At 40.2% G+C, this 144,179-nt stretch overlaps 2 protein-coding genes across 2 annotated transcripts; one reads left to right on the plus strand and one right to left on the minus strand.

The window, feature by feature from the left end:
- Window positions 1–11,941: 11,941 nt before the first annotated feature.
- LOC110592135 (nascent polypeptide-associated complex subunit alpha-like) lies at window positions 11,942–12,723 on the plus strand. Its single transcript, XM_044913303.1, has one exon. The coding sequence runs from the start codon at window positions 11,971–11,973 to the stop codon at window positions 12,616–12,618; it is 648 nt and encodes a 215-aa protein (XP_044769238.1). The 5' UTR covers window positions 11,942–11,970; the 3' UTR covers window positions 12,619–12,723.
- Window positions 12,724–34,993: 22,270 nt separating this feature from the next.
- Window positions 34,994–108,753, minus strand: ACVR1 (activin A receptor type 1). The gene is made up of 10 exons (XM_021702709.1): window positions 108,735–108,753; window positions 92,921–92,994; window positions 75,916–76,179; window positions 73,472–73,683; window positions 69,970–70,069; window positions 66,354–66,500; window positions 60,067–60,342; window positions 55,380–55,577; window positions 36,969–37,099; window positions 34,994–36,215 (listed from the first exon to the last, which is right to left on the minus strand). The coding sequence occupies exons 2-10, from the start codon at window positions 92,985–92,987 to the stop codon at window positions 36,081–36,083; spliced, it is 1,530 nt and encodes a 509-aa protein (XP_021558384.1). The 5' UTR covers window positions 92,988–92,994; window positions 108,735–108,753; the 3' UTR covers window positions 34,994–36,080.
- Between the last annotated feature and the right edge of the window lie 35,426 nt (window positions 108,754–144,179).

The raw sequence follows: 144,179 nt of genomic DNA on the forward strand, positions 1-144,179 counted from the left end.
GTCATTCCAAAATGAACATGAATGGCAACTGTCTCTGAATCACTAAGGTAAATGTGAAAAATTACAAACTGCTGGGCTCTATTCAGAATGATCCTATCTGTTTTTACAATCAAAGGATCCATATTTTTTAGCTCCTTACCACCAAAGAATCCTGCTATGAAGCTAAGTTTCCAATTACTGCCTCCTCCTAGCTGCCTGGGATCTGAGTTAATTTACCCAGTGATGATAATGAGAAAATGAATCTCCAAAAGAAGAGACTCCAGGCTCCATACATCACAGAGGTGTCTAACATGATACACTGGGGTGTGGGAAGAAATTTCTATGTGTATAGATACTCACATGACCTCGGAGAAAAGATTTTAAGCATTATGAATAATAACCCAAGGGTGGGCACTGGCAGCATTACTTGTGTTACAGATCAGAAGAGTGAAAAAGGCCCAATGTAGATGAGCCAACAGAGTGCCCCTCCCCCAAGCATTTGTTTGCTTTCAATGTATTGCAATGAATTGTTCTTTTTTTTTTTTTTTTTTAAATTCTAGTTAGTTAACATATAGTGTAGCATTGATTTCAGGAGTATAATTTAGTGATTCATCACTTACATGTAATACCCAGTGCTCATCCCAACAAGTGCCCTCTTTAATACCCATCACCCACTTAGCCCATCCCCCTACCCACCTCTCCTCCAGCAACCCTCAGTTTGTTCTCTTAACTATAGAGTCTCTTATGGTTTGTCTTCCTCTCTGTTTTCATCTTATTTTTCCTTCCCTTCCCTTATGTTCATCTGTTTTGTTTCTTAAATTCCACATGAGTGAAATCATATGGTATTTGTCTTTCCTCTGACTTATTTTGCTTAGCATAATACACTCCAGTTTCATCCATGTTGTTGCAAATGGCAAGATTTCATTCTTTTTGATGGCCAAGTAATATTCCATTGTATGTATATACCACCACTTCTTTTTCCATTCATCAGTCGATGGGCATTTGGGCTCTTACCATAATCTGGCTATTGCTGATAATGCTGCTATAAACATTGGGGTGCATGTGCCCCTTTGAATCAACACTTTTGTATTCTTTGATAAATTCCTAGTAGTGTAATTGCTTGGTTGTAGGTAGTTCTATTTTTAACTTTTTGAGGAACCACCATATTGTTTTCCAGAGTGGCTGTACCAGTTTGCATTCCCACCAACCATGCGAAAGTGTTCCCCTTTCTCCATATCCTCGCCAACATCTGTTGTTTTCTGAGCTGTTAATTTTAGCCATTCTGAGAGGTGTGAGGTGGTGTCTCATTATGGTTTTGATTTGTATTTCCCTGATGATGAGTGATGTTGAGCATTTTTTCATGCGTCTGTTAGCCATTTGCATATCTTCTTTGGAGAAATGTCTGTTCATGTCTTCTGCCCATTTCTTAACTGGATTATTTATTTTTGGGGTGTTGATTTTGATGAGTTCTTTATAGATTCTGGATAGTAGCCCTTTATCCAATACGTCGTTTGCAAATATCTTCTCCCATTGGTTGCCTTTTAGTTCTGTTGATTGTTTCTTTGGCTGTGCAGAAGAATTTTATCTTGATGAGGTCCCAATAGTTCATGTTTGCTTTTGTTTCCCTTGCCTCTGGAGATGTGCGTAGTAAGAAGTTGCTGTGACCCAGGTCAAAGAGATTGCTGCCAGTGTTCTCCTCTAGGATTTTGATGGTTTCCTGTTTTACATTTAGGTCTTTCTTGCATTTTGAATTTATTTTTGTGTATGGTGTAAGAAAGTGGTCCAGTTTTCCCAACACCATTTGTTGAAGAGACGGGCTTGAAAGGATTCTTAAGTTTAAGTGAGTTTGTGAATTATGTATCTACTTCAAGCCAAACTGACTCCTAGAAAATGACTATTTAAAGGGAATCATACAAGGAAACTTTGGGTTAAATGTTATAATGAAACCAAAAGCAAACAAAAAAAATGCAAAGATAACTGTTATCTGATTCTTAATGTAGCTGGTGCATAACTCATACCATCAGGTAAAAGCATGATTATCAAATAATGCTTTGGCTAACTTGTTTAATCTTAAGACTCAAATATGGATTCACACACACTATTGTTAATAATGAAAAATAATAATTACAAAAATTTATAAAATTAAAATAATAAACTTTCTTAATTGGCTTTCTAGTGTCTTACTCTTAAATATGAATAGACAGCCAAGGATCTTCAGACAATTAAGGAATTGCTCTAATGGAAAACACAGAAACTTGAATAAGAATTAGGAAGAAAGAGAAATGAAGGCATTAAAGAAAACTTAATCTATAATATTCTCCAAAAGATAGGAGAATCTCCTGAATGAAGAAGAGTCTTTAAAAAGGTTCTTCCATAGCTTTTGGAAATTAAAATATTGTGAACAAATGAAATATGAAGTATATCTTATAAAATCTATAATAAAAATATTGAGAAAGGAAAACTGCAATAAATATTGGAAGATAAAACTGATAGTGCTGAAATATTAAGAAATATTAATAGCTATTATTTGAGAGTTTACCATATGCCAGGCACTGTTCTAAGTACTTTCTAAGCACTGCTCTAAGTACTATTTCTAAGTACTGTTCTAAGTACCAACTCTTAATCTAGGTATTAACTTAATCCTCACAACAAGCCTGTAAGATGGATACTACTATCTCCAATTTATAGAGGAAGAAACTAAAGCACCAAGAAGTAAAGTGACTTGGTCAAAACTAGACAGCTACTAAATAATAGGACTAAGTAGGATTAAGATTGAGGCAGATCTGTGTAGTGTCAGTTTTCATATTTTCATGCTAAAGCGAGTACAACAATCTGAAAAACAGAAAAGTTTTTTTTTTTAATGAGAAGATTAGCTAAGAACGTCCAACATTCAAATAGCTTAAGATAGAAATGTGGGGACAAAAATAAGATTCTAGAAATTCTGAGAAAAAAAGTCTGATTACCACAAAGACTGGTAATCAATACGTGAGACTTGCAACATCAACAGGAAAAACTGCATGATGTCATAATACCCTTAAAACTTTAAGAAAAAAATATAACATTGAATTCTATATCCAGGCAAACTCTTAATTAGGTGATACAGTAGAACAGACACTTTCAGACCTGCAACCTCTCAAAACATTTACTAAACATACAAATTTATTGAAAGATGCACTTCAACAGAACAAAAGAATAAGTGATAAAGATACTAAGAATGAAGATACCTACACAAGAATGAGCCAGAGGAAATTTATAAGGTGATTGTGCTGGGAGATCCCAGGAGGACAGCTGTAGCAGGTTTAGACAGCAACCAATTCAGACTGGCACAGAGGACTCCAGAGGGGTTATCTTTGGGAGAAAATATTTTATGTGCATGAACTGAGAGGGTATTAACACAGTGGTAGCATGTTTAGTCACGATTTATAGTATGTTGTAAACTAAGCAGATGTGAAAAGAAAATCACCTCAAACCAAAAACTTATAGGAAAGGAAATTTATTCATTGGTGAATAATATTTAGTTGATGACAAAATAAACAGTGGACATTGACCTAACCCAAAATTATATGCTGTAAAAATCAGAGGGAAGGATTTTTGTCTGTTTTGTTCATCACTGTTTTTTTTTTTTTTTTCTTGGCAATCAGAGGTAGGATGAGGGTGAAGGAAAAGCTGGTAAGAGATAAATGCTCATCTTCCATAGAAGTTGATAGTATATACAACTTAAAAAATAATAAATGGGAGGAAAGTTATATTTAGAAAAAGGCAAAAATCAGAAGAGACAGTTTTAGAAGTAATGGTTGCTGTTGTGGAATGGAAGAATGGAAATGGGAAATAACAAAAGATTGCTACTATTCCAGCTTTATTGAGACAGAATTAGAAGACAGCACCGGAGAAGTTTAAGTTGTACAGCAAAGTGATTGAATTATATATACTGAACAGTGATTACCACATAAGTCAATATCTCAAATAGATACAAAAGAAAAAAACAAAAAACAAAAGAAAAAAAATCCTTGTGAGAACTAGCATTTAGTCTCTTAACCACTTTTATATATACCATACAGAAGTGTTAATATAGTCATCATGTTCTTTGTTATGGGAGTACTTTATCTCATAACTGGAAGTTTGTCCCTTTTAACAACCTTCATCCAATTTTCCCTCCCCCAAACCCAGCCTATGGTAATCACAAATCTTTTCCTATGAGGTTGCTTTGCATGTGTGTAAGATTGCACATATAAGTGAGATAAAACTTTCTCCACCTTACATGTTTTATTTAGCATAGGGTCATAAAGATCCATCTAGGTTGTCACAAATGGAAGACTTTCCTTTTAGTGACTGCATAGTATTCGATTGTATGTATGTGTACGTATATACATATATATGTAGAGGTATACATATATATATGTACGTATATAACTTTCTGTTAAGGGACATGTAGGTGGTTTATCTCTCTTGGCTGTTATAAACAGTGCTGCTATGAAAATGGCAGAGCAACTATCTCTCTGACAATGTTGATATGCAGAGATATTCCCACAAGTGGAACTGAAAAATTATATGGTAGTTCTACTCTTCATTTTCGGAGAAACCTCAATACTGCTTTTTAAAGTGGCTGTACAAGTTTGTTTCCACCAACACTGTAAAGGATCCCCCTTTTCCACAGCTGCACTGTATTTGTTATCTCTTCTCTCTTTAATAACACTTGCAATTTTAACAGGTATGAGGTTATATTTCATTGTAGTTTTGATTTGCATGCCCCTAATGATTAGTAATGTTGAGCATCCTTTCACGCACATATTAGCCATTCATATATCTCCTTTATAAAAGTATATATTCAAGTCTTATGGATAACTTTAAAATGAAACTACAATTGGTTAATATATATATATATATATGTTCCTACATTACTTTTAGGTGTATTGCATAGTGAGTTGAAACTGCAAGTTATGCTCACCTAAAGTGTAGCTACAATCTGACACAATACAAAACTATTTAAATACCATTGACTATATTACCTATGTTGTAACTTTCATCCCTATGACACATTCATTCCATAACTGAAAGCCTCTATCTCTCACTCTCCATCACTCATTATGCCCATCCTCTAAACTCTCAATGCCGGCAAATATCAACTTGTTCTCTGTATTTATGGATCTGTGCAGCTTTTTGTTTTTTAGTTTGTTCATTTGATTGTGAAATTTTACATATAAATAAAATCATACGATACTGGACATTTTCCTTCTAACTCATTTCACTTAGCATAATACCCTATTTATCCATTTTCTTGCAAATGGCAAGATTTCATTCTTCATTTTATGGCTGAGAAGTAATCCATTTGTGTGTGTATCACCTTTTCTTATCCATTCATCTATTGATGGATACTTGGGTTCCTTCCATACCTTGGCTCTTATAAATAATGTTGCAATAAGCATGAGATGTCATTTATATATTTTTTGGATTTTGTATATTTGTTTTCTTTGAGTATTACCCAGTAGTGAAATTACAGGATCATATGTTATTTCTATTTTTAATTTTTTTAAAGAAACTGCATACTGTTTTCTACTGTGGTTGCACCAATATATATTCCCAATAGTACGGGAGGGTTCGCTTTTCTCCACATCCTTGCCAACACTTGTTGTTTCTTGCCTTTTTTGCTACTAGCCCTTCTGACTGGTGTGAAGTGATAACTCATTGTGGTTTTGATTTGCATATTCCTGAGGATTAGTGAGGTTGAGCATCTTTTCATGTGTCTGATAGCCTTCTGTATGTCTTTTTTGGGAAAAAAATTCTCTTCCGGTCCCCTGCCTACTTTTTAACCGGATTGTTCTTTTAGCATTGAGTTGTACAAGTTCTTTACATGTTTTAGATATTAACCCTTTATCAGATATTTCATTTGCAATCGCTTCTCGGCCTTTTGGCTAAGATCAAGTGCAGATATTTCATTTGCAAATAACGTCCCCCATTCACTGGATTGGTGTTGTGTTTGGTTGATGGTTGCCTTTACCATGCAAAAACTTTCAATTTTGGTGTAGCCATCATAGTTTATTTTTGCTCCTGATTCCCTTTCCTAAAGGGCCATATCCATAAATATGCTGCTAAGGACGATGGCCGAGAGATTACTGCCTCTATTCCTTTTAGGAGTTTTATGGTTTCAGGTATCATATTAAGGTCTTTAATCCACCTTGAGTTTATTTTTAGGTATGGTGTAACAAAGGGGTCCAGTTTTATTTCTTTTGCATGTAGCTGACCAGTTTTCCCAGCAGCATTTATTGGTGGGGGGAGTCTTTTTGCCATTGTATATTCTTGCCTTTTTTGTCATAGATTAATTAACCATGTAGAAGTAGGTTGATTTCTGGGCTCTCTATTCTGTTCCACTGATCTATATGTCTAATTTTATGCCAGTAGCATACTGTTTGATTACGACAGCTTTGTAGTATATCATGAAATTTGGGATTACAATACCTCCAGCTTTGTTCTTTCTGAAGATTGCTTTGGTTATTTGTGGTCTTCTGTGATTCCATTCAAATTTGAGAATGATATGATCTAGTTTTGTGAAAAATGCTATTGGTATTTTGATAGGGATTGCATTGATTCTGTAGATTGCTTTGGGTAGTAGACATCTTAATGATATTAATTCTTCCAATCCATGAGCATGGCATACTTTTCCATTTGCTTTTGGTCATCTTCAATATCTCTCATCAATGTTTTATAGTTTTCAGAATATAGCTCTTTCACTTCCTTGGTTAAGTTTATTCCTAGATACTTTATTCTTTTTTGGTACTATTGTAAATGGAGTTTTCTTAACTTCTCTGTCTACTACTTCATTATTAGTGCATACAGATGAAACGGTTTCTGTATATTAATTTTGTATCCTGCAACTTTACTGAATTCATCTATCCATTCTAATCACTGTTTTGTGGTGTCTTTAGGATTTCCTAGGTATACCATGTTATCTGCAAATAGTGACAGTGCTGAAAGTGGGCATCCTTGTCTTGTTCCTGATCTTAGAGGCGTAGCTGTCAGTTTTTCACCAGTAAATATGATGGTAGCTGTGGACTTTTCATATATGGCCTTCATTATCTTCAGGTATGTTCCCTCTAAACCCACATTGTTGAGAGTAATTTTTTTTTTGAGAGTAAATTTTATCATGAATGGATGTTGTATTTTATCAAATACCTCTGCATCTGTTGAGATAACCATATGGTTTTTATCCTTTCCCTTATTAATATGATGTATCACATTGATTGATTTGCAAATATTGGATCATTCTTGCATCCCTGGAATAAATTTCACTTGATTACCATGAATGATTTTTACAAATATTGTGAATTCAGTTTGCTAATATTTAACTGGGGATTTTTATATCTATGTTCATCAGAGATATTGGCCTATAGTTCTCCTTTTTGTACTGTCTTTGTCTGGTTTTGGTATCAGGCTAACTCTGGCCTCATAGAATTAATTTGGAAGTTTTCCTTCTTTTGTTTTTTTGGAATCATTTGAGAAGAACAGGTATTAAGTCTTTTTTAAATGATTGGTAAAATTCACCTCCGAAGCCATATGGTCCTAGACTTTGGTTTGCTGGAAATTTTTTGATTACTGATTCTATTTCATTGTTAGTAACTGCTCTCTTCAGATTTTCTATTTCTACCTGATTCAGTTTTAGAAGATTGCATGTTTCTAGGAATATATTCATTTCTTCTAGGTTGTTCAATTGGTTGGCATATAACATTTCATAATGTTCTTTGATAACCTTTGTGTTTCTGTGACATCCATAGTTATTTCTTCTGTTTCTCTGATTTTATTTATCTGGGTGCTCTCCCTCTCTCCCCCCCACCCCTCTTTCCTTTCCTTTCCTTTTCTTTTCCTTTTTTCTTTGATGAATCTGGCTAAAGTTTTATCGATTTTGGTTATCCTTTCAAAGAACCAGCTCTTGGTTTCATTGATTTGTTCTATTGAATTTTTAGTCCCTGTTTCATTTGTTTCTGCTCTAATCTTTATTATTTTTTTCCTTCTTCTGGCTTGGGCTTTGATTGTTCTTCTTTTTCTAGCTCCTTTATGTAAGGTTGGGATGTATATTTGAGATTTTTCTTGTTTTTGAGGTAGGCCTGTATTGCTATAAACTTCCCTCTTATAACTGCTTTTGCTGCTTCCCAAATATTGGGGGCCATTGTGTTTTCATTTTCACTTGTATTTCCACTTTGATTTCATTTTCCACGTATTTCCACTTTGATTTCTTTGTTGGCCCATTTGTTCTCTGGGAGCATGTTGTTTAGCCTCAAGTATTTGTGTTCTTACCATATCTATTCTTGCAATTGATTTCCAATTTCATACCATTGTGCTTGAACAAAAGATGCTTGATAAAATTTCAATCTCCTTATGATTGATGACTTTTAGTGTTCTACTTGGCTTTTTATTTCATATGTGTCTATTACAGGTTTTTGGTTTGCAGTTACCATGAGGTTCATCTACAGCATCCTAAGTATACAGCAGTCTATATTAAGTTGATGGTCACTTAAGTTCAAACATATTCTAAAAGAACTTCGTAAAGAGTAAAACTCTCCTCCTCCACATTTTCTGTGTAGGTTGTCATATTTTACATCTTTATTTCGTGAGACCCCACCACCCATCTTTTAGATATAATTGATTTTACTATTTTTGTCTATTTATCTTCATGCTAGCTTTGTAAATGATTGTTCTACTACCTTTACCGTGTGCTCGCTTTTCCTCATGATTTTTTTTTTCCTTTCATAATTTTTTTGTAATTATACCTCTTTTTTCCCATTAAAGAAGACCCTTTAACATTCTTTGGAAGGTCAGTAGAGTGTCAGTGAACTCTTTTAACTTTTCTTTGTCTGGGGAATGATTTATTTCTCCTTCAATTCTGAATGACAACCTTGCCGGGTAGAGCATTCTTGCTTGTAGAATTTTTTTTGGTTCAGCACTTTGAATATATCATGTCACATCTTCTTGCCCTGTAAAATTTCCATTAAAAAATCATTTGATAGCTTTTCCCTTGTATGTTACTTTTTTCCCTTATTGCTTATTAAATTCTGTCTATATGCTTAAAGATTGACATTGTTATCATGACATGGCTTGGTGTGTTCTCTTTTGGGCTCATGTTATTATGGGCTTTCTGTTCTTTCTCTTCCTGAATGTCTTTTTTCTCTGCAGATTATGGAAGTTTTCATCTATAACTTCTTCATATAAGTTTTCTGTCCTTTTCTCTTTCTCTTCTTTTTTAGGAATCCCTATAATGCAAATGTTGTTAGGGTTGTTGATGTTGCTGAGTTCTTTTAACCTGTTCTTATCTTTTAATTATTCTTTTTTCATTATGCTGTTCAGCTTGGTTGCTTTTCATCACCCTGTCTTCTAGGTCACTGTTGTTTTTTTTTTCCTGAATCCTCTAATATGCTGTGTTTTTTTTCTCTACTGTATTCTTTCAGTTATTATATTTATTACCTCTTACCACTTCTTTTGCATATGTTTTCTCTTTTGAAGATCTCACTGAGTTATCCATTCTTTTCTCAAGTCTAGTATGTGTCTTTATGACCATTACTTCGAATTCTTATCAATCATATTTATCTCCTTTTCATTTCGCTCTTTTGCTCTGATTTTTTTCTTGGTCATTCATTTGGATATATTTCTTTGTTTCTTCACATGTCTAGTTCTTTGCTTTTGTCTCTAAGTATTTTAGAGATCAATTATACAAGAAAGTGTTAATTTCCATGATTTCTTTTAGTTTAACTACTACTGTTGATTTCTGGATTTATACCATGTGGTTAATGAAGATACCTGGTATGATTAACCTGTTTGTATTTGCTAAGTCTTGTCTTGTGGCCTAACATATGACCCATTCTAGAATATGTTTCATGTGCACCTGAGAAGAATGTATATTTTGCTATTGTTGTATGGATATGTTATTGTTGGGTATTATTAGATTTATGTTCTGTATATGTCTGTTAAGTCTGGTCTATAGTGTTGATCAAATCTGCTATTTCCTTGTTGATTGTTATATGCATTGTTGTGAGTAGGATTTAACATCCCCACTATTATAGTATTTCTGTTTACTTCTCTCATTATCTTTGCTAGTTTTTGCTTTAGATATTTGGGTGCTCTGATGTTGGGTGTATATAAGTATTTATAATAGTTATATCTTTTTGATGGATTGACCCCTTATCATATAAATGACCTATTTTGTCTCCTTTTTACCATTTTTTAAAGACTTTATTTATTTGAGAGAGAGCATGAGCAGGGGGGAGGAACAGAGAGAGAGGGAGAAGCAAACTCCCTGCTGAGCAGGGAAACTGACTGAATTCCTGGCCAGACAGGGCCACTAATTTGCTGTACAGATGCTGTACAGGCTGTGTTCTATTCAAGTGCCACTGTAAGCAGGACTGTTGGATGGGATATCAGCTTTCTGTGTCTCTGTTTAGGTTCCCTGGTTGGGTAGGCTGAAAGATGTATTCAGAAATGGTCAGAGCTATGAATAAGTTTCCATACTTGGGTATAGTGGGAGAACCAGCTCCAAGGCCAGTAAAGCTCTTTATTTGTGGTTTTGATTCAAGACTACACTCTCCCTGCACCCAAGCTCCTGGGAAACAGGTCCCCTTGCATTGCTCTTTAAACTATTAGCTCTGCCTGCATACTCTCTGCTTGAAAATATGGGCTATGCAACTTCCAGGTGTTCTAGCCAGCCTTTCAGGTCAGGCAGGACCAAAAGCTACATTCAACAATGGACTGGGTTATGACTCCACTCTCCTGCCTGATTGAGTCAGACTAGGCTCCAGCTACCTGCCAGCTACTCTTTGTTTGAATACCTGAATCAGGCAGACCTGTACACCACCACATTCTCTGGTTAGACTGTGTCACCAGCTTCATTCTACAGATAATGGAAACACTGGTAAGGACCATTACTTGGGCATTGCACGAAGGAAAGCAGTCTGCCAAGATCTGAGTGCTGATTGTTGCGAGACCTTCCCTACCTTGTTGTCACATTCAGATTCCTAATGGTCAGCCCATAGATCCTCCTGCAATCCCTGTGGGGTGAACCAAAGTGGAGACTCCAGAGAAAAGTGATCTATAATGCTGAGAGAGCTGGATGCCCACCCTGAGCCGTCTTTTCCCCCAAAGGAACCACAGGTTCAGAGAAGACCTTTCTGTGTTGTGCTGTGCCAACCTGGGGGTGGGGCAGTGTAGTCATCATGTAGCCATTCCTCTTACCCTCCTAGTGCACTCTGTCTTGGTATCTGTGGTGCAGGAAGTACTGCAGCCTCACCTTTGTGTTCTAGAATTCTCTGGGTGGTGTCCAGTCCATGAATAGCTTTTAGTTGTTTTTATGAGGGAGAACATCAGGAACATCTATGTCATCATCTTGGTGATGTCATTCCCAATTGCTACATTTTACTATAACCTTGTAGAACCATCAACCTTTTTATATAATGACATGCATAGCTTAGGAAAAAAATAAAATTATAAGTTCACTAAAATAATTATTAGTTACCCACTAAGTCTCATTAATTAGGAGACAAATCAGACTTCTCAAATCAACACAAAATTACCATTCCTTTAACATTCCATAATATATTCTCATTATAGAAAGATGGAAAATACTAAAATAATGAAGAAATAAACATAGAGTAGCACTACTCAAAGGTAAAAGCATTAAATATTTTTGTATAATCTGACTTTTTTCTAGGTACTTTTCAAGAACTTAGTTCATACCTGCCCTGTAAATTTGTATCCCAGAGTCATTTGTAAAACCATTAAAACTAAACAAGAGGAAAAAATCATTTGGGGAGAAAAAATATGTCAACCTCTCACTACTCATAATATGAAAATTCAGTATGTATACTCAACTGAAAAGAAAATCAATGACCTCATTTTCACGCAAAAAAGAAAGCAGACAAAATGAGTAATTTCTTTTAACAAGCAGCAGTACATAGTATATTAAGAGCACAAGTGCTGGCTGCCGCCATCTTGGTTCCGCGTTCCCCTCACAAAATGCCTGGTGAAGCCACAGAAACCGTCCCTGCTACAGAGCAGGAGTTGCCACAGCCCCAGGCTGAGACAGGGTCTGGAACAGAATCTGACAGTGATGAATCAGTACCAGAGCTTGAGGAACAGGATTCCACACAGGCAACCACACAACAGGCCCAGCTGGCAGCAGCCGCTGAAATCGATGAAGAACCAGTCAGTAAAGCAAAACAGAGCCGGAGTGAAAAGAAGGCACGGGAGGCTATGTCCAAACTGGGTCTTCGACAGGTTACAGGGGTTACAAGAGTCACTATCCGGAAATCTAAGAATATCCTCTTTGTCATCACAAAACCAGATGTCTACAAGAGCCCAGCTTCAGATACCTACATAGTTTTGGGGGAAGCCAAGATCGAGGATTTATCTCAGCAAGCACAACTAGCAGCTGCTGAGAAATTCAAAGTTCAAGGTGAAGCTGTCTCAAACATTCAAGAAAACACACAGACTCCAACTGTACAAGAGGAGAGTGAAGAAGAAGAGGTTGATGAAACTGGTGTAGAGGTTAAGGACATAGAATTGGTCATGTCACAAGCAAATGTGTCAAGAGCAAAGGCAGTCCGAGCCCTGAAGAACAACAGTAATGATATTGTAAATGCTATTATGGAATTAACAATGTAACCATCTGAAAACGAGGACTTTTTTTGGTGTTTCAAAAGAATAATGCAGCTTGGTTTGAAATTTGTACTGTTTCTATCATTAATAAAGTTATGGCTTCTTGTTGGATGGAAAAAAAAAAAAAAGCACAAGTGCTGGAATCAGTTTGCCTGGGTTTAAATCCTGCTTTACTTGTTTCTGGTTGTGGGATAGACACAGTCACAACTGCCCTGAGCCTCAGTTAATAAAATAAAATAGGATAATGCCTACCTGCTACTCTTGCTATGAGTACCTATAAAACAGCACAGCACCGAGCACCCAGTAGTGAATGCTCAGTAAATGTTAACTATTATTATTGAAGTTATTATGATTAATAACCATCCAGAGGGTGAATCTCACACTGCAAAAAATAATAATAATAATAATAATACTCCAGGCAGGATAAAAAAAAAGGGCTGTTACAAAACCACACAGAACAGGTTATCAGTGTGGGAGGAAGGGCAGGAGGGAAGCCTCTGCTCTCTGGGGAAGCTTAGTAGACACTCAATGTTTATTTGTTAAATAAGTGAATCATGGACACACTTTTTTTTTTTTTTAAAGATTTAATTTATTTATTTGGCAGAGAGAGAGGGAGAGAGAAAGAGCACTAGCAGGGTAGTGGCAGGCAGACGGAGAAGCAGGCTCCCTGCTGAGCAAGGAGCCCTATGTGGGGCTCGATCCCAGGACCCTGGGATTCTGACCCGAGCCAAAGGTAGACCCTTAACCAACTGAGCCACCCAGGTGTCCCTCGTGGACACACTTTAAAGGCAAATCTTAGCACCTCTGGAGTGACTTGACAATATTAGGCCCTTGGGATTAAGAAATGATTGTCTGGGGAAGATAACTGCTATTGAGGGTGAGTCATCTGGTGGAAACTATCAAAATCAGAGTGCAGGCGTAAACTCAGAGTATAAGTCCTGCATGGCAGCACATCTCCTGAAATATGTGAATTAATTTGGTTTTGAAAAACTGTGTATTGGGTGTCTGACAGAGGGAGAAGATAAGGCAGGAAGCTTTGGAAAGAAAGCTTGGGAGCCATAGAAATTTTCAATGATAATACAGATCTCTAGTAATTGAGAGAATCCTTGAAAGCATTCCAATTTAAGTGGAGATATTGTCATTTATTTAGGAATAGGGGAGGAAGGAAACCAGAACAGCTCCTCAGTACAGAAGGGAATATTCTAGGGGAAAAAGATTAGTTCAAGACATGTGTCATTTGATCTTCCTGTAGAATCCAAACACAGTAAGAAATAAAACTGCAAACACAAGGCCTAATGACCTTCCTTTTCTCAGTCTTTCTCCTAGGGAGAAATATAAACTGGGGGGCGAGGGTGGGGATAGGCTTGAAGGAGTCACAAGGTAACAGAACTCTAGCCTCAAAATTTAATAATCCAATTTTAGTTCTGCTACTAATTAGCTGAAGAGTCACACTTTACTATTGCCTCAGTTTTCTGATCTGTAAATTGGGGTTGTAACATCTTCTCTACCTCAGAAAGTGTCAGTTTAGTCAGGGGACAGAGACTAGACCAGATTTCTGTTTTTCAGTAGAGAGAATAGTTAACTAGGATAACAAATTATTTTTTTTCTACTCAATTTTTAATTTGCAGAACTAAAATAAAATGGACAAGAACATCTGTGGTATCACTTGAACTTCCTACCCCCCAGGGTCTTTTTGTTTTTGTTTTTTTACAAGGAAGACATTGCCTTTATTTCTCTGCATGCCTAGTAACAATGTTTAGCCCTTGAGTTAGCATCCCCTCATCAGCATCCCCTGAAAAGCAATGGGGTACTTTGTGTATTTTAACTTGGTTATGGTGTCTCAAAAAGATCTTTTATTTTTTAAAAAAATTTTATTAACATATGATATTTATTTCAGGGGTACAGGTCTGTGATTCGTCAGTCTTACACAATTCACAGCGCTCCCCATAGTACATACCCTCCCCAATGTCCATCACCCAGCCACCCCATCCCTCTCACCCCCTCCACTCCAGCAACCCTCAGTTTGTTTCCTGAGATTAAGAGTTGTGTTTTTTTTTTTTGTTTTTTTTTAGATTTTATTTGACAGAGAGACACAGCGAGAGAGGGAACACAAGCAGGGGGAGTGGGAGAGGGAGAAGCAGGCTTCCCGCTGAGCAGGGAGCCCGATGCGGGGCTCGATCCCAGGACCTGAGCCTGGGATCATGACCTGAGCCAAAGGCAGACGCCCAACAACTGAGCCACCCAGGAGCCCCGAGATTAAGAGTCTCTTATGGTTTGTCTCCCTCTCTGGTTTCGTCTTGTATCATTTTTCCCTCCCTTCTCCTATGATCCACTGTCTTGTTTCTCAAAATCCTCATATCAGTGAGATCATATGACACTTACCTTTCTCTGAATGACTTATTTCACTTAGCATAATACCCTCTAGTTCTATACCCGTTGTTGCAAATGGCAAGATTTCATTTTTTTGATGGCTGCATAATACTCCATTGTATGTATGTATATATATATACCACATCTTCTTTATCCATCCATCTATTGATGGACATCTAGGCTCTTTTCCATAGTTAGGCTATTGTGGCCATTGCTGCTATAAACATTGGGGTGCATGTGCCCCTTCGGATCACTACATTTGTATCTTTGGGGTAAATACCCAGTAGTGCAATTGCTGGGTGATAGGGTAGCTCTATAATTAACTTTTTGAGGAACCTCCATACTGTTTTCCTGACTGGCTGCACTAGCTTGCATTCCCACCAACAGTGTAGGCGGGTTCCCCTTTCTCCACATCCTCGCCAACATCTGTTGTTTCCTGACTTGTTAATTTTAGCCATTCTGACAAGTGAGGTGGTATCTCATTGAGGTTTTGATTTGGATTTCCCTGATGCCAAGGAGTGATGTTAAGCATTTTTTCATGTGTCCGTTGGCCATTTGGATGTCTTCTTTTCAGAAATGTCTGTTCATGTCTTCTGCCCATTTCTTGATTGGCTTATTTGTTCTTTGGGTGTTGAGTTTGATAAGTTCTTTATAGATTTTTGGATACTAGCCCTTTATCTGATGTCATTTGCAAATATCTTCTCCCATTTTGTCAGTTGTCTTTGGTTTTGTTGACTGTTTCCTTTGCTGTGCAAAAGCTTTTTATCTTGATGAAGTCCCAGTAGTTCATTTTTGCCCTTGCTTCCCTTGTCTTTGGTGATGTTTCCAAGAAGAAGTTGCTGCGGGGGCTGAGGTCGAAGAGGTGGCTGCCTGTGTTCTCAAGGATTTTGATGGATTCCTGTCTCACATTTAGGTCTTTCACCCATTTTGAGTCTATTTTGTGTGTGGTGTAAGGAAATGGTCCAGTTTCATTCTTCTGCATGTGCCTGTCCAATTTTCCCAACACCATTTGTTGAAGAGACTGTCTTTTTTTCAGTGGACATTCTTTCCTGCTTTGTCAAAGATTTGTTGACCATAGACTTGAGGGTCGATTTCTGGGCTCCCTATTCTGTTCCATTGATCTATGCATCTGTTTTTGTGTCAGTACCATACTGTCTTGATGATTACAGCTTTGTAATAGAGCTTGAAGTCCGGAATTGTGATGCCACCAGCTTTGCTTTTCTTTTTCAACATTCCTCTGGCTATTCGGGGTCTTTTCTGGTTCCATACAAATTTTAGGATTATTTCATTTCTTTAAAAAAAAGTTGATGGTATTTGGATAGGGATTGCATTAAATGCGCAGATTGCTCTAGGTAGCACAGATATTTTCACAATATTTGTTCTTCCAATTCATGAGCATGGAACATTTTTTCTTTTTTGTGTGTGTCTTCCTCAATTTCTTTCATGAGTATTGTATAGTTTTCTGAGTACAGATCCTTTGCCTCCTTGGTTAGATTTATTCCTAGGTATCTAATGGTTTTGGGTGCAATTGTACATGGGATCGACTCCTTAATTTCTCTTTCTTCTGTCTTGTTGTTGGTGTATAGGAATGCAACTGATTTCTGTGCATTGATTTTATATCCTGCCACTTTACTGAATTCCTGTATGAGTTCTAGCAGTTTTGGGGTGGAGTCTTTTGGGTTTTCCACATAAAGTATCATATCATCTGCAAAGAGGGAGAGCTTGACTTCTTCTTTGCCGATTTGGATGCCTTGTATTTCTTTTTGTTGTCTGATTGCTCAGGCTAGGACTTCTAGTACTATGTTGAATAGCAGTGGTGATAGTGGACATCCCTGCCGTGGTCCTGACCTTAGGGGAAAAGCTCTCAGTTTTTCCCCATTGAGAATGATATTTGCTGTGGGTTATTCATAGATGGCTTTTATAATATTGATGTATGTACCTTCTGTCCCTACATTGTGAAGAGTTTTAATCAAGAAAGGATGCTGTATTTTATCAAATGCTTTTTCTGCATCTACTGAGAGGATCATATGGTTCTTGTCCTTTCTTTTATTAATGTAGTGTATCACATTGATTGATTTGCAGATGTTGAACCAATCTTGCAGCCCAGGGATAAATCCCACTTGGTCGTGGTGAATAATCCTTTTAATGTACTGTTGGATCCCATTGGCTAGTATTTTGGTGAGAATTTTTGCATCCATGTTCATCAGGGATATTGGTCTGTAATTCTCCTTTTTGATGGGGTCTTTGTCTGTTTTGGGGATCAAGGTAATGGTGGCCTCATAAAATGAGTTTGGAAGTTTTCCTTCCATTTCTATTTTTTGGAACAGTTTCAGAAGAATAGGTATTCATTCTTCTTGAAATGTTTGGTAGAATTCCCCTGGGAAGCCATCTGGCCCTGGGCTCTTGTTTGTTGGGAGATTTTTGATTACTACTTCAATTCCCTTAGTGGTTATGGGTCTGTTCAGGTTTTCTATTTCTTCCTGGTTCAGTTTTGGTAGTTGATACATCTCTAGGAATGCATCCATTTCTCCCAGATTATCTAATTTGCTGGCATATAGTTGCTCATAATATGTTCTTATAATTGTTTCTATTTCTTTGGTGTTGGTTGTGATCTCTCCTCTTTCATTCATGATTTTATATTTTTGGGTCCTTTCTCTTTTCTTTTGGATAAGTCTGGCCAGGGGGTTATCAATCTTTATTAATTCTTTCAAAGAACCAGCTCCTAGTTTCATTGACCTGTTCTACTGTTGTTTTGGTTTCTATTTAATTGATTTCTGCTCTGATCTTTATTATTTCTCTTCTCCTGCTGGGTTTAGGCCTTATTTGCTGTTCTTTCTCCAGCTCCTTTAGGTGTAGGGTTAGGTTGTGTATTTGAGACCTTTCTTGTTTCTTGAGAAAGGCTTGTATTGCTATATACTTTCCTCTTAGGACTGCCTTTGCTGCATCCAAAAGATTTTGAACAGTTGTGTTTTCATTTTCATTGGTTTCCATGTATTTTTTAAATTCTTCTTTAATTTCCTGGTTGACCCATTCATTCTTTAGTAGGATGCTCTTTAGCCTCCATGTACTTGAGTTCTTTCCAACTTTCCTCTTGTGATTGGGTTCTAGTTTCAAAGCATTGTGGTCCAAAAATATGTAGGGAAAGATCCCAGTCTTTTGGTACCAGTTGAGACCTGATTTGTGACCTAGGATGTGATCTATTCTGGAGAATATTCCATGGGCACTAGAGAAGAATGTGTATTCTGTTGCTTTGGGATGGAATGTTCTGAATAGATCTGTGAAGTTCATCTGGTCCAGTGTGTCACTTAAAGCCTTCATTTCCTTGTTGATCTTTTGCTTAGATGATCTGTCTATTTCAGTGAAGAGGGTGTTAAAGTCCCCTACTATTATTTTATTATTGTTGATGTGTTTCTTTGCTTTTGTTATTAATTGGCTTATATAATTGGCTGCTCCCCTGTTAGCGGCAAAAATATTTACAATTGTTAGATCTTCTTGTTGGATAGACCCTTTAAGTATGATATAGTGTCCTTCCTCATCTCTTATTATAGTCTTTCGTTTAAAATCTAATTTGTCTGATGTAAGGATTGCCACCCCAGCTTTCTTTTGATGTCCATTAGCATGGTAAATGGTTTTCCACCCCCTCACTTTCAATCTGGAGGTGTCTGTGGGTCTAAAATGAGTCTCTTGCAGACAGCATATGGATAGGTCTTGTTTTTTTTTAATCCAATCTGATAGCCTGTGTCTTTTGATTGGGGCATTTAGCCCATTTACATTCAGGGTAACTATTGAAAGATATGACTTTAGTGCCATTGTATTGTCTGTAAGGTGACTGTTACTGTATATTGTCCCTGTTTCTTTCTGGTCTATGTTACTTTTAGGCTCTGTCTTTGCTTAGAGGACCCCTTTCAATATTTCTTGTAGGGCTGAGCTGGTTTCGTGTTTGCAAATTCCTTTAGTTTTTGTTTGTCCTGGAGCTTTTTATCTCTCCTGTTCCAATGACAGCCTCGCTGGATATAGTATTCTTGGCTGCATATTTTTCTCATTTAGTGCTCTGGATATATCATGCCAGTCCTTTCTGGCCTGCCAGATCTCTGTGGCTAGGTCTGCTGCCAATCTAATGTTTCTACCATTGTAGGTTACAGACCTCTTGTCCCAAGCTGCTTTTAGAATTTTCTCTTTATCTCTGAGACTTGTGAGTTTTACTATTAGATGTCAGGGTGTTGACCTATTTTTATTGATTTTGAGGGGGGTGTTCTCTGGGCCTCCTGCATTTTGATTCCTGTTTCCTTCCCCAAATTAGGGAAGTTCTCTGCTATAATTTGTTCCAATATACCTTCTGCCCCTCTCTCTCTTTCTTCATCTTCTGGGATCCCAATTATTCTAATGTTGTTTTGCTTTATGGTATCACTTATCTCTTAAATTCTGCCCTCGTGATCCAGTAGTTGTTTATCTCTCTTTTTCTCAGCTTCTTTATTTTCCATCATTTGGTCTTCTAATATCACTAATTCTCTCTTCTGTCTCATTAATCCTATCCGTTAGAGCCTCCATTTTTGATTGCACCTCATTAATATCCTTTTTGATTTCGACTTGGTTAGATTTTAGTTGTTTTATTTCTCCAGAAAGGCATTCTCTAGTATCTTCTATGCTAGTATCTTTATAATCCTCATTCTGAACACTAGTTCTGACATCTTACTAATGTCTGTATTGATTAGGTCCCTGGCAGTCAGTACTGCCTCTTGTTCTTTCTTTTGAGGTGAGTTTTTCCATCTTGTCATTTTGTCCAGAGGAGAACAGATGAATGAGAGAACAAAATGCTAACAGGATAACAATGACCCCAGAAAAATATGCACTAAACAAATCAGAAGAGACCCAAAACCAGGGGGTAAAGAAAGGGAAAAAAAAAAAAAGAATATGATCAGGCTGGTGAATAGAACAGAGCCACACACTAGATTTTGAGTGTATTTTGGTCTGTTAGAAGAAATTGCCTCCCACAATTTTAAAGAATGAAAAACTTAGATATATTACAAAAATAAGGGTAAATACAATGACTGGATGGAATATGACTGTAAAAATGAAAATTAAAAAAGATTTTTAAAAAGGAATTGATAAGTTGGTCAAAAAACAAATGAAAAAAATTTTAAAAAAAAGAATGTGATCAGGTGGGAGACTAGGACAATGTCATACACTAGATTTAGGGTATATTTTGGTCTGTTAGAAGAAACTGTATCCCAAAATTTTAAAGAAAGAAAAACTTATATATATACAAAAAATTAGGTTAAATACAATGAAGGGATAAAATATGACTGTAAAAATGAAAATTAAAAAAGATTTTTAAAAAGGAATTGATAAGATGTTGGTTGAAAAAGGGAAGAAGAAAAATTCAACTAAAAAAATAGAAAAAGAAAAAATAAAATTTTAAAAATTAACTTTGAAAGACTAAAGAATCATGAGGAAAAAGCCATGGATTCTATGTGCTGTATTCCCCCAGCGCTGGAGTTCTGCCGTTCTCATTGATCGGTAAACTTGGTCTTGGCTGGTTGTTCTTGCTGATCTTCCGGGGGAGGGGCCTGTTGCCATGGTTCCCTAATGTCTTTGCTGGAGGTGGAATTGCCCCGCCCTTGCTGGGTCCAGGCTAAGTAATCTGCTTGGGTTTGCCCTCGGGAACTTTTGTTCCCTGCAAGCTTTCCTCACAGCTTTGGAGGACGGGAGTGAAGATGGCGGCCTCCCAACCTCCACCCCGGAGGAGCCGAGAACTCGGGGCCCTGCTCCTCAGTGAGCCCCCAGAGAAAAGCAGTCAGTCACTCCCATCTCCCCGATCTCTGGCCACACTCCATGCTCACCCGGCCTGTGACCGAGCGTTTCAATCTCTGGCACCCAACCCCGTGTGGAGTCTCCAAACCCAGCAGATCCCTGCGGTGCACTCCCATGTAGCTCCTCCCTGGGGAGGAAGGGAAGTCTCCCCAGATCTGCCGCTTGTTGGGTCCCTGCTGGAGGAGCAGTGGCCCAACTCTGCCACAGATCACAGTTTATGACAACCCCGAGCTGAGAGCCCGCGCCCCAGCTCCGTCTCTGCAGCCGGCTTCCCCACTCCGATACCTGGGAGCTCTGCCGCACTCAGGCACCCCCGGTCTTTCTGTGACCCTGAGGGTCCTGAGACCACACTGTCCCGCGAGGGTTCCACCCCCAGCTTAGCCACCGGAGTGTCGTCCCTCAGTGGAGCCGACTTCTAAAAGTTCCGATTTTGTGTTCCACGGCTCTATCACTTGCCAGTAGCGGGTGACAGAGGCCCCCTCCCCCACCGTCTATCCTCCTGAATATCGCCTCGGATTCACTTCTCTGCACATCCTACCTTCCAGAAGGTGGTCGCTTTTCTGTTCAGAGAGTTGTTGCTATTCTTTTCTTCGCTCTCCTGTTGAGTTTGTAGGTGTTCAGAATGGTTTGGTCCCTATCTAGCTGAATTCTTGGGACCAGATGAAATTTAGGTCTCCTACTCCTCTGCCATCTTGCTCCTCCCCCCCCCAGGTATAACAAATTATTAATAGGGTAACCGAAAAGGCCAGAAAGAACCATTAAAGTGTGGCTAAGAAAATAACTATCAGAGCAGCTACACCCCAAAAGGGTAGAGCAACAAAGGGAAGAGGGCGAAATTAGTAGATTTTAGAGGGTTAAGAAGGAGAATCACAGAACTGACCCTCAGATCTCAGAAGAGTTGGTGCTACTGAGCTGATGCTGGTGGCATTATATTCAGAGGTGGGCCCCCATGCAGCTGGGACTATACCTCTGAGAAGTGAATGCTTGAGGGTTAGTGCTCATATCTTGAGGTGGGGGCACAATAAAGCTACTTCTGCAAATATTAGAACAACTGCAAACTGGATTCATCTGCTTACTACTAGAAGGCCCTACCCCTGCTAGAGTGATGCTGACAGAATAAGAAGCACGCTGGAAGGGGCAAGTCCCCTCTTTGGCCTCCTGCCTTTTCAGTCTCCCTCTAATGCCTCTCTCTCCCAGGGCAGAGCCAAGCTGGTGTGCTCATAGCCCCACCATCACAAGGTGCTATATAACAGGATAGGTGTTCAGCTGGGAGGTAACAGCTTCACATCCAGTACAATGTCCATAAGAGAGAGAAAGCAGCCTGCCTGCCTGTCTTTTCTTATAGGTCCTTTGGAATAGGACATCTCCATTATATTAGAAGACAACTGGGTACGGGTACTTTAAGGAAGTGAGCAAGCCAGATATGCCCTCACCCAGAGCTTTCAATGGTGGCTGTGCAGCTTGGAGAATGTGACTCCATGCAAATGAAGGTAGGAAAGTTTACTTTGGAGGACTGCAGTGTAGCCTGCAAAAGTTTATGGTGGTCTTGGAGTCAAAAAGGTCTACTCCTGACCCACCAGCAAAACTCTTCAGACCTCAGTTTCCTTACTGGATACCAAGATAGTATGATTCTGTGTAAACCTGGCTTTTTAGAGGGGCTAGTATGTTTTATGGTCTTCTTACCTCACCCATTCCCTGACCTCTTCACATACATAAATCTTAAATTGTGATTAGGTTTCAAGACCAGCAAATAAGGGGGTGAGGTCAAATGTGGTCAAACTTGCTCAGAAATATGCCATTTGGGGACACCTGGTGGCTCAGTCGGCTAAGCATCTGCCTTTGGCTCAGGTCATGATCCCAGGGTCCTGGGATCGAGTCCCGCATTTGGCTCCCTGCTCAACAGGGAAGTCTCCTTCTCCCTCTCCCTCAGCCCCTTCCCCCACTCTTTCTGTCTCTCTCAAAAAATTAATAAAACCTTTTTAAAAATATGCCATCTTGAAACCTACATATAACCTATCATCTACACAGACAGATTATCCTCCAGAGTTGGAACAACTTTTTCAGAGAGGAGTACCAGATGAAGTTGTTAGACTGTTAAAGGCTCATGTTGTGTAAAAAATAACATGGATCACAAAATGCTAGACTCCAACTCAGCCAGCACATGGGAATTGAAATCTATATATACATCTTAGAACTCATTCTCACATGTGTTCTATAGTCACTGAGAATGGCAAGAGCTATTTAAACAGTAACATTTACTCCACCCTTTCTTTGTTGTTTTTTTTAAATATGTGTAGCACAACCCCCAGAATGACTAAAATGAAAAAATAATTAAGTACTACTGAAGTTATAGGACAACCAGAACACTCATACATGGCTGGTAGGAACTTAAATTGAACAATCCCTTTTTGAAAATGGTTTGGTAATGTTTACTAAACCTAAACCTGTGCCAAACCTTATAATCTAGTGATTCCCTCTTGCATACACACCTACCAGCATTTGTACTGAATAATTTTAAAAGAAGTTCAATAAGTGAATATAATCTTTGCTGTTAGGAGTCAGGATATTAGTTACTCTGTGGGGTTGATGAGGGAGACAGGAGCAGAAGGGAGACTTCTAGGGTGCTGCTAATGTTTTCCTTTTTTTAATTGAAATATATTTGACATATACGTTGCATAAATTGTGTACAACATGTTATTTTGTTACATTTGTATACTGTAATATGATTGCCACCTCTATTACATTGCATAATTATCTTTTTAGTGGCTGGAATAATTAAATTCTAGTGTCTTAGCAAGTTTGTTGCTTATAATGCAATATTGTTGTCTATATTCATTATACTGTGCATTACTTCTCTAGGCCTTATTTACTACTACTGAGTTTTCACTCTTAAACATCTGTCTTATCCCTCCACTCCCCATTCCCTGGTAACCACCATTTTACTCTGTGTTTACAAGTTTGGTTTTTTGGATTCATCATATAAGAGATACAAAACAATACTTGTTATTCTCTGATTTATCTCACTTAGCATATTTTGCTCAAGGATAAGTCCTGTCACAAGTGGCAAAATGTCCCCCTTTCTCATGGCTGAATAATATTCATATGTGTATTCAGGAATTTATATACATAATTTTCTTTATGCATTCATCTCTTGATGGACACTTAGGTTGTTTCTATATCTTGGCTATTGTGCATAATGCTGTAAGAAACATGGGACTATCTCTTCAAAATCCTGTTTTCATTTGCTTTAAATATTTACCTGGAAATGAAACTGCTATCTCATATGGTAGATCTGTCTTTAAATTTTTGAGGAAGCCCCATATTGCTTTCCATAGTTGTTACAGGGTTCCCTTTTCTCCACATCCTGGCCAGCACTTATCACTTGTCTTCTAGATAGTAGCCATTCTAAGAGGTGTGAGTATCTCATTGTGCTTTTGATTTGCATTTCCCTGATGATTAGAGATGTTGAGCATCTTTTCATGTACCTGTTGGCCATTTGGCTGTGTTCTTTGGAAAAAAAAATGTCTATTTAGTTCTGCCCATTTTATAATTGGACTTTTTGTTGATATTAATTTGTATGATTTTTTTTAATATATTTTGGATCAGTATTAACCACTTGTCCAGTATATGACTTGCAAAAATGTTTTCTCATTCTGTATATTGTCTTTTCATTTTGTTAACTGTTCAACATGTGCAGAAACTTTTTAAGTTTGATGTAGTCCTACTTGATTTATGCTTTTGTTATTTCTGTTTTTGTGTCATATCCAAAAAATCATTGCCAAGACTAATGTCAAGGAGTTTCTTCCCTATGTTTTCTTATAGAAATTTTATAGGATCAGGTCTTATGATTAAGTATTTAATCATAAGTTAATTTGAGTTAATTTTAGTGCACAGTGTAATGTAGGGGTCCAATGTCCTTGTCCTGTATGTTTTCCCAGCACCGTTTGTTGAATACACTATCCATTCCCCACTGAATATTCTTGGCTCCATTCTTGTCTAATATAAGTTGACTGGATATGCAGAGGTTTAATTCTGAGCTACTTTGTTCTGTTGGTCTATGTGTCTACTTTTGTCCCAGTATCATACTGTTTTTATGAATATAGCTTTGTAGTATACTTTGAAGTGATTAAGTGTGAAACTTCTACCTTTACTCTTTCTCCTCAGAATTAATTTTATCAGGGTCTTTTGTGGTTCCTTACAAATTTTAGAATTTTTTTATTTCTGTGAAGAATGCCATTGTTATTTGGTGGGGATTGTGTTAAATCTATAGATGGCTTTTGGTATTATGGACACTTTAACAATAATAATTTTTCCAGTCCCTAAACATGGGATGACTTTCCATTTGTATCATCTTTGATTCCTTTCAGCAAAGCCTTGTAGTTTTTATTGTACATATCTTATACTTTTTTGGTTAAGTCTATTCCTAAATACTTTATTGTTTTTGATGCTATTGTAAATGGGATCATTTTCTTTAATGAGGAAACATCTGAAAAAGGAATAGTGTATAGCTATGCAACTGCTTTCTGTATGTGGATTTAGTTTCCTGCAGCCTTACTGAAATTGTTAATTCGTTCCAACAGTCTTTTAGTTGAGTCTTCAGATTTTCTGTATTTAAAATTACATCATCTGGAAATAGCATCAGTTTAACTTTTTCCTTCTGATTTGAATTCCTTTTATTTCTTGGTCTTGCCTAATTGCTGTAACAAAGATTTCCAGTGCTATATTGAATAAAAGTGGTGAGAGTGGGCACCCTTGAAAGGAAAAACTTTTGGTTTTCCTCCATTGAGTATAATGTTACCTGTGGGCTTGTTGTATGAGGCCTTTATTATGGTGAGATATGTTCCATTCTGTTGAAAGTTTTTATCATGAGAGTATGTTGTATTTTGTTGTATGCTTTTTCTGCCCCTATTCAGATGATCATGTAATTTTTACCTTTCATTTAAGTGATGTATTACATTTATTGATTTATATATGTTGAACCATCCTTGTGTCTGAGGGATAAATCCCACTTGGTCATGGTGTATAATCCTTTTAGTGTGTTCTTGAATTTGGTTTGCTAACATTTTGTTGAGAATTTTGCATCTATATCTATCAGGGATATTGGTCTATGGTTTTCTTGTGGTGTCTTTATTTGGCCTGGGTATCGGGGTAACACTGGCCTTGTAGAATGAGGTTAGAAGTATTCCCTTCTCCTCAAATTTTTGGAGGAGTCTAAGGAGGATTGGTGTTAATTCTTCTTTAAATGTCTGGTAGAATTCACCAGCAAGGTCTGGGCTTTTCTCTGTTGGGAGCTTTTTGATTACTGATTCAATCTCTTTACTTGTTAATGATCTGTTCAGATTTTCTATTTCTTCATGGTTCATGAAGGTTAGATTGTGTGTTTCTAGATATTTATCCATTTCTTCTAGGTTGTTGGCATATAATTTTTCAAATGTCTCTTGTGATCCTATATATTTCTGTGGTATCTGTTGTAATGTCTCCTCTTTCATTTCTAATTTTATTCATCTTATCTTTTTTCTTAGTCAATTTTATCCTTTTGAAGAACCAGCTCTCAGTTTCATTTTTTATTGTTTTTCTGGTCTCTATTTCATTTATTTCTGCTCTGATCCTTATTATTTTCTTCCTTATAACTTTGGGCCTAATTTGTTCTTTTTTTTCCTAGTTGCTTGAAGTATAAAGTTAGGTTGTTTGAGATATTTCTAATTTCTTCATATATGCTCTTGTCACTATAAACTTCCTGCCCAGAACTGTTTTTGCTGTATCACATAAGTTTTGATATGTTGTATTTCCATTTTCATTTGTTTTGAATAATTTTTTATGTCCTCCTTTATTTCTTTTTGACCCATTGGTTGTTCAGTAGTGTGTTGTTTACAAATATATTTCCCACATATTTGTAGATTTTTCTAGCTTTCTTCTTTATTATTGCTAGTTTATACCATCGAAATCATACCAACTATCTTTTCTAACCACAATCTTAAATTTGTTAGATTTGTGTTTTATTATATGATTCACTATGGAAAATGTTCTGTGCACATTTGAGAAGAAAGTATATTTGGCTGCTAATGAACAGAATGTTCTATAAATGTCTGTTAAGTTCCAACATTACCTTATTGATTTTTTGTCTGGGTGACCTATCTATTCCCAAAAGTGGGGTATTGAACCATACTTTAGAACAAATGAACTTGAGTCCTCTATACTATTGTATTGTCTATTTCTCCTTTTAGATCTGAATTTGCTTAATATATTTTGGTATTCCAGTATTGAGTGTGTATATATTTATGATTACTATATATTCTTCATGTATTGACCCTTTTATCATTTTACAATGACTGTCTCTTGTAACTGTTTTTTTTTGGCTTGAAGTTTGTCTGATAGAAGTATGGCTATTCCTGCTTTCTTTTTGGTGTTTTCACTTGATGGAATATCCTCTTCCATCCCTTCACTTTGAGCCTATGTGTGTCTTTAGAGATGAAATCAGTTACCCTGTAGTCAGCATATAGTTAGTCCTTTTAAAAAAAAAAAATCCTTCCAGTGACTTTGTGCCTTTTGATTGGTGAACTTAATCCATTTACATTTGAAGTGATTATAGATATGTAAGGAGTTAATACTGTCATCTTATTGTTTGCCTTCCGGTTGTTTTGTAGCTCTTTTATTTTTTTTCTCCTTTCTGTATCTGCCTGCCTTTGAGCACATCACAGGGAAATCCACCAATTTACAATTTCTCCATTATGATTTGTGATTCTCTTATAGATTTTGGCTTTGTGGTTACCATGAGGCTTACATATAGCATCTTGCACATAAAAATAGCTCATTTTAAGCTGATAGCAACTTATCTTCATTCACCTATAAATTTTCCACTTTTATTTCTCCCCTTTTATATTTTTGATGTCACAGTTATATAAAGGTTAAAATAAGGAGGATTAATTAACAAATTCACAGCATAAAAAGAAGTAAATTAAGTGGTTAATATATTAATATAGTTTTCTAATTCTAATTTTTACCTTTACCAGAATATTACGTATTTCATTTTTTGTGTCACTAGTTAGCATCTTTTCATTTTTTCTTGCAAGGCAAGTCTAGTGGTGCTGAACTCCCCCAGCTTTTATTTATCTGGCAAAGTTATTCTTGAGATATGAAGGAGGCTTTCCCAAAGTGTTCTTTGCTGGCATTTTATATCTTTCAACACTTTGAATATTTCACTCTACTCTCTCCTGGCCTGTAGAGTTTCTGCTGAAAAACCTGTGGATAACCTAAGAAGGAACCCTCATTAGTCTACTTCCTTTTTCCCCTCAGGAGATCTTTTTGCATTGAGATAATAGAGTGTTCTGCTAGTGTTGTGAACCTGTATGTCCAATTCCTTCTCCAGGTTTAGGAAGTTCTCAGCTATTATTCCCTTAAATAAACTCTATCCCCCCTTCTCCTTCTGTTCTCCTTATGGTACTCCAGTTCCTCCTCTTCTTCCTCTTCCTCTTCTTTTTTGAAAAATAGCATTTTTTATTTACAACTCTATTTAGTTTAGTTAATCATCTGAACTTCTACAACAGTTTTATTTCCCTATAATTTTTGGCTGTGTATTCTCTGACCATCTTTTCATATGATAACAATTTTACAATATTTTCCCTATAGACTCTAGGAATGATAATTCAGTCTTTCTTTTAACAGGTTGATTGAAATCCTTTAGTATTGTAATTTTTCATATCTTTTAAGTTTTTATTTTAATTCTAGTTGGTTAATATACAGTGTTATATTGGTTATATGTATACAACATAGTAATTTAACACTTCAATACATCACCCTGTGCTCATCACAAAAAGTGAACTCCTTAGTCATCATCACCTATTTCACCCATCCCCCCACCACCCTCCCCTCTGATATCCAGTAGTTTGTTTTCTACATTTAGGCATCTGTTTCTTGGTTTGCTTCCTTCTCTTTTTTTTCCCCCCCTTTACTCATTTGTTGTTTCTTAAATTCACAAATGAGTGAAATCATATGGTATTTTTCTCTGACATATTTTGCTTAGTATAATCTCTAGCTCCATCCATGTTGTTGCAAATGGCAAGATTGCATTCTTTTTTATGCCTAATATGCCATTATGTATGTATGTGTATATATGTTTGTGTGTATGTATGTATGTATGTGTATATATATATACACACACACACCACATCTTTATCCATTCATCAGTTGATGGACACTTGGGCTGTTTCCATCATTTGGCTGTTGTAGATAATGCTGCTATAAACCTCAGGGGGGTGGGGGATCCCTCTGAATTAGTACTTTTATATTCTTTATATAAATACCTAGTAGTACAATTGCTGGATTGTAGGTAGTTCTTTTTAACTTTTTGAGGAACCCCCGTACTGTTTTCCAGAGTAGCTGCACCAGTTTGCATTCCCACCAATAGTGCAAGAGGGTTCCCCTTTCTCCACATCTTTGCCAACATGTGTTGTTCCTTGTGTTGTTGATTTTAGCCATTCTGACAGGTGTGAAGGGATATCTCAGTAGGTTTGATTTGTATATCCCTGATGATGCATGATGTTGAGTATCTTTTCATGGGTCTGTTGGCCTTCTGTATGTCTTTTTTGGAAAAATGTCTATTCTGGTATTCTGCCCATTTTTAATTGGATTATTCATTTTGGGGGGTGTTGAGTTTTATAAGTCCTTTATATATTTTGGATACTAACCCATTATCAGATATGTCATTTTCAAGTATCTTCTCCCATTTGATAGGTTGCCTTTTAGTTTTATTCTTTCCTTCACTGTGCAGATGCTTTTTATTCTGATGAAGTTCCAATAATTTATTTTTGCTTTTGTTTCCTTTGCCTCAGGAGCATCTAGAAAGATGTTGCCATGGGCAATGTCAGAGAAATTACTGCCTGTGCTCTCCTCTAGAATTTTTATTGTTTCAGGTCTCACATTTAGGTCTTTAATCCATTTTGAATTTATGTTTGTCTTTGGTGTAAAAAATGGTCCAGTTTCATTCTTTTGCATGTTGCTGTCCAGTTTTCCCAACATCATTTGTTGAAGAGACTGTCTTTATCCCATTGAATATTCTTTCCTGCTTTGTCAAAGATTAATTGACCCTATATCTGTGAGTTTATTTCTGGGTTTTCTATTCTGCTCCATTCATCTATATTTATTCATTTATATTTTTGTGCCAATACTATACTGTTTTGACCACTACAGCTTTGTAATATAACTTGAAGTCTGGAATTGTGATGTCTCCAGCTTTGTTTTTCTTTTTCAAGTTTGCTTTGGCTAGTCAGGGGCTTTTGTGGTTCCATACAAATTTTAGGATTATTTGTTCTAGCTCCGTGAAAAGTGCTATTGATATTTTGATAGGGATTGCATTAAATGTATAGATTGCTTTGGGTAGTATAAACATTTTAATGATACCTGTTCTTCCAATCCATGAACATGGAATGTTTTCGCATTCCTTTGTATGAACTTCAATTTCTTTCATCAGTGCTTTATAGTTTTCATAGTACAGATCTTTCACCTCTTTGGTTAGGTTTATTCCGAAGGATCTTGCTTCTGGTGCAACTGTAAATGGGACTGAGTCCTTAATTCTCTTTCTGCTGCTTCATTATTGGTGTATAGAAATGCAACAGATTTCTGTATGTTGATTTTATATCCTGCAACTTCACTGAATTCATGTATCAGTTCTAGTTTTTTGGTGGAGTCTTTTGGGTTTTCTATATAGAGTATCATGTAATCTGCAAATAGTGAAAGTTTGACTTCTTCCTTGCTGATTTGGATGCCTTTTATTTCCTTTTGTTGTCTGATTGCTGTGGCTAGGACTTCCAGTACTATGTTAAATAACAGGGATGTCCACTCTCACCACTGTGTTGTTTCTGACTTTAGGGGAAAAGCAAAAGCTCTACATTTTTCCCCATTGAGTATGACATTAGCCATGGGTTTATCATGGCCTTTATTATGTTGAGATATGTTCCCTCTAAACCTACTTTGTTAAGGGTTTTTGTCATAAATGGGTGTTATCCTTTGTCAGATGCTTTTTCTGCATCTATCGAAATGATCATATGGTTCTTATCCTTTTATTAATGTGGTGTATCACATTGATTGATTCGTGAATATTGAACCACCCTGGCAACCTAGGAATAAATCCCTCTTGATCGTGGTGAATGATTCTTTTAAAGTATAATTGCTAGTTTATTGAGAATTTTTGCATCCATGTTCATTAGGGTATTGGCATGTAGTTCTCTTTTTTAGTGGTCTTTATCAGGTTTTGGTATCAGGGTAATGCTGGCCTCATAGAATGCATTTCAAAGTCTTCCTTTTCTATTTTTTGGAATAATTTCAGAAAAATAGGTATTAACTCTTCTTTAAATGTTTGATTGAATTCACTTTTGTGACTTTTGTTTGCTGGGAGTTTTATCATTATTCAATTTCCTTGCTGGTTATTGGTCTGTTCAAGTTTTCTATTTCTTCCTGTTTTATTTTTTTTTTAAAGATTTTATTTATTTGTCAGAGAGAGCACACAAGCAGGGGGAGTGGCAGGCAGAGGAAGAAGCAGGCTCCCCGCAGAGCTAAGAGCCAGATGCGGGGCTTGATCCCAGGACCCTGGGATCATGACCTGAGCCGAAGGCAGGCGCTTAACTGACTGAGCCACCCAGGCATCCCTTCCTGTTTGTTTTAGATGATTGTATGTTTCTAGGAATTTATCCATTTCTTCCAGGATGTCCAATTTTTTGGCATATAGTTTTTCATAATATTCTAATTGTACTTTTGTAGTGTTGGTTGTTATTTCTCTTTTCTCATTTGTGATTTTATTTGGGTCCTTTCTCTTTTCTTTTTGATAAGTCTGACTAGAGGTATATCAATTTTACTAATATTTTTCAAAGAACCAGCTCTTGGTTTCATTGATCTATTTTATTTCTTTTTTTAGAAGTTTCTATATCATTTATTTCTGCTCTAATCTTTATTTCCATCCTTCTGCTGGCTTTAGGCTTTGTTTGTTCATTTATTTGAGAATTTTGCTTCTTGAGGTAGACCTGTATTGCTATATACCTCCCTCTTAGGACCACTTTTGCTGCATCCCAAAAGTTTTTGACCATTGTGTTTTCATTTTCATTTGTTTCCATGTATTTTTGTAATTTGATTTCCTGGTTGACCTATCCATTATTTAGCAACATGTTGTTTAACCTCCATGTATTCGTGGTCTTTCCAAATTTTTCTTGTGGTTGACTTCTAGTTTCATAGCATTGTGGTCAGAAAAGGTGCATGGTATGATTTCAAAATTTTTTTTGTTGAGGCCTGTTTTTGTGACCTACTGTATGATCTATTCTGAAGAGTGTTCCATGTGCACTTGAAAAGAATGTGTATTCTGCATTTTAGGATGAAACATTCAAAAAATATCTGTTAAGTCCATTTGATTTTGCTGATTGAATCTGATAGCTCTCATGGGATTTCTTCACTTTTAAAAAATCTTAGTTCTCTTTCAAGTCACTTGTTCTTTTTTCATCTGGTCTATCCTGTTACCTATGCTCTCTAATGCAGTCTTCATCTCATTCATTGACGTCTTCAGCTCCAGAATTTGTTTGAAATTTTTAAAAAAGAATAAATTTCTTTGGTAAAGATTTATTAAATTTATTCCTGAGTTCATTGAATTGCCCGAGTTTTCTTGTAGCTTGTTGAATTTCTTCATAATGGCTGTAATGAATTCTTTATTAGATCACAATATTCTGTGCCTGTGGTTGCTGAAGAATTAATCATTTTTTGGTAATACCGTATTTCCTTCATTTTTGTTGTTGTTGTGTTTGGTACTTCAAATGCAAAAGAGGTGCTTATCCTTTCTTTAGTGAAGAATTTGTTCACTTTGGCTGTTATAGTTCAAGATGCTGACAATTAGAAACCCTTCTTTTGTGTCCCAGAGGTGGTGCTATAGCTCAAGTTTTTAGTTTCTCCTATGGGTGGCTAGAGACTGCTCTCAGCAACACACAAAAAGAGCTGGCAGAAGGGTCAGGGGAGGCATGGGCTTAGCACCTGGGCCTTTAGGGGTGCCCATGACCAATAGGGGGATTCTCCAGTGTGGGGCTCCATGAGGCCCATAGGTGGGCCTCCTGCCAAAATCCAGAAGCAGACAGAAGGAAACATATTTCTTCAATACGCTTTGGTATTCTTCTTGACCTCTTTTCCTTTTCTTTCTTTCATCTCAGTCATGGAAATCCCTCCTCAGAAGTTCAGGGTCCTACTGGATAGAAATGGATCACTTCAGCCACAACCCCTGCAGGTGGGCAACCACTTTCTCTTTCCATTTCCTCTAGCAGAGAGGTAGCCACTGCTGCCAACAAAAACCCAGTATATTGCCACATTGCCCAGAGAGGGGCATCCCAGTGGGTTCCTATGTAACTGCACCCCAGCAGACTCTAAGCCAAGGATGGATGATGGTCCTGTAAGAGCAAAGAAATGACCAGGAGATAGTGAGTGAGACATAGGTTTATGGGGGGAACTTACAGGGAGTCCGGGAGAGGCTGACTGGACAAAGCATCCACTGCTGGAATCTGCATGAAGCAAGTTTTTATGGTTTAACAACTAGCCATTCCTCTCCTGGCATGGCCAGTGTTCTAAGGAGATCAAGGTCTGCCACCCAGATATTCTGTTACAGAGGAGGTACTCCAGGTTGGCCATTCCCAGAGCCCCTACCTTGAATGCTAAACAACACGTTCTTCTGTATCTTCTGCTTGATGGAAATATAGAAGGAGGATGGGATCTGTATATTCTCAAGATAGTGATTAACAGGGACATTCAGGGTGTGCTTGTATAAACCAAACATCCAGCACATATCATGCAGTTCCTCCCTCTCTGCTCCAAACTCCTCCCTATCCCACTGGGATGACATGCTGGGATCTTCAGTCAGGTTGGCTTAGACCCCTAAAAATATGTCTGCTGTGTGTGTCTACCCAGTTTTGTACTCTCCAGGTTCACCGTTTCCCCAATCATAGAAGGGGAGGTGAGGTAGGCTCACTGACTCCTTGGGTCCACAGTCTCTTCCAAGGTCTTATCTACCCACTTTCAGATGCATAGGTGCATAGAAATTGCTTAGGTGTCCTGGTGTAATGTGCAAAGGCACTTTTGTTTGATTTACAACTAATTGGGCATCAATAACCAAAGGTAAGAGGGAAAAGGATTCATGCCACCATGATGCTGACTTTACTCTAGAGAAGTCGTTGTGCCTCTTGAGCTGGGTGCTGTTTCCATGAAAGGAACCAATTTATAAAAATTTATAAACAACAAAAAATTTAAACATGCATCACGCTGTATATATATATATATATATATGCAGTACTTCAATAAAAGTTAAATGTGATTCTATTCTACTTTAGGGTATATAGCCAAGTGAGATGAAAGCAAGAAATCAGATATACACCCATGTTGATGGCAGCAACCCAATTCTCCATCAACAGATGAACAGATAAACAAAATGCTGTATATATGTAACACTGGAATATCATCAGCCATGAAAAGAAGGAAATTCTGGTACATGCTAGAACAAGGGTGAACCTTAAAGATGTTAGGTTAAGTGAAATAAGTGAGTCTCACAAACACTGTAGAATTCCATTCATACAAGTAGTCAGCACAACAGTGTGAATGTACTTAACCACTTATAAATGGACAGTCCAGTGGTATTAAGATGGTAAACAAGTATGTGTCCTTTACCACTATTTTTTTAAGGTAATATATACCCTCTAAGTAAATGTATCTTAATGATGTTATCAACTTACCTCTGGTGAACATCCCAAAAATTCACCCCTCTTCTCTTATTTGGGCTATTTGAAACCTTACCTTTTCAATCCTGTTGAACACAAGAAGTGAAGAAAACCAGCAGTGGACTCTCCCCAAGCAGTAAGGTGAGATGTTTAAGACTGCTTTCCACTCACACAGGCCCTCATACTAAAAAAGTGCTTGGACATCATCCCTCCTATTTATACTCACAAGTCTATCACCCTCACTTCACAGTTGGGGACATGGACCAAGAAAAAATAATCACAACCCAAACAAGAAACTTTCTGTTATCACATTCAAGCTGGACGTCATCCTCATAAGACCCTCAAGATTGTTACTAGACTTGAAAACCAAATTCGATTTACAAATTCATTTTGTGCTTCTATTGTTCCCATAATAAAATGCATTCTAGAACATAGATCTTTCTTAAATGGGAAAAAAAAAAAAAAAAGTTGACTTTTTGACTTGAAAACCTTTTATTTAATTTATACAAATAACTACTAAATACAAAAAGTAGATTAAAACAAAATAGTTATTTTTTTTCTGGCAGAGTTTAAATGCACATAATGGATAATTCCGAAGAAAATGCATTTTCCCCACAGCGTTCAGGACTAAAATTCTACTGAAATCTTTGCTTCTAAATCAGTAATATATTCGGTGGTGTCACATGGGTAATGGCTAAATACATTTCTGCATATGAACTGAAAAAAGTTACAGTCTACACACATACAAAGGTGAAGCACTTAAAATGTGAATTTAACTGATAATAAAAGAAAATGTCCATTTCAGAGTATAGTGTTAAAAACATTTCAGTAATAAAATCATAAGACCACATAAAAATAAGCTTTAACAGATGCATGAGGCAGTTTTGTAAAAACTGCTTCATGCACAAGTAATAAATAATTTGCAAAGTTGTGTATAAACAATTCCTAATGTTTCAGCATCATTGTAAACATCAGCACATGTGTAAAATGCAGCAAAGTCTGACATTACATTTTGTTTTGCCAAATTGAATTCCTATTATCCGAAGACAGACCAGTGGAGTACGCAGCCAACGTTTTGGCACGTTGGGTCTTTAAAATTAAGAGTAACAGTGCAAGTAAGGAATGCAAAGAATTCCTAGTGCAATAAAGAAGAGAAGCACAGGCAATATTGCTGATAAAAATTCCCCACCTCCTTGAGTTTCCCATGGGGAGAGTCTAGGAGACCTGTGAAAGATATGCAAAGCTGCTGTCTTAATGCCCAGATCTCTTTTAGGATTTCTCTGTGTTCCTTCAGTTCCCCTACCTTGACAACAGTGTCTGTCCAACGTGAGTCTCTGCAGTGTGAACAGTTTGTGAAATGCCCAGTTCACAGTCATTGAGCGAGGTTAGGGTGGTTTTGGTGTCTCCCCAACGCATGGCTGGGTAGACTGTCTGCCTTGTCAAAGCAGCCATGTGCCGAGGGAGACAGATGGATTCTGTTCTGACAACCCGTCAGGCCAGCCTTAGGTCCCAGCTGGACAATGATGACGTCAAATCTTCCTTCTTGACACCATGAAAATGTCAACAGTCAGTTTTCAATTTGTCTAGGGAATTATCAATTTTGGTCAAAGTCTTTTTGATACGCAGAGCTGTGAGTCTTGCGGATGGATTTTGATACCAGCATTCTTTCATCAGCTTAGCCAGAGAGGTTAATGTCTGAGGAGAGAAGAACAAATACCACAGTGAAAAAGTGGCTTTTCAGTGGCCTCAGAAACTTGGCAGATGTTGTCTCAACAGATTTTGCAGAACTCTGCAGGTCTTGGGAAGGGATGGGGCTGTTACTGCCGTCTTCTTTATCAAATAATCAAGGCCTTGACCACTGATAAAGGAGTTCCTCTTGAGTTTCACGAACTCTGGCCTTTGGACTCCTAATGCTACCAGCTGACTTTATGAGGTAAATTACATTAGGACGGGCTCGATCCCCTGATGTTTTATGGGTGCTAAAAGAGATAATGCTACCCTAGAGTTAATAATGAAATGTGCAGATGGTGTCATATCTTGGTGTTTCAGACTTGCTGCTACAAAAGAGAAGCAATACGAATCTTCAGCAGAACAGCTTCTGTTTGGAATTTCAGATATGCAGAGAAGGAAAGAGGGTGGTCTCTTGTTTGACTTGCGAAACTGCAGTCCTAGGGCTAGTGGCAGAGTAATGAAGTCTCCTAACTCCTAGAGCTAGTCAGTAGTAGAAATTCTTGTGAATATTGTCATTTATTAGCAAGATCAGAGAATTTCACTCTTTCAATGATACCATTTTGTGAACCTACTTAACTACATCCAAGGCCCTTCTACATTAGCTAGAAAGCAATAGACAGGGCAGATCATGCAGGAACTATGCTATTTGCTTGCTCTTGAGTTTCACCTAGTAAAAAGGTGAAGATACCTCTAAAACTAAGAAACTGGCACTCTTACCGGGTCTGAGAACCATCTATTGGGTATGTTTGGCCTCTGTTGATCCACACAGACCACCTTTCTCATATCTTCAAAACTTGGGTCATTGGGAACCACGTCGTAAAACGGTGGCTTGTAATCCTCCACAATACCTGCACACGTGGACAAGAATTGTGTCAATTAGCAAGAGAACAGAGCTTTCCCCCAGGGCGTTATTAATTGCTATCGCAGGTTATAATGTGATAGAAGAACTGAACATCTTCCTCACTTCAAGGTGATTCTGAAAGCTACAAAATAAGTGGTGAACAAGGTAGTAATTATTCTTCCTCCAAATCTCTGCAGGAATTACGTTAGAAGAAAATGTGGCTACTACTCATGTAATTACATTTATTGACAAAATGTTCTGTGATAACCCAAAATGTAACTGAGGACAAAATTCCTTTGGTGATTAAAAAGTGGCAACATTCTGGTACAAGACGGTGACATAGGATAGACCCTGAACGTCTCTCCTTCATGGATATACCAAATCTATACCTCTTGAGGAAGAGTTCAAAGGGATGCTACCAGACTGGAGAAGACAGTGGATAACTCAGGAAGAATTTCAATAAAGAAATTAAAAAACAACCAATCAGAGTTGAAGACACTAAATAACTGAATGAAATATAGACTAGAGGGAATCAACTGTAGATTAGAGGATGCAGAAGAATCGATCAATGATCTATTGGAAAGCAATCCAAGCCGAACAGGAAAAAGAAAAAAAAATTTTTTTAATTAGGATAAGCTAAGGGATCTCTTTGACAACATCAAGCAAAAAACAAAACAAAACAAAAAACCGCATTATATGGATCTCAGAAGGAAAACAGAAAGGGGTCAGAAAACTTACTTGAAGAAATAATAGCTGAAAACTTTCCTAACCTAGGGGGAAAAAACAGACTTCTAGGTCCAGAAGCACCCAAAAGTCCTGAATAAGATGGAAACCAAGGAAGTCTATACCATGACACATAATTAAAACGTCAAAGAATAAAGGACAGAAGCAAATAGTCACATACAAGGGAAACCCCAAAAGGCTATCAGCTGATTAATCAGCAGAAACTTTGAATATATCATGTTACTCATTCTGGCCTGCAAAATGCTGAAAGGAAAAAAAAAAACTAAAACCAAGAAAATATCTCCTTAAATTCTGGATGATAACCTTTCTGGGTGAAGAGTTCCCCAAATAAACAAAAGTTAAAGGAGTTCATCATCACTAAATAGATTTTATGAGAAATGTTAACAGGACTTCTTTAAGTGGAAAATTATGAAAAGAAAAAAAATTCATGAATTAAAAGCCAACACAGTAAAGGTAGTAAAGCAATCACTTGTAGAGTTAATATGAAGATTAAAAGACAAAAGTAGTAAAATCAATTGTATCTAAAAACTAGGTTACAGGGCTTCACAAAATAAAAATGTAAAATATGACAATGTATAAAATGAGAATAAAAATAAAGTTCTCTTAGAATGTGTTCAAATTTAAATGACCCTCGACTTAATATAGACTGCTGTATACTTAGGATGTTATGTATAAATCTCATGGTAAACACAAAACAAAAACCTATAAACACACAAAAAAAGGGAAAGCCAAGTCTAACACTAAAGAAAGTCATCAGTCACAAGGAAAGACAGCAAGAGAAGAACTACAAAAACAACCAGAAAGCAATGAACAAAATGGCAAGGGTTAGCAAATACAAACAGGTTAATCATACCAGGTACCTTCATTAACCACATGGTATAAAACCAGAAATCAACAGTAGCAGTTAAACTAAAAGAAATCATGGAAATTAACACTCTCCCTGTATAACTGATCTCTAAAATACCTAGAGACAAAAGCAAAGAGCTAGACATGTGAAAAAAACAAAGAAATATGTCCAAATGAATGACCAAGAAAATATCAGAGCAAAAGAGCGAAATGAAAAGGAGATAAATATAACTGATAAGAATTCAAAGTAATGGTCATAAAGACATGCTAGACTTGAGAAAAGAATAGATAACTCAAAACATATGCAAAAGAAGTGGTAAGAGGTAATAAATATAGTAACTGAAAGAATACAGTAGAGAAAAAATACCCCAGCATATTAGAGGATTCAGAAAAAAAAAACAGTGACCTAGAAGACAGGTTGATAAAAAGCAACCAAGCTGAACAAGCATAATGAAAAAAGAATAATAAAAGATAAGAACAGGTTGAAAGAACTCAGCAACATCAACAACCCTAACAACATTTGCGTTATAGGGATTCCTAAAAAAAGAGAAAAAGAAAAGGACAGAAAACTTATATGAAGAAGTAATAGGTGAAAACTTCCAAAATCTGCAGAGAAAAAAGACATTCAGGAAGAGAAAGAAAAGAAAGCCCATAACACGATGAGCCCAAAAGAGAACACACCAAGCCATGTCATGATAACAATGTCAATCTTTAAGCATATAGACAGAATTTAATAAGCAATAAGAGAAAATAACATACAAGGGAAAAGCTATCAAATGATTTTTTAATGGAAATTTTGCAGGGCAAAAAGATGTGACATGATATATTCAAAGTGCTGAATCAAAAAAATTCTACAAGCAAGAATGCTCTACCCAGCAAGGTTGTCATTCAGAATTGAAGGAGAAATAAATCATTCCCCAGACAAAGGAAAGTTAAAAGAGTTCACTGACACTCTACTGACCTTCCAAAGAATGTTAAAGGGTCTTCTTTAATGGAAAAAAAAAAAAAAAGCCATAATTACAAGCAAGAAAATTATGAAAGGAAAAAAAAATCATGAGGAAAAGCAAGCACAAAGTAAAGGTAGTAGAATAATCACTTATAAAGCTAGTATGAAGATAAATAGACAAAAATAGTAAAATCAATTATATCTAAAAGATGGGTGATAGGGGCTCACAAAATAAAGATGTAAAATATGACAACCTACACAGAAAATGTGGAGGAGGAGAGTTTTACTCTTTACGAAGTTCTTTTAGAATATGTTTGAACTTAAGTGACCATCAACTTAATATAGACTCCTGTATACTTAGGATGCTGTAGATGAACCTCATGGTAACTGCAAACCAAAAACCTGTAATAGACACATATGAAATAAAAAGCCAAGTAGAACACTAAAAGTCATCAATCATAAGGAAAGAGCAAGAGAAAAAGAAAGGAACAGAGAAGAACTACAAAACAAACCAGAAAGCAATGAATAAAATGACAAGGGAATTGTATAAGACTGTACCTCTGAAACAAATACATTATATGTTAAAAAAAGAAAAAGAAGATAGCAGGAGGGGAAGAATGGAGGGGGAGAAGAACCATGAGGGACTATGGACTCTGAGAAACAAACTGAGGGTTCTAGAGGGGAAGGGTGTGGGGGGATGGGTTAGCCTGGTGACGGATATTAAAGAGGGCACATATTGACTGGAGCACTGGGTGTTATACGCAAACACTGAATCATGGAACACTACATCAAAAACTAATGATGTAATGTATGGTGATTAACATAACAATAAAAATGACAAGGGAGTACACACCTATCAGCAATCACTTTAAATGTAAATGGTCTAAATGCTCCAGTCAAACAACATAGGGGGACTGAATAAATCAAAACAGTAAGTCCCATCTATATGCTGCCTACAAGAGACTCACTTCTTTTTAAAGATTTTATTTGACAGAGCAGGGGGAGAGGCAGGGAGAAAGAGAAGCAGATTCGCCTCTGAGCAAGGAGCCTGATTTGGGACTCGATCCTAGGACCTGAGCTTAGGCAGAGGCTTAACTGACTGAGCCACCGAGGTGTCCCAAGAGACTCACTTCTGACCTAAAGACACAGACAGACTGAAAGTGAAGGGATTTAAAGAGACAGTCCATATAAATGGAAGCCAAAAAGAAAAAAAAAAAAAAAAGCTGGGGAAGCAATACTTCTATCAGACTAAATGGATTAAAACAAAGACTGTCACAACAAAGAACATTACATAATGATAGAGGGTTCAATCCAGCAAGAGCATATAACAATCATAAATATCTATACACCCAACATTGGAGCATCTAAATACATAAAGCAAATATTAACTAATTAACAGAAGGGAGAAATTGACAGTAATACACTAACAGTACAGGATTTAACATCCCATTTACATCAATGGATAGATCACCTAGGCAAAAATCAACAAGGAAAGAGTGGCTTTGAATGACACATTAGACCAGAGGCACTTAACAGATACATATAGAGACTATTCCATCCAAACACAACAGAATATACATTCTTTTCAAGTGCACATGGAATATTCTCCAGGATAGATCAAATGTCAGCCCACAAATCTCAATAAATGTAAGTAGACTAAAATCCTACCAAGCATCTTTTGAGAACACAACAGTATAAAACTAAAAACCAGGAAAAAAACAAAAACACGTGGAGGCTGAACAGCATACTACTGAAGAATGAACAGACCAACAAAGACATCAAAGAGGAAATACAAAAACACAGGGAGACAAATGAAAATGAAAACACCATGATCCCAAGTCACTGGGACACAGCAAAAGCCGTTCTAGAGGGAAGTTTATGGCAATATAGGGCTACCTCAAGAAACAAGAAAAATCTCAATCTAGGGTGCCTGGGTGGCTAAGTTGGTTAGGCGACTGCCTTCGGCTCAGGTCATGATCCTGGAGTCCCTGGATTGAGTCCCGCATTGGGCTCCTTGCTCGGCAGGGAGTCTGCTTCTCCCTCTGACCTTCCCCCCTCTCATGTGTTCTCTCTCTCATTCTCTCTCTCAAATAAATAAATAAAATCTTTAAAAAAAAAAAGAAAAATCTCAATCTAACCAAACACCTAAAAGAACTAGATAAAGAATAAGACCAAAGTTAGTAGAAGGAAGGAAACAGCGACAATCAAGACAGAAATAGAAAATTAAAAACACAGAGAAAAGAAAAGAAAAACAGAAAAGATCAATGAAACCAAGAGCTGGTTCTTTGAAATATCAAGAGAAGTAATAACCCTTTAGCCAGACTCATCAAGAAAAAGAGAGGGCCCAAATAAATAAAATCAGAAGTGAAATAAGAGAAGTAAAAACAATACAGAGAAATAATCCCTCCCATTGGTAGAATGCAAATAATATGAAATATTCATTTCTTCTTTCTATGGGCAATGAGCAACCTCAGACTGTCAGACACAGTTGCCCGCTTGATGGCTCTATTATTTACTCTCAGATTGAAGGCACAAGATAAAATGCATAGAAAGACAGTCATTTGGGAAGACAGAAAAATGGCTGAAAAGCATGAACTCTCTCCTTACCCCAAGCAAATATGAAAGAGATTAATTTCAGCTTAGCATGGCTTCCAATGCCTTAGAAACTCTTTTTCCCTAGAAAAATTACTCTTCTTTGTGAAAGAAATTGATGTAATTTTACAAATAGAGAAATTTTAAACTTCATCACTTAAAATTAGAAAATTGATTCTTCCCCTAGAAGAAACCAAGAAATCCATTTTTCTTCTACCATCAAAGGCTTCAACAATGAGGCCAGGGGACTACTTGGTTTACTGCCCTCTTCCTTACTCCATGTAACTTTCTTCTATTCCTAAATACCTAACAGGTTGCTTGGGGAAAAGAAAGAAAAATTGCATTATAACTTCTCTCACAGCCTTCTAATTCCTACAGGTCACCTGAAAAGCTTCCATCTCCTTTGTCATTGATCAAAGAAATTAAGTTACTTAACTGCAAGAATCCATTTCACAAATCCCATATAAATACACATCATTTATGCAAAAGATTAGCCATGATAAGGAATGTGTTTAAGAAGATCTATGCAATTTCTTTAACTTCATTGATCTAAGTTAATTGATACTACATTCCATGTTTTCAGTACTATAAAAGTAAATTTCTAGTTGAGACTGTTTAAGTCTAAATAACTTATCCACATTGCATAACTGTAATCATAAAGTATATTAGTCAATGGATTAAAACTTTCCTGGCAAAACATAAACCACTACTTTCAGAAGATTTGTGACACCTCATCTCGAGGGCCTTATCTCCTCTCGTGAGGAGCCCATGTTAAACAAAAAGATTTCTTTCTAGTACTAAGACATACCCCACAAAATACAACTAGACATGGACGTATAAGGTCATTTATACCTTTTTTAAGGGCCACATGAATTTATAGGAAACAGAGATGTGCCCTTCACTGTGTCTTAATTTCCCCCAAAGGGAATACATTTAGTAGCCTACTTTAATTTTTTTTTTAATTTAGCATAATAGCATTACCTGTTCACACTCACTTAACCAGCTATTTGGGATTATCTGCCTGGCTAGCTTGGGAAGGGCTAAGTGGGCTTTCTCTATAAATGCAAAAGAAAAGGGCACGGGTGGATTTTTTTAAACACAAGATCTAGTGATCCCCAACGACAAATTTCACTATACAAAGCTGAAATTTTCCTTCGTGTTTATATTTCCCATATTTTAATCTCATTATCTGCCCCATGTTTTGACAAAAGGAATCAAATTTAAAAAGAAAGACCATTTAATTGATTATGCCTGGGATTTAGTCACACCTCTCTTCAACTACTGGTCAAGTCACTGATTGTCTTCATCTTACTCTGGAGAAGCATGACCAGTGCCACATAAATCTGGGATTAAACTCTAGCAGTCACGTGGAACTCCCTCTGGCCAAAGAAAGTCATTATTTTATTTCAATCAATATAAAGTACATTACGTTCTTACTAGGTGTGGAGCACCATATTAAACATTAAGGATGATAAAAGTGTAAGGCATGCTCGTTTGTTAAGGAACTCAAAATCTGTGGAAGATGAGGACAAGCCCTTCTTTCTTTAGATAATGGAAATCTTGTTAAAAAAAAACCAAACCTCAAAAATGTTTTTTACCCCGCTACTATCTATCTTTGCCTTTCAAAATATATTTTGATGTGCTAGTTGCTAAATTGGCACACCCAGTTTAAGGGATCAGAATGGCTATTGAGTCAGAGGTTGTGCTTCGCACTGGGGACACAAAAATTTAAAAAGATGCAGTGCTGGTAATAAGGCCCAGAATAAGAGGAAAGGGAAATATGACAAATTACAAACTAGGCATTAGAGGTAAAAGCAGGGAGAAGGTGCAGGGATATGATACTCAGCAAGTCTTAGAGAAAAAACCAGCTGTGTGGTTTAAGTACCAGACATAACTGGGTGTCATGGAAGCATAAGTAAGCTTTCCAGGAGCTAGGGCTTGGGCAGACATAGAAAGATATGGAGCCTGCAAGGCAGAGAAGAGGATGCGGATGAGAAACCCCACCCAGAGGGCACATTTGCAGGGTGGTGGGGATGAGGACAAAGACAAGGGGTTACAAATGACCCTCCCTTGTTGCAAAAAGGGATGAGAATTCCCTGTGGCTGAAATCGGGTGCACATGAGGGCAGGGAGAGCGAGAGGTCAAGGATGACTAACATGGTGTGCTGTCAGGGTAAGAAGTTACTTCTAACTGTTCCTCATTTCTTCCAGAAATCGGGGGAGCCAGGCAAAAAAGCGAACTCTTATGTCCTTTGAAGACAGCACTCAATGAACAACTGCCAAATTATGAGCCAGCAGGAAAAGTGACTAAAAATGCAAAGTACTTGGAGTGCCAGATGAGGGGTGCACACAGCAAAGGATGCGGGAAGTGGAGCCCTTACACAGTAGTTAGGGAAGGACCGAGTGAGCCAGGCCCTGCTTTTCCATGGAAGGTGGCTGGCGTGACTCAAAAGGCCACAAGAAAGGAATCAGAAATTATTCATAACCTACTCCCCCACAACTCTTGGCATATGTATCTGATTTCTACAATAATTTTTTTCCTGGGCATATGTCTGTTTGGAACTTTTCTATTCTCTGGTGCAAATATATCTTTACCAACCAATATCCCTCCCCTGAATTTGCTGCATGGTCCTGAGTAAACCCCTTAATTGCCAGGCCTTAGTTCCAACACCTTTAAGTACACATCACAAAGCTGAAGCACAGATCAAAAAGAGAGAGCCCTAGAGACTGCTCCAAAAACATGAAATGCCAGAGTTGCATCTTAGACCATTCTCTGGAAAGAAAGTCTTCTTTGCAATCCTCCCCCACCAAAGCCTTAGACCGGGGTACCATCTTCTCCCCTCTTTGACCGCTGTATCTGGGACCGACAGGAATGTCTGCTTCAAATACCCCCCCCTGCATCCACCATATCCAAATCTTTAGGGGAAAAACCGAGGGAAAAGCTCATTATGTCTCCATGGGCTCAGGCTCATTCCCCCAGCACACTGCTCCACATTACCTGGGCATCAGCCATACTAGCGTGGCTTGAGGTTCTAGCTGTAGGGCACCTGTATAATGCCCCACAGTGCTTCCTTTTGCCCAGGATACCAACTGTCATCATCATCAGACTGTATTTCCCGTTCCCACCTACACGTCCGCCCAGGCTAGTCCACCTGACTGGCTCCTTTCATCTCACTTAAGACTCAGTTCATGCTTTCTATCTTCTGAGAAGATCCTCCCACCTCGCTACCACAATTCCAGGCCCCTGGACAAAGTTCAGTGTCCTCCCTATATTCTGTCACCTCCCCGTACACCTCAACCATAGTCACTTAATCTGTTAAATGTTGAAGATATAAATTATAATTTTTTTGCTCAACTGCTTCCCAGAGCCTAAAGGAATACCTAGTATATGCATACATATTACTTGAGTGAATGTTGATTATATGTCCACAATCCTTTATTCCAAACCCTTGAGGTTAGATGCGTTTGAGGAATTTGGAGGTTTTTTTATACTTTACAAAGGTAATAAGAGGCACACACCCTATTTATGTGACACCCTAGCAGAGTCTGAGGGATACCCCACAACCAAACACATTTCTGTAAATATATCAATAGTGCCACTAAATGGGATAAATAAAAGCTATAAATAGATTCATGTCAATTCAGGTCAAGTCTGACTGCTAAATGAGTTCAGGTGTTCTGCCAAATAAGTTATGGAAGGTTTGGATTCTAAAGTTTGGGAATTTCTCAATCACAGATAAGGAATTATGGACCTGGCTATACCCTGAATAATCTGAAGGTAAGGTGAAGAGACATGATGGGATCTTAGAATCGTGCCGATTACATCACAGCCCTTTTTTCCTTCACAAGAAAAAAACTGAGGACCACACAGGAAAACTTACTTTGTCCAAGGTCACAGGTAATTAACAGCAAAGCTAAACTAGCATCCAATGCCCGTTTATATTCTAGAATTCTTCCCAACAAACCAACAGTGACATAATGAAATACGCTCCTCTCTGCATTAATCTCATGCACAAGCTGCTCACTTCACAGTCTCTCTCCGCTGTCCTCCAATGTGGGCAGTCACCATGATACCCAGGTAACTAACAGGTGAGGAGAACGTAGTCCCTCACACCTACATCCACACTGAGAGCTACTGCTACCAGTTAACTCCTATAGAAATTCTGAAATCTTCCAGAGACTAGAACTTTACAACTAAAGCCATTTTAGTAAGAATTAGAATGGTTTATGTTTGCCTTCTGAGAGAACTATAAGATAATACAGTGTTTCCTTCCAGAGTGGCATGTGAGAAAATTTGAAGTGGTTCATGGACAAAACCGTTTCATCTTCACAGCCAATGTCAGACTCAATGGGGAAATGCTGAGAGCTCTTCCTCTAAGATCTGAAATAAGACCAGGCTGTGCACTCTCACCACTTCTACTCGGCATAGCACTGAAGGTTCTAGCCACAGCAATCAGACAAAAACACGAGAAAAGAAATAAAAGGCATCCAAATTGGTAAGAAAGTAGTAAAACTGTCACTATTTTTAGATGATCTACCACTATACACAGAAAGCCCTAGGCTCCACCAAAAAACTATTAGAATAAAGGAATTCAGTACAGTTGCAGGATACAGAATTAATACACAGAAATCTGTTGCATTTCTATGCACTAATAATGAGAGAAATTAAGAAAACAATCCCATTTAAAATCGCATCAAAATGAATAAAATACCTAGGGATAAACTTACCCAAGGAGGTGAAAGACTTGTCCTCTGAAAACCATAAAACACGGATGAAAGGAATTGAAGACGACACAAACAAATGGAAAGCTATACCATAGGCTGGAAGAATTAAATCTGTGGAAACGTCCACATTACCCAAAGTGATCTACAGATTCCATACAATCCTCATCAAAATAACAGTGGCATTTTTCACAGAACTAGAACAAATAATCCTAAAATCTGTGTGGAACCACAAAAGACTCTGAAGAGCCAAAGCAATCCTGAGAAAGAAAAAGCTGGAGGTATCACAATCCCAGATTTCAAGACATACTACAAAGCTGTAATCATCGGGGCGCCTGGGTGGCTCAGTCGGTTAAGCGTCTGCCTTCAGCTCAGGTCATGATCCCAGGGTCCTGGGATCGAGCCCCGCATCGGGCTCCCTGCTCAGCGGGGAGTCTGCTTCTCTCTCCCTCTGCTTGTGAGCTCTCTCTCAAATAAATGAATAAAATCTTTAAAAAAAAAAAAGCTGTAATAATCAAAACAGTATGATACTGGCATAAGAGCAGACACATAGATAAATGAAACAGAACAGAGAGCCAGAAAGAAAACACACACTTATATGGTTAATCAATCAATGACAGAGGAGGCAAGAATATACTATGGGGAAAAGACATTCTCTTCAATAAATGGTGCTGAGAAAACTGGACCACTTTCTCACACCATAGACAAATTAACTCAAAATGGATTCAAGATCTAATGCGAGACCCAAAACCATATAGCTCCTAGAAGGTAACATCGGCAGTAATCTCCTGGACATCAGCCATAACAACATTTTTCTAGATATGTCATCAGGCAACAAAAAGGAAAAATGAACCATTGGGACTATTCCAAAATAAAAAGCTTTGCAGAGTGAAGGAAACCATCAACAAAATGAAAAGGGAACCCAGTGAAAGGGGGAAGATATCTGCAAATGATATATCCAATAAGGGGTTAATATCCAAAATATACAGGACTTATGGACAACAGCAAAAAATAATCTGACTAAAAATGGGCAGAAGACATGAATAGACATTTTTCCAAAAAAGATAAACAAATGGCCAACAGACACATGACAAGATGTTCAACATCACACAGGGAAATGCAAATCAAAACCACAACAAGGTATCCCCTGACACCTGTCAGAACGGCTAATATAAAAAAGACAAGAAATAACCAGTGCTGATGAGGATGTAGAGAAAAATCCTCGTGCAGGAATATAAACTGGTACAACCACTGTGGAAAACAGTATGGGTGGTCCTCAAAAAATTTAAAATACCATCCAATACAGTAATTCCACTACTGGGTATTTACCTGAAAGACAATGAAAATACTAATACAAAAAGATATAGGCACACCTATAATTATTGCAGCATTATTTACAATAGTCAAGATATAGAAGCAATCCACATGCCCATCAATAGATGAATGGATAAAGATAATGTGTGTGTACGCACATTAAAGCACATACATACATACATACATACACACACAATGGAATATTACTCAGCCATAAAAAAGAATGAGATTTCACCATTTGCAATAACATGGATGGATCTAGAGGGTATCATCCTAAGTGAAATAAGTCAGAAAAAGCCAAATACCATATGAATTTACTTACTATTGAATCTAAAAAACAAAACAAATGAACAAGCAAAAAGCAGAAATGGACCCATAAATACAAACAACAAACTGATGGTTACCAGAGGGAGGAGGTGGGGAGATGGGTAAAATGGATAAAGGAGAGGTACAAGCTTCCAGTCGTGGGATGAGTAAGTCACAGGAATGAAAGGCACGGCATAGGGAATATAGTCAGTGGTGTTGTAATAGTGTTGTGTGGTGACAGTCGCTACAGTTGTGTGAGCACAGCATAATGTATAGACTTGTTGAATCACTATGTCATACACCTGAAAGTAGTGTAACATTGTATGTCAACTAGGCCTTGAAAAACTAAGTTTGAAAAAAGCCAAGTTAAAGAAAAAGATTAGTAACAGTACAAGTACTGTTTGGATATGGAAAAAATCATAAAGGTAATATGTGTATAAATGAAGTTAGTCTCACCAGAAAGAATGCCTGTGAACTCTGTTCTCCAAGATTCAAAAAGGTATTTCCAATATTTGTGTTATTTCACTAACAGTCCTAACAGGAAGACTTCAAACGTTTTTTTGTGCCGTGGCCCACATCAAATATCACTAATAGCTAAATGGATGAGGCTGCTCAATGCAGGAGGTTCTGGCCCCCTGGGTCCTGTCTCACTGCTGGAGGTTTAAGAGAATCTCAAGGCATTTCTGTAATCTAACACCGCATACTCGTAGAGAAGCCCTGCCTTACCCCATGGCAAGTAGTCCTTCCTGCAGTAGGAAGGGAGTTGGAAGAACAGCTCTGTCTGTTCCCTGCTAGGTAGAGAACATGTGTGGCATGTCCTCATCCCTCTACCCCTACAGCAATCCATGGGCATATGGAACCATGCACATCACTCAAGCCAAGACCGACTCTGTTCTCAGAGATCTGTGTTAAAATTATACAAGTAATTTCTATTATCGAGATTCTCATCAATGTAACATAGCAAATGGTTTACAGATCACTGTGTAGTCGGGCCCTCCTAAAAGTATGTATTAATATCACAGTTGTCAGAGGAGAGGACAAAAAGCCTAGGAGAGGTACACAGCCATGCTCTGAGTTGAGCTATGAACAAGATGTCTCAGATTGGGCACAGTGCCAACACCCAGAGAGAGAGAGAGAGAGACAGAGAGAGAGAGACAGAGAGGTTCCACAAGAGTCCCAAACAGTTGGCAGCTTCAGGGGTCTCACAGGAGAGGAAGAATGTTTCACTGAATGCTGGGCTGTTACAAGGTTTAAGACCCTGATACCTGAACGGAACCCAATAAAGCTCTGCCAGGTTCAGGTTATTTTGTCATGAGGTCAGTTGACTGCCCTCCTCTGGTCTGGACCTCTAAATCAGGGACATGAAATCCTGGGAATCAGTGGGAAAATATCCATCTTTTCCCCTCCACCTCCTTATTCCTGTCCCCAGCCGCTCAACGAAAGGCTCAACAAAACAAAACAAAACACCTGAAAGAAATTACTCGAATGAATATGAAAAAAAAATTCCCTAATAAGATGATTCTTCTCGTTGTTCAAACCTTAATATACACTAGTGGAATAAAATCGTGAAACATGGTGGATATTAAGTTGCTAAAGAAAATAAAAGTTGTCATGGTTTCCAGACACAAGCCCATTGTGCTTAGGAACAGAAGCACATGCAGTTCCCTGGCAAGCCCGGGATTACTGAGAATAAGTTCATGTTTGACACACATGCTTCAGAAAACCTATTCTAACAAATATTTCCTAGGCCTCACCCCATAAAGGATGCAGCCTGGCCAGCAAGGATTTTTCTGAGATACATTTCAACACTGGAATCCATCACAAAATAAACAAAGCCAGTAACAGTGAAACACGAGTGTGTCCACGCAGTCCTCTAGTGGGAAGTGAAGAGGGGAGTGAATGTAATGTCTGAGTGAAGGACTGGCATAAGGAGAGGTGAAGGAAGGCCACCAGAGAATCACACACATGGCCTCCATCACTCATTTCCAGTGAACAGCAAATACCCATGGCTAGGTTACTGAACATGGACCACAGGCCAGTCACACACGAGGTGCTTTACCCACATTAGCTCAGTTCATCATCAGAACTTGTTAAATACTATTACGAGCAATAATTTTTGGGCAATGAAACTGATGTAGGTGATGGAGGCAGACAGTACGACTGCAGAGTCTGAAATGTTAAGGCTCACACAGCACCGCCTCGGCAGGGCCAGAGAGGAGCAACACACAGCTGCACAGAGGGCACCCTTCCCAGCGGCTTCCCCGTGCAGTGCTCTGGGCCTGAGGAAAGCCCTAGCAAGGAAAGAGAGAACCATGGCACAACAAGGTACTTAGCAAGTACAATGAACGAACAGGATCTATCCTATCATCTCAATGTGCTTGCCTGTCCAATCCAGACACACTGCCTTTCCAAAATTTCTAGTGTATGGATGATCGTGAAGTGTACCTGTCACATAATGACAAAGTTATATGACATGAAATTGCAATGAAATCTACAGTAGACTGTGAGCTGCATGGAGGCGAACAGAGGCTCATGCTGCTCAGATGATGCTATGGTGAAAGATGTGCTGGAGGATGGAGGATGAAGATTATCTTACTTGGTTTTTAAACCCTTGAGCAGACGACCACAGTATTAGAACAACACACCTATCGAGTTCCTGCATGCAGAGATCCAAGCAAGGTATGACACTGCAAGCTGAGGCTCCCAAGGAGGAACGTACTACTGGGGGATGCTTGGAAGGGGTGACTCAAGGTCTTCTATCAGACCAAAGCTAAATGGCACAAGTCCACAGTGATAATGTATCTATTTACTTATGCAATCCCCATGTAAGGTTCTGTGCTCACACCACACTGAACTCAGGTAGCCAGACACAAATATATCCACAGAACTATCAAAGGAGGAAAAGAAGAATACGGTCAGAGAAGTAGCAAAAATCTAGAAAGAAAGGCCAGGGCCTAGACAAAGACTCTTAAAGAAGAAACGAACCCCTCTTAAGCTTGCAAGAGAGAGTAGGTGTCACCTAAAGCATGAGAAACAAATCACAGGCATCCTGCTTGGCCAGACTGTCAACACCTTGGCGGCAGTCTACTTCCCAGCTTGGGAAGACTGACAGACCCCATTTTAACATGAGATCTCAAGAGTAAGGTCCCTGACCCAGCGGTCATGTGGGGATCACCTGCAGCCCTGTTAGAAAGGGAGGTTCTCTGTCCAGACCTCCTAAATCAGAAACTCTGGGGCGGCAGGCCCAGCATTCTGTTTCTAGGTGAATCTGACACACACTCAGTTTAAGAACTATCAATCCAGGCAAACCCCTGCCTTAAGCTGACACCCAAAATTCACCCAGAAAAGGTAAGAAAACCATTTTCCTCCCTACCAATTCCAAATTCAATGTCAAGCTAAACATAATAAGTAAATTCCAAAAGACACTACTGAGAAGTTTTCAGATGTGCAAATGGACTTAATTCTCATTTCCTGTACAGAAACAGCATGGTTTATTATTAGCAGCAAATAAATTAACATTCCAATGAAAATACAAAATGCAACATATTTTTATACTCATGGTTCACTTGAGGATCATATTGCTCCAGGAGAACTATCTGGTCATCAATTTTTATCATGGACTCAGAAACTCAAAGGATTCATAATTATAATGACCTTCCTAAGATAAGATATTCATACATTTAAATGAGGTACATTTTATATGCAATAATTTCAAAAATATATATCCTTTTAATGACAGTTCCTAAAGCTGGTAAGAAAGTGAAATAGGTACATCACACCCTGGGGTGAGCGGGATATTGTAAATTAGCACAACTCTTATGAGAAGCAATTTGGCAATATGTGTCAAGCCATAAAAACCTCCATACTCTTTGACCTATTAGGTCTACTTGTTTTCAGATTAAGAGTTAATTCCCCAAATGAAAAAGTTATATGAACAAAGGTACCTAATACAGGTCCCAAATGGAGGAGACGGGATGTCTGAAACATGAAAATGGCTCATAAAATATCACATGACCACTTAAAATAAAAACAGACTAATGTTAAAAAGACATACTCAAACAAAAAAGATGATACAGAACTGTATCTATACTATGATGATAACAAAGTCAAAAACATATGGGGTGCATAGAGAAGAAGTGGAAAGGCACACGGATGTTAGAATGTAAGGGCAAATTTTCTCTTATTTTTCTTTTCTACTCATTTTCGTTTTGATGTAGTAATAACTAAAATATTAATAATAAACCTAGAAGTGTTCAATCCCACGTGCAAACCTATTTTGAGTCCAGATAAAGTGATTTCCATCTGTGCGCGTGCGCGCGCCTGTGAACAGTCATGGGAGGAGGGGGGACTAAAAAGAGAAGGGGAAAATATCAAATTAGTCACTGCCAAGGGACAGTAACTGATTTAAAAGGAGACACAACATACCCTTACCTCCCACTAACAATCCAACCACACCACAGAAGAGAAGTTCAACCCACAGAATTTTAGGAACCAGAGAGCCACCTAAATGATGACATAACAGGAAGTCAATCAATCAAACAACCAAAATAGTCTCTCTTCCTCTACTCTTCATGATTTTTTCAGCAAAAGAACATTAAACACGGAACAGATGATGCAAACCACCATTTGCTGAGCTCAATTTTAAACCAATGACTCTAATTTCAAATGGACGCCTATTAAGCACAAGTGATCTTTAAGAGCCACTTGGGTTTATGCCTGTGACACAGGGAACGCGTTTGCAACATGAATTCTTACAAAGCCCAAATCCCACATTTCTGCCAAGCTCAGCTTTCATCATGCAGGCCTGCTGGGAGCTGCTCCAGCCCAGCCGCCGCTGGCTGGCTACCATCCTGGCCCTGAGATAGTAGTACTCTCTTCACTGGGGGCAAGTCCCCAGTGCATGGTTTAGTATGATGCCAATCCTTCTCTAAATTGTTTGCTAAAATAAACAAATTAAAATTAGATTTTCAGATCCAAGATGCTCAAGGATTATTGGGGAGGGGGTGAGCAAATGAAGTCGATGTGCAATTCCAGGCAAAGTTCAGAACTTCATAAATCAGCAAAACAATCTCTCTGTTGCAGATAATTCTCAAGGCACTTGATGGCACAAAATGCCAGTCGGTAAGCTCCCAGAAATTGAGAAACAATTACCAAGAAAATGTTCATAACTCCGTCAGAAGAAAGAAAAGAAAAAGAAAATTAAAAGAACGGTCAGGTAGCAATGCATGTTATGTTTATGCTTAATCTGAAACATTGCTTTTCACAGACCCGCTAAGGGTCTCAAAGCCAGACGCACGGTGCTGTTAGAGAAAAAAAAAAAAAAGTAAAGGAAAAGCAGCAGCTACCATGAAGACATGCCAATTCGAATTACTGCACATGAAAGCTAGGGTAAATTACCCTGATGCCACTTTCCTCAAAGAACTTCCTATTTTCTGGTTATGTTGTTCAGGAAAATTATGATTGCTCCAAGAATCTCAATCCTTGAGAATTCACACATTATGTCTTTCATACTTCAAATCCAGGATTCCAAGGAGTTTTAGGAGGGGAAAAGATCCTTTCAAAATAAATATTAATCTAAATATACGGCACTTTCCTGCTTTTCTGGAACAATTTCAGACATGTCCTCTGAAAGAAGACTTCCAGTTGAGAAGACAGAAGTTTATTTAGGTGATTCAAGAGAGTCAGCCATAAAATCCACTTTGTGGGGAGATGGGGCATATGCAATTTAAAAGAGCACACGTAGTGCTTTCAGAATACAATGTACTTCCAGTAAAGTTCAACAATGTATTTGTGGCTAATCTGGATACATGAAAGACAAGAATAAGTTAAGAGTTTATTGTAGAGGTCACAGGTTAAAAATGACCGACATATGCGCCTGTAACTACGAAGACAAGACCATTTCATAAAACTTACTCGAAAGAGGATGAGCATTAGCCTCCTACTCAGGGCTTCCTGAATTTGAATTTCACTAAATCAGAAGGTACAGCCTAACTTCTTACGAAGAGGTGAATTCTGAGTGTACAACCTGAGCCTTTTCTCAATAACCCAAATTTCAGAAGTAAAAATATCTAAAATAGCAGGATTCACCCTCAGATTTACTGGAGCATTCTTCTCATGCTAAATCCCACTTGTGAGAAGAACAAAGGAGGAGAGAGAGTGGGAAGAAAGGCAGAATAGGAAGATGGAGAAAGGAAGGAATGAAATATGGACCAATCAAAAGAAGAGCCAAAGAATAACTAGTCTTTTCCAGAAATATTCTTTTATTTTTTATTTTTTTTAGAGTTAGGCAGCGTTTATTGGGGGCTTATACTCTAGCACCAGGGGGGCAGCGCCAGGACCAGATGTCTCAGCCCAAAATATTCTTCTTTTCAACCCTCATTTCCTCTTGTGTAGCTAAAATATAATGACACTGCATTCCACCTACTAGCCATAAATCAAATATAGATGCTGATAGCTTGATGTATGATTCAAGGAATAAGTATGATTCATGGGACAATGTGGACTTAAATATTTCCTTTGCCCTTTTATTTTTATTTTTATTTTTTTTTTTTTTTTTTTTAAAGATTTTATTTATCTATTTGAGAGAGCGAATGAGAGACAGAGAACATGAGAGTGCGGAGGGTCAGAGGGAGAAGCAGACTCCCCGCCGAGCAGGGAGCCCGATGCGGGACTCGATCCCGGGACTCCAGGATCACGACCTGAGCCGAAGGCAGCCGCCCAACCAACTGAGCCACCCAGGCGCCCTCCTTTGCCCTTTTAAAGACAGTAGAATCAAGAGGACTTGGGAAGGACATTGCTACATTAGATCAAATACTTACCATTGCTCACCATACGCCTGGCCACTTCCCACAAGACAAGTCCAAAGGCCCAAATGTCAACTCTCTTGTAAGAATCGAAACAATCCACCTGGATGGTTTCATCTAGAACTTCAGGGGCCATGTAGCGTTTGGTGCCCACACGGGGGTTGTTCCCCACATCCAGCTGATTAGTACTCTGGGAATGCATGACTGCCAGGCCTGAAAGGAAGAAAACAACAGGGTGGGTCAGTTTACTTCCTTTTCACAGAGGGTTGCTGAAGCATTTTCGAACTGACCCCAATCAGAAGCGCCCTCTCGTGGTATTTCTGGTCACTGCTGCACTATACCCAGAGTAATTAATCTCTGGAATACTGTGGAGAGAGGACTTCTGTGACAAAAGAAAAAAGAACGAAGACCGGAAACAGTCAGAAGTTCTGAGGTTAACACCTGAACCTCTGAAACAAAAAGATCTGGATGAATAATAAACCAATGCACGAAACCACCAAGAGGCCAATATTTTCAAGTCCACAGGAAAATAGGCTCACAGGTTAAGTGGGAGCCTCCAAGGGCCTTAGAAGTAAAGCTCTCATGTTCCACCACAGCTCCCAGCAGTGTGCAAGCACAAATTTCCGACGGTGTGAGGCAGAGAACTTGAGGTAATGTATCACTACCTAAAGGGCGGGCTTCCATAGGCACTGCTCCATCCCTTTAGGAAGAGCTGCTCATCTGAGACGTAGTGATGCTGACCAAACCCACAGGCCTTTCTCTATAGTCATGCATGCAGACAGCATTCAGCTAGACCTCGATTCAAAGCACAACTCTCACGCTAAATGGCTTTCAAGCACTTTCTTAAACCATGACTCATTTCAGAATTCCTCAATTAGAGAGCCCTGGCATTCCTCGCCAACCAGGAGGGTTAAGCAGATACATGCATGATTCATTTGAGAATGAAATTACTTTTTGATGTATATGCTGACCAACTCAAAATGATTCCTTTAACACTCAAAATAATGAAAAGTGCCAAATTGGAACAAGAGGCCTCTGTAAACCTCTGCAACCCAATGATCCCTTGGGGATCCCTCAAGCCTTCTGTGGAGAATGCTTCTCCTCCCACTCCATGGCTTTGAATGTGTGGGATGATGACTCTTTCTCATGCCAGGGAGATGGCACCTGGTAGCGCACCCTTAATAATTAGCAGAGAAATCAGCAACTGCATTCACTACACCAGACTGGTTCCTCTTTCCCTGATTCTTCTAATCAACCCCAAGATTCTATAGCCACGGTGAACATCTCCCGAAACATATACACTTCTCTACCATTTCCAGAACCAAAGAGTTAAAAATAACAGAACATGAAAAGGTGCAGTTTAAATAGATCACGGCAATGCTAGCTGTGGTGGTTTAAAAATATGTCCGCAAGTTCTTTGATACGTCTCCCTTCAGGAGGCGAAGCTCAATTCCCCATGCCTTGAGCGTGGGCTGGACAGTCACACAGAACATGGCAGAAGCGAGTGAAGATCTTCAAAATTAGGACATAAACGGCAACATGGCTTCCTCTCCGCGCTCAGTTCTCTCGTGTTATGAGGACACTCACTCACTCAGCCCCGTGGAGAGGTCCCCCAGACCAGGGACCGAAGCCTCCTGCCAACAGCCACATGACTAGAGCCATCCTGGGAGTTCCTCCAGCCCTGACGAAGCCTTCAGGCACTTGCAGCTCTCATCGACAGCTTGACTGTGTAAGCCCTACAAGATCCTGAGCCAGAACCAGACAGCTAAGTCATCCCAAGATTGCTGACCCTCAGATGACTATGGGAGATAACAATTTGTGTTATTTTAAGCTGCTAAGTTTTAGAGGCAATGTGTTACCCAGTAATAGGTAATTATCATGCTACCTAAAGAGACAAAACAACCAAATGCAATGTGTAAACCTTGGCTGAATTCTTGTTTGAGAAAACTAAAAAAATCTGAAAATGGACATTAAATGATATTAAAGAATTATCAATAACTTTAGGTGCGATGAACTGATTATGCAGGAGATATATACTGAAGTATTTAGGAATAAAGTGTTGTGATGTCTGTAACTTATTTTCAAGTGTACGAGTAAAGACATATGTACAGCTACATATAAAGCAAATATGGCAAAACTTTAACAATTGTTGAATCTAGGTGTTGTGCATATGATCATTATACTTACTCTTCTTTCAGCCTTTCTGTATGTTTGAATTTTTTATAATAAAAAGTTAGAAAAATAAATAGAATACTGGTATTTTTGCAGTATCAATAATAGAACATGATTTCTAATGAGTGATCCTTAATTTGTGGGTATAAAGTGAAAAATTACACACAAATGATAATCTCATGGGAGCGGTCTTCTGCACCAAGGAACTACTCCCTGAATAGTTAACACCTTAACACAGATTTTTGTACAAATCCATGTATCTAATTGGAAGGCTACAGGCCAAAAGAAAGAAAAACGAGTAACTAATTAGTTGGACTTACTGAAAAACAACTCTGACTCCCTATCAAGTCCCACAACCAAAGCCAACATTTCCCATCTCCCCTAGACCACTGGACTATAATAGCAGCAACCATCTGAATGCTTATTATTTGCCAAGCAAGTATAATAATTTCTGAATTTTATTAAGAACATGTGAGGTACATAATTGATTTTGAGTGACATGAATAATACTTGGACACAACGTTATGAACATTTGAAACAATACCGAAGGTACAGTGCACAGTGTCAAACACTAAAGTGCTCCTTGCCCCCCAGTCGAGTATAAGCCAGTCCTGCACTTTGGGCAGGTAAATCGATAGATTAAAATATCTGCATAGATATATGGGGTGATAACTGGGAAAGTCAGGATTCAAGTCCAAATCACCCTGCTCCAAAAGCCAGGGCATAGCCACAAAAGTCCTCTACACCACAACTAAAACTGCCCACAAAAAACTTCAGAGCCATACCCTTCCAATGCTATCCTAAATATTTTTCTTCTCACACTTGCAAAACACTGTAAAATAATTCTCGGCATGAATGCAAAGACTTTAAAGAAATTCAAAAGAAATACATTTTCCGGACATGTCACATCTTTGTGTTTAAAAATAAGAATAGGGGCGCCTGGGTGGCTCAGTCGGTTAAGCGGCTGCCTTCGGCTCGGGTCATGATCCTGGGGTCCTGGGATCGAGCCCCACGTCGGGCTCCCTGCTCTGCGGGAAGCCTGCTTCTCCCTCTCCCTCTGCCTGCCACTCTGCCTACTTGTGCTCTCTCTCTCTCTCTGTCAAATAAATAAATAAAATCTTAAAAAAGAAAAAAAAGAATATTATCATTTATATACAAGAGTTAATACTGTCCAAACCTTTATCAGCCTCACAATAACTACAATGATATGAATATAATATAAACCACCCTCTGCCTGCCACTCTGCCTACTTGTGCTCTCTCTCTCTCTGTCAAATAAATAAATAAAATCTTAAAAAAGAAAAAAAATATTATCATTTATATACAAGAGTTAATACTGTCCAAACCTTTATCAGCCTCACAATAACTACAATGATATGAATATAATATAAACCATTTTTTAATCAAATAGAGTGAGAACTCTCCATAGTCCACTGAAATGGATAACCAATACAACTGAATACAATTCAGTTCTCATTAGCGTAATTATTCAGCCAGTACCCAAGTTGAATATGGTTTTATATACAGTGTCACTATAAATGAAAATAATCTTATTTATAATGCAATTAAAGCTACACCGAGCATTACCCTAACACCACAGGAATGAGATATCCCAGCAGGGCAAATTGTGAATTGGTTCAGGAATTTTTTTCCTCTTTCTTGACTGATAATTTTGCCATGGTTACAGAAAAACAACTTTAGAAGCCATTTTTAAGATGAACTCATTCCATAGGTTGGTTCTTTTTTTTTTTAAGATTTATTTATTTATTTATTTGGGGGGGAGAGAGAGAGAGAGAGTGAGCGGAAGGGAGAGGGAGAAAGAATCGCAAGCAGACTCCACACTGCACGTGGAGCCTGGCGCAGAGCTCAATCTCACGACCCTGTGATCATGACCTGAGCCAAAACCAAGAGTCAGACACTTAACCAACTGAGCCACTTAGGTGCCCCTCATTCCATAGGTTATTTAACTGTGTACCTACTTTGTGTAAAGGTTTGAGAAATCAGAATGCTACAGACTATTGGTTGCCTCTGAGGGTGGGCTGGTCAGGAATTGACTGAACGAGCATTTTACCTGGAAGTCACCTTCCAAGGTAACGCAAAGGTCTGAATTTCAATAGAGATTGGGATTTTATAGCATTCGTCCAAACTCTGAGAATGTATTACTTAAGATTTGTTTACCCGGAGAGAAAAAAGTCAACAAATAATAGACTCCAGTGCACGACACAGTGGTATACATGCTGAAGTCTTTAGAAAAAAGGGCTCTTTTGTCTGCAGTTCACTTGGGAATATATCAATAATTAAAGATTGACTGATGAGTGGGGAGGCATGGATATGTGACAACAGTAACATGTTGATGGAGGAATCTAGGTAGTGGGTATACAGCTGTTCACTGGGACGTTCTTTTGATTTGCCTACATGCTTGAAAGTCTTCATAACAAGATGTTAGGGGAGGGGGCATGGATGCGCCTAGCTAAACGATGGAATACAACAAAAGTAAAAACTGTAATTAAAAAATATTTTTAAAACTTTACCCAAATCTGCTATGCAACACTGTCCATTCTTCTTAACCAGGATGTTTTTGCTCTTTAAATCTCGATGAGCAATGGCTGGCTTCCCTTGGGTCCCAAATATCTCTATGTGCAAATGTGCAAGACCACTAGCTATGGATAGCACTATTCGCAGGCAGCTAACAGTATCCAGAGTAGTGAGCTGAAGATAGTCGTACAACGATCCCATTTCATGATAATGTGTGATTAACCACAACTGGGTACTGGAGTGTCTTGATGTCATGTCTGAAGCAATAAAACCTGGAGGGAGCAAGAACAAAATTAGCAGACATGTAAGAATTTCACATTATAACTTTTAGTATACAGAAACAGTAACCCATATAATAGATACCACCTGTAACAAAAAATAATTAAACTAACCAACTACCATGAAAGGAGGTTTACAGAGGCATCAACAGAAAAACATAGTACTCTTAATACTACCATAAAAAGGTACTTCTAATGAATAGGAAATGTCCATATTCATTTTCATTATAAATAATCCTTTAAAAAGATTTTACATTATGTTACGATTCAGATAGGAATAATATCTTTGCATTTATCCGTAATGATAGTATCAAACTCTTTATCATGTTCATATTCCAAGCACAGATTATTCATCAGCCACCCAAAAAGAATAAAAAACACAGAATCTAAACATAGAATCTAAACATAAAAAGAAACTAGAATCTAAAACATAGAATCTAGTTCTAGTATTGACTCTGCCTGTGATTTGCTGTATAATACTGGGCAACTCATTTAGGTTCTCTGGACTATCTCTGTTCAGATGTAAGATAAAGGGGTAAGTTTATATTAAATGATTGACTACTCATCAAATAAAAAAGAAACCAAATATAATAAGCATCTATGATGCTCTTTGTCAGTCACATAAGAAAACCAAGATGATAGTGTTTGTTGGCTAGAAAAGAAGACAGATATAGGAAAGAAAAATTACAGTATCATGTAAGGAATATAATGAAAAGTACTGTTAGATCTGCAAAGGGCAACATGAGTCCAGAATAGGGAATCCTAGTAATTCAGACGAGATGTTACAACAGGCTTCCATCGAGAAGTAATAACTGAAGCGGTCTTGAAAAGAAGTGAGATTTGACATGCCAATAAGGAGGTAGGAAGAGAATTTTCTAGACATTGTGAGGGGACCCTTGAGCAAACTGAATAAACTCTACGAAATAAATTGTGATGTATGTCTTGCCTTTCCTGCTACAGACATGCTTTCCACCCACTCACTCGCGCATTCTCTCTCCATATATGTAAACTATACACACACACACACACACACACACACACACACCCCTAATGGACACACTTACAAGCACTGACATCTGGGACTTAAAAGAATATTAAAAAAAAGACAGATGTGGCTTGAGGCAGGATTAAAGGACTTGTAAGAGGATGCAGGAAAATGGACACGTGCAGAACATGCCTCACACTTACACAGAGCGTGATATAAAGTTTATGCTGCTTTCATATATATTTTCTCATTGGATTTTTCTCAATACACCAGGAACACAGATATCATTATACTCAGTTTATAAATAATGAAACTGCTGCTAAGAGATGCCAAATTACGCATCTATTAAGTTGTCGCGGACCCCAAGTTTGGTGCTAGCCATCTGGGCACACCACAGCTTGTACAGGAAACTCTGGGAACAAAGAAAGGTCCCCTATTTGACCGTCACCATCATCAAGAACAGAAGCAGCTAGTAGCTACTGGGACGAACAAGGAGCCAGGCTCAATACTTCTACACACTCTGCACGTAATCCTCCAATACTCATATAGGAAAGAGGCAGAGGACAGCACTGACATTAAGGCTAGTAATGATCCCCGACAGCCTGGCTCTAGAACCTGTACTCTTACCCACTACGCCATACTGCCCCCAAACAGGCGGACTTCTACTCAGAGAGAGACAATGTGACACATGTACCCACTGCGCATCTGTGACGTGAACAAAGTAATGTCTCCACACTTGATCCCCTACCTCTCTCTCCCCTGCCCTCCGAGCCAGTTCCCACGGGCAGCCTCAGACTCTCATTCTTTCCCTCTGTCCAGTCTGTCTCTGTGGCCCCACAGCGATTTCTCTTGGAGCCCTACCCTGGCCGTAATATGAATAGTCAAAATGTGTACTCAGATATTAGTTATTCTCACTAAAGAAAATGTTTCTACTTTATCATTCTAAACCAAATGATATCAATCGTTAATGACTTTCAAAAATAAAAATCCTAAACTGTAAGTACCACTCAAAAGAAATCAAATTACTGTTGTGTATTTACGTAGCCTCTACTGATTTCTCTGCCCAAGGGAGAGCAGCCTCTGATTACATACATACATACATAAATAACAAATAAATACTTATTCTCTCACCTGCCCTAAGTCCCTTAGGTCTTAGAGAAGGATTTTTGTCTGTCCCGTTAATTATGCTCCAGACCTTCTGGAAAAATGACTTTTTAATAGGCAGGACTTTTTTTTTTTTTTTTTAACTGTTTATCTCCCAAGGGTGAATCACAGAACTACATTTGTTTCAAAATGCGAGAGCATTTTTATGGAATTTTTGCATTTTCCGTCAGAGCACTCTACTGTTAGTGAAGGCTGAACAGGTACTTATAAGTTGGAACACTGGACGCAGCCACTGGACGTGTTCATAATGGGGAGAGAAAGTGATTAGAGCAAAAGCCTCTTATTTAACAGCCCAAGTCATCCTCCCAGGCTCCCCAGGAAGGAAAATAAAACCCAAAATCTTAAGTGAGGTCATCCATGGCCCTTGTGAGCCTCGCCCTGGCGACTCTCCCAGGAGCCAGGCACCAGGCAGCTATGACAGCTGAGGACTGAGGCCACCACACAGTGGGGCACGGGGGCTGCAGAGCGCTGGGCCCCAAGACTGGCTCCACCATTCCCAAGCTGTGTGACTCACACAAGTCATTTAAAATCTCCACCTCGGTTTCCTCATTCATAAGATAAGGACAACGACATCAGCAACCTCACAGGGGTACTGTGAGAATAGAAGAGTTAATTATAGGTGCAGCGCTTCATAGGATACCTAACACAGGAAGTATCAAGAATAGCTGGTTACTATTACATTTCAGAACAGCTCAGAGTTCAATTAAAGCCGCAGCAATTCTGCAACGTAGTATCTTCTGTGGGTAACTTTCCTTTACTTCCACTTGCTCTAAGGAAAGTCTGATTAACTGGTGAGGCGGTGCCTCTTCAGAGTGCGGAGCGGTTCTAGAGACGGCGGGCGGTAACAGCTGCACAATGTGAATGTACCCATGTCAACGAACTCTCCCCTTAATAGGACTATAACGGTAAGCTTCATATTTTACTATCATTTTTTTAAAAAGCATGTGAGACGAGACTTTGGAGTAAAATTCTCACATTAATTCAACTCCCTTGGTCTTAGTAATGAGGGAAAGGATGCCAAGAAACATATAACCTTGGCCCAAAGTCACACAGTGGGCCTGTTGGAGGTGCTGAGAGTAGAAACCAGCATCTCCAGCCCCCTGACCACTGTTCCTGCCACCACCCAGCACACCCTCCCGTTACCCCCTTGTCTGTGGACTTCTATCTATACCAGACAGAGCAGAAGGAAGAGTTGAAAGCCAAATCTAGTCATTTGAAAGATACTGTTATAGGGGGATAAACAATGAGGGCCCAGAGTTTTATATGTATGCATATATGTGTAAATGTGTGTGTGTGATGTATCTATTTTGAGGGGCTAGAGTTAGCAATACTCCAGGGGGGAGGGAAATCATGATCCAATATTTGATACAAGATGCTCCTTTGACAGAAAAGGAAAAGATCACAGAAAACCTTAAAGCCTCTATATCCAGAAAACTGGTAAAGCAAGGAAAGAACTTCAACCAAGTTGAGACCCCGCCCTCAAAAAAACAGAAACAAAAACAAACCAGTTCATTTCTATGAGCTTTCTTCAAGCCAAAAGAACTACACAGTAAAATCAGTCCATACAGCTTTAAGTATGATGAGGCTACGTAGAAAGACCTCATCAGTAGAGAATTTCCCTGGCTCATCAGGTAATAAGAAATGAACAATATTTTGCCCTATGTGGTCACACTAAGGGAACCTCACCTCTCACATGAATCATATTGCGAAGGTGACTTTCAAATTTCTCTTATGATTAAATCCAATTTAATAAGTATTTACCGAGCACATAGCATGTGCAAGTACTGTCCTGAGTACTGCATGTGAAGGCAAAAACAATGGAAGTGATCCTTGTCCTCAGTGTACAATGGAATGGTATCACAGTTCATTTAACTCAAGGGCACTGATAAAGTGACTATTTGCATAGCCCAGCAATATCTAGAGCATTTTGCTCAATGAACCTGTGAGCCCACGAGAACGAGAAGGGGTGCCTGAACATGCCCTTCCTTTAATGAATCTCAGATCCCACATACTTCTTAGAGTATGTGCACCCGCCCATTAAGAGTCATTCCACTGTTTAAAAAAATGTACTTCCTGCACATCCCAGCTTCTAACGCAACTGACGCTTTATCTGTGGCTCAACCTGTCTGTTCCAGTGTCAGAGGGAAAAGTGGGACATTTGAAGGTAATTTTGACTGTGGATGAATCTTCACCTCATACTCTCATTATCGAATCACAATTCCACTAGTTAACTACCACATAAAGTACAGAACTGTGGTTAAGAGACACACTGCCCAGTGTGACTCTCAGCTCCACGATTTGACCTGATGAGTGATGCTAACCTCCCACCTTGGTCACCTCATCAGTTAAAACTAGAAAAACAAGAGTACCTACCCCCTTATGACTGTGGGGAAGCTGAAAGGAGAAAATGCACATGACGTACTTCAAACAGTGATTCCTGCACAGTAACGATCGTCGCTGTTACACATACGCATCTAACTGTGCCACAAGCTTGTGTGCGATCAGAGTTACAGCACAGCTGCAAAGTGAGGGGGTGCATAAATCCACTGGGAGAAACTGGAAGGGAACTGAGACACTGTGATGGAAGGAGGGGTGGTTGGAGTGTGGGGTGGGGATCATGCGTGATCAAGACCACGAACAACGGCACAGACACTTGAATGTTCATGGCGATCCCAAAAAGTGGCAAATATCCAAAGTGGCTGCCATCTGGGGATATTCGTAGAGAAAATCTGAGACTCCTTGGGACCCCAACAAATAAGGAGTCTGGAATGCCAGGCCCAGAAGGCACAAATGTTAGGCAGTGGAGGAGTCGTCAGAAACACTTTGAGGAGGATCTCAGCTACCGAACGAAAGATAACTCAGGGTGGCAAGATGGACTGGAGATGGGAGACCACCAGCAACGATATGAGCAAGGAGGCCTGGGTGACAGCTAGGGCCCCACAGGTAAGGCAAGGGGAGAAGACAACCGCAGAAACACACAACTCTAAGATGGAACACACCGCCATGCTTTAGACAACTGTTGAACTGTTCTTGGCAGACAACCTAACTCAGGTTTAATACTAAATTGGCAGTAACAGAATAGAAATAAATTCTGGCAATGATCTTCTGATGAGCCAAATCTCCTCCAATAGCCATGAAGTGGCCAACACTATCCTGTAGAGTCAATTTCTCTATAAACTTTATATCCACTATTAAAGAGGCACTCTGGGCAGCATTCATCATACATGTATTAGTATAAACACATTGAGAGAAACTTTCCAAAACCACACAAGTCAAAGGGAACAAGGACATTCTCATCCCTTATACCTCCACAGCAGTATTTCAATGGACTCTTCACAGATTTCACAAATGGTTCTAAGCTTTAGTTCCCAAATTAAAATGGATGCTAAATCCCTCTGTAAATCTGGGCTTTAAAAACCATGCCTAGTTTGAGGGAACGTGCATTTAATTACGATGTCCCTGGGAGCTGTGAATCTCTAGGAAATCGTCCAAAGAGCTTTCTTAGTTTGATTCAATAAATATTCAAAAAGGGTGCGGTAAGTAGAACAACGGATGAAGCCTTGAAGTGAACAATATGGGGTAAATTCTTGTTGCTTAAATAACAACCTACAGAATAAGAATTAGCAATAATGGTTTCATTTTCATCATCCAGAGAATCTTCAAACTCAGCTTCTTTGCAGATTTCAACAAGAAATTAGTGTTAAAAGAAAATTAAACATGATATAAATGCCGATGATTCCTATTATCACTTTTCAGGGGAGACTTGAAAATTCACACACACCAAATCGGAGAGGGCAAAGGTAGGCAATTATTTCTTTCTAGATAAAATTAATGAGGTGATTATCTTTGTACTTACCCAAAATATTTTCATGCCTCAGCATCACAGTGTTGTACAATTCTGTTTCCCTGAACCATGACTTCTCATCCCGGGAGGAGAAGATCTTCACAGCGACGTTCTCCCCTTGCCAACTGCCCCTCCACACCTCACCATACCTGCCTTTCCCTGGGGAGAGCAACACAGAGGTGACATGGGAGGGAGCCAATACATTTCTTGCCTGCAACTCTTACCCCCTCCCTTTGTGTACCTGAAAAAACTTAATCTGGGGATCTAAATAGCACAACCTTTTGCCTGTGAAGCCATACAAAGTAAGATGGAACCTGCCCCTCCAGCCACCCACTGCCATAGCAAATCCAACACCCTCAGTATCTACATTGTACAATTAGCTGCTAATTACAAGGTTTACAGTTAAATTCCTCTATCAAAAGGTATGAAACATATATGGTTTTTAAAAGCACACGGAAGTTATTAAAACTAACAAAATGGTACAGAGTATTCGATTCCAATGTGCTAAAAGCCAAAAAAAAAAAAAAAGCACATGTGGCTAAACTGAATAGCTGACTGGATTTCCTTCCCCTCATACGAGGTCAACGCGGACATTTTCATGGGAGTCCAAATTTGCGGACTTACATATGCATTTATGTTTTTCATAAGGGAGACGATTAAGTTTGAGATCTGTGTTCTGAAGGATCCAAAAAAATACACACACCACACACACACACAAAACAATGCTGTGGAGGAGACTGACAAGCAGCCACTACCTTCCCTAAAGGATTTCTTGGCAGCGGATCTATTTCAAAAGAGGATTTGCAGAGTCTTAAAACACATAATCCCAGAACAGTTCTGATTCCTGACACTGGTCATGGGTATTTGCTTGTCAGACAGCCCTTGGGATGCCGGAAGTGGGCCACACTGAAAGGGCCCCTTGGAGAAAGCATTTCCCAGATCTCGGTGACTCTAGTTTGTGATCAGCTCTGTGGGGTGCATGTCCCCTCCTGCAGCAGCAACACCACTGTCAGCCTGTCAGTGACATGCTCCCTCCTCCGTTCTTCTCCTTCACTACAGGTAGGGGGGATCAGGGAGGCTGGGAGGAGCAGGTAATTACCACAAGACTACGGGGATCAACACGGGGTATAATCAGGGTAAAGACGCACGCGGCACCTAGATAACGATGCAGCAGGAGATACACCTCGCAGGGCAGCAGGGCGTTCTCCCAGGCAAGGGGCTGCTGGGAGTCACGGCTCGTAATCAGCAGCTGCAGCACCACCTGCACACCCGTGAATACCGCTCTTTGCTCACAGACTAAGCCACGAGAACCCAAACATGGAGAAAGAAATCCCCTATCCAGGGGATTAGGTCCTGACACAAAATCAAAACCACTCAATCTAGACTCCCTCCTGACAAACAATGTCCCTATGAAATACCAATGACTAATCCAAAAGGATGTTAAATGTGGCCACTAAGTCATCATTGTAGGCTGCTGTCAGGTTGCAAAAATAGTATTTAGAGCAGGACTAATTTTAATACAGTCATAGCAATTGCCCAGCATTTGGAGTTCAAGATGAAGGCCAGTGCTAAGACACTACAAACAGGCTGCTGGGAAACAGTATGCTGAGCTTTTCCTGCCTTTGGTTACATTCTGTATCTTTATTTGCCCTTCGTCCTCATACAGTCTCATTAGGAAGGAGAGAAAAAAAATATCCTGGAGAATTGTATACATTACAATAAAGTTGCCTTAAATCTTTTTTTTTTTTTTTAAAGGAAACAGAGATGGATGTCAGGATAAGTAGACAGATTTAAAATAGAAACCTACTTCAATGGTTTTCAAATGCTTTTAAGTTGTCAAATGCTTTTTAGAAATGCAACCTTATTCAGAAGTTCCTAAAAACAGAAGCAGAACTGCCCAAACGTACAGGGCATGGAGCCCCCATGGGAATCCATAAAGTATCTGAAATTTGGGGGGTTCACGAATCACTATCTGGTAACAACTGATCGTGTCCAACTTTGAACCCAAAATGGTAACATACTATCCAAGCAGTTCATCACATACATTTTTATTCAAGGCTGTACCACATGAACACTAACTATAAGCTACTGAAATGGCATTGCTTTTATGAAAGTCTTTAGCACTGAACCAACAAAATGCTATAATTGAATTTACACGATTTCCAAAAATGCTCAAGCATATCTACACTACCAGAAACAGTATGTGTTTGTAAAGGTACAATACTGTTTTGCCCTTTGGACTCGGGTTGGGCTCTGCAAACTGGTACGGACATCGGCGGCTCTTTGAATGGTGAGTGGCCACGGGACAGGAGGGCAGGAGTAAGCAAGACAGGTAAGCAGCCCCTGTCACTGCCTTCTCACTCCTACCACAATACCCCTGTTCCTAAGCAAACTGGATGTCAGGCAGTACACGAGGACAACCCCGGTTGCACACAGTGGGCATATTTGGGGTGTTTCCATTTGTGTTTTCTCCGCTCACAGTCCACGGTGGAAGAGAAGCGTAGTTTGAGTGCAAGTGTCACCTGCAGGCACACAAGTGACCAGCGGGAGCCTCTTGCCTTTGCTCTGGGTCTGCGACCACTGGGACTGTGTCTGAGCCACACATCATGCTTCTCTTCCACCAGTGGTAAAGGCAGCTTACGATGTCCAGCTACCTCCCAAAAGCCAAGGATGGGACGACCGGAGCTGCCGTGAAAAGAAACCAGGAGAACTAGGAAGAGAGTGTGGAGACACGGCCAACCTATCACCACCCCCTGGGCATCCCTACATGCTGCCCAAAAAGAAATTAATGACAACTACCACGTGACTTGCAAATACCCGCCAAATACAAGCGAAACTAATAAAACTCAGGACTTCCCCTCCAAAAAAGGCATTTGTACCATCTTCCCAGAGGGCAACCAGCAATTTATAAACAAGCCATAAAAAGGCCACAAATTTTGACCCAGGAACCCCAACTCCTGGGAATTTATTTTGAGTACTCGAAAGGTGCAATGCGTGCAAAAGCTTTCTCGAGTAGTACTGTTACGATTCAGTGATCATTCAGAAGACCATCGTTACACAATCTTTTAAAATATTTGTGATGTGTACAGATATATGGAAATGTCTATGAGCTTAAAACTGAAAGAAGGGACATAAACTGTATACACATTATGAATGCATCTATATATAAACATGTTCCTAGATGGGGAAAATATGAGAGGCCATAGAGAAATGGATATTGCTCTTGTTTAAACAAAGCAATTATAAAGGTAGCTTTGGTAAATTTATCTCAGTATTTTTAAAGGCAGTGGGAGAGTGAGAGGGCTTGGAGAATTGCCATAGGCAAGTGTATTGTCCAAACGCCTACTCCCCTCAGATCGCTCAATGCCTGCAGCAGTTAGAAGCAGCAATGCTAATTCATTTCTCAGGCCTTCCTGTCATCCCAAAGGGTCTACTTGCAACTAGCCACACATTCCTTGGACAAGAATTCCAACAAGAGGAGGTGCTCCGACGCAAGTCACGGAGACCAGATACGGAGCCACACCGTCTCCTGTCATTTCACGAGCAACAGGTAACACAAGTTCCATCCTGCTTCTACAGCCACTGTTAACATTGCATACAACCCACAAAGAAGAGAAAAAAGAATTACCGACACACTCCAACAGTGTGATCTGACGAGCCACTGTTCTTTGTACCAGAAAAGGGAGACCAGAGCCGCTTCCTGACGTACATGAATGATCCAATAAATCCTGTGGTTCAAGACAAGGAGAAAAAGAAACTACTGAGAAACAGTTCCCAGTTTAGAGTACGAGCATGCATATCACTGTAACTCGCACGGAGAAGCCAATCCTGGATATGGGGCCCGTTAGTGTGCGTGGACCACTGGAGAAAGAACGGGTTTTCTTAGGAAAACCAGAAGCTGGCCCTTTTTATGATAGGTTTTCCTGAGGGATAAGTAGTCTTTTCTTGCATCCAGAGTTTTAGAATAAAAAAATATATATTAAAAAAAAAAAAAAAAGCTGAGTGGACAAGGTCAAAGATGCAAGTTAGAAAGTCCAAGAAGCAGGGCTGAGCGTAAGGGGAAACAGTAGAAAGAGGAGCAAGCAGAGCAGAAAGAGGGGAAGGGCCTTCAAGTCCAAGGCCTGGGCATAACTAACCACGTTCTGCTCTTCTCATAAGTATCTATGAAAAGATTCACTTTAGTTGACATGCCAACTAAGGAACTCTAACAAGGAACAAACAAATCAGGAATAAGGAACAAACAACTCTAATGTTGTTTCTATTGCAAAGGCTCCAGTGGCCACGTGGGTCATCTAGCTGGTACACTCAAGCAGAGGGGCCACCTGGACGGGTTACCCTTTAGGTAGGTGAGGAACAAAAGCATCACAAAACCTAACCCTCAGTGTCATTTCTAGGTGTGAATTATCTACAAATCAGAGAGGGGGGAAAAAAACAAAAAACAACAACAACATAAAACCATGCCCCAAACCTACTTCTAAAAATGAACATATTGTGAAAAAAATTCCCAATTAGTTCATTCGTTAAGTTCTTCCTTTTGATTCTCAGTGCAAGCCAAGGAGTAGATGTCTCTTTGTAACAGGAATGGATTATTTGGAACACACGGTATTGTGCCCATGGTGATGGTTGTAAGGTTTGGGTAGTGTTGAGCTAACATTCCCCAAAGCTCATTCTTTCCCAAACATTTTAGCTGACCTGTTAAAGCAATACATTGATTTGTGTGAATTTCATCTTTTTTTACTTACTCTGAGCACCACTGTGAAGTACTGTTGATCAGCAAAATTACCAAAATCTGAACATCCAAAGGAAGATATTTAGAATCCTTAAAAACCACAAAATGGATAATCAACAAGAAATTGAATGTAGATGAAGTAGTTTCACATCTCCCTAACCATCTCTTTTGCTGTTCTTTTTTCTCGTTATTCATTCACTTTTTTTGAGAGAATAATTCTGAAAATTAAACAAATGTTTTTTTCATAATGTATAATCGTGATTTTAAATCTAGTTCATAGACTTAAGGCAGGGGGTGGCTTCAGCCGAAGACTAACAAACATCTACTTCAACTTCTGGACCCCAAGGCTTCTTTTTCAATATAGGAGGCTGTTCAGTGAGATAGGCTTTGTTGAATTACATAAATGAGCATATCACTTAAATAAGAAAGTATATAGGCCAATAACGACAGCTTGTTTTAAACAGTGTTCTTTGCTGTGTTGTTATCGTGATATACTGTCCCCTAACATGGTTGAGTTGAGAACACTATTTTAGCATCCACTCCCATTCCTCTTCCAAACTTGGAGAAGCTACTTAAACAGTGATTTACACCAGATATCCCTATCATCAGCCATGGTGGTTAGCAGTTCTGGGGAATGGAATTCTGACTAATCTCCTTTAGAATCTTGCTTTGCTAAAGTTTTGCCAGGATTCAGCTTCTTATCTTGCTACTAACTCAATAAACTCACTGAATTTTCCTTAATATGGGAAACAAACTTCTAAGTACATTTCTAATGAAAAACTGTATTTCTCTACTTTGGGAAACAGAACATCCTCATCTCCTCTTTTCTCCCGTTCCGCCATACCACAATCTAAACAGGTAGGTAAAAGAAAGAAAACGAGGTTCCTTCCCGCTTCACATACACAAATGTACACCTGACTGGTGGCCCAAGGATGGGGAAGGTGGGAGGATGGGATATTTCTCAGCCTGTATCAGCCACCACCAGACGTTTTAACAACTCGCCAAGGTTGGTCCAAGAATAATACCTGAGCTACAGAGACTGGTGAGGGTGGGTCTTCTCCAGCAGAGAGGAAGCTGGAGAGCAAGCTTACCTGCAGACCTACCATACACTCATAAGCTTGTCGTCTAGCAGAACAAGACTTAATACGAGATGATCTTAGCTGACGCATGGCCAGGACATTAAATAACACTGGATCACATTAGAAAGTTACTACCTTGATGGTCTTCCATCAGATATGACAAGGAGAGTCTCGACTGGGTATCAGCCTGTCTTTAATACCTAACACTCACAAATCTTCACCTTTTTCAGAAGAGGCATCAGACTCAGCATAGGATCGCTTCAGAATGTTATCAGTTCTCTTTTGCATTTTATGGTAACCTATTTATAGCAAGTGGTTCCCTTTTCTCACTTAAAGTTTAAAGTTCCTTTCAAATTGACACTTGACAATTTTTAAAAGTAAAAAAAGGAAGACACTTTTTCATGTGATTTCATCATTGAAAAATATGCAAAAGAATAACTTTAAAACATATAAACACAACGGTGTCTGACCCTGAGCCATCCACAAGGGTAGCTACTAGCCACATATTAACTTTTAGCAAGTGAAATGTGGTTAGTCTGAACTGATATATGCTGTGAGTGTAACATATGCACCATATTTTTAAAACGTAGTTCAAAAAAAAAGAAAGAATGTAAAATAGCACGTTTATAATTCTTTCTGATTAATGATTATATGTTGAAATGGTAGTAACTATATACGTTAGGTCAAATATGTTGTTAAAATTAATATCACCTATGGTGGGGGGTTTTTAAACTTTTTTTTAAGTGGCCACTAGAAAATTTAAAATTACAGATGTGGCACACCTATTCCTGTTGGATAGCACTGATTTAACCAAAAGACTACACTCCACAAGGGGGCAGCACAGGAGCGTGAAAAGTTTAATAGCTGCTTTTTTTGGATGTCAAGTTTAAAGTCTTAAATTACAGGGTGTTAAAATAATCTAGAAGGGAAACTGATTTTAATATTAAGCAAAGGTGCTTTTTTTGAAAGCACTTTTATTGCTAAAGATAGAGTAACTGAGTTACTCCAAGGCCCCCCGCCCAAAATTATAGGCAACCGTTCTCTGCACCTTTTCCCTTATTCCCAAAAGAAAAATACCTACCAAGAATCCACTAAAATAAATCCCCTCCCTCGCTGAACATAAATGTCTGTCTAAAATAAATGTTCTCACATAGGGGAGACCAAACAGGTGCCAACATAGGCTTGCCTAGGACTCAAGTGACCAGTGGTATGTGTGCGCACTGTCCAGTCCCCAGCTACTGGTTAGCATCTCGCGGTGAAATTAAGAATGCATGTTTAGCCATCTTTGTTATGCTTGGGATTCCCTGGGGTCTCAAACTCACTGCTAAAGTGCTGTCTCCAACATTGGTGGTGATGAGCCCTTCGATGGTGCCGTACTCCACATCTCTGGGATTGAGGCGTTCTTGGTTGCGCCTTTTAAATTTTCGGAGAGCCACTCCCAGTAGGCAAGCTAGAAGGCATACTGCAAATACTACGGACAGAATAATGAGGCCGACCTCCAAGTGGAAATTCTGTGCTCCAGGAAAGGATTTCCCTGGAGATGGGGGAGAAAAGGAATGCAATTGGCTGTAAGGCTCACGGTTTACTTATTATTTAGCACAACCGATACCTAACGAGTAGCTCCTGAGCCTGACCACCTGGTCTCAAGTCACAAACTGTTAAAAACGAAAATACTTCCTAACACCTGGACAACGGCCTGGTCGTCTGAACCATTATTCATTTAGGTACAACTGGAGTTTGAAAAAATCCACCGAGAACCAACCATATTGATGCACATATGTGGAAGTACATTTATGATATGAAATAGTACTCTGGTACTACTCTTATTAATGCAGATTTGATCTGTACAAATGTTTTATCCTTAGCCCTTACAGACAGAGATTATGATGAAATATTCCTATGAGAAAGTGCTATCTGAGTCAAAAACAAATTACCCAATCTGTGGTCTCTCTCCTCAGTGTATCTTGGATGTCTACCACTGAATTCTCATTGATCTTTCCACATCACGATTTCTGCCTAGGAACCGATTCATTCATCTGTTCTTTTACTCACTTATTCAATATCCACTCACTCAAAACATTCATTCACTGATTCACTCACTCGCCTAATCACTCATTCACCCCCTCGCTCGGCATTATCACATTACCCATTCAAACATCCGTGCATTACCACTTGGGCAAATACACACAAAGACTTTCTACTTGCCTAGTGAGTTAAATAAAAAAATTTCTTGGTTGGATAGCGATGGTCCATAATTAAAAGGTCCCCAACCAATAATCATCTCTGAATGACAGACCCCTTAGGACATGGTGTCACCAAAAGCCCTGTTCTTCCTCACATAGGCCTCTTTCACGTCTCTGCCTCCTTCCACAATCCACAATCCTTCCGCAAGCCTGACAGCCTTTATACATGTCTTTTAACTTTCCAAATCCAAATTAATCAACGACTTGGCACATAATACCCGAAAGTACATGTCATTTGTACGATAAAGTGTAAAACTAATTATATACAACATTAAATTATAAATATGGTGCCTCCCTAATTGAATTAGAAATTCCTTAAGTAAAGAAAATAAATTTTCTATTACAACTCGGAGTCCTGCGAAGTGTTCTGCAGATTAGGAACTTTCCGTACTGTAGGTGTAACTTCTCTGTGAGTGCAGATACTTCTTCACGGCCATCCACTCCATTAATTACAATTTAATTCAAAAAGTTTAAGAGTAAAGTTTATTCCATCAGGTACCCTTTTAGTTTTAGCTATTTAAATACTTAATCTCTCTTTTAAAAATCTTCTTTTATTATTCAACCCCATTTGCATATCAGAATTAACATTTCCTATACGCCTTCAGGTCATCACCATAACTGAAATACTGCACAGCAGAATCCTGTATCAGTTTTTTTTTCCTTTTTCTTTTTTTCATTTTTCTCTCTCTTCTCCTGCTAGCTGACATTTCTGGCAGTGGGCGATCCTAGTAGCCTCTCCCACTCCACTTTTTTGGTTTGTTTCTTCTTTGGTGAGTGCAAAATTAAGTAATTACGCCAATTAAAAATGTACTATAGGTTAAGAGAATCAACTGGCTTGGAATGAGCCGACAAAGACTAAGGAACATTAATGTTTGTAGGGACTCTGAGATAGCAAATTAGGGCTCATTTTATGGGGTAACAGTTTCAGAGGAAGACTGATTTCCACTGGATTTGGAATCCATACACATACAACATAGAGAAGATTCCACATAAACTACAAGGTTCATGTGAAGTTGGACCCAGCTTCAAGATTCTGTGATGGTTCACTGGGAAATCAGATGTGGGAGCAAAGGTTAGTGAGGCTTTGTCTCCTTCCTCATAAAGAAGGAAACCTATTCCACTCAGCCACCAGAGGCTTATGTTTCGTTTTCCTTCCTACACACTCAACATCGAGATGAATATTCACCAAGCACAACTGTTTCAGAAATTATGAAATCATGGCTCCTGAAGAGAAAGAGGAGCTGTTCACCTGCACATGATTACCAAGAGAGATCTAGCCAGCCAAGCCATCCCCAAGATAGCCATTACCTTGCTCACTTACGCAAAGATATCTATCCTCCCTTTAGACTCCAAAAGGCCATGCCTTTCCCTTCCTCACCTACAGCTACCTTTCTTGTCACTCATGGCCTCTAGTTCAAAGAGTAGGAGGAAAGCCTCGTGGCTATTTCCATCTTTAACCCACACAGAATCAGAACACCACCAAGAGAAACCCTTGGTCTAGAAATAGAAAAGTCCATGGGAACCTTTAGTGGGCAGCTGGGCCGTGATGTTCCTGTTACACCAGTCCCCTTGGCAGCACTCCACAGCTTGGCCAGGTGATGGTGGGGTCTTACAGGTCATCTTCCCCTGCTCATAGACCTGGAAGCAGCCTTTCTGGTAGACATGGAAGCCGTCATTTATGCTCAGTGAGGAAAAGCACTGCTGGCCTTCACAATGGTCCTCACTCCCACAGGAGAGGCCTTCACACACACACATGTAAAGTTTGGGGTTCACCTTGGGCTTCTCATCTGCAAAAGAGCAAGAGGAAGGAAAAAAAAAATCACTACATGGGTTTTATTCCCATCAGGAGAACAAGACAGCTTCTCCAAGACCATTACAACACATTTACCAAACAGAAAGTCAGGCCAAGAATCATCACTGGCCATAATCTCCACATTTTGTTACATCTCTCACTTGACCAACCACCAAATAATAATCACCTCTCAATATATGAGTGCATTTATATGAGCTGTGTACTCTTTTAGATCATACCACGCCAAAGAATGGTTATCATATACCCACATGCTTCTGACAATGAACTTCCCCCACTGCGGTTTTCACGTTATCTTTGGCCAAATGGGCTCTCACATCCCAATTTTCTTGCATCAAAATAAAATGTTCTTCCAGGACATAATGCTCATCAGCTTTATTTTATGTTTAAAAAAAAAAAAAAGGCTCCTAAATATATGGCAATTGTTAATATCAGGTCCTGGCAACTCCATACTAATCCATCAACTTGTAATACAAGGAATGCTGGTGTTCCTGCCGTTATCTGTAATTTACCAGTATAATCGAGAGTTTCCAAGGACGCAGCCTATAATTACAAATACCTCTTACCAATATTTGCAGCTAGATGCCTAGACTAATTTTTCAGTGGTAGTAACACTCAAGTTTTCATGTCGATTACAAAGGAAATTCATATCTGCTTCCGCATTTTTGACTGGCAGAAAAAAACTGGCACCGATTATTGAAGATGAGCGTACCAGGAGACAGAGGGAACAGAACAATGTTTTAACAGTGAGGTAACAGGTAGGACCACAGGAGCTGTCCACACCCACTAGGTCCAAGGTGCAATGGAAAGAGGCAGAAACGTACTATCCATAGTGAAGCACACCTAATTGGACCTCCTAATTATCTTCTTCAGGAAACACTCATTTGCAATCTCATTTTTCAAACCACTCTTTCTTTTCCCTTCCCTTGTTAGAATGATCAGTTCAGACTTGCTGGTCCCAACAGTTTGCACTAGTCGGGAAGAAAAGTGAAGACAGAATGTAAACAGCCAAGCCCTAGAGGTTCTGAAGCAGCATTCATATAAAGAAATTCAGCTTTCAGAAGCTTGCTCCGAAGGCCTATGGCACAGACTGACTGCCTTCCCATTCTCGAACCCTCTGTGGCAGGTCTGTGAGGTAACTGCTTCTTTCTTAAAATAACAGGTCGGATGGCTGTGCTTTCAAGAGGAGACCTTAAGGTAAGGTCTTTGAAAATGTCAAGTTCATTTACACAGATTTGTGTGGGTGTGTGTAGAGACGTGGGTTATCTCAGAAAGAGAGAAATGTTCTTAATCTTTCTTCCTCCCTCTTCAAAGAAGTGAAAAATAGTTCACTACCCACTGTAATGTGGGTGCCTCATCCCACAGAGTAAGTGCATGCAGACACACAGACACAAGCCTTCTATTTATAATTGACTTGCTAGTTCTTTTGAAAACCACAAGGGGCTCATCCAAGAGCAAAGACATGCCTGAAAGCAGAAAATCCAAAATAGCCGCTGACAGTCTCACCCCCGAGAATCAAGAGCCTCAGACATTTTTAATGAGCAAAAATTTTAATGAGCCAGAAGATAGTCTTTATTTTCCCTGCCTAGAGAAATTCCAGCACCAATCTATTTCTATGAGGATGAGAAACATATATATCTGTTGACATAATCCAGCAAAAGTTTACACTTCCCAAAAGTGAGTTGAAAGATAATATTTCTAGGGAGTCTAGACATGCTTGCCACTCTTGAATGGCACAGAGCTGGGCTGAGGGTTGCCAACTATGCTGTCCAACAGGTGATGACTCTTTGGAGGGAAATGGATAGGCAGGGTAAGGGGGAGAGTTAATGGTGTCACGTTGATTTGTTTGTGACCTACAGCAGGGAATTTATAATACTATATTTTAAAACCATGCAATAATGCATTTATGAAAATTTGAAACACAAACATATATTTTTAAAATCCTAAATATTTTCAAAGGTCATAGATATCCAAAGATACATACTACCACATTGAAGAGGTTGTGTCTGTTGACGCTGGGTTGGGGCTGAGGGGTCAGGGGATAGGATGAAGGGGTAAAATGAAAGCCATGTAAGAGAGTAGCTGTTCATGGACTGATAATGGACTGAGGAGTATGGATTACTCAACTCGCTGCACCTGTGGTCCATTAGGCGCAACCACAGACAGGTAACGCTAGACAACAGAGGCCTTGCTCACCATCGAGCCTATGGAAATGGATGGTCCAGGTACAAAACAATTAATGACATCGTGTGTTTATAATAAAAAATGTAAAATTAAAAAAAAAAATAAGATAACAACAATAATAATTCCTTTCATGTGCTCTCAGACTGAACTCTGCTTTTAAAATCAGAGCCCTTAGGGTCCCCGGCTGGCTCAGTCGGTGGAGCATACAGCTCTTGATCTCAGGATCGTGAGTTCAAGCCCCAAGTTGGGGGTAGAGCCTACTGAAAAAATAAATAAATAATTAATATATAAATAAAATTAGAGTCCGAACTGAACTCTAGCTCCACAGACATAAGATGTGGACTGCCCTTCCAAGGTTCCTATCGTTTGACAGGATGTGGGGATGGTCTGACAGATGTCTGGAATGTAACCTAAAGAATTTTGCCAGAACTGAGCAGCCTCAAGTAAATACCATCTTCAGGAAAAGTCAACTCACTATACCCAATTCTGCAGTGCACACAGGCATCACGGGTTATAAACTGCAATCAGATCTTATCCTGTGGGGATCATAAACTAAGTCCAAGGGATTCATTCATTTACTAAACACTCTCCCTGAATCTTTATATCCCTTCACTAGTTGTACACCAGTGGCCTGGGGTTGACTACCTTTAAACAGGTCATTCTTCTTAAGGTGTCAAAAACTAGAGTTTTCATAGCCTCACCTCCACAATCCAGAAAAAGAAAAAAGGGGAAGAAAGATGGTTGTTAATGATACATGGTAATTAACTTAATTTCTGCTATGAAGAACCATGAGCTCAGTCCAGCAGTTAGCTAATGGGAAAAGTACAAAGCCTTCACCAGCTTCACTTCCAGTTGTGCTTCTCACCAACATTTAATCTTCTTAATTTGTATATTTCCATGTAACTAATTAGCAGAGGCCCTTCATGAATCTCTTCTTTATATACCACCAAGTATAAATGAAGACCCTGAATTCATAAGTCTGTAAGAATGACCACATGTCCCACGCACATGCCTGCACGCACGCACACATTAGTTAAATGCCACTTTGGCAGCTTCATCCAACAGAGTGGATTAGTGGAAGAGATGCCAAAAAGATTTCTGAGCTAGGATTACTGATTCAACAAAGAGGGTTAAAAGCAAGGTAGGAGCATTTTCCTATCTTAACATCCACAATTCTAAGAACGCAGCAGGCCCCAAAATGCCCATGACTCACTGTTTTAGTCTCGTCAAAATTTAGGAATAACCATAACATGTGTGAGCTTGTGATATTTTATTTGGAGCGCGTTGGAGGGGGGCGGGGGTGGCGCACAGGATCCAAGAGTGATCACAAAATCCCTTGTAGGGCCACAGGTAAGAGTCTGGACCTTTAATCTCTCAGACAGTGATAGGCATAGCGTACACATCGAGACGTACCAAGACATGGATGGTCACCTTCAGTGACTGATTTTCAACAGGACAGACAGGAAGCGCCACATCTGATATGAAGTACTTTACACTTTGCCTGTGCAAATAACTAGGAAGTGCCCTGGCAGAGAAGGCAGCCAGTCTACGCCACCTAATTGACATTCATTTAAATAATTCAGTAATTTAAATGTCAAGCCAGAGGTATTCCCTGTCTGCAAGGCTCACCCACATTGTTTGTTCTAAAAGGCACCTCCCAGCATTACTCAGTGTTATGGCTGGCACTGTATGCCCTTTGTATCACCAGAGCCGGGTCCTTGTGAACACACTCGCAGCCCGGGTCTGACTGGAAGCAGCAGGGAGTCCTCGACTCCCAGCCAGTCTGGGAGGATTAGGGGCGGGCTCCACAACCAGAGGCCCAGGCTCAGGATCCCAAATCTTTTCAAAGATCCTTCTTGTTCTGGGCGATACTCAGCTCATCATCTGGACACACCTACTCTGGTAGCCTAACCGTAGACTGTCACAGGAAGAGGCAGAGCAAAGAGCATTGTGGACTTTTTTTTAAGAATGTTCACAGTTTGGGATAATCTTATACCTCAGAGTAAAAGTATTTACATTTATGTTTTACTTTATTTATTTATTTTTAAGATTTTATTTATTTATTTGACAGAGAGAGAGAGCACACAAGCAGGGGGAGCAGGAGAAGCCGACTCCCTGCTCAGCAGGGAGCCCGTCATGGGGCTAGATCCCAGGATCCTGGGATCACAACCTGAGCCGAAGGCAGACGCTTCACTGACTGAGCCACCCAGGTGCCCTTCGCATTTGTGGGACTTGACAAATCGAAGCACAACACTATGGGCTTATCCTCAACGTTCTGTCATGCACTCCATAATACTTTAAAGCATTTAAACTGATTATCATTCTAAATGGTGCACAAAACCTCATATTTCCCACTAAAGTCTGACACGAAAGACAAATGAGAAAACGCTACAAGTAAACCAGCCTGCAGCTATGACCCCAGAGGTTGGCAAAAGAAACAGACTGAATTTCTTAGAACTCACCTCAAAGCAGCACAAATAACAATGTGGTGATTAGACTATTCTTATAAAAGTCGTATAGTTCAGAATTTTACAGGCTAAAAAAAAACGAACCCCAAACATCCCTGGACTCTTTCCAACAGCATAAATGATTCATTCATTTGAAATGACAGCTTATATTAGGCTTATAGATATGGGAGTCCTTCCATGGCCTCCTAATCCAAGAGCACAGCTTGGCACTTCTCCAGAATCGGAAAGCATTTCAGATCTCTGGCATTAAACAAAGGCTCAGTGATGGATTTTGCAATGCCAGGTATCACTGCCAGAAGCCTGCTCCTAAGACAGAAACACAAAGGTCAGTCTGGAACGCCTCGTGAAGGGCATTTGATGGTTTGGCAAGAAGGCAAGCTATATGCTCGGGAATACAGTACACCAGGAGCCTAAATACTCTCATTATAAAACACCCATTTAGGGAACCCAAATCACTTTTTTTTTTTTTTCCCTGATCAGAGAAACCAATACTTGGCAAAGTTGTAAAGCCAAGAAGAAAACATATTCCAGGAGTTAAGAAAGATAAAACAGGATCACATATAAATTAGAATAACAACAACAAAAAATGATTGCAGGATTCCCAAGATTTTGAACTGATGATGGCTACAAATGTGCCCTTCCTCCAGCGTTCTGAAACTGAGCAAACGGCATCCCCATTCAGATGTAGTCCTCTCTGCCTGCCATGATTCTTGAAATACAGACGGGGTGGTTCATGTGGCCAGAAGTCCTAGTGGAGCTGATCTCTACCTCTTTAGGCTCCCCTCATCACCCCTCCATTTTTGGAAGGCCTCTCTTGCTCTAGGATGTCAGGCCCTTTAAGTATGTAATTTCCTCCACAGGTAAGGCTTCACTCCCTCCCTGCCAACACCCCATTTACCTAGTTAGCATCTGCCTTCCCTTCGGAGAAGCCTTTGTTCATACCCTCAGATTTAAAGTAGGAACCACCTGCATACACTCCCATGCATGTGTCTATCTGGCTACTGAATGTCCAAGTCTTTCCTCCAGACTAGGAGCACCATGAGGGTAAGAACTGAGCCTATTCTGCTCACTGTTACATACCCCACCTGCCTCAGCAATTGACAGGAGTACAAGCCTGATGAGTATTTGCTTCAGAATGAATTTTCTCCTCACAGAAAGGATTTAGAGGTGGGAAGAGACATGATGCTGGTTTTCAGAGCAGACTGAGCCTATAAAGTCTTTAAATGTCAGCAGAGATCTTAAGGCAAGGCTTAGTCACTGAGCCAGCATGTCTGTGCAAACCACTTCTTCCTAGAGGAGCTCGCCATAGAGTCACATCTGTTCACCTACTCCGGCTTACAAGTGTAGAAAATTAATACTTGTTGTGGTGCAGTAGGTGTTCTGTTTGCCTGTTTGTCTGTTAGAAGAAAGAGGTAAAATACAAGCGTCCCTAAAACAAGGAATTACTTAATACATTAATAGAACAGCAGGGCTTTTCTGGATGGTCCTTCCTTGGATGGCTGATGTGAGGACTTTGGGCTACTACAATGCGAAGGTGACCAGAACGATTGACACGTCATAAGCGCCCTGACTTCTACCACATGAGGGGAGTCATGCAGGACTCGCCTGCTTGGCAGTGAGAAAGATGCCCCCTGGTATTTGCTGCCATTTTCCTCCTCTAGGTGAAAGTAATGGCGTTTTCAGCAGGGAGTGAGGAAGAGTGAATTACATCATTTTCCCCTTCTTGCTTTGCTGAAGGTGATAAGGATTCCCAAGTCATCCTGCATTTGAACTGCTGAAGCTGAGAGGGGGGGTGAAAAAAGTGCCATCTGTTTATTTTGTGTCTGGGCTGACTCCTTGTCTCTGAAATAATCCCTGTAAATTAAGCCCTAATGCAGCAGCCGCACCTTCTATTTCAAAGCCAAAAACCTGGTCTGTGTTTAAGTGACTAACAAGTTAAAGAACATTGTGGGGTACTGACCTAAGACAATATTGGTCTGTCTTTTCCGTGCTTTTTATGGTTCCCAGAATGTAGCAAAGACATGGCTTTAACACTTGCACCATGTCTATGAAGCAACTCTTTAACAGGGGGAAAATAATGACCTATTTCTTCATTGTGTCTTCAAACTTCGTGACTCTCTGCTTCAGAGAAATAAATGGCTACAAGGCCTAATGGAAATTACCTACTAAGGAATTCCTTTAAAGACCAGGAAATATCCCCACCCCATATATTGACAATGCCCAGGTCTGAGCGAAGCTCCACTTAAAGGAAGAGTAAGAGAGAGTACCACAGCCCGAGGGTGAAGAGAAAAAGACCCGGTGAATTATAATAAACATTTCAGGGAAACCATTCCTGTTTGAGCTTTGAAGAGAACCAGCGATGTAGTCCCATCTATCCAATGTTGAGGCTGGAAGCTCTGTTCACAGTGTGGGAAGAGGTGTGCCTGACTCATGTGGGTTGTCTCTCAGCGATCCACCGGCTAACGAGGGAGTGCATGCCTTGCTCCAGTGAGGGTTTCCTAGCCAGGCTCTGTATGGAAAATTCTGGTGTTAGGAAACCTTAACCAAGGGCTCCACATGGGACAGGACAGTGGAGAAGGAACTACAGGGCGGCTTCAGCGCAAGGCTCCCCCCCTCTACCTGCCCTTCTGTGCCCTACCAGTAATCGGGCCTTCAGGGTTGCCAATCTTTGCTCTACTTACCAGCAGCAAATCACCACCACACCCTCACACCCTTTCTGGAAGCTTTCAAACCACAGAGATAAATCTTTCAGAAGATGGGCAGGGCTACAATTTGTTGGACAACAGTCTTAGGATGCCAGCCTCTAGGCACTGCAGCACCCAAAGCCAAAGGTATAAATGTCCAGAATTAGTTAAATTCCTCCTCTCTAGCTCCCTACTCTACCCCACCCCAGAAAAAAAGCACAGAAGGAATAAGGTGCTTGCTAGACTATTTGCTCCCAACCTGGATGAAGCCCAAGAGATTAAGATATCCAAGAGTGAAAAACAAGGGCACCGATCAAACCTCTGATACTGCTACTTCCCTACCCCTAATTTCCCAACTCACATCCTAAGGCCCTACCAGGCCCAGAACACCATGCAAGGTTAATTACCAGAAGCATCCCATGCCTCCAATCCCATGAATACATGCCTTGTGCATCTGTATGCCAGCCTTTAACTTGATCTTTGCTTTGTATGTATTCTTTCCACTATCAGTCTAATTAATATGGTCCACAAGAATTCACTAATTCCCAAATTCAACACTTAAGAAGACTGGCTTATTAGTCATAGACTAAAGGGTCCTAGAGTCACCATGACATAGGTGAGTCTGGGTCATTTTGAGCTTTTTCTTTTTTACCCCTGAGCCCACAGAAACGCTCCGGGTGCCTACACTCAAAAGTAGATACCAAAAGCATTTTTTTTGAGATTGCTGTGAACCAGAACTGGCTTTTCAAACACTCGTTCCCTCCCCCACCCTCCACCCCCACCAATCTCTGTGGCACAGCACACCATTTCCAGCTTCCACAATCATCTTGGACCTTGGCAGAAGAAAGGCAGCTAAATCTGAGATGTGTCACGAGGCCACTGGCTGGGGAGCAAGAATATCTAAACACAAACTAAGCCGAAAGCACCAGGCCAGAGTTTCCACAGATTCCCATTGGCTCCTGTAGCTGCAGGGCACTGACAGCCTAAAGATAACCCAAGTATCTACGAAGGGCCACTTTTAAATAGTAGCTTTAATACCATCAGTCATTTCAGAAGCATTTCCTTCCAGAGCCCGCTTCCATCCACACTGACATGCCAACCGTGCCCAACAATGGCAAGCCCGCTGAAGAGATGAAAGCCCAGAAGGCAATGGAAGGAGTCCCAAAGGGGAACAGACAGCCCCATAACCTGCTGTGATTCTATTCTATGCCCTCATTTGGACTGCTGAGAAAGAAGAATCTAGCAATGAGACACCTTGTAGAGGTGATCTACTGACAATCACGGGGGATTAAAGAACAGGTAGAAAATCAAACAAAATAGTTTAAGCCAACGCCTCCCCGTCCTAAAACTGAGGCAATGTAAACCATGGGTGGCTACCTTCCAGGAGTTTTTCAGGAAAGGTACCATCTCCAGGAGAAAACGTAGACCCTCAGCCTACTGGACCACAGTCTGGCCGAGCAAAGAGAACTGTATGGAGTCTTCGGCACATGCTCTATGTATGCAGCCACTGTGACCACCCATTAATGGCAGAAGTGCCAAAGGGAACTGCTCAGAAGAGGCTGCTACTTTCTTACTGTCCCTTTAAGCCAGGGCCAAAGGTTCCCAAGATCTTCCTAAGAACCGTTAAAATGAAGCAGCCCCTCACCTATCCACCAAGTTGAGTCCCCACTGTCCTAAATGGCAGTCGGCCAGGGGCTGGTGTACAAGGGACAGGTGCTCAGTGGGCTATTTTCAGTCGCTATCAGCTGCATCAGGAGCCGCACATGCTCAGTAGGCAGGCAAGTCTGGGTTGCATTTCCAACTCCAGGCAGCCAAGAGACATCCACCTTTCATAGCTGCCAGGGCAACCAGCTGCTCAGTGTCCTCCCAAGACGGGAGCAATGAAAACAGTATAACCTGGCCAGCCACAGGCCAGCAAGCAAGCTGCACCTCGCATGTCACTGCCTGGGTTATTCTGAGCCGGGTTACTGACACTCCATGGCAACACAGGAACAAAGGGCCGGCGAGAGGGACTTAAATGTCCTGCAAAAGTTGCTAGAAAAGTCAGCAGCTCAGGCTTCTGTTTTCCTAATAAAAGTAGCAGTGGCTTTATTATTAGCTTATCATGTGCCCCTCCAGTGGCTGTTATATGTGAGTAATAATAACAAAGGTCTCCTCTTTGAACAAAGGTTCTTTTTTTGTTTTGCTCGCCACCATGAAGTTGCTATAGTTGGGATACCTCCCAAAATACAGCATGCGGGCCTGCCCCCCACAACACCAACACCGCAGGACTGGTTTTCCTCATCCGTTTACCTCTCACGTCGCCATACCCTGTGATCCGCTTCCAGCATACAACTCTTTGAAAACAAACTGCCCCTCCGTAACCTTTCAATAGCTCTCACTGCCCTATGGATAGAAGACAACCGGCTTAGGACCCCAGGCCCTGATCCCAACCCAGATCCCTTCTCAAGACTGCCCTGGCCATGTTGGGACTGCCCAGGTGGTGTCGTCTGTCCCCCGCCCCCACAACTTCTCTGGGTGAGGCCCTTCCCTGGGCAAGAAGTCCTTCTCAGTCCTTCCTTTGCAGCCCTAGTGCCTGTCGATCCTGCCAAACCCCGGCTCCCTGGACTGCTGTCTCCAATCCCAGCCCAGTGTGATATGGAGGCCCTTCCTGTTCATATCCCCAGTGCTGGGCTATAACCTTTGCCTTCTGCAACCAGACTGTGACTCCTTGGCAGCAGGAACCACTTCTAGTTACGGTGACATCAGCCGTGCCTACCGGCGTACTTGCGTGAACCTATCAAAGATCGTAAGATTGTGCTGTAACTGACTCTCTTTTCCCAAAGTCAGAATAAATTCTTTGAAAGATGTGCTCTTATCTCCTCAGCCCAGATCAGTCCCTCTTATGTAAGTATCTTTTTTATATTATAATAACTATAATTGTAGCCAACATTATTTATTCATTCATTTGTCAAATACTCGTTGAGCACCAACTACATGCCAGGCGCTGTCGTAGACACTGGGGATACAATGAACACCGCCGAGTTTGGGCCTCCTCCTCCACTCTGGGCCTCACTTTGCACGTTTTCCCCACAAACTCCTCACAACCACCCTATCGCTGTCTCCACGTGCCGCTGTGGGAACAGCCCGACAGGTGAGGTAACACATGCACACGGACACACAGGAAAGCGGATGAAGATGGCTCATGACAGTGTTTGCCTTTGTCTCTCTGCTGAGAAAGGCCTGATTCCAATGCACGGCCCAGAGGTTCCCTTCAGAAGACACTCCGAAGGGACATTTACCTACCAAAAATTCACCCCAATGCTTTGCAAAACTGACACCGTGAAGCCTATGAACTAGGACGTGGTGTTAAAGATAAAGAGAAGCCGTGACTATGTGACTCAGCATGGCAACGGGCAGTATGATATACACAGCAGAGGAGTCTGATTCCCAGCCGGACTGTGGGCATCTTTTTTTTTTTTTTTCCTCTCTATTCTTTACAACTTTCCTGAATGGATCCACCCAAACTGGCTTGGGGCAGGTACCGGCATTTAGAAGAAGAAATAAATGCAGCAAAATAAACAAAACAAACAAACAAAAAAGGCCACTCCCATTCCAAATCACCATTCGGTTCCAGGCAGAGGTGGGGATTTTGTTTTGTTCTGTTTCAGGTGATTTTCACCACTGCCTTCCCAAGACACATTTAATTCTTCCCCCATTCCTCCTCTCCTTCCCACATCCCCCCAGTGTCCTATCCTCAGAAAGTCTGTGCTCTGCTCTAACCCATAACAAAGAATTAGATGCCGCATTACCATGGATCTAGTAACCACCACCACCCCCCGCCCCCCCCAGTCTGCAGAGCTCAGATTCAGCTGATTAGAATCAGGCAGCAGCTGTTCCAGTGTTATGACCAAGGCTGAGGAGGCACAAATGTAAACTTCCCTATTCCTGTCAAACCACTGGCTCAGGGCGAGAGAGGATGGTCAGGCTTCACGAACTTGTGAAAAAATACAAGGCTTGGGGCCAGCTCTGCTGCAGAATACACAGGGCAGTTGTCAGAGTTTTGACCTGGGGGCAGCAGGGATTTCCGGGCAGTGAGCTCCCAGGAGCAGACTGGAGTCACCTTTTTTAAACCGTGGGTCACGACCCATTCCTGGGTAGGGAGATCGATGTAGTGGTTCAAGACAAGGTCTCTTTCTTTCTTTTTAAATAAAATAGAGCCAAATAGAATGGAACAAAAGAAAAGAGAGAGAGAAAGAGATGGGGGTACATTAAACATAGTAAGAGTAACTGCTGTTTTCTTCATGAGTTTTTTTTGTTTCAGATGTGTGTGGGTCCTACTCTAAAATGTTTCTAAATGTAGATGCACTGGGTCCAACTGTAAAATGTTTCTTACTGTGAGTCACAGTGAAAAGTTTGGAAGTCACTCCGCCCTGTGTCTTACAGGATCCTAGAATTGACATGAGTTCTGAGTAATTATGACTGCGCCATATAATCATTATCTGTGGAAGCTGGCCTGAGGTCATGCTGGGCTGCAGAAGGAAGTTCCGAGGACGCCGGGTAATAGTGTTCGGGGAGTTACAAAGTAATTCTTTATTGTGTCTTGTTTTCCTTAGTGTTTCTGAGAGCAAAAGTCACATATGTGACACACCTACAAATCTCCTGCTTCACTAGCTTTTCCATAAAGAGGCGATGGCATTCATCTTCTCATTCTTGAGACCTGTCTTCATAAAAGAGAAGCCCAGAAGCTACAGCACTGCCCTCTCACTGTTGACCACAAGGAAATCATTTAACGAGCTTTGATCTTGGATTTGTTTTCACATCTGTTCAATATTTGACTTAGATTGAATTTTTAGAGTCTTCTCCACACCGTACTGCTACTACCCTCCTCTCATATAAATACACTGAATATTGGATGTGGCTTTAGTTTAACTACCCACAGCCGAAACAAACATTTCCCAAGAAGCAAAAGCTCAAAGGCAGCTTTGTCATAGTTCACCTTTCATCAACTAATACACCATGATTCTGTTCGATAAGAAAATCTAACAACAAAGAAGCAGTATCTTAAAAGTATGTCGCTCCATCAGATATTTACAGTTTAGGTCCTAGGAGTGAGTGGCAAATAGCTCACTATATCTCATCTCTCTCCCCAAAAAGTCTCTCATTTGATGATGTATCCGTGAAAAAGATTTTATTCTGAACAAAAGGGATAAATTATAGTAATGAGAAACGAGAGCAACCAACTTAATACAGACATTTCTCATACATTCATTCACCCCTTCAAGAACTTCCTGAATCTTCAATAATGAGAAATTCAAAGAAAGGCTTATTCTATTCTTCTCCCACAGTGGCAAAGAGGGGCACCTTTGTGGACCCTAACAAAAAGTCTATTGACGTTATCCCCTTCATTGGGTAATTGGGCTGGAAAGTCTGAGTGGCAATGGCTTCGGAAACAGTAAAATCAAGTCAGCCCACAAAATAATTTAGAACTTTGCAATCTTCTCTAGGACAGGCCAAAACCTCTTACAACAAAACTCTGCAAAAGTCCAGCCCTTGTTGCTATAATAAAATCAAAACTATGGCTCGCAAATTTGATAAAATGCGGGTCATCTTAGCTTAGAAATATTTCTGAAGCAATATTCCATTTTAAGTATTTGTGTCATGGATGTCACCTGCAAATGCTCTCCGGGATAAAGGGAAAGCCAAACATGGAGGTTCTGGAACAAAAACGGACTTTTCCCCAGTGGCATAATCGTAGTATTAGAGCATGATTAGTTTTATTAATGGGAAGGGAAAGGAAGGATATATGGATAATTAGGACTCAAGTGCTCTTCTCGGTAAGAGCAAATAAAACTCTTCCTGCAGCTAGAGTTGTATGTATAATGAACATGAGAAATGAATATTGGTATGAGAGATGAGAAATAAAAAACACAAACCCAGGTGAAGGAGCCTGATCATTTGCTATTACAAGCTCTCATCTCAGCTCTCAAACACACTGGACTGAGCTGGATTCTAGCATGCACCAGATACAATGTGAATGTGGATGTAGCTAATTTAAGGGACCAAAAAAAAAAAAAAAAAAAAGTCAAGTTCTGAAGAAGACTGATAATGACTGAAACTCTTGAACACCATTCCTTAAAGTACATTACACCTTTTGTTGGCTGTGTAGCCTTAAGCAAGAGTTTTAAACAATTCAAAGGCACATGCCCCAAAAACCTATCTCATGAGCGTAATCATGAGGATTATGGGAAATAACACATAAAAAACAGCTCAACATTTGGCACATATTAGCCACTCAATAAATATTACCTATAATCATCAGAGGTACTTATAGTAAGCAATATTTTCCAAACTTATTTGGTCTTTTTTCCCCTGGAGTATTTAGGATTCCATACAACTTGAGAGATGTTCTAAAGCACACTCATACTAACCAAACCCTATCAAAATCAATGTTTGGGACCTATTATTTGAAGTGTTAACACTAATCAATGTTTGGGACCTATTATTTGAAGTGTTAACACTATTTCTAATCAATATTTAAGAAGACACTTGGGAATAATGTGGGAGACAAAGGGGAAGAAGTTTTGCTTGTTTTTTCTTCTTTTTTCCCCAGTGAGCTAAAAAGAGTACACTACCCAACAAAATATATTAGAACTAAATCTCTATAGCTTTCTTATTTATGCCCCAGTAATGCCATCTAGCTTCACTGAAGCACAGTCAATAAGGTACCACAGCTATTCTGCAAACATCAAACATGGGTCTATTTCCTTTTAAACTTGGTCTAAAGGTCTGCACTAGACAATGTATGGGGCTAGTATAAAGATTTTAGTTAACTACCCTATTATTTACCTCTTTTGGTTAAGTATTTTGTACTTAACATTTGCTTTATGACTAACGTTGAATATATTAGAGTGCATTGCAATTAGGGGTTCTCAGTGTTTTTTTTTAATTCCTAGTAAATATACAAAAACAAAGAGTCTTTTCATAGAATATGCTGTTGACAGTTAACAAGGAGTTGAGTCATGGAGGGAAGACAGGACTAAGGCAACTGTTATTATGATTAGAGCACTCTAGGCTGTAGCACTCACTGGATATTCTGGTTGAAGAGGAAAAAAAAGCTATTGCAACTAAAGGATGATGTGTCCTTTTCCTTCCTTGTAAACATCCTAGTGGTGGTGGTATATTAAATAGCAAAACTTTAGTGGCAATCCATTTCCACTTCAGCCAGACGGACTTGTTTCATTACCTATCTTCACTGTGACACTAGAGGGTCATTTGCTGGATTCTTTGGGCAGCTTAAGAGCTAAAAGCAGGAAAAAACAACCAATGGCACAGTTGCTGATACGGATTCATAAATGCCCTTTTCCCCTTCTCTCTTCTCCATTCTTTCTCGACTTCTCCATCTCTATTCATACCATATTTCCACCTCAACTGGTCTTCCACTCTCTTTCTTTTCAATCATGCTCACAACCACAGTTCCACCCACGATATCAAATGAAACCAAAAGGAACTGCTTCATACCATAGAGAACTGATACTATACCTAGGGAAGGGAAGGAAATTTGGAGGGACTTTATTCCACCACATTCTGTAGATTTTTTTTTTTTCTAGTTATCATAGTGTTTAGCAATTACACAGCGGAGAAAAAATCCTAGAAACTTGCCTGTTATGTCTCCAGATATTGTCAAGTATTCCTTGGGGAGGAAAATAGCCCCCAGGTGAGAAATATTAACCCATCAATTTTTTCCAACGATTAAATTCTTATTAATTCCTACAACTTAGGACTCAACCCCTCCTCTGGTTTAAACACCTCCAATTCTTTTAAACTTACCGCACAGGATCCTTATTTTATATCTTCTTGGCATGAAAAGCCTGCAGCATTATTGAAATGTTTTTAACAATACTGCGTAGAGCAGAATCTAGACTGTGGATACCTAAATTGGTTACAACATCACTGTCCACTAGAAATTTAATGTAAAGCCCATTACATAATATTATGTCATATAATATTAGATAGCATAGGAGAAAACCCAGATGACCTTGGGTACAGCAATAACTTTTTAGAGGCACAATTCATGAAAGAAATAATTAATAAGCTGGACTTCATTAAAATTAAAAACTTCTGCTCTGTGAAAGACAACAAAAGAGAATGAAAAGGCAAGTCACAGAACGGGAGAAAGTATGTCCAAAAGACTCATGTGATAAAGGACTGTTCTTCAAAATATACAAAGAACTCTTAAAACTTAAAAATAAACAAACGCAACAACCTGATTAAAAAATCGGCCAAAGATCTTAACAGACACACCTCACCAAAGAAGATATACAGATGGCAAATAAGCATATGAAAAGATGTTCCGCATCAGATGTCATCAGGAAAATGCAAAATAAAACAACAAGGAGACACCACTACACACCTATGAGCGTGGCCAACACCCAGAACACTGACAACAGCACATGCTGGTGAGGATGTGGAGCAACAGGAACTCTAATTCATTGTTGGTGGAAATGCAAATGGTACAGCCACTTTGGAAGACAATGGAGGTTTCTTAAAAAACTAAACATACTCTACCATAAAACCCAGTAATCACAAGCCTTACTGTTTACCCAAAGGAGCTGAAAACATGTCCACACACAACCTGCACATGGATGTTTACAGCAACTTTATTCATAATTGCCAAAACCTGGAAGCATCCGGTATGTCCCTTCAGTAGGTCAATGGATAAATTATGGTACATCCATAATTAAAAATATTTAAAAATATATTAAAAATATTAAAAATATTAAAAATATTTCTATTTTTTTTGCTAAAAGAAATGAGCCATCGACCCATGAAAAGACACGGAGAAACCTTGAGTGCCTATTAATAAATGAAAGAAGCCAATCCAAAAAGACTACATAATGCATGATTCCAACTATATGTCTTTCTAGGAAACACAAAACTATGGAGGCAGCAAAAAGATCAGTGGTTGCTAGTTTCAAGGAGGGTGGAGGGAAGGGATAAACAGGTGGAGCACAGAGGATGTTTAGGACAATGAGATACTCTGTATGATACTATAATGGTGGATACATGTCATTATACATCTGTCCAAACCGACAGAACGCATAACACCAAGAGATGCAAACTATGGACTTGGGTGATAATGATGTGTCAGTGTAGGTCCATCAATCATAACAAATGTACCACTTTGGTGGGGGATGTTGGCAATGGAGGAGGTTCTGCATGTGTGGGGGCTAGGGGTATGAGAACTCTCTATACCTTCCTCTCAATTTTGCTGTGAACCGAAAACATAACTTTAAAAAAATAAAGTCTTGACAAAGGGGGAGAACAGAGGAGTATTAGGTATGATAGTATTAAGAATAAACTGGTTTACAGAGAGCCAAACAATACCCAGTGAGCCACTTACCTTCCATACTAGGGGAAGGGAAAGCAATCATCATCAGCACAGGAAGAATCATCACTCCATCTACCATTGTACAACTGTGGAGGAAAAATAAGAGATAAAAGTAAAACAAAAAATTTTAACTGTAGGATGACAAATTAAATTAAGCATACTATCTTCAAACTGCCATTCAAGGCCTTTCTTACAAATCCCCCTCACATATGTCGCCTTATTTCTTGCTAAATTTAAACATATACCCTTTACACAGATCTAAACAAATCATCTTAAGGAGTTAATCAGATTTACTTCCTACTAGTGGCCACTCTAAGGTGACTACCCTCTTACAGAGAACTCAATAGGGACATGAAAAATTCTCAGCTATAAGACTAAGCATTCTCAGAGAATTTTAAGTTCGAATTTTATCTTAGCCTATGAAATGCAAAATTGGCACTAAATTTAAAAACTGAGAGGCATGAATAAACTGTTGTAACATGATGTTAAAGATTAAGTGACTGAATAATTCAAGCCAAATTACTGTGTTTGAACCTTACTTCTCCTTTAAAAGAAATTAAAAGTGGAGCATTATCACACGGCCCAAAAGGGGACCAACAACAACAACAAAAAACCAGGGGTGCCTGGCGGCTCAGTCACTGAGCGTCTGCCTTCGGCTCAGGTTATGATCCCAGGAGTCCTGGGATCGAGCTGTGTCGGGCTCCCTGCTCAGCAGGAAGCCTGCTTCTCCCTCTCCCACTCCCCCTGCTTGTGTTCCCTCTCTCGCTGTGTCTCTCTCTGTCAAATAAAACAAATAAAATCCTTAAACAAAAAAATAAATAAATACCTACAACTTATCCCTCATCTATGGCAAAGCAATGCATTCTTACACAAACCTCAAATTTAACAAAGGATACATACAACCAAGACAGCAAGAAATCATGTAAGTTTGTAGTATATCAAACTATACAAATGAGAGAACATAGTTACCTGATATAAATTTAAGGTTGATACTGCCCTGAAACTACATTAGCAAAAGCTCAATTTTTCTAAGTCAAAGGACTACAACAAAGAACGTTTCCATTTAAATAATTCCTGCAAAATTTTGGGAATATGATGAGTTTGGTTATACAAATTCTTTATTACAAGAAATAATTTTTACAAATTAAACCTTTGACTAGTCATCAATCCGCGGGACACCATGCTTCCCCTAGCCACAGGACTTCTGTGGAAGCTGAGAAGCTGTGCCTTTTTCCTTAAATGCTACCCTCCAGCACAGGGTGCTACGTACCCCAACACACACAAACATGCATGTACACTCACACACTATCATCCTTTTTCTGGTACCTTCTACTCATCTTTTTGCTTCCTAGATAGATATAACCTTGCTGGGGAAGCTCTTCTACCCTCCAGAAAATCTCAAGTTACTTTGTTAGTGGTCTTATTTAACCATATTTCTTTATAACTGACACTTAATTTGATTTTTAATTATATAATCGTTTGGATGATTATTTGATTACCACCACAGATCTTCTAAGGTCCATGATAGTAAGGACTGTGTTTGTTGTATCTTTATCATTTTTGGTTTCTTTCTTTCTTATTTTTTTTTTTTAAGATTTTATTTATTTATTTGAGAGAGAGAGAGAATAAGAGTGCACAAGTGGGGGGAGGGGCAGAGGGAAAGGGAGAAGCAGACCAGTTAATTCAGCTATTAAAAATGGTACCTCCAGAAGGAAAGGGGAAAAAGAATGTAGAAAGGAGAATGTTCTGGAATAAAATTCCTGGTGATATTTTTTTTCTAAGATTTTATTTATTTATTTGACAGACAGCGAGAGAGGGAACACAAGCAGGAGGAGTGGGAGAGGGAGAAGCAGACTCCCTGCTGAGCATGGAGCCCGACATGGGGCTAGATCCTAGGACCCTGGGATCACGAACCGAGCTGAAGGCAGACGCTTAACAACTGAGCCACTCAGGCGCCCCTCCTGGTCATATTTTAATTTTAAAAAAATCAGCATGCTAAAGTCCCAATTTGAAGCCCTAAGGATCTATTCCCAATTTTAAAATACGCTAAAAAGAAAATACTGTTTTTAAAGGTAAATTTTCAACTATCCTGCTCTCAAGTATTTTTGGCTAAGAAGTTTCAGATATAAGTTGGCAAAAAAAGAGGGACTGGTAGTGGGAAAAGGGAGTAGCAAAAAAATCAATAGTTCAGGGATGCCTTACTCCAGTGGTTTTCACACTTTTTGGTCTCAGAATAACTGTATAGTCTTAAAAAGTATTGAGGACTCTAAGCAGCTTGTCAACATGAGCCATATCTATCAATATTTCCTCTACTAGAAATTAAAACTGGAGAACTTTTTTAATATTGTGTTTGTTTTAAAACAACAATAAACACACTACCCCGTGTTTTATAAATTAAAAAAAAATTATTTTCTCCAAAAAAAGGTAGTAAGAAAAGTGGCATTATTTCCCATTTTTGTAAATCTCTATATGTTTAGCTTAGTAGAAAGCCACTGGATTCTCATGCATGATTCTGCACTAAGTCTGTCACGCCATGTTGCACTGGCTAAAGTACGTACAGAAAATACAGCCTCACACAGATATATATAAGGACCTCGTGGAACTGCTGAGAAAGTCATGGAGAGTCCACGGGATTCTGGACATTTTGAAAACCACTGCCTTACCCTTTAATTGATCATTCCTTCTACCATGCCATACCAGATAACCAGATGGCACCTGACAGTTTAGGATGCACATTTACCTGATACATGACAAAAATGTTACTGTTCTACAGGTTTAGAAATCTCAACTTCTCTAACATCAAAGAAGTCAGCAAGTCTAATGGTCAAGGAAGAAGGCATTAGACATTTTTTTTAATGCAGGAATAATACTTTATGTACACAACTAAATACTTCTTAAATGAGACATAAACCTATGATAAAAAGGTTCTCAACTGTTCATCTACTTTAGGTTGAACCAAAATCCTTATGCAATGTTCTAAGGTCAAAATGCCTAACTGAAAAATCATAGGTTACTGGGGATTACATCTATTACTTAAAGGATTCAGAGTATAAATTCTTGCCTCTAGTTATACCATCTCCTTTCTATTCTGGGATAAGGCCTTCCATCTCTAGTAATTGATCTGTCTTTCCTTCAGACACAAAGACAATAGCTATTCAGAAAAAGGGTTAGGGACTTCCCATCTTAACTAAGGCACCCTCTTTAAATCAGCACCATCTCTTACAATGTCTCAGGACTACTCTCTTGGGAGAGAGAACAGTCCCATGATAGTCTACTACAAAAAGGTATATCACCAGGGCAGAACAGAACTGCTTTCCAAATCCCATGGTACTTTTTAAACTCCACTTATAGACTAGACTGATTTTCAGTTAAAGAGCTACTGTTTAGCTCAGCTTCTAACATGTGTGGGCTTGAGACCAAGTTTGGCACTTCTTTTGCTCATCACAATTTTATAGCTGGATAAAAACCATAGATACATTGCAATACATTACCCCCCCCCAAAAAAATCAGAAAACATTTTGATATTGGTCACAGAATAATCAAGAGTATAATACACTTCTATATTCAATTTTTGGAACTCATATTAAACAATTTAGTCAATAATCCACTATTAGAATAAAGGATATTTCTAAAACCTAGACTTAAGAACAGATAACAACTTTTTATCTATAATGTTGGGGATAAAGGAAAAGTTGTAAGATGAATTAAGATTCTTCACCATCAGAAAAGTCTACAAAATGTTCATTGTCTAGACAGCCTAAACTCATTTGGTTTGTCCATTTGTTCAACACATAATTTACTGAGTACTTATTCAATAGGGATTTTCTCTCCTCAATTCAATTTCTAATAATCTCCAAGTTAGAAAGAATCTTAAAAGACCAGGTTGGAAGCACCTGGGTGGCTCAGTCGGTTGGGCATCCAGCTCTTGATTTCGTCTCAGGTCATGATCTCGGGGCCCTAAGATCGAGCCCTGCAACGGGCTTCATGCTCAGTGGGGAGTCTGTTTGAGGATTCCCTCTCTCTCTCTCCCTCTGCCCCTCCCCCTGCTCATGCACACTCTCTAAAATAAATAAATAAATCTTAAAAAAAAAAAAAAAAAGACCAGATTGTACAGCTGCCCCTCCCAATTTTAAATGACTTGGGTTGTCACTACTTTTCCACAGTTTTCTTCTTTATATCTCTATATGGTCTATGCTATTCCTTCCATAAGGAAAACAAATATATTCTCTTTAATATAAAAGGTAAAGGCAAAGCAAGGAAAAGGATTAAGAGTAATTCCGTTTTCTCTTAGTTATCTGTCAACATTACATCATTACCATCCAACAGTAGCGGCACATACTAACCAGCCAGACGCTGTGCTTAGAGATCATATGCAGTATCTCATTCAATCTCTCCCCAAAACACTCTAAAATAATACTCGCATTAATCCCATTTTACACATAAGAAAATGGGTGGGTAGAAGTAACTTGCTGCTCAAGGACACAAGGTGAAGCTCAAGACCATCTGACCTGAGTTCAGGTCTTACTCAACCACCACTCACAACCTTCGTTGAACCAGCCAGCCACAGTTTAGCAACCTGCTTTTGTCACCCTTAACGTTTTATCCAAGCTTCGACGCATTCTGTGCTTTTACCATCTTGATTTTCCTCTTAGAAAATAATCTTTTACTCATGGTTATTTGGCCACCTTTCAATCATGCCCTCATCCCATCTCTCTAACCTCAAAATTAATTTCATATGCTCTGCAACCTCAGATTATCTCCCCGATCCCTGAAAAAAAGATCTTGATGTGAAAGGAAAACCAAGCCACTCTGATATTATTCATCAAGTGGTTTCTACCTCCCATCCCCCATCCCACTCTCCGGTCTTGTAGCTCACATCTCGAAATAAAAACAGAAATTAGTGTCAGTCAGGCACATCTGGGACAAAGTTAGATCTAGTAAGACAAATTCTAGACATAAAACTTTGAGGGAAGATATACTTAAGGCAACCACCTCCAAGCAGGACAAAAATCGTCCATTATGTACCAACAATTCTGTCTCTTCTACGCTCAACAGGCAGAGATAACCCAAGGGCAGCTTGCACCAAACTACCTGGGCCTGTAGAAGGGGTGAAAAGAGACATGAGCTGTCAGTTACAGCTGGAAAAAAAAAAAAAAAGGCTAAACCAAAGCCATCATACCATATAAGTCAGGGTCTTTTCTCCAGTTCACAAATGACCTGTGAAATATTTTTAAACACCACGCTGTGTCTGAACTGGCAATGTGTAAGTTGCCAGGGCTTGGTTTTATATAGACTTCACTGCCGCTGGAAGGTTTCTGGTGGGGTGTTACTTTCAGAATATTAGCATGTAATTTGATCTTCTGCGATAGATGAATACAAATAGCTTCTTGGACAAGTCCTATAGAACTGAAACCCAGCCCCTGGATCAGTTCATCCTGTAGTTAGAGGAAATAATTACAGATTATTTCGGGAAAGAAAGGGTTTTGACTGAAAGAGTTACACTACAAACATTCCAGCTGTGACAGATGGACCCAAGATAAGGCTCGGAAAGGAGGGGAAAAGAACAATATAATCTGCAAGGGGTGGGGGTGGGGGGGAGATGAGGCTTAATTGAATGAAAACAAGTGAAAGGTTTAAATTAAGCTCGCATGTAGGAACCAAAGAGAATCCCCAGTACATTTATTTTAATTGTTGTATACAAGACAAAACTGACTTTGCCACACCCCTACCTGATCTACAGATGATGACTGAGCAAATCTTCTGAGATTCTGATGTTGTGATCACCCACTGCATGCCTTACCGGTATCGAAAGACGAGGTTTTATTTCGACACGCTTGACTAGATGGAAACTGTCCCTCATTTTCCACTTCATTCCCTCTGTATCAGATAGCTGTGGCTCTCCTGCTTTGTCTCAACTCATAGGACGCCATCATCTCCCAGCTGTTTTGGTATATTCTCCTAGGCAGCTCAGGGCTCATGCCTCTCCCTCTGGTTCACAAATATTTTTTCATAAAATTCACTCATAAATTCATTTTTTTTTACCTAGTGGTAGGAAGGACCCTGTTATTCCCCACCCCCATAACTCATGGAATTTATTCCATAACTATGGAGTCCACCTAAAATCCCACTTCCTCCCTAAGTCCTCAGTCAGGTGCTGCCTCGGCCCCGTCTTCTCATTTCTAACTATGCCTGAAGTTTCCCCTTTCACCTAATAGTGCAGACCTTTCTACCCCTCCAATTACCAGACAAATGGTGTTTCAGGCACCTACCATCTGACACAACTGTCCCAATTCTAAGACTAATACGGTTAACCTATAATAATTTAAAGACGGGTGAGGCAGGGAGGGGGGTGAAATAAAAAATGTCAGCATCAGGGAGGTATCTCTCTCTCCTTTTTTTTTTTAAATGGGAGACACCAGAGCATATTTCTGTGGAGGTATTTAAAAAAAAAAAAAAACTTTATACGCTAGCTTGACCAAAGCCTTCCTTCTCATCCACGCTACCTACACGCTCAAGCCCATTCCTGCCTCAGACCTTCCCATCCCCACCCCTACATTATATTACCCTGCCATATCTTCTTGATAGCACTTAACACTGTGAAATCTGTTGCTGATTTATTAGTTCATTGATTTTTATTATGTTTCCCCCTCTCCCACCCCTCCTTTCCCACACATCAAAATATAAGTAGCATGAGAGCAAAAATTCTACCTAGCTCATGGCTACATCACCATGCCTGGCACATACCAGGCACTCCATATAAATTAAAACACATTAACTTTAACTTCTTAGTCTATGCTACACTTGGGTTTAGGTGGGAAGAGGGAGGTAAGGTTTAAGGAATTGTATACAGGCTGGCAAGGAAATGACGGCGGGGAGGGGAGTGCTCCTCATCATCAATTTAATATAGTAGCAACCAGGTATTTGAGAAAAATTAAAAGATATCATTTGTAACTTGGATTTCAGTTTTCAAGGGTGTCATCCAAGAGAAGCAGCCAAACCAAAAGACGGCTGGCAGACTCCGGGTATACCAGACAACTCCCTGGTGGACGATATCCCATTTGGAAAGGACTACATGGATCTCTAGTTGCAGACACCAGCTGATCTGCCCAGAGCCATCCCCAGTGACCTCTGAGACAGCTTCTGTAGCTTGAAAATACATCTTCTACAAGTCAGAAATTGACATATTATCTTTTCCTCCCACCCCAGTCTTTTAACAGTTATTGATGCTATTTGAAAAGCCATGCTTCCATGCCTATTAATAACCTTCAGAAAGAACCCCAAGGAAGTGTCAAGAGAAAAACAGATCTGGCTGGTGGAAGTCAAAGACTCAATCAGAGTTACAATTAGCAATTAATATATTTGAACAAAAGGAAAGTTGTAACATCTTCTGTATCATATGTTATCTGTCCAGGAGGGCTAAAACAAAATACTTTGCCAATGAATTCAAGAAATGTCAATCAAGAATACTGGTCTTCACAGAGAGGAACACTTTTAAAAAACCCCTTTACTTAAAATAGACCAGCACCAGATACTAACTTTATCTACACATCAATGACCCCAGGGAATTTTGCGTACAAGGCTGATATCATTAAACCTTTATAGTTATTTACATCTAATCATTTCTATAATTTGAAATACCTGTAGTACAGTTTTTTAAAATTAATTTTATCAACAGTTTCTTCAGGTGACATCTCAAAGAGCAACTAACTCAATCTACTCTAAAATAATGGAATAACGAATTAACAATCTTTCAAAAGACTTTTCTTAGTGGTCGGTCTTTCTCCTCTCCCCTCCCTGGACTAGCATGTGATTAATGGAATTCTCGCACAACTTAGCTTGAAATATGCTTTTGCCAGTCAAGCAGCTAAAGCAGAATCAGATAATTGTGGTATGACTCAACAAATGCACAGCTGTTCATTTAAATATATCCATCAAAAGTATAAATACAATCATGAGAAAGAAAATGAACCGTGTACACAGGGTCAGTGTACAAGTTGAACGGGTTAGCACTGAAGTAACCACAACAGAAAACAAGGAGAAGGGGAGATGGGGCTGGGAAAGATTCTGCATACCAGCTAGAAAGAGACCAGAAAACCAATGTAACTGAAAAACCACCCACCCAACCCAAACACTCACTGGCCTAAATAAGAAATTAATGGCAAGTTAAAAGTAAAAATAAATGTGCTCTACTATGTGGGGAGAGAGAAGCGAAATCTAGGAAATGGCTGATGCCCAAGTACTCTGAGGTGGAAAGCCTATAGGGCAGGAATGAGGAACCCAATCTGTTATTAAAAACAAAACAAAGACCCTAAGGCAGAGGAAAACAGGAGGAACAGGATTCTCGCCTCTGTCCTCTCTCCACAACGTTCGAAGACTGATTATGAAATCATGAAATGTAGGAATCCCTCCAATGGTCCCAAAGCAAATCACGGAAAACTACCACCCCACACCAGGCAACATTTGTTCGAGGCTCTAGGTACATGAGATGGGTGCCACCTGAACATGACGGAAAGGAAACCAAGAAAAGGAAAACAGACAATGTGAAGAGGGGCCAAGGGAGCACTGAAAAAGAGAAAAAAGTGCCTAGTCAGCCCCGCAGACCCCCTTCCTTCCTTGTTCCTCAGGGATGGGCCCGGAGACCCCTCGAAACTTGAGAAGCAAAGGCACTGAAAAGACATGGGAGCCTCTCCTCTTTTAATATGTAATTCAAAATAATAACAAATAAAATGAATATCTAATCCATGATGATGATTTCTAAGCTTTCCCTGAACTATCAAAATCAAGTTCTTGCCAAACAAATCATCTCTCCGGTGGGGGGAGGGGGGGGCACTCACACTTAGCCTGACTACTCAGTCATCTTGCCGGGAAACCATTCATGTTCTCCATATTTACAGGCAAACCTCTCTTGTATTACTATAAGCGACAGCTATTTCAACAACTACCACCGGCCTCAGCCCCTAGTCCCCCCACATCTACCCTCTTCATCCTTCATAGAGAACTTTCTAGAAAGAGAAATCTACAAGCTCCTTCCACATCCTCCCTCTCCTCTATCCAGTCCATCACCAAAACAGCTCTTTGGATCTATAAGGGAGCTTCCTCAAAATGTGGATTCTCAAGCTTCAACTCCAGAGATGTTTATTCGATTGACCTAAGATGGGGCCTAGGAACCCCCAAACCCACAGCAATTCAGGTGGTTCTGAGAATGCTGAGGGTGGGCTCACTTGCCCATTCTGCAGCATGGCGGTGCTGATGACCCCCTTCTGCCCCTGGGTTCCTCCCTGGTTGGGATTCAGAGGTTCCACTCTCTCTGGATCTTTACTTTTATGGTTTGAACCTTCTCAGTTTCCTTGGATGGAGTTTTCCTCTTCTGCCACTCATCCCTTAAATCTTAGTTTCCCACAGAGCCTCACATCTCAGCTCCCTCTTCTCACTCAAGATGGCACCTAATTCCTTAGCTTCAAGGCCACTGAGCTGAGCCTGAACCAGGCAGAGAATGGAATCACCAGTTCTTTACTCATATCCACCCCTCCCCCACCCCATCGAACCCTTATTACCTTCTTCTCCTTCCATATGTCCTTGTCTGTTCACTGTTTATAAAATTAATTTTAAAAAACTGTACTACAGATATTTCAAATTATAGAAACTGAAAAGTATTAAAAAAAACCCTATTTGGGGGCGCCTGGGTGGCTCTGATGGTTAAGCATCTGCCTTCGGTTCAGGTCATGATCCCAGGGTCCTGGGATTGAGTTCCGCATTGGGCTCCCTGCTCAGTGGGGAGCCTGCTTCCCTCTCTCCCACTCCCCCTGCTTGTGTTCCCTCTCTCTCTCTGAAAATAAATAAATAAAATCTTAAAAAAATTTATTAAAAAAACCCTATTTTGACCTCCCAGTTTTAATTATAAAGCACCATCCTACCACCCAGTTTCAAAAATAAGCCATCTTACTTCCTCTATTCTGCCCATTTTCTTCCTGAGGTATTTTAATGAGAATCCCAGATGTCACATCATTTCAACCACAAATTCTCTCACAAATAAGGACTTTTTCTAAATACAACTATAAAATCAACATCTCACCTAACAAAATTAAAAGTATTCCTCCTCCAAATATCATCTAAAAGATAATCAGTGTTTAAATTTGCCCAATTTTCAACTATAAACATCCCCTGCACTTACTCCCCCACCCAGACCCGCCAAAAAAAATTGCAGGGAGAATGGGAACAGCATACCAATAAGAAGTTATTTTCATTGCTTTTCAGTTATTGTAACGAGTGGCTCAGTGTTAGGATTGTGGCAGTATTGAGAATACTCTGTGTATAATGTGGCAGAAAGCTGACGAGTTACTGTGGTACATTCGAATTCTATCATCTCCTGCTGTGTTGGAAGAACCACAATTCTCCACGTGAAATAAAGGCAATACACAGAAGGTTAAGTAAGAACCTTATCACCTGATTTTGAATTGGAAGTATCAGTATGAACTCATGAAATATTTTATATGAAGTTGTCCTCTGTCCCCTGAAAGGCCTAGAGATAATGACCTACCCAGCAGCAGTAAGTATGACTGGTGCTCAGAAAGTGGCGGTAAAACACTACTTCCCACTAAAAGGAAAAGAACAAGCTGAATTGAACTATGAGGTTGCAATCACCAAATCCAGCCAGTAGGAAGTTAGAGGTCAAATGGATGGGTTCTTCAACAGATAAACTATAAGGAAGGGAAAGGGTTACAGGGGGAACCTGAGGTTTAAGAGACTTAGACATAAAAAGATGTGCAAGACTAAAGTACAGTGGCTAGGTATGCACACGCGGGTGATAAAACCATAAAGAAAGGCAACAGAGCAATTACTCCGGAAGTCAAGAAAGCAGCGACTGACCTCTGGAGGGGAAGAGGGGCTGTGACTGGCATGGGACACACCAGGGGCTCGAGGGAGACTGCTAATATTCTGTCTCCTCATCTGTGTTGTGGTCACAAAAAATATTCACCTTATAATAATTAACTAAGTTATGTATGCTTTGTATGGATATCTGCGTCTGTGTCTTATTTTACAATAAAAAAAAAAAGGAGACAAAAACAGAATGTGTGCTGTTAAAAAAAAAGGTGCAGACTGACATACACACACACACACACACACACACACACACACTGAGGAAGTAACAGCACTGCGTATCATGTATACGCAAAAATCTGCCCAGATTTGTGCCACAAATAAGTTTTTGTAATAAACTTCTAAAATATCAACTATTTTTTAAAAGATTTTCATTATTTATTTGTCAGAGAGAGAGTGCAAGTAGGGGGAGCAGCAGAGAGAGAGGGAGAAGCAGGCTTCCCGCTGAGCAAGGAGCCCAATTCAGGGCTCGATCCCAGGACCCTGGGATCATGACCTGAGCTGAAGGCAGACGTTTAACCAACTGAGCCACCCAGGCGTCCCATGAAATATCAACTATTTTTTATCTTCAAATAGGAAAACTGTTTTTTCAACTTCCAAGTTTATTCATTTTTAATAGAGAAATAGGCATCGGTTATCCAGTCATAATCAGAAATAAATTATTAAATAAAATTAACATAATAGCTTATAAGTTGGTCCTTCCTCTCTCTTCCTTCAGTCATATAAGTTTCATGGGTCAAGGATACAGAAAGATTGTAGAGTCCAGATCAATGTTTCCCAAACACTGTGCAACATTATCATCCAACAAGAAAAATTAACATCATAAAGAGGTGAGCCCTCGCAAAGTATCTATACATATATCACAACCCCAATCATAATATGAGCAAGTTTTCTTCTTAGAGAGGAGGGAGTAGTGAAGATACGATTATTTTAAAGTTCATATATTTTTTAAAAACCTCACACATGAAAATAGACGTGAATATTCTATAAAATGGAACTTTAAAATTCTGTCAAAGGAAACTTAAATACAAAAATTTTGTAAAATGGAACTACCCCCATCACAAGGGGTAGTACCACACACATAAGCTCCAAGAGTTAAAAAACTGATCCTGGTACATGTATGGGCAGAGAGATCAATGAAACTAAATGGATATCCCCGAAATAGACCAAAGTGTATACAGGAATGTATAATACAAAAGAAATCAAAGGAGAAAAGCTGGGAGTATTCAGTAAAATTGGAACGACTAGCCAATGGGACAAAGACCACTAATTTTCCACTAAAATTCCTTCTTGGCTGCTTCTTGGGTGCATGTTGACCTGCAGAAATTGCACTCCCCACTCTCTCTTGTAGCTAGATAAGCCCCAAGACTAAGTTCTCACCAATGGAAGTAGAAGTGATCACTTGCCTTGGACTTTCTCCTTTGTCCTTCGCACAGAGGGAGCCCAGATACGCGGAAGCCATCTATGGCCATGAAGATAACTACAGTGACAACTGAACAGAAGGAACAAGAGTCTCAACGACTAGTAGACATCAGAGGTTCTGCTGACCTGGTTTGTTCACACGGGGACTGTTAGGTGAGGAAAAAATCAACTTCTATGTTCTTTGAACCATAGCATATCCCTTGGTTACAGCAACTCAGCCTTATTCTAATTAATAGAGCATCTAGAGAAAAATTAAGTTGGATTCATACCTAACATTCCAGATGGATCAAAGATTTAAACCTGAAAACTGAACCACACGACATCCAAGGAACCATGAGATAGGTTTTTAGCCACAGAAAGTTAGCTCTACAAATCCTTGTGAACATCTGTTATTGACTGTCTCTTCCCCTACAATGTAAGCTCCATGGAACAAGAATTGGGATCGGTTTTCTCCACTATTATATACACTGCTGCCTAGAACAAGTGCCTAATGCCTAAGAGGTATTCCGTAAGTAGCTGTTGAACGAATAAAGTGGTAAATTTAAGTATACTGATTTTTAAATAATCTGCACAGCAAAATAATTTTTATTTTTGTACAAATGACAACATATAAATATCACTTATCACACTTAATTTTGTTAATGCACAGGAGCTGCTTTGAACTGATAACAGAAAGATCAATAACCCAATGGGAAAACGGACGAAGGACACAAACATAGGGGGAACACAACGGGAAATACAAATGGTCTTTAAAATTATGAAAAGATGGTCAAGGTCAATGAAAATACAAATGCAAATTAAAGCTACATTAAACTATCATTTTTCACCTATCCATTTGGCAAAGAAAAACACCTCTGACAATCGTACTGTGATCAGCAAGGGTATGAGGAAGAGTGTTCTCATCCAGTGCTGTTGAAATCTAAAACTTTGGGGCGCCTGGGTGGCTCAGTCGGTTAAGCATCTGCCTTCAGCTCAGGTCATGATCTCAGGGTCCTGGGATCGAGCCCCACATCAGGCTCCCTGCTCAGCAGGGAGGTTGCTTCTCCCTCTCCCCTCTGCTGGTGCTCTCTGTCTTGCTATCTCTCTCTCCTTCTCTCAAACAGATAAATAAAATCTTAAAAAAAAAAAAAAAATCTAAAACTTCGCAAGCCCAGTGAGCAGAGTAACTTGGCAATAAATTTCTACTGTATTTAAAATGTGTGTGTACCCTTTGACACAGCAATTCTACTACTAGAAATGGATCCTACAGAAATGCTCATGAACATGTTTGAAATGCTATCTGTACAAGGTTATAGTCCCTAGAGCCCTGTTCATAATAATAAACAATAGACTAGAAGTCATCTAGGTAGCCATCAACATAGCACTGGTTAAATAAATTATAGCACATGTCCACAGTGGAATACTAGGCATCCATTAAAAAAGAATGCAGTATTAATAAGGAAGATCTTCCAAGAAATATTATCGCAATGAAAAAAGGCACAAAACAGTGTATACTGTTACCATCGGGGTTTAAAAAAAAAAAACACACACACACAGGGGCGCCTGGGTGGCTCAGCTGGTTAAGCGTCTGCTTTCAGTTCAGGTCATGATCCCAGGGTCCTGAGATTGAGCTCCTCTTCAGGCTCGCTGCTCAGAGGGGAGTCTGCTTCTCCCTCTCCCTCCACCCCTCCCCCTGTTTGTATTCTCTCACACTCTCTCTCTCTGTCAAATAAATAAATAAAATCTTTAAACACATACACACACAAGAAACTGCAATAATCTATAGGTTATGTGCTGGTATATTATATATGCCTTGAAATCTCTGAAAGAATACACAAAAAATTGGTTAACAATGGCTGCCTCTAGCAAGAACACTGGGCACCTGGGAGATGGGGAGGAGTGAAACTTATTTTTTCACTCTCTTGTGCCTTTTTAATCTTACAAACAGTGATTATATCACCTTCCTAAAAATAAATATTTTATAAAGAAACAACAATACAAATATTCATCCCCAATCCCCAGTTATCTGAAAACTTCTCTGGTGATTCTCACTGTCAAACACACTAGGGAACTACTGCGCGGAACAACTTTAACCCTGTTTCATAATTAAGAATCACAGGGTTAGCAATTAACAAACACCACCATCTCTTCCTTCCTCCATCAAATAAATACATATGCGAAATAAAGTCAGCCTCTTAATTCCATCCCAGTTATTCATTACTTCCTCTTAAAACTAATTCAACCCCATACCACCTTAAATGGGCATGAAAATCGCTCAACATGCTCCAAGGATGGTAGCCAGAACCAACAACTATACTAATATATTAACACAGCCTAGTGCCAAAGAAGTTCCTTCCAGGCACCCAGAAGATGAAAATTTGACGTAACCGACATCTCGGCAACAGCACAAAGCTGTGCATCATCTGCCTTGGAAAATAAGAACTCACATCATTAAGACTAAAAAGTCCAATGTCAACAGCCGTGGCTTTTGTTTTCTCCCTCATGTGAAAGGTCTCCCCCCGGATCCCCCTTTAAATTATAGGCTAACCCCTCACTTGAGGACTGGTCATTATGTTACAGCCTTATAAGGAACACTAAGCAGTCATTATTTAGACTGAGATTCTGCTTAAAAGGGAAAATGTCCACAACTTATCAAGTGCAAGGAAAAAGCAAGTTGTAAAACAAAATGTGTAGTCATGTTCATCAATTTTTAAACATAATTAATATGCAGATTTTATTTGTAATACGGTAAGATTTGTATATGGAAAAGTATGTGTTCCAAATTACTAGCTTTGGGTAAAAGAGGAAAGGCAGGGAGGAAATTTTACCTGTTTATATGTCTGTATTTTATACTGTTTTGTACTATTTTGAAATTAAATAATCAAGGGGCGCCTGGGTGGTTCATTCGGTTAAGCAGTGGACTTTGCCTCAGTTCATGATCTTGGGGTCCTGGGATTGAGCCACATGGGGCTCCCTGCTCAGTAGGGAGCCTGCTTCTCCCTCTCCCCCTCCCCTGCTCCTGCGCACACACTCTCTCTCTCTCTCTCTCAAATAAATAAAATCTTTGAAGGAAGAAAAAAGAAAAGTGGCCCTATAAGGGGAAAAGAATGGCAGAAGTATTTTATATTTAGGAAAATATTGACAGTATTTGAATAAACTGGCCAACGGTAAAGAATAACTAAGCAGTTCCACCCCAAAAAAAAGAGAGAGAGAGAAGCCCACCTTCAAGGCAATGCAAGAACTAAGAACAATTAGGGGGACGCCTGGGTGGCTCAGTCGTTGGGCGTCTGCCTTCGGCTCAGGTCATGATCCCAGGGTCCTGGGATTGAGTTCCACACCGGGCTCCCTGCTCGGCGGGGAGCCTGCTTCTCCCTCTCCCTCTGCCTTTCCCCCTGCTTGTGCTCTCTCTCTCTGTCAAAAAATAAACAAATAAATAAAATCTTAAAAAAAAAAAAAAAAGAACGAAGAACAATTAGGCTAGAGTCCTACCCTTTTTATACCGGATTCATATAAATCAACAAAATAAAAACTGTGGCTAAGAATTTACCGTGTAGATTCGATCTCTGCCAAAGAGCATTAAAAGAGGTGATTTGTTGAAATGGCTCGAGGGCTGGCTCTGGCAACGCTGCTCGCAGAGCTCCTGGGTAAGCTGACTCAGCTACCTTAAAGCCGGCACCCCGTCATGTCTTCCCACAGTCCCTCAGGCAGTGTGCTCTGGTTCACAGCTCTGCTCCCTCGTTCACCGTTCACCAGAGACTAAGGCAGCGGGAGGAGCTCCCGGGAGTCATGAGAAGTTCTCCAGCAGTTCTGCTCCGGCAACGTGACACCCGCAAGCTGCTCAGGGCTGCAGAGGGGAAGAAGAAGGAAAACCAGCTAAGCAGAAGAAAATTCTGCAGTTGTGACTGTGCTGGCTAAAGGAAGTGCACACTTGACAAGCCTTTCCATGGGGACCACGAAACTTAAGGCCAATTTACAAGTGAGGCAATTATGGAAGGGGTTGAAAAACAATGAAGCGCGCTATGTTGAGGTCACAGATCCATGCTGGTATTTAAATATTTTTCTAAGTGACACAAAACTCAGTAAGATCCGCAGTTGGTAAATTTCAAAATCAAGTTCCTTTAAAGCTATATACCATGGACTCCAGCCAATTACAAAAACAAACCAAGAACAATGGCTCTGCATATATTTATTACATATACTTGTTTAAAAACAAAAAACATTCAAACAGTATACAAGTATAGAATGAAAGTCTCTCTCCAGACCCCCTGCTCCTCCTAGAGACACCCCACTGCACCAGAGGAACCAGTTTCTTATGTGTCCCACCCAGAAATGATCTGGTTTAGGTCCACTTTCAACTACCATTCTCAGCTGTAGATAGTACTAGTTCAAAGGCTCATAAAACAATGGTAGGGAAGGAGCACCAAGCGGAAGGGAAGGGGCTCTAGATAACTAACAAAAAAACAAAAAGCCACCCAAGCTCCCCTTTCCTTTAGGAAGACTTTAAAAACATCAACATTTGCCAAAGGAAGAGGAAATTTTTATTAGAACCAAACTTTTCCATTCAAATGAAGTCACACAAAACACTGAAGAATTTAGTCCTTTCAAAAAACAGCACCTTTTTTTTTTTTAACCTTGAGGTACATTTTGCCAAGAAAATGTTCATGTAAATAAATTTAAACAGAAAACAAACCCAAAATACTACATTCCTAAATAATTATTTGGAAGGAAAATCACAACCCTGAAATTCAAGGGAAATGCATTACAAATATTATCAAACCTTTTCTTGCTTCAGTTTAAATCAAGGCTCTTAATCAATTTGAAAAGACAGTCTAGACATGTAAAACGCACACTAAAAATAGGACAACAATATCCCCTCCACAGAAAGGTCAACCAGAAATTTCACATTTGTAGCAATCATTTAGTGAAGTTAGAGAGTAAAAATCCATTTCTAGAGTGGACATCCTTAAAAATAAACTCATTAACAAAGCAGCATCCACAACCTTGAGTTTCAGAACAAACTGCTAAAACCCTGATGTTTCCTGAGAGGTGGGGGCCAGAGAAATTTGGCAGATTGACACTGAAGTTGCTTTCCCCTTTGCTAAATCTATGTTTTAGTTGGGGGCCATTGTGCTAAGCTGCCCTGCCGAGGGCTTACCAAGCTATAGGTACTCTCTCCGAGGGAGCTTTAGATAGCAAGAAAATAAGGAACACTGGTGCATATTTCTCTGATTCTTTCAAAAAAAGAATCATCAGAAAAACTGTCAGAGTTTGACTTTTTAATTACAAAGGTGCTTCTATTTCCTTTCCAACTTCCAGCCCTACCTATTACCTTCACTGCATGGAATTCCTTCAAGACCATGCTCTCCCGCCTCTGTTCAGCCTTCTTTAGTGATTCTTGTATTTTCCAGATCTTTCCATTCTGACTCCTCTGGCATTTATATTCTATATGACTCAACCTGGCACTTAATCCTCTGCCTTGAACTAGGTTTGTCTCAAAACCAATTTAAAACTAGGAAAGAATCACATATTATCCTTCTACTATATCATTTCTTCCCAGTACCTAACATGAGCTGGTGCTCAAGAGTTACTGGATAAAACTCAAGTCTTCAAATTAAACATAATTTAATATTTGTTTTAGAGTTCATCAGGTTCTCTTACAACCCATGGATTGAAGTCAAAGCTGTGGTGTACTACAGGGAAGAACAGGTTGGTTAAAAAGGAGCCAAAGTATCTGTAGCAAATTCCAGATACTTAACTCTTAAATGTTCTACACAGGACCCATCTCCACACAAATGCGCTTCAAGCCGATAAGCAAGCTTGGCAGATCCTGAAAGGCAGGGGAAAGCAGTTATGTTCAAAACCCCAAGAATGGCTAAAAAAACAAAAACAAATAAAAGAGATGTGCACCAATTAAAATCAGTGCTATAAAATAACTATCAATGTAGCAAACTCCAGCAACTTGTCACAAAACTTTCATTGAGCTGAGTTTTTTTCTAAAACCGTAGCCAACTCCTTTGTTTGGCTTACTGGGGTTTAATTATTGGCAGCTAATCGTGCTGTACGAAAATCTGACCCTTTATAAAGGTTAGAGGCACATTCCTCTCCAGTGGTGGAGAGTAAGGGTAAGGAAGGAGGGAAAAGAGAAAAAAAGAAAAGTTCTTACTCCAAGTGTGGATTTAACATAGCAGTATATTTTTCTTTAATCCAATTTAAAAGAACATACAATAGTTTCTTAAAAGTTATTGTATTATGATGGGACCTGAGGAATAGGCAAGCATAAAAGGTACTTAAAATCAAACAAGTTCTTGGCAGTCAACAAAGCAGCTAAGCAACAGGAAGAAAAAAAAATTCAGGGCAGGTTTTCTCAACTATTTAATTATAACTGCATCCGTGGCCTCTAGAAATTGTAGCTTCCAAATAATGCAGATTTCAAGACAGTACCCCTCAAATGGGGATGGATGTTAATTACACTTATTGTAGCAATCATTTTACAATATACACAGATATCGAATTGTGTTGTATACCTGAAACTAAGATATTGTTATAAGCCAATTATACTTCAATAAAAAAATTAAAAAAAAAAAGACATCATCCCATACCTTCCCTGTTTATCCACCCAGCCACATAACCCAAATAAGCCATGGTGGATCTTGCTGTCAAATTACTCTTAACTGCAATTACTTTAAGAAGCAGCATATGGTTGCAAGAACACGGACTTAGGAAAGAGCCAAACCCGGTTTTCCAACCTACTTAATGTGATCTTCCCCAAATCACTAAACCTCTGTGAATTTGTTTCCTTTCCCATGAAACAAGGTAAATGCCTTCCATCTTTGACATTTACTAATAACACCAGCTATCATTTAGTGAGCTCTTAGTTCCAGAACTGTGCTAACCACACACTTGCATCATATGATTTAATCCTAACAGCACAAAAATTGAGACGAAGGTATTATTATTCCCATTTGAAAGATAAGAAAACAATGTTAGAGAGGTTAAGTAAAACTGCCCAAGATCACACTTTTTTAAAAAAGATTTTTTTAATTAATTAATTTATTTATTTATGAGAGAGAGAGAGCGCACAAGCAGGGGGAGGGAAAGGGAGAAGCAGACTCCCTGCTGAGCAGGGAGCCCGATGTGATGCTGGGGCTCGATCCCAGGACCCTGAGATCATGACCTGAGCTGAAGGCAGATGCTTAACAGACTGAGCCACCCAGGCACCCCATCACATTTTTTTAGTAAGTGGAAAACCCAAGAATCAATTCAAGTTTTGCTGACTCCAAAATCTATGTTCTTAATTGCCAATAAGCGAAATTACATCTTGACAGTTTGTAAGACCTGCGCTCAATGCTCATAGTAAATACTCTCAGTCCCCTTTCCTGTTTTCTACTCCTTAGAATAATAGAAGCATGAAAGCACAGTGGTAGGAAAAGCATAAAGCACACCAATCCCAAATAATAACACAAATCATCTACAAATCACACTACAAATGTCCTCTTGTTCTGGCTCTAAAATAGTATCACTACGACCAAGCATATGAATGTCAAGTATCCTTGAAGAATTACCTATTCCAGACACTTGAATACGTGGGAAAGACAGGTATGATCGCTTAGTAATTCTGGAGAAAGACAATGGGGATATCAGCTGGTTCCCAAGATATCCAGTCTCCCAGTGGAACAAAACTAGGCCACATGCCTGAGACAACTGATAAACTCGGGGGACACCATGAAACAGAAAGAACAGGGAAAGCCATACAAAGCTGAGAAAAAGATAAATGGTGACTGAATCCGGAAGTAGGGAGGAGCATGGAGATACAGCAGATCCCCTTCTCCGGGGGTTTCCAAATTCTCAATAGATTTTCATCTTTGGGAATTAGGAATGAGAAATGTGAATTTCCAGGAATTTCTCCAGAATTATTCTCCCAATTATAGTTCTTCTTAAAATACTTCCAAATATTCTTCAGTCACTATTACAGATATCTTCTTTAAAAATGTCACATAAGTAAGAAATAATGTTATTTACAAAGAACTGTAGCCTATAACAAATATTCAGATGCTAGAAAATGCCAGTGAACATTATTGGGTACTATTCCAAGAGCTGGCCAAATCCAGCCCGCAGTCTGTTTTGGTAAATAAATGTTTTATTGGAACACAGCCCAACTTGTTCATTTGACGTATAGCCCATGGCTGCTTTCACGCTAAAACAGCAGAGCTGATAGTTCTGACAGAGTCCATATGCCTTGGCAAAGCCTAAAATATTTACTATCTGGCCGTTCAGAGAAAAAGTTGGTTGACCCCTGCAATAACCTGCAATTTGAATCTATGAGGAAGGTTAACAGCACTGCACAGAATCACATGTTGAAATTGCCATTTTAAAGACTTCTGCTTCAGAAACGTAGTTCCTGGAATACCACGCACAGGATTTGTATACAATATGCTATGTATATAAACTTATTTTATTTGCAAGGATGACTCACCAGTAGCAGCAGACAGGACCACAAACACATATTTATAACATAGCAACAGCTACACGCAATCACGACCCATTCTCTTCTCTGTGCTCCTACCCTGGTCCTGGCTCTGGGAAAAGTCAATCTTATCCTTCACTCCACAGGCTAGCATTCAACTTGACATCAGCGGATTCCTTCGATCTACCACTGTCTCTGTTAATTGTTTAATTCTCACAGGAGAATGGCAATACTTTTTCCCATTTACCTGATTTCTTAACTGATTGTTTTGGGGATCTGGAATGACATAAATTTCCCAAGAGATCCTGGGAAGGAACTCTGCATGGAAATAACTATTCTCTTCAGGTGTATGGAGAATGAGTAGAGATCAAACCCCCTGGACTTGTAAGGGATAGAAGAAAAAGAGTTGAGGACAAGAGGCAAAAGGAAGAAAAACAAAGCCTTCAGGATGTTTGAAGGAAAAGACTAAGGTCTGTCTCAAAGCCTAGAGAGAAGAGCAACCTAAATGGAGATAAGATGAAGATGAAATTTCCTAGTGCTATGGCCCTAGTGATAGATTTAAGACCCGAATATTAGAGTACCTTTCTCCTTCCAGAATTTAAGTTATAATTTGGCTGAGATGAGAGATATTCACTGTGAATTCTGACAGGAATGAGTGTCATTAAGCACCAAACTATTCCTGAAGATAACCTGCTTATAGTTTATAATCACAAACACCCTCATCTGAAGTGGCTGGGTGGCCCTTCAAAATCCCATTTACCCATCTGTCCAGCCAAAGATTCATTTATTTGTGCCAGAATACAAAGCGTAAGGACCAAGGGTGAAACTCAAGGAAACAAAGGCATTGGGATATAGTAGCACCAAAAGGGTTCCAAGCTTGAATCAAAGAGCCTTGCTAATCATGTAATCTTGGGCCAACTATCTGAGCCTCAGTCTCTCACAGGCAAAATGGGCACCATGACTTCCTTGCAGAGTCCATGTGAAGTCCACAGCATATGGTGGGTGCTAATAAATGGTAGCTATCATTATAAATGCAATATTTAAGGGGCAGGTATAAGAAGAGGAGACAGTGATAAAGACAGAGAATCACAAGGTTGACATTACATTGAATCATTTGAAAATGCTGTAATTTGACCATTTTGACTCATAAAAATAGCCATTTTTAAATAAGTATTATAAAGGGTTCTGTAGGGAAGCCTGAAAGGAGACAGCATGAAAGACTAATACCCCATCCTCATTCCCCAACTGGTGGCAGCTTAGAAGAAATCCAGACACCAGATGGGAAGGCTGCAGACTAAAATAGATTACCCCTTAGTCAACTCCTCACTAGAGAGGAGGTGTGACTTCAGGGAAGAGAAGATTCAACAAAAGACAGACAAACACACACACCTCACTCCTAGGTAGCCCATGTAACTCGCTCCTTCTCTCTTTCCTTTTCCATTCCTGCCCTGTCCTTTCTGTTCGTTATTCCTGTCTCTAGGTAAAGCCCAATGGTGTCTTGTTAACCAGTTTGGGAAGGAAATAGCATTTCTGTTCAGCTGATGTTACCAATTGCACAGCAAGCCTTTGGTAGGCCTTGTAGCACAGCTGGTAGCTTGATAAAGAAATCCAATGGATCTGGGGTTGCCTGGTTGGCTCAGTCGATTAAATGTCCGACTCTTGATCTTGGCTCAGGTCTTGATCTCACAGTCGCAAGATCAAGCCCCGTGCTGGGCATGGAGCCCTCTTTAAAAAAAAAAGAAAGAAGGAAAGAAAAAAGAAAAGAAATCCAGTGAATCCACTGCATTTTCCCTGTTATTTTTCTATCTTCCCTTCATACTATAGGTGTTCATTTTTTCAAGTCCTGTTAGCCCTCCCCCAGCTAATGGGTCTGTGGTTGATCCATGGTGTCATGTCAGTTCCTAGATGAGATCTGAGTTTCAAGAAACCCCACTAGCTCTATTCCAGCTATCTCTAAATCTCAAAAAGGTTCTAAGTGAGAAATCAGAACACCTTGTGAACAGAGGGATGAATAACAGATAGAGGTAAGAATGGAGGAACATGGCATTTCTTCCATCCTCCCAATCCATGCTCTCGAAACAGAATTAGACCTCCCTGGTAATTAGATTGCCTTTCTCAGTCTGTTGGGTCAGCTTTCACGAATGTAAATCCAATTCCTGCAGCACTGCAGCAATCCCCATTACCGTGTTTCATCTGTTGTCTCAAAGTAATGTGGCAATCCTTGGTAATTACCCTCACACATAAAACTATGGAGGCTTTCATCAGCTGATGATCTCAAAGCACTTTTACAAGAGTTCGCAGGGATGCCTCCCACGTGGGCCAGAACCAGATTTTCTGGTTTTCTAATGAGCAGTCTGGCATTTTGTTTCTCCTAAGCTTTACTCTGGAGTTCCTGTGTTTATATCCTCACTAGATAGACATTAGCAAAGCTTCAACAGGGAAGCTTCTTGGAAGTAGGGGCTCTGCGTATCCAATATCCCGCTGTAACCTCCACAACCTGGTCTAGCATCACACCAGAACTATTTAAATATTCGTGGAATGAATGAAGCTTAAAATTATAGAAACATCCCAAGCATTAATTATTTCAACCTCATAAACTTGGTAACCTAAAACTTCTCTATCACTAAATGACTAAGCTTCTACCCTAAGCTTAAATTTAAAACAGTGCAAAATGTACTAAAACCTCTTATTTGAGTGGAACAGGCTAACACAAAGAAACATAAAGAAACATATAAAAAAACTGTAGAAAAAATACTACTTCATAAAAGTAGTCCTCACTTCAGAATGGTATTTTCTTAATACATTTATTAACTAAACATCTCCAAAATAAGGTTAAGTTTTTCAAAATTGTATCTACAGAAATTTCCAGAAACACTGATAGGGCTACTGCAAAACACGAGAAGACAGAACTAAAGCTTTTAAAAACCATTCTTCCAATGCCCTCTTGAAGATATTATGTCAACTAGCAACCTAAATAAACTTTCACCAGATCCCTCTCCCTAATTAAGGTTCACTAAGAATAAACTGAATAAAAGGCAATCAACATTCTTTTTCTAATTGTTTGGTTTAATATATTATTTGCCCACAGGCATATAGGCATTTCCAAGGCTAGGCAGGAAAACTGCTTACCCCCCCAACCCCCCCACCCCCGTGCGGAGAGAACAAGGTAACAAACAAAAAAAAAGACCCAGTAAAGTTAAAAAAAGAAATTAACACTGAACAATATTTTTATGGCTTTCTTTTCTTGTTTTTACTCTTTGCATGTGTGTATATTCTATATCCATAATTATGTTAGACAAGCTTGCTGACTGATGAACAGTGAGATTAATTTAAGATTAAAGTCAAGAACACAGGTGACTCTGGGTCTACCAGAGATTGAGCAGCCTTGAACATTACAGTTCTTCCAACTCTGCTCCATCATGTTGATGGGATGACTGTAGGGAGTCATCAAGGTATGGTGAAGAAAACACTGAACTGAGGCACTAGACATGTCCCTGCACCATAGTTGTGTGACACTGGAAGTCACTTATCCTCTCTGGCATCCATCTTCCCTAATTATAAATTCAGAGTGGTGGCCCAAGTTGCTAAGTTTCCCTCCAGCTCAAAAATTCTGTTTAGATATTTCTTTTACAATTGCTAGCAGGATTCCTCAAGAATTATGCCAACAAGAAAGGCTACATCTTTAATTAAAAATGGTTTTCCAATCTACTCCTGTACTGAGATGGCATACAACCCACTCATCTAAAAAAAAGATAAAAATAACACTTTTCATTTAATTTAGCCATTGGGTTCTTAACTCATAGAGGTTTGCTTTTAATTTGCTTACCAATAATTTGTTTGCCAACTTAAGGATAATTGAGTAAGAAAATGCACAAAAAAAAGTAGAACAGTGTTTGGGGGGGCGCTGTTCAAGAACAGTCTCTCAAGGGGCATGAGAATATGCCAAGTTCCCAAGACAAGGAATCTAGATTAACAAAACTAAAGTCAGCATGTCCACCTCACCAACCACCCCAAATTTGCCAGTCTTCCTTTATGTCCTATCTCATGCAATGGAACCACCAATGAACCTTGATGACAAAGTTGGAAACCAAGGAGTTCACCTTACAAACCCCACCACTGCCTTTGTCCCGGCTCTTATGGTCTCCCACCAGCAATATTTCCAACTGCCTCCTTGGTGATCTTCTCCGGGTACCTGCGGACAGGGCAGTCAACACCCACTGAACTGCCTCTCCTCTGCTTAACCACCAATGGCTCTCCTCAGCATGTGCAAATTCCTGATTTCCATGTCCTGCCCTGAGACCTCTCCAACCTCAGCCAGTTATCACCCTACAGGTACTCAGACCCTAATTGCACCATACAGCACCCTGAAGACGCCACAATCTTATTCACCTCCTGCCTTTACCCTTGTCCCCGCAAAATGTCTTTTTCCATCTGTCAAATCCCTATGCTTCAAGATCAGCTCACAAATCACCTCCTGATGGAAGCCTTCCCTGCCCCCATGCCTACACCCTGTCTGAGGTACATGCACCCTCATCTGTTGTTCCCAAACTTAATTATCATGGCATCTAAAAAGTACATTTCTTTTTTTTCTTTCTCTTTTTTTTTTTTTAATTTCACTGCCTAGTGAGTCTGTGATTCCTAGAAGATAAGGAGTATTTTTTCATCTCTGAAACATCAGGGACACTCTTATAAATAAAAGATCCTTAATAAATGTTGATGGATGAATGGGTGAACCCTGATAATGGATTCAGAGCATAAGAGGGATTCTCCAAAGGAAATATGAACAATAAAAATTGAGAAATAATTATGCTAATGGAAAAAAAAAAAGAGGTAGGCCTACCAGGATCCACTTTTAGTGTTGTCATGGTTTTTAATTCAAGGCAAAAAAAAGAAAAAAAATCCCCAAATTCTAAATTATAGAAACTAAGAAAAAACTAAAGTGTTTCTTATTTCATACAAAAAGACAATGTGTAAACTAAATGTATACACTAAACCTTAGTTTCTACTGACTTACATATATATACAGGGAAGTATTCCCTACTCTAATACTTTAGAACATTATCTTTTTCTAAATTATATATATAGAGGAGTAACTTGAGAACAGCAGTTGAATACCACGCTAACACTGTAATATTACTGGAAACTAAGATGCTGTCAGTAAAATGTAAGAAGGAAGATGCTTCATCTTATAAGAAAAACATGCATTTTTTTCCCCAGAAAATTATTCCCAAGATGATCCCTTAGAGCCAGGCCCTGTACAGTTCTCAAGGCTAGGCTCTCACTCCCTGGCCTCCTTCCAGATGTCTTAGGTCAAGGTGCTGGGGGCCAGAGTGGGCAAAAGATGAGTTCTTCTTACCATGACAAGGCTATCTTCTTAATGGTTATTCCCTACCCCACCACCCATTTTCCCAGCCCCAACCTTTTTATACCACACAGCAGAAAGAAAAGAACACATACATAAACTGCTATAAAACGTAAGTGAGCTTAATTTAATAAGCATAAAGAAGGTAACAGAAAGGAGGAAATGGCCAAAGCTGAATATTAAGGAAAAGAGAAGGAAGATCCAAGGAATAAACGTGCCTGTCAGTAGTACTCACTGGCTGGGATCACTTTAAGTTTACACATGAAATTGTTTAATGCATGAGTCATTTTAAATCATGACTGTATTGATTCATTGAGTATGTTCAAGCAAACCTGCAATGAAGATGACCTAGAAGTCTGGAGATGCAGATGATTCTCCAATCAAAACAATGGGGGTGGCAGATATATTCAAGAAAAATCAAAGACATAAAAAATAAGTATGTGTTTGGAAAAAAAATTTTTTTAAGATTTTTTTTTTTTTATTTATTCATTTGAGAGAGAGGGACAGCACATGCTCGAGTGAAAGCAGGAGCATGGGGGAGGGTCAGAGGCAGACGGAGAAGCGGACTCTCCCTGAGCAGGGAGCCCCATGCAGGGCTTGATCCCAGGACCCCGGGGTCATGACCTGACACGAAGGCAGACGCTTAACTAACTGAGCCACACAGGCGCCCCTGGAAAAAAATTTAAATTCTGTCATTTTCTTATTACAAATGGGCAGAAGAATGTGAGGTAATTTATCAAAATTGGACATGGGTTTAAAAAAAAAAAACAGGTTTAGAATTACTGTTCTGAACGCTTCTGTGACACAGTCAACAAACACTGGTGCCCACTGGGGGACTGGTCCAGGAGCTCAGCTTCTACCCTCACCCAGTGCACGGGATGATGGGGAGCCCGACCTTCAGCTTCTATTTCAATGCTCTTAGCTCTAAAATCAGTCTTACGTGCTGATGATTTCTTTTTGGGGTGATGAAATGGCCTAACATTGGGGAGGTGACAGTTGCACAACACTGTGGATTTACTCAAAGACACTGAATTGCACACCATGAAAGGGGGGATGTTACAGTATATGAACTAACTCAATAAAACAGTTTGTGGGAAAAAAATCAGTCTGAAAGCTCTGCAGCCCTTTTCCTGTACAGCTTCAGACCCTGAGTGTATGCTGGGCTCTTAACTATAGACGTACCATGTCTCCCACTTCATTTTTATGGAAAGAGCCGAAGCTTGGAATCACACCGTTCAGTTTGGGAACTGAACCTAGGTCTGTCATTTCCTAGGCTCTGGAATCTTGAGCATGCTATTCTCTGAGCCCCAGTCCCCACCTACCTATCAGATGGGCAGAACAAGTCTGCTCAGACTGATGGTAAATGGCAAAAAATTAAACCGGAAAGGGCTCTCAGAAAGGACATGTCAGCTGGTGGGAGAAAACTAAAGTGAAGACGCAGAAGCATGAAAGATGGGGCAAGCAAAGAGTAGGGACTGAGGCCAGCCTACCTAGAATCAGGGCAAACCCCTCTGGAATCCTCTTTTGGGTTCCAATGGTGCTTTGAGGTCAGAGTGATGTGAGGTGGGCAGGGGGGGGGAGGGGTAGGCCTGCTCCCAGAAGCATGTGCTATTATTAGACTACATTATCTACAACACCTAAATTTCTGGATTCCTTACCCAAGTAATTTTCTATGAGTAACCACAAAACAGAGACATTTTCTATACTTTTAATCACCTCAAAAGTCATTACGCATTCAGTCCGCTAATGGAATTATAGCCTCTTGATTTGGACTGCTATTAATTAGAACACATGGTTTTGCATCAGGATTCATTTTTTATAGATTAATTCTATATAATAAAACATGCCCGAAGTTGATTGTGTTAGCAGACTTTTCATCGCAAGCCTCGAGATTCCACACCTGTGATTTAATTTACATCAGCACAAGTTGAAACATCAGCTTTTCGATCATTTGTGATATTGCAACTCTTAAGAAACCACCTACCTGACAAGGAATCCGAACAACCTATATTTACCATCAATAACCCAAATTCCCAACTGGGCCAGAATTTCTAATGTGAAATTAATTCTTCATAGTGGTTTTAATAACACCATTCTCACTCAAAATGTGTTCTATTTGATGAAGTAACTGACCCCTTCAATATATATACTGTGTATGTGTGTATTTGTGTACGTGTGTATCTACACACACCCATACACACATTTAAAAACTTACCAACTTTATGCCACACAGGTTTCTACCCTGGAAAAACAATTCAAGAAGAGCTGAAAAGACTAGCGAGTTGTCAGCTCTCCCCTCCCCCAGGTAGAAGCTACACTAGAGCCAAGTACATTCTCACACTCAAATATCCTTGAGAGACCAACGGGTTAACAAAGTAGTATTCTTCAGCTGCACATGAAAGCGCCTGAGGATTGCTCTCTGGTGGAACTGGAAAGTGAGCTGAATATCACTGAGCTGGGATTCTTTCAATAAGACGACAGGACCACGAAGGCACAATACAGGATTAAAAAGAAGTAAAACATGAGCAACTGCCTCTGTTTACCATTCACACTGTCAACAATTCTGAGAAAAATTCTGCTAAGTTTCAGGTCACTAAACCCTCGTCCATTTTATAAATATTTGTCTCCCTGATTTTGCCTTCTTACTTTTTTAGATCCCAGAGGGAAATGATAATGTTCTCTAAGTTTTAGGATGGCTTATTTTCTAAAATTGGCAGGGAGGAAAAGGCTAGCTTCTGCTAGCTCTAATTTTGAAAGCATTAAGTATTGAGGGAGAACTCTTAGGTAATAATTTTTTTTAATAAAATGTTAGTTGTTTCATGAGCAGCATTTTTGTTGTTTCTACCAACATTGCGGTGTAGTCAGGTTTATTTTAAGACAACACACTCTAGCATAAATTCAACTGAGTCTCCCGGAACTTACAACCAAATTTAGACTGATTTAACATAACCACGAGGTGTCCTCCTATCATATTTCACTTTGGACATATGAAGAGCAGGTCAAATACATGTTTAGAAGCTATTTTAAATATGATTTTGTATGACCCTTCCTAGCATGCACATGCGTGCACACACACACACACACACACAAAATGCTTTCACTTCTACTTCAGAGTTATACTCAACTCCTAATGCCTTTGGCAAAGACAAGATCCAATATGTAAGGAAATTAAGGGAAAAAAAGGCAAATAAATATGAATATTCCACGGAAGTAGTATGCCAGTTTTGGGAAAAGCTTCCAAAACTTCTCTATATGAATATGCTCTCTCTCAAGGGAGAGAGTGGCTCCCAACTATAGGGGTTTTTTGTACATCAAACATCAAGAATAGTAAGGAAACTAAGAATCTCACACCCACATCTGTGATTTCTCAAATACAGTTTGATTTATGGATACATATTGTATGACTATATATTTAATCCACATATATCAAAAACGCAACTATAACCTTTAATGCAGGCCCTAATTATGTTTTCTAGGAAATGACGAGCACTCCACACCCTACCTCCCCGCCATATCTTCCTTCTCCCCTAACTGTAGCTAAAACTCAGAACTGAGTCCAGACGGCCTAAGTTAGAATCCAGGCCCTGCAATTCACTATCTCTACAGCCTTGGGGGCATAACTTAATGGGCCTCATTTCCCTGAGCTGCAAAATTAAGATTTAAAAAAAAAAAAAAAGTTGTGCCTGCCTCACAGAGTTATCATAAGGATTAAGAGTGAACATATGTGGGCACCTGGGTGGCTCAGTTAAGCATCTGCCTTCAGCTCAGGTCATGATCCCGAGGTCCTGGCATCGAGTCCTGCATCCACATCGGGCTCCCTGCTCTCTCTCTCTCTCTCAAATAAATAAATAAAAAATATTAAAAAAAAAAAAAAAGAGCGAATATATGTAAAGCACTCAGAACAGAATCTGACATAAAAGCACCATGGAAGGGTAAGCCATTACTGCTGATGCTGGTGTTACTATTACCACCATTATCTTAACTTTTGTGATACTCATTTCCTTCCTAGTTTCTTAATGGTTCTTACGTTGTAACAACTAAAAACTAGTTACTTTGGCTTGTCTTTGAATTCCATTCTGTTCTCACTCTGGAAGACATAATAGAGGGCATAGGGGAGTGTGGTGCTGAATCAGCTCTAAAGTATGTCAAAACTTCTTTACCTCAATAATACACAATAAATGACTTGTGATACTCACAACGGGCTGCCATCTAGCTCTGTCCCATGGCAGAACTGAAAACCAATGGTAAAAGCAAGGATCCCTTAACCAGTAGGATTTATTGATAGACTCAAGAGAAAACTTCACACTGATACCAACTACACAGACTCCATCCTTCAAGGGTTATCTAGGGAGGAGAAAACTGAATGCAATCACCACCAACCAACCAGTCCACGACACCTTTAATTTAATATACAGTGCTATTCTTTGTCAATATGGATGCATATATGAACACCTATCAAAAATACCATGGAGCCATTTATACTATAAACTCTAAAAATGAAAACCAAAGAGTCACATCTGGAACTCACTCAAGTCCTTTAAAGATGTAAAATTAACACAGTGCTGATCGGACATTTAGAAAAAGACAATGTGGCACAATAGTGTAAACATGCCACATTAAAGGCCATTCAATACCTAATATTAATCACTGAAGAATCCTATTTCCTCAGAACAGTATCTCTAGTTTGCCATCTAAATAAAAATTATACTAGGAAAGGCCACATACCTTTTCTATATAAAGAAAACAGTTTGCCCACGAACCTTACTTTGCCATCTTGAGTCATAAGAGAGAAGAGACCATGCTTGCGATAGCATGACCACCAGCCCCTTGGTGTGGCCTGGAAGTAGCCTGGGAGGGAGAGGTCTGCAGCCAGGATCCTTGAGACCTACAATCTACATGGAGTTTCCAAAAGGGAAACATAGGTCGCGCCTAAAATCAGATCTGCCTCTCCTGGCCCTGGCATAATGCCTGACACAGGGCTTGCACTCAAGGGAGTACGAATGTCTCTCCTCTGCCACAGAGCCTTCCGGGTGCCCTCATCGCCCCCCCCCACCACCACCACCACCAGCATTCTGGACGGTCTAGACAGAGAACTCCCCACACTCAAATATCTATTCCTTCCCCGTCACACACCAGAAATCAAAAAGTCAAAGTAACTTAGATTATAAAGTCACAGGAAACAGAGACCATACTAGGTCATCGGATCACCTCTCTTTTGAATTTTCAGAACTGCTTTTCTACACCACTCAAATAGCATTTCTTTCTTTCCCTTCTCTGGCGACGGTCCGGGCTTACCTCACCTTGAGCCCTGAGACAGTAAGTTCCTAAAGTGAGGTCTCCTGAATGCAGCCTTGCCTGCCTGGCTGGCCCAGGGTCGGAGGGGAGGCTTTACTCAGAGAATGGGCTCAGAAAGCACACAGAGAATGAATGTGACTAAACCGAGCCTTTGCCGCTCTCCAAAACGAGATACAGGCTACTAATTTTGAGCATGGAAATTCAAAGACGTCTGGGGGGCAACTACCGCATTACCTTAGTGACAAGTGACTATTCTCCTGGTCCTTCAGCAGAACTATCAAACTTTAAGGCTCGTAACCCTTGGATACACTTTATATAAATTAACAACTTCTATTGTCAAAAACTCAAACTAACCCAGACAAATAGGCTTGGAAACTACCAGCCAACTTCATTCTGTGAGTAACCATTAAGTTTTAATCAGATATGGTTCAATTTCTGGAACAGCGAGCATTAAGAAGGGCTCATCAAGGAAAATGGGCAAAAGCGGGGGCAGGAGGAGTGGGGGAGGAGGAGGAGAACAAAAGAACCGCCCCCCGCTCCCTGACAAAGCCAGTCATGTAACAGACTCTTGACTGAATACTTCTGCCCCTCTTTGCAGCTGTTGTCTCTTGCAGTTGGTACGAAGCACTGCCAGTCTGGGACCGGTTTCCAGTGAGGACAGCATTGTTTTATTGGCTACTTAGACAGTGCACACACCATTAATGGAGTTTTTATCTCTCCATTTTCCTGTCAGTACAGAACCAGCCAGTCTGACTCTGTTATTATCATTAAGAAAGCTTTTTTTCTACCCCCTCCCCACACACATCTTTAATCCAAACAACATCTGGGAACTTCAGCCTCTATCATATAAAAGGGAAACAGATTTAGAGGTTGGGGGGCGGAGGGGGAGGCAACAGTTCCATCCACACTGAACAACAACCAAATTCCAACAGCCAAACTTATCTAGAGCCACTCAGTATCTCTAACATGCTGTTCACTTCAAAAAGGCAAGGTTATTTCCCACCGCATTGTTTTAAACCTCCTCTGGACTTTGGCTATATGAAAGTAATACCATTTTGACATGTAGCTTTTTAAAAGAAAAAAAAAAAAAAGGAAAAAATTTACTACTGTTTTCTTGGGTAGCAAGTTCCGTTGTGAAATCAAAGTCAAGAATAATATTTAAGAGGTGATTTTTAGAAGAATGTAATTTTCTTTTTCAAAAAGGAAAAAAAATAAAGACCCTTCATGACACCTCACAAGCAAGTACATCTCCAGTGTACAAACTAATAGGAAAAAACTGGCGCCATTAAACCCAGAAAATATGTCCTCCTGTAACAGACAGCTGTCTCCTCTGTAGTTTAAATGTGCTTTTTGCTTAGATCACTCCGTGAGTCATGGAATCAATACAGGAAAATGCACAGAGCCAGCCTCCCTGCTGATTCCCACGGCAGAGCAGGTTCTAGCCACACAGCTCCTCTGTCCCGTTCCTGTCTCCTGCCCATGCACGGGGGGGAAATGTACACCCGCTTTCGACTTCATGCTTGAACGTGCCTCACGGGGTCCTCAATGCCGGTCTTTTCATCGAATTTCTTCTATGTCAGTAGAAACTAAAAGTTACAGACCTCCCATATGCAGTTGTCAAGCAATCCCTCATGCTCTGCACCCCTGTCCTCCCCGAGTTTTCTAGAATGCACCGATAACAATTATACTTAGGTACTTAGATTAGAAGGGATTTACTTCCCCAGAAATGCTCATCGCCAAACAGAAAACACAATTAGAACTGAACATTTAGGAAAAGCCAAAATTTGAGAGTCAGCAACGGGTAATAGTTTATTTTTAATTTATCGTTTTGTTCCATTCAGCAAAAATGAGGGGAAATCACTAACTGTCTGCACCACAGACTCCTGCTCACTGGAAGCTTTGCCTTAGAGCCCCCTTCGCAGTCTGTTGTTAATGACGGTCTCAGTAACCTGATCCTCCCACAGTGGGAGACTTGAGTAAGCACTGGCCTCTCTCTGCTCTCGCCTTTCCATTGTCCCACCCCGCAGGGCCAGCTGTTTTTGACAGCCAAACTGCTGCGTGCTAAGCAATGAATGCTGTCAGAGAAGGAATTTTCATTTCTATAATGCATAGGCCTCCGTGGACAAATTATACAGCTTATGGTGCTGGCTGCAGGACGCTCCTCCAGGCTTGAAGTGCTGCCAAAACGCAGCCTTTCCCTCCCTCTCCCCAGCCCCTGGCTGACGAGACAGTCACTCAAAATGAATCTGAATGGCCAGAGAGAAACATAACACGTGCTTTCAGGGACAAACAAAACATAGGTCAAGAATAGCTGTCCAGCTACAATCTTTGATGTAATGGCATACGGTGCAAGCTAACTGAGCTAATGTCACACCACAGAGCTACCTTGCATGGCATCCATTAAGACCTACTGTAATTTGATACCCTGCAGTGAGCATCCCTGGGGCATCAGCAAAATCACTGGCCCTCTGCTTCTACAGGATGCCAGACTTACCTAGAAAACACACCAAGAACTTACCGCTTCCTGAAAACCAAGGTGGTAACCATCAAGCAACAATCCAGGAAGTCCCAAAACAGTACTCTTTCATGGTAACAAAGGCTCCTGATAAGTGATTTATAGAATTATTTTGTAGGAACTGTTTGCCTCCCCAACACTACCCCCACTCCCCGCAACAACCCCTGACTTGGGTTGGGACTATGCAGGGACACCTGCTTGAGCGCTGAATCAACCCAGATCTAAAACCTGCCCTACTCTAGACTCCCCAGTATAGCAACGATCGCATTCTCATCGTACTGAGGACAGTCTGGGTTTTCTGTCACTTGCAAATGCAAATTAACAGAAGAACCATCATTCCATCCTAAGAACACCCACCGGTTAACACAAACACATATGTTATACCTTACCACGTCAGCAAGAAAAAGTTTTTGTATTTTTGGTTGTTTCCTGTGAGAACTTACTCTTTCACTTTTCCCTTCTAGTTCTTATACCCTAACGGGAGCTAAAATATGCAAAGCATCACCTGATTTTGCCCCTTCTGCAGGGTGAGCCTAAATCTCCAACCTGAATTCAAAGAGAGATGAGGAAGCTAAATTCATGACCTGCATTTTCTTTTGGTGTCAGAGATCTTAACATGACCCCCGGCCCGTGTGGCGCAGAGAAAGTGGACTCTGGTTAGCAAGGGGTCCAACAGCACTGTGTCAATGAAGCCAACTCAGAGAAAGGCCAGGACATCATTGTAACCCTGACCAGGGGAGGGAGGGGGACACCTGCTCTTCTGCTAGGGGTTCAGGTCAGCCAAAGCACAAGCACCTGCAGGCTGCAAGCCGCCAAGGCCATCACGCGCGCCACATCCTGCAGCCGCCTGCTTTATCATTAACTACCGTCTGGCCAACAAGGGCAGGGTTCGGTTCAAGAACACCAGGAACTTTAAGGCAGGAGGCATATCCAGAACCATGGTGGGCTCAGAGCCACTCACTCCAACTATAAATATGCTCCTGGCTGCCGGCCCGACAGCAACCACAATTCCTGCTCCCTTGTTGGTAATAGAACTGCACGCCTTCTCCCCCCCAAGAAATCCAACACAACCAGGAATGGCAAAAATTACGAAATGTGCACATGAGCTTACTCAATCCCCTGGCAAGCCTCGTTTCCCACCCTCTTCTCATCCGTACCTGGCTTCTGAGCCCCAAAGATCAAAATGAGGAGACTTATGAGTAAGATCTCAGTTTGGTGCTTACGATACACTGGAGGACACAGGGTCAACATTTCGAAAGAAGGGAGAGAGGGAGGAAGGGAACAAGATCAACCCACTCTCAACCCCTCTGCATCATGACGATTATTATTAGGTTTGGATCCCAGACCCTGAGAGTCATTCTTTTATTGGAAAAAATGAGGGAGCAGGGTGCCCTGACTCCTCACCCGCAGGGAGCAAAAAGCAGCACAGGAAGCCCACTAAAACTGCTTAGACAGGGAAATCATGTAAATGAATGATGCACTTGTCTAGCTCCTTCTCAAGGACAATTAAAAAAAAAAAATTCTTAAGACTGACTTAAGAATTTAACTCAATGGCTGAAGAGCCACCCAAAACCTGAACCAGAGTTCTCCCTCGTACTTTAGGAACGGTCATTCTAGGGAAATATCTTTTGTTACAGCCACTGTGGAAACACAGAAACCACAACAATCCAAACACTGAGGAAGACCCTGGATAATATCTTTTGTACCATTTCATCTCCAGCACCTGGCACAACAGAGAGTTGGCATTTCCACGTGCCATGCCCCAGCATGGATGGATCTCTCTTCCAAACAACTTCCTGACCCTTAGGAAAGGCCAGTCCAAAAAAAAAAAAAAAGCAGAGAGTAGAGTGTATTCTGAACCCTACCAAGTTCATTGCCTTTCCTCCCCCTGGTCATTCATGCACTTGACCAATCTGTCCTGAGCACCCACAAGGAGCCAGGCACTGTTTTAAACTCTGGAGGTATACGAGCAAATGTGACCAAGTTCCCACCCTCATGCAGGTTACATTCAGGCAGAAAACTCCATGTGGAAGTTCTTTCATGCATCTAACCACATGTCTTCTGCTATAAGGACCTATATCTGAGAAGAGTCCCTCCATTATATGAACACATGGCCCTAGGGGCGCCTGGGTGGCTCAGATGGTTGAGCGTCTGCCTTCAGCTCAGGTCATGATCCTGGAGTCCCGGGATCGAGTCGTTGGGCGTCTGCCTTCGGCTCAGGTCATGATCCTAGGGTCCTGGGATAGAGTCCCGCATCGGGCTCCCTGCTAGGCGGGGAGCCTGCTTCTCCCTCTGCCTCTGCCTCTCTCTCTCTCTCTCTCTGACTCTCATGAATAAATAAATAAAACATTAAAAAAAAAAACCACATGGCCCTATATATAAGGAATTCTTCAACTCATGAACCAATTAACTCTGGAAAAAGTCTTCCGGATCCAGTCACAAAACCAAAGTTCAGCATCAGATGATGGCCCAATTTACTCAATTTCTACCACTCTGTGCCCCTTCCTTCTTTTTCCTCTGAAATGATCTGATACACAGAGGGGCTTAAGGAAAGACATTTTAATCCAAAATGTTGCCTCTGGTCAAGGGTCTGTTCCAAGGCTTATCTACTATGGTTTCTTTTTTCAACCTGAAAACCAGTGAGGCAGTGTATGAATCGAAGCTTCCCTAGTACAAAGAACAACGTATTTAATCATATCTCTATTATATAAGCCAAGTGATACAGAATAAAACTCTCAGACTTTAACAGTCACAAAATTACTCTTAAAAATATGAATTTAACACTCATTGAACCATACCCTACAGTCTACCCTCCCATTGACTTTGGAGGCAGAAGCCTTGAATTAATGAGAAGTATAGCTTTACAAAGCTAGCACAATACCTGCCTCCACTCAGTAACAGTAAGTGTATTTTTATTCCTGCCATTTTTCTGTCTTTCTACAAACAAACCAAATAAATAACCATACAGCCAGATTATAAGGACTGACATATTCAACACAGCATTACCCACACACACTGGTCCGTTTCCTAAATCCTGCAAGTTAGGATCTTACCGTGGGTAACTTGGAAACATTCCTTAATATCACTAGAATCCCAGTTTTCCCTGCAAAGGGAATAAGAACAGCAGCCACAACTTTTTGAACATTTCCCAGGTACCAAATAGGGCTTGAGATTTGCATGTACATTACCACACTTGATCTCTCCAACATGGAAAATGATGCAATAGGAATGATGATCTCCATTTTACAGATGACAAAACTGAAGCTCAAAGAGGCTAAGTAACTTCCCTAATGTCACAAAGCTGCCAAGTGGCAGAATGAAATTCAAACCCACACTTGCCTGAAACCATCAGCCATTCTTACCCATTCCATTAAAGTCTCCGCGTCATGGGGGGCGCCTGGGTGGCTAAGTCAGTTAAGCAACCGACTCTTGATTTCAGCTCAGGTCACGATCTCAGGGTCAGAAGATCGAACCCTGGCCAGGCTCCGTGCTCAGCGCCAAGTCTGCTTGTTCCTCTCCCTCTACCCCTCACCCCCCACCCCCACCCCCACGCATGCCTGCATTCTGTCTCTCTCTCAAATAAATAAATAAAATCTTTTTCAGAAAAAGTCTCTGCATCACGGGAGAGGATTAGCATGTACCTTAGGGAGCAACCTTGCCCCCACACTGCTGTCACCGCAAGCAATGGTTACATGTCACAGACTCGACCAGTTATATATGAGGATTCATGGATATAATAAAACTCCAGATGAAGATATCACAACCTTGAAAATACCAAAAAGGCTGAAAATCAGTCACCTTCACATGCTTAGTACAAAAAAACACCAGGGTAACACTTAAACTTGAACAGGGTTAGACTGCCAGCATCCATTCAAAGTAAGACTGAGACTGAAGAAAAGAAGGTATTATCAGATAACCTTGAAATTAAGCCAGATGAAGGAAAGAAAACAGTTGGGAAGGCAGCTGTGCTTACAGGGCAAGCCAAGGAGAGTGAGCCCGTAGGGCAGAGGGCACGGTGAAGCTGGCTCCTGCATGGAAAGCGCGGCTGGGGGCTACCCTGGGCAGGGCGCTCCCCTGTGCTGAGGGAGATTGAGCGTTGGTGCCTACGAGAACGGTCTTCTAACTTTGGAGAATCCCCTGGAAAGGATTCCAGTGACGCCGAAGACTTCCAAGAGACCAGGTAAGACAAATTCCAGACGGTGACGGGTGGATCTGCCAAGCGGCCTCCGAGCTTTACCTGGCAGAGCCCCAGAGCCATGGTGCCCGCCAGTTGTGCCCTGCCTTGCAGAGGCTTCTGCGCTCTGTTTCAGAGCTGCCCCCTCCCGACTACTCACTAAAGGTTTCTGAGAAATAAAAAGCTCCCCCTAAAAAGAACAACAGAAATTAATAAACAAAAAACTTGCACTGAGAAAGATCACTTGCTATATTTCAAAAGAGCACCCTGATAATCACCATGCCAGGGTTTTTACATGCCACCTTCTGTTTTATTTAAAAAAAAAAAATCTTTATCATTTCTTGAGCTCCCTGCCAGGAGCGAAGGGTTGCATAGCAAAAGAATCCTTCTTGCCTTCAAGGGCAGGAAGTATCCATTAAACACAAAATAAGAGGACAGAGAGGAGGAGTTCCAAGTCTATAGTTATGCCACTAATGTAAGAGGTCAAAGAAATAAACCACGACTGTGAGCTGTGTAGTGGGTTGAATGGTGGCCCCCCAAAAGATATAGCCACATCCTAATTCCTAGAACTTGTGAAGGCGACTTTATTTGGAAAAGTGTCTTTGCAGACATAACTAAATTAAGCATCTTGAGAGGAGATTGTCCTGGATTACTCGGGTGGGTCCTAACTCCAATGCCAAGTGTCCTTATAAGAGACGCACGCTGCTGCCCTGGAGACCAGAGAGCGAAGCCTGAACGCAAAACATGCGAGACACGGCAACCGCGGTGTCAATCTAGGTCAGGTTAATTGTACTGGTTAATAGGGGAGACACCAAAGATGTCTGAGCGAGGGAATCGAATGTGCAATGTAGTGTTCAAGGAAAATTAATGTAACGTGAAAAAGGAGAATGAACTAAAAGCAAACATCCAACAGACCTTCCTGTTGTGAAGAAAGATTCTTTGAAGAACAGAAACCAAGTATCCAAGTCCTAATCCCCAGAATCTGTGAACGTTACCTTATATGACAAAGGAACTCTGCAGATGTGATTAAACTAAAGATCTTGAGATGGGGAGATTATCCTGGATTATCCGGCCGGACTTAAATGTAATCACAAGTGTCCTTTTAAGAGGAAGGCAGGGGAGGCTCAACTAGAGAGAGAGAGAGAGCAGTGTGACAATGGAAACAGAATGAAGGGATGTGCTCTGAAGACAGAGGAAAGGAGCCACAAGCCAAAGGAAATAGACTCTCCTCTCAGAGCTTCCAGAACCTTAAGAGAATACATTCGTGTTGTTTCAGGATACTACGTTTGTCATGATTTGTTACAGTGGCAACAGCAAACTAAGTTTTATGTTTTCGCCTCTGAAATTCAGATAAATCTTTCTTACCCTGAACTCCTCCAGAAATGATTCTTTCTTGTTCCTCTCCTTAGCTCACCTATGCTGGTCCTGTTTCATTCTTCCAAAATTCACATTCAACATCCTCTATTTTAACACTTCCTAACTCAGTTGCTTTAGACCTTTGTGCACTTCAAAATTCAACATTATTACCTAGATATGCTGTATAATGCAGAAGTTGGAGAGAATCTACAAATTTACTCACCCACCCACCTTGTTCCAGAAAGGATTTAAGAACAAGCTCTTTCCGGGGTGCCTGGGTGGCAGAGTCAGTTGGGCGACTGACTCTTGATTTTGGCTCAGATCATGATCCCGGGTTATGGGATCAAGCCCCGCGTTGGGCTCCGTGCTCAGCACAGAGTCCACTTGACACTCTCAATCTCTCCCTCTGCCCCGCCTCGACCCCTCATGCACGCACACACACAGGTGCGCATGCGTGCTCTTTCTCTCTGGAATAAATAAATAAATCTAAAAAAAAAAGCTCTTTCCTTCTGGGATGATGAAAATGTTTTATATCTTCATCTGTGTGATGCCTTACATGGATGAAATCAGATGTCAAAACTCATTGAGCTGTTTGCTTAGGATTGTGTGCATTTTACTGTATGTGTGCTATACCTCAATAAAAACGTAAAAGAAGAAAACGAAGTATCTGATTTCACCTCTTCTCCTCTTGAGGACAAGAGAGTAGGCTCACAGCCTCCAAAAGAGAAGCGAGAAAGCAACGTGTCACACTGAGACAGTGAGGTTTATTATAAAAAGAGGCTGGATGAGTGAAGAAAAGCTTGAGCATAAAGGATGGTGTGTATATGGTCCTCAGAAGAGATCTGCAGATAAGCCCTTAAGAAAAAAAATCATCAGGGCTACCTGGGTGGCTCAGTCAGTTAAGCGACTCTTGATTTCAGCTCAGGTCATGATCTCAGGTCCTGAGATAGAGCCCCGCCTCAGGCTCCGTGCCCAGCGGGGAGTCTGCTTGAGATTCTCTCTCCCTCTGCTCCCCCCCCTCCAGCTCATGCGCTCATGCATGTGTTCTCGCTCGCTCTCTCTCAAATAAATCAATCTTTCTAAAAAAAGATTATTAAAAAATATCAAAAGCAATAAACTTTAAAAAGGAAGGAAGGAAAGAAGGAAGGAAGGGAGGGAAGAGAAACGATGGAAGGAAGTAGGGCAGGAAACTAGAATACCAAGAGTTTAGAAGGCAGTTGAATAGGAGATTGTCTTCCAAGCTTTTTGACCCCAAACTGTAATAAAAAATATCTTACATTTCAACTCATTACACATATACATATGTAAAACTGAAACAAAAATTTCATGAGGCAATTCTTACTCTTGCAATACATGAGTTTATTTGTTTTGTTTTGTTTTAAAGATTTTATTTATTTATTTGACAGAGAGAGACACAGCGAGAGAGGGAACACAAGCAGGGGGAGTGGGAGAGGGAGAAGCAGGCCTCCCACTGAGCAGGGAGCCCGATGCGGGGCTCGATCCCAGGACCCTGAGATCATGACCTGAGCCGAAGGCAGACGCTTAACGACTGAGCCACCCAGCCGCCCAATACATGAGTTTTTATTCAAACTTTTATTTCCTTTTTATTTCTAATGCTGGGTATGACTCACTAAATTGATCCAGTAATAGATCACAACCCACAGTTTGCAAAAGCAGTAAGGCATGGGTAGCAGGGATGGAACTGGACAGGAAGAAGATATTATCAAAAAACTACTCTCCTCTAATGTTATGCTTAGAGGAGAAAAGTTCATTAGTTTTATTTTTCAACAGAAAGCCAGTAAAAAAAAAAAAAAAAAAATCTTGAAAACAATCTGTATTACAAGGAAAGTTTTTAATTTTCTCATTAAAATTTTCTACTTAACCACTGCCAAGTCCCAACCCATCTGGGACCCAAATTTGAGACTCAGTTTGATACTGAATGTTCAATTCAAGGAATGTATCTGCTAGAAGATATGCAAAGGTTAACAAGATATGGTCCTTACCTTAAAAGTGTTTATAATCTACCAATAAGGAAAAAAAATAAAGCACTAAGGGAGGGAAGGAGAAACTGATTTTAGCCAGAGAATGGGATATGGCAAAGGCTGCACGGTAAAAGAAATGGCCTTTGACTGGGGAGGGAAGAGAGAGTGGAGAGGGGAGGAAGAGACTTGGGCGGGGGGGAGAGCAGCTGACAGAATTACACACAGTATAGAGGAAGCTGGCTAATAGTAGGCTATGGTCAATTTAAAACGTGGCCCCAAAATTCATTGGCTCTCTTCCCATCAAGGCACGGGATCTCTATCCCCTCCCCTTGAATCTGGGCTATGTGACCCTTTGACCAACAGAATATGGTAGAAGTGACACTGTAACATTTTCCAGGAACAAGCCTCAAAAAACTAGAAGCTTCCATTTCCTGTTTCCTGTGACACTTGCTCTTGGACCTCAGCCGCCATGCTCTGCGGAAGCTCAGAGAGACCACATGTAGGTGTTTTAGCTGACAGACAGCATCACCCACCAGACATGTGAGTGAATGAGACTTCAGGTGATTACAGCCCCCCAACCATCAAATATTCTCAACTAAGGCCCCAGACACCATAAAACAGAGCCAAGCTGTCCTTGCTCAAGTGCACTTTTCAAATACTGACTCACTAAACTATGATCATAAAAAAATGGTTGTAATTTTATGCCACTACTTTTGGGATGGTTTTTCATGCAGCAATAGACAGACTGGAATAGTACAGTTAAGAGTCTAAGAAGACATGGTAGAAGATAACCATGGGAAAAAGTCTGAAGGAAGACGCCACATATCTTAAAGGTCAACCTAAGCAGCTTAAAATTTCTTCTATATGCACTGGTGAGTAGTTGACCAGTTAAAGATCAAGGAAATTAAATGACTGGATTAGGAAGATTACATAGGCAGCAGCACATAGAAGGGATTTCCAGCAAGCTCAGAGAAACACTTGAGGTAGTTAGAACAATCCTGAGTGTAGATCTCTTAAGTGTCCCCATTTTACAAATGAAGTACTTGAGGGAAAGATAATCTAGAATACTCTGACATCTAATCCAGTAGCGAATCCCATTGGCTGTATCTTCAAAGCATATCCTGATTCCAATCAACCTCTTCCCACACTTCCAAGCCTGGTCCAAGCAAGCCACCACTCTCTCTCATTTAGACCAGTGCCGATCCAACTGAATTTACACCTGGAATGGATGAATACTGACGTAAAACATCCTGTCCAGTGAGTTGGGTCCACTGATCACATGTCAGTCACAGCATCAAATTGCCTTAACAGTTTCTAAACACTTAACATAATTTCTGAACCTAACACAGTACAGATCAGGAACAAGTAGTTTTGGGAACAAGCACTATGGATTACTGAGTCCAAGTTCCCTACAGACATCAATCTTTGGGATCTGAGAACAAGAAATTGGGATTCCTGGAATTCCTGAAATCACAAATTATTTTTAAAACATTTCCAGGCACTCCTGGGTGGCTCAGTCAGTTAAGCGTCTGCCTTCAGCTTAGGTCATGATCCCAGGGTCCTGGAATCGAGTCCCGCATTGGACTCCTTGCTCAGCAGGGAGTCTGCTTCTCCCTCTGCCTGCCGTTCCCCCTGCTTGTACTCTCTCCCTCTCTCTGACAAATAAATAAAATCTTTAAAAAAATAAAAATAAAACATTTCCAATATTCTTCACTCTTTACTATTATGAATATATTTTAAAAATTGTTTAATAAGTAATGTTAAGTTTAGGAGTATTTACAAAAACTGAAGCATATAAGAATATTCAAACACTGGGAAATGACAACAAATATATAGTATTTGAATAGGTTAGTAGCATTATGCAGAATCATATGTCAAAATTAACAATTTGAGGATTTATTTTGCTTCCAAAACTTATTATCACTACCCACAGGGTTTTACTTAAAAAAAAAAAAAACTCTATACAAAAATTTATTAATATTTATTTGCAAAATGACTCATTGTTAGCAACAGACAGGGCCACAAATATATCATACATAGATAACCTGGCAATAGCAACAGGCAAGTCTGACTGGTTAAATCTTGGCCTCTTCTCTCCTTGGTGCTCTTCTTTTGATTCCCAGAATAGTCAACCTTAACCTTCTACTCCATGTGTCAGTGTTTCCTGCTCTGGCTTTCAACTTGAAGTCAGGAGATCCCGTAGAGCCAATAACTTCTCTATGTAAATTGTGGCTAATGGCCACCTTATTGGACAATGCAAGTATCAAGAATCTTAGACAACAAATGAGCAAAGGGAAAAAAAGAGAGAGAGACACAAACCACGAAACAGACTCTTAACTATAGAGAACACACTCATGGTTACCAGAGGGGGTGGGTGGAGGGATGGGTGAAATAGGTGATGGGGATTAAGGAGTGCACTTGCTGTGATGAGCACGAGGTAATGTACAGAAGGGCTGAACACCTGAAACTACTATAACACTGTATGTTAACTAACTGGAATTAAAATAAAAAAACTTTAAAAAAAGCAAAAAGAATCTTAGAGGATGGAGATTAAAACAGAAACAATCCATCTCAGAAAATTCCAAAATCTGGAGGAAAAGGTACAAAGAAGCCAGTAAAGAGCCAAGTCAGAAAAGATTAAGTAATCAATAAAACCTTTGAAAAAAATTTAAACAAGGGGGAAATGTTAAGACTAGACACAGACCAAAGTCCCAGGCAAGATGTGAGAATGGATTTTAAACACTTAGCAAGTGATAATCCCTGGGGACCCCATTTCTAAGAGCAGGTCATACAAGATTAACCTAATTTCCTTTTTCAATAAGATCCTGAAACTGTGAGTTCAAGGAAACACACACATCTAGATTTTAGCAAGGCATCTGACAAAGGCTCTTATGAAATACCTGTGGTCAGGATGGACAAAAAGATAAGCAGATGTATCTGTAGGTTACTGCATTCAAAGAGTGCATTAGAAAGAAATGGACTCTAAAATGTTCAAGGTTATTGCCATGAATAGGAACTAAGAAACTGAAAATTAATCAAGGTAAAGGTAAGGTCTTATATTTAGTGAAGGGAATAAAAAAAACAGCAGCACAAGCAGACACACAGAATTCAAGGGAAACAGGATCTAGCAGGAGCACCTATGATAGGAGACAGACATGATATAATAGGGGACATTGTGAGATTTCTGTTGGGAGTCAGCTCACTTAAGTAGGACTATGTGGCTCTCTGAATTACAGCAGGGTGGCTGAACACTACAAGCATGGAAGTCAAAAAAATTAGAATGAAGAAAATCCAGTCAGATGTATTGCAATCCACTCTACATATGATTTTTAAAGACTTTCAATCAAACAGAGACATGAGCAACAAGGTGGGCAAGACCACCAGAAGCTCCAGAGAGGTTCTACTCAGATAAAATAGTATCAGGGGTGAATGACAGTTCTAACCATGTAAATACAGTACTATACTCTTTCTTATAGCTGGAAAAAAAAAAAAAAAAAAACTATGACCAAAGGATAAACAAAAGCTTCACTTATTATAGACAAAAACAAACAAACAAGCCCTGACAATCAACACCGTCTAAAGGCAGAGTGGGGTCACAGTAGACACTGCATCCCCTAACTCTGCAGAAATTCTGTGAGGCCCAGGGGCTCATGAACAGGGTACAATGCAGGGCAACTGCAGGGCCTGGGTGATTGGACGAGATCCTCCCAACCTCATGACTCTACCACAACGAAGAGGCCACTGAGGAAGCCGTAAACGCCCCTGAGGCACTAGCATCTGATCCCAACCTGGCACTTCTGAAACATTTAATGAATAGGAGCAACTTCAGAAGAATAAGGGGAAAGAAAGACAGAATGTTATGTCTCAAAGACAATGACAAGGGGCTTAGGAGCCAGCAGCAGCCATGAATGCAGACTTTTTTTTTTGAGATGCTTCCTCAGGAAGCAGCTTATGAAAGTTACAGGGTTCAAAACATTTTGTTTCATGATAGGGAAGACATAAGCCTATTTCTAAGCTCAAGGCAAAAGCCAACAAAAGAGGATAAACTAGAGGAGGCTGGGAGAAAAAGACAGACAGAAAATATAGAACAAGACCGTGGGAAAGGAGATCAGACTCAACCTGAAAGTATCTGGGGCAAAGTAAGTGCCGGAGAACATGCTTAAGACACTTTTTCACATGTACAAACAAAAGTACTTAAAATCATTGTTTTACACAGCAATGCAAACACACACATGATAGGTGCCATGGGTATCATGATCCTCTAAATGATATTAATTCCCAGTAAGCCTAGTTTCCTAATTACCCAAATACATAAAATAGACTATGTTAGTCCACTCAGAATGCCGTAACAAAATACCACACGTTGGGTGGCTTAAACAACAGAAATGTATTTTCTCACAGTTCTAGAGCCTGGGAAGTCCAAGATCAAGGTACCAGCCAACTGCGTTCCTGAGGAGGACTTTACAGACAACTGCCTTCTCACGGTGTCCTCAAGTGGCAGACGGCTAGCCTCTCTGGTATCTCCTTATGAGGACACCAATCCTATCCTGAGGGCCTCACCCCCATGACCTTATCTAAATCTATTTATCTTCCAGAGACCCCATCTTCAAATACAGATGGTCTCCCACTTACAATGCCTCAACTTATGAGTTGCTGGCTTTACGGCAGTGTAAAAGCAATACATGTTCAACAGAAGCCAAACTTCAAATTCTGAATTTTGATCTTTTCCCAGGCTAGTGATATAGAGAATGACTCTCTCGTGATGCTGGGCAGCGCAGCTCCCAGTCAGTCACGTGATCACGAGGGTAAACAACTGATACCCTGACCACCACTCTGTACCCAAACAGCCATTCTCTGTCTCACTTTCAGTACCGTATTCAACAATTTATTATAAAATAGGCTTTGTGTTAAGTGATATTGCCCAGCTGTAGGCTAATTTAAGTGTTGTGAGCATGTTTAAGGCAGGCCAGGCTAAGCTGTAATGTTTAGTACGTTAGGTGTATTAAATACTTTTTGATTTAGGGTTTTTTCAACTTACGATGAGCTAATCAGTATGTTAACCCTATCCTAAGTTGAGAAGGGTCTGTACTATCAGAGGGGGGGGGGGGGGGGTTAGAGTTTCAACATACGAATTTTAGGGGACACACACAATTCAGTCCATTGCATAGATGAATAAATAAAATTATTAAAGATTATCTTCAAAACTGCTGCCAGTGAATGTTCCAAAATCCAAATCGAATCAGACCCCTTTCCTACCTAAAATTCCCTAATAGCTAACACAGTTTGGGAGTGAGATCTGAATTATTAAGCACAGAATAAGGAGTCCTCATAATGTAGCCTTCACCCATCTCTCCAGCCTTATGCCACATCAATCCCCACACATACCATAAGCTATAAACTAAACTCCCTGTGGTTCCCAGCATGCACCATACTCTTTCTTACGCCTTCTACCTTTTCTCTGAATGTTCACCATGTTAGAATACCCTGCCCTACACTGCCAGGCTAATTTTTACTTATTTTTATTTATTTATTTATTTATTTTAATTTTTTTTTTTTTTTAAAGATTTTACTTATTTGACAGAGAGAGACACAGCGAGAGAGGGAGCACAAGCAGGGGGAGTGGGAGAGGGAGAAGCAGGCTTCCCGCGGAGCAGGGAGCCCGATGCGGGGCTCGATCCCAGGACCCTGGGATCATGACCTGAGCCGAAGGCAGACGCCTAACGACTGAGCCACCCAGGCGCCCCCTATTTATTTTTTTTTTAAGATTTTATTTATTTATTTGACAGAGAGTGTACAAGTATCCCTTAAATGCACACTTTAAAAATAAGTAAAAATTAGGGGCACCTGGGTGGCTCAGTCGGTTAAGCGTCTGCCTTCGGCTCAGGTCATGATCCCAGGGTCCTGGGATGGAGTCCCACGTCGGGCTCCCTCATCAGCAGGGAGTCTGCTTCTCCCTCTCCCTCCCCCTCTGCCCCCCGCTCATGCTCTGTCTCTCTCTCTCAAATAAATAAGTAAAATCTTTTCTAAAAATTAAAATAAATTTAAAAATTTTAAAAATAACGTGTGCCCTTAATACCTCCCTGGGCCAGAAGCTTCCCTGCATCCTTCCGCCCAAGGTGGGTTAGGTGCTCCTGCTCCGGACCCGCTGCTGCACCTTCTGCACACTTCTGTGATGGACAGCCCTTGTCCATTTGCACCGCAACCGCGCATGTATGTGTCTCGCTTACTAAGCTGTGAATTCTGAGGCCAGAAGTAGCACCTTTGCTACCAGCAGGGGGCCTACAGTCTCACCTGTATTGAATAAAAAAAAGAAACGAACAGATAAAAGCATGAATCAAAAGAGACCACAGACCATACAAGTTTGAATAAAGAAAGATGACAGAGCCTTTTTTTTTATTCCTAACAATTCACATCCACCTTCCATAGATATATTCCTCGTCAGAAATTTGCACAAGGTTTTAGAGATTATCTCAATCACCAGCAAAACGGAACACAAGATAGAAACCACTAGAAGATCAAGAGCAAAGACAGAGGGAAAGAAGGATGGCGCTTGGCCACAGAACTAGCACACACAAGCTGCGCAGCAGCGTGTATCCATAAAACACACTTCACACCCCTCCAATGAGTTGACTGCCTTTTCACGTTTCTTGTGAAAGCCAACGAACAACGGATGGGACCCTCACAAAAGAAAACTCTGTCCCATTCAGACTTGAAGATGGCACTTTTAGGTTGCAAACTGATTAAAGCCCTGTGCCTAAAGGAACAGCCCACCTGCACCTGACTCATCAGAAGGGCCGACTTGATATACAGAGGAGTCGGAGCAAACCTGCTCTGCAGGTGGTCCTGGGGGACAGGCTTTACAAAGGTAGACTCCACGCAAGTCTGAATTAGCCTTGTGGGTCAACGATCCTTTAGCAGGAGGGAAGCTGAATTAAGTGCGGGGAAATGACTTTACAGTCTGACTCATATTTTGCCTTTTTCTCCTCTCAAGAGAAACAAGCTCCTGATGGCACATTTTGATGACCAAACATTAACTCATCTGCCTAAATTTGCCTCAGTGACTAAAAAGTTCCTCCCTTCATACTGAACCAGTAGCTTGAAATTTTAACGTAAATACAAAAAAGGGACTCAAAATTTTATTCCTTTTCCTCAATCCGTAGCACTCTGAAAAATAATGTATTTTAATGTAGTCTGAAGTACAGCTTCTTAGACAGGACTCTACAATAAAAGATTATACACTACCATCCCTTAGTAGAAGTAGGGAAAAAAAAGTGCTATAATGTGCTTTTGTCCTGTGGCTATAATTAAGGTTGAAAAAGACCTTCAGTTTTCTCCTCTAAGACATTACCAGATTAGAATACTCCTGTCTCATCCTCCCCTCTCCTCCTTGGGCTCCTTTAAAAGACCCTGACATCCTTCCAGTTCCCCTCTAAGTGACTCCCTGCTTTCAACTTTTCACGGCTCACTCAAAACCTAAAACTTGCTGAATCCATTTCTTCATTCTCTTTCATCATTCCCTTTCCCCAAATCCTAACATCATATCTTTAACGATTCACAGGGGGAAAACAAGTCATTAAAAAAAAAATTGATAATGGTCCATTGTGATAAAATGGAGAATGTGCAATACAAAACAGCACCTCCCTTATTCAAAATAACAAATATTTATCGAGGGCCCACTATGTGCCCTATAGGGATTACAAAACAGGATCAGCTTTCCTGAACCGGGAGCTTTGTCAGAGAGGCTTATGTACCTTCACACCACTCCACACAGCCCATCGGGGTATCTCATACATAAAGGAGAGCCCCACTGAAGTCCAGAGAAGTTTGGGCCTCTACCACTATAGATGACTTCTGGCATGAAAATAAGAAATGCCAAAACAGAGCAACAAAAACTGTGTATGTACTAAATATTTACAAAACATGCCAGGCGATATTATTGGGCTGGTCTCAAGATAATTACATGGTTCAGTAATGAGACACAAGTTCAAAGTTGTGCGGCCCACGATGCCTTCTTTCAATCCTGTTGTTATTGTTCCGAGGCCCTGTCATTCAAAAGTAATGTCAAGACCAATGTGAGACACCTTGTGAGTAGGCAGCTTCGGCCAACAGGCCTCCTGCCCGCTACCACCTCCCCTAAGGCCTCCTCACAGCAATGAGTGAAGGAGTCAATGCAAAGTGAACACACGGTTTCCGCCCTCAAAGAACTTACAAACTAATTGGGAAAAAAGGGAGGGAGGGCAGGGGACACTCTCCACCCCCACCCATTCCTGAATATGATAGAAGAAATACTGTGCCAGGACACCAGGATTCCATCCTGGACCCATCACTAAGTCATTAATCATGGGCAAGTCCTCCTCAAGATCTTAAACCTCAGAGCTTTTATTCTTTTTTCCCTATGAAATGGAAGAATACTGTTTCCTGCCCTGCCTTCTGTACAAAGGTTATTTAGCGGCTCACATAAGAGGGGGTGTTGCTTCAGTAAACTGCAAAGCCCTCCACAAATGTGAACTACATAGGAACAAAGGTGGTATACTGAATCACATGTCGCCTTATCGTCAGCATTAAAAAAGGCGTTTAATGACACTTATAAACATATAAATTCAGAACCTGACATTGTTGTGTCCAGGGAATAGTAAGAGAAGGAGAGAAAAGGTGAGTGGATGATTTGAAAGTAAAGCAATTTTATGGAGCCCCAGAGAGCTCTGGCAACGTATCTGTGAATATCTGAATATTCGTTATAATCTCTGTTCCTTGTTGAAATAACTTCTCTGAGTAACCAGAGGATGACTACTTGCCAGACAAACCCAGATTTATTCCCTAAGGTCCCATCCTATCCCAGGCTTTTTCTTCAGTTAAAACTAGCTCTAGCAAGTCTCCTCCCTCTGGACCCGCTATCATCTTGTTTCCTCCCTCTGTCTCCTCCCTCGTGCTAAATTTACACAAACATGACTAATGACGTCCTAAATTACCAAAACAAACTGCCCTCTCGAGCTCTTATCTGTCTGGCGCACAGGACTACCTTCCTTGGGGTGAGTGGAGGAAGACACACTCTCCTTAGCATCACTCCTACTCGTTGGGCTGTTCCCAGACTCTCCCCTCAGGGTCCTTCTCCCTGCACTCATCGTGAGCCCCGGGTGCAGGGCACCCTCAACCCTGCTCCCCGGCAAGCTGATTCCCCACCCGGAACTTCACTGCCCTCTGGACCTGGAGAGGCTCTCATCTGTTTGCAGCCCAGCCCTTTTCACCACGAACTCTTTTCTTTGAAATAGTCCATTGGTCACCTCCCCCTGGATGTCCCAAGGCCTCTCAAACAGGACTCATAAATTCAGCCCCTCACCTTCCTGCATTCTCCACTCCTCCCTATTCTGTTATGGGATCACCATCTATAACCCCTGTAGCCGGAGATTCTCCTCCTTCTACCAAACCATACAGATGAGATCAGTTTCCACATCGCATCGGCTCAACCCCCTCGCCGGCTCTGAAACCTCCTCCATCTTCTCCTGCCACGTCTGTCACCACGTCTGTCACCACGTCTGTCACCACGTCTGTCACCACGTCTGTCACCACGTCTTGGCCAGTCTACTGCTCCCCCCGCCTCCACACAAGTGTTTCCCAAAGTGTGGAACATGGGCTACCACTGATCCCCCAGCATGATGCTGGATCAAGCTCTTAAACTTTTTCTTTATCACGATTAGTGCTTCCATTATAGAATAGAAATTAATTATATGAAATTAAAATAAATTCTTAAGGTTGCATCAATACTGCATTTTCACAGTTATAGTTGTTTGGAACGAGCTTTCACACCCCTCATCTGGGGGCCTATAAAAAAATCCCACTGCTGGGG

The sequence above is a fragment of the Neomonachus schauinslandi genome, chromosome 3, assembly GCF_002201575.2.
Source record: "Neomonachus schauinslandi chromosome 3, ASM220157v2, whole genome shotgun sequence".
NCBI classification, from domain to species: domain Eukaryota; kingdom Metazoa; phylum Chordata; class Mammalia; order Carnivora; family Phocidae; genus Neomonachus; species Neomonachus schauinslandi.

Coding starts and splice junctions, on each gene's coding strand:
- LOC110592135 (XM_044913303.1), top strand. CDS start 11,971: ATGCCTGGTGAAGCCACAGAAACCGTCCCTGCTACAGAGCAGGAGTTG.
- ACVR1 (XM_021702709.1), bottom strand. CDS start 92,987: ATGGTAGATGGAGTGATGATTCTTCCTGTGCTGATGATGATTGCTTTC. Junction 37,100..55,379: donor CAGGCGTATGGTGAGCAATG/GTAAGTATTTGA, acceptor CCACGTGTGCAG/GTATTGTGGAGGATTACAAG. Junction 36,216..36,968: donor ATAGATGGTTCTCAGACCCG/GTAAGAGTGCCA, acceptor TTCTCTCCTCAG/ACATTAACCTCTCTGGCTAA.